The sequence below is a fragment of the Notechis scutatus genome, chromosome 4 (assembly GCF_049901735.1).
Source record: "Notechis scutatus isolate UNSWTSFEM ecotype Mainland chromosome 4, rNotScu1.2, whole genome shotgun sequence".
Classification (NCBI taxonomy): Eukaryota; Metazoa; Chordata; class Lepidosauria; order Squamata; family Elapidae; genus Notechis; species Notechis scutatus.
In genome coordinates this window covers 4,238,573-4,382,751 of record NC_142012.1, presented here as the reverse complement: position 1 = coordinate 4,382,751, position 144,179 = coordinate 4,238,573, and positions in this window count along the sequence as shown.

The following is a 144,179-nucleotide window of genomic DNA, read 5'->3' as shown; positions in this document are numbered from 1 at the left end:
GAGAATAAAAAAGCAGAGAAGTGGCCTAGAGGTGAAGATGCTCGCCTCACGCTCAGGAAGCTGAGAGTTCGATCCTAGGCGGTGACAGACGTTTCTCTATTAGGGCACAAAGAGAAAATATCTGCTCTGAACTTTGCATAGGTGTCAGGAAGGGCACCTGGCCAGTAAATGCTCAGCTTCATTCAATCGCCCCGATTCCATCCCAAACGAAGGGATTACAGGGTCATAAAAAGAAAAAAAATGAAACAGAATAGAAAGTAGAGTACAGAAATGTTTGTAACTGATACGTTTTATTTACCACCAAATTTATTTCTAAGTTTATAACAACTGAGCTCTCTTGAACTTGATGGAACTGGCCGAGATGCTGAAATTGATTAAAGAATTAGAGAAAATACTTTGTCCAGTTCGATTTCTATTTCTACTTTGTGAGGTTTAGCCCAGTGGTAATAGACACAACATGCTCGCAACATGCCTTATTCTCTTGTTACAGGTGGTCCTCGACCTGCAACCACAACTGAGCCCAACATTTCTGTTGCTAAGCAAGACCATTGTTAAGTTTTGCCCCATTTTATGACCTTCCTTGCCATGGTTGTTCAGTGACTCATTTCAGTTGTTCAGTTGGTCACATGGTTGCTTAGCAAATCTTGTTTCCCCATTGACTGCCAGAAGGTTGCCAAATGGGATCCCATAACCCAAGGATGCTGCAAACGTCATACATGGTGAGTTCTAGTCCCCCATTAGGCATGGAAGCTGGCCGGGTGACTTTGAACCAGCGACCTGAGTTCCAGTCCACCTTAGGCATAAAAGCTGATTTGGGTCAGTTACTCCTTCTCAGTCCAACCCACCTTGCAAAGTTGTTGTCATGGTGGGAGAATAGGAAGAAGGAATAGCAATCACCCTTAGACTTATCTACCGCTTCACAGAGCTTTCCAGCCCTCTCTAAGCAGTTTTACGGAGTCAGCCTTTTGCCCCCAATAATCTGGATCCTCATTTTACACACCTCCGAAGGAGGGAAGGCTGAGTCCACCTGGAGCCTGGTGAGATTCGATCTGCCAAATTGTAGGCAGCCGGCAGGCAGCAGGAGTCTGCAGTACTGCACTTTCACCACTGTGTCATCATGGCTCATTATTATACTAGGTTTGTTTGCTGCCTACAGTTAGTTCTAAAGCAATAAAGGTAGGATCACAATCTAATAAATGAATGGAATGAAATGAAATAGAATAGAATAGAATAGAATAGAATAGAATAGAATAGAATAGAATAGAATAGAAAAGAAAAGAATAAAATAAGAATAAGAATAGAATAGAAAAGAATAAAACAAGAATAAGAATAAAGTAGAATAGAATAGAATAGAATAGAATAGAATAGAATAGAATAGAATAGAACAGCAGAAGGGACCTTGGAGGTCTTCTAGTCCAACCAGTGGTGGGAAATCAAATTTTTTTACTACCAGTTCTGTGGGCGTGGCTTGGTGGGCATGGTGTGGCAGGGGAAGGATATTGTAAAATCTCCAGTCAGAGGTGGGATTTGCCAGTTCTCTGAACTACTCAAAATTTCCGCTACTGGTTCTCCAGAACCGGTCAGAACCTGCTGAATCCCACCTCTGAGTCCAACCCCTAAACCAATCCCAACCCCAAATAATTGTCTACTGGAAAGGGGAAGGGAAAATGGCATGCAAAGCATCTCAAAAAGGACCTTCCCTAATTTCCTGAAAATCAAAAGTAAAGGAAGAGAGAAGTGCTTTCAGATTTGCAAAATTCTTGTTAGTATAGTGTCACAACAACGGTAGTGGTAGTACTCATAGTTTGTGCTTTTTGTGTGATCTACTTCAACTAGTTGAAAAATAGCTAGAGGAAGGACTAATGTACCCCTGGGCTACACTGAAGAAGCATCATATCCAAGGTAAAGAAACAACATTGCTTGGTAACCACCAAAAATGAAACTCTTTTTCTCTAAAATCAAGTTTCCAACAATCCTCTGAATTCTCCCAAGCGCTTAATTTCAAGGAATAGTTCCCACTTCCTGGATGTCCTCCAGCATTTAAATCATGCATAATGTAGCTCAAGTGTCAGATCGAGACTGTCTGGGCCTTGACCTCCCTTCTTGTTAATATGCACTGAACTGTGTTAATGTTCATGTTAATATGCATGCTAATTTTCATGCTAACATTCATTAACCTTTACCAGGCATATTTAGGTCTGGCCCACTTTCCAGGAAATTCCTTTTATAGTTTTTCCCTGAAGGTTTCTTATTTAGTGTCATGCCTCACTTTGGAACTGGCAGGCTGATGGCTCAGCAGTTAAAGATGCTGAGCTTATCAGCTGGAAAGCGGACAGCCCAAGTTCGAGACCCGGCCACTGCAGGACAGGGTGAGCTCCCAATACTTGCTCCGGCTCCTGCCCACCTAGCAGTTCAAAGCAGGTACCAAAAAGGAGATTTCTTTTCTCAGTGCTAATGAAACCCTCATACCAAGGAAAGCTCCAGAATAAAAGGATTGCAGAGTTGGAAGGGACCTTGGAGATCTTCTAGTCCAACCCTCTGCTCAATCAGGAAACCCTACACCATTCCAGACAAATGGCTGTCCAGTCTCTTCTTGAAAGTCTCCAGTGATGGAGCACCCACAACTTCTGGTGGCAGGCTGTTCCACTGGTTAATCGTTCCAACTGTCAGGAAATTCCTCCTTAGATCTACGTTGCTTCTCTGCTTGTTTAGTTTCCACCCGTTGCTTCTTGTCCTGCCTCCTCAGGGGCTTTGGAGAATGGCTTGACTCCCTCTTCTTTCGGGCAGTGTTAGGAATAACATAGGTTACCTAACTTAGTTTGGGTAAAATAATATATATAGACTATGATAGTGTTTGTTACTTTAACTGTAAAACATGTATTTTGGGTGCGGCTGTAAAATCACCATAAGAGGGAGCAAGAGAGCTCACTGTTTGCTGGCTTTTACTGGATTGCTGACAATGATGGATTGATGGTGATAACTGCGTGTTTTCCCTGCTATTGCTGAACGAAGAAAAGAGGTTTGATTTTCTTCATATCTCTACTGCAAAGAGAGATATATTACTGGACTGATTATTTGTAAGTTTACTGACCTCTTTTTCGACACTGGACTTTGCTAATGGATAATCCCCGGACGGACTGAACTAAGTGTATGATATATGGACTGTTTGACTATGCTATAACAATCTTACTGGAATAAACTATTTAACTAGTACATTGTATCTGTTTTACTGAGTGTAAGCTACAATAACGTTTATCTCACATATTCTGCCTGCCTGCCTGACTACCGTTGCACGTTCTGCTAGGGTGTATATCCCTAACAGGCAGCCCCTGAGATATTGAAAGGCTGCTATCACGCCCCCAGTAGGCAGGGATGGGATTCAAATATTTTAACAACCGGTTCTGTGGGCATGGTTTAGGTGGTGGGTGTGGCTTGGTGGTCATTTGACTGGGTGGATGTGGCTTGGTGGTCATGTTATTGGCTGAGTGTGGCCAACTCAATATCACTCACATCGAGGCACGCATCTCCTCGCCTGGCTTCTCATGACTGTGGGAATGCTGCAATAGTCCTAAGTGTGAAAAATGGTCATAAGTCACTTTTTTCAGTGCCATTGTAACTTTGAATGGTCCCTCCACACAAGCAAAGTACCAGCAAAGGAGGGGGAAAAAACTCCAGAGAAGTTCCTGAGACAGGAAGTCGAGTCCTGCCAAGAATGTAATAAGGGTTAATGGAGAGGCAGTTTCTGTAAGCAACACCAGAATGTTTCCTTCCTGCCTTCCTTACAGGATTAGGCCAGTAATTTTTTTTACCACTGGTTCTCCGAACTGCTTAGGATGTTAACAACTGGTTCTAGTGAATAGGTGTGAACTGGTAGAATCCCACCCCTGCCCTTAGGCCTTAGTTTCATTAGAATACACATACTCAATTCCTGCAACCGGTCTTCCTTTGTTTTGGCCTTTGGTCCCCTGATAATCTTTGCTTCCTAATCCTGCTTGAATAATGAGATTCAGGTTATGCTGAAATGTATGGCTTCATCCTTGCTCCAACAGCTGGAACAGTATTATTTCTGGGATATTCATCAACCAGGCTATATTTGCTATTGCTGCAACTAACGTAAATAACCTGCTTCATTAGCGAAAAACAAATGATTCTGGGAATTCTCTGCCTCCAATTGCTACCCAGCTTGGATTTATGAAGAAGGCTATAAATCACAGATTAGGAGCACATGACACAATGTGTATTTTGGGGGACCAGAAGGGAGAAATAGCTGTCATCAACCTGAGTGTGTTCCCCCCCCCCCACTTCAGATAACATGTGAGTTAATTAAATGGCTTGACTTCTGATAAATAAAAAGAGCCCTGGATTTATAATATTCAACAGCAGCGTACTTTTATTACTAACGCCTAAACAGAACTGGCTTTGTGTAGATAACACAACAGCAACATCTGGAACACCACTTGAAATGCCGTGAGTGTTGACAACCTCCCCATCAGTCAATTGCAAGAGGCAGCTTTGCTTGGAACAGCTTACATCCTGCAACGATACCCTTCACATCCTCAAAGAACAAGATCTTCCTGTCTCAGGTCCTTGGGAAGAAATATCAACAAGGATGAGGCCGATCTAATTTTGGATGGGTGAAGGAAGGATACACACATAATGTGGGTAATGCTCCTGGGACACAGCGAATAGCAGTAGCAATAGCACTTAAACTTATACAGCAATTATACTGCTTTATAGCACTCTCTGGGTGGTTTATAATGTCAGCCTCCTTCCCTCAACAATCTGGGCCCTCATTTTACTGATCTTGGAAGGATGGAAGGCTGAGTCAACCTTGAGCCGGCCAGGATCGAACTCCTGGCAGTGGATAGAGTCAGCTTGCAATATTGCATTCTAACCACTGTGCCACCATTGGTAGCTGTAGATCCCTGGCCAATGGGTATATTTGCAGCATGGCTTCTCTGATGGGGTGGGATGATGTCAATGAGAAGATGGGGCCCCCTCAGTCCAATCCCATGCCACCAAGGGCTTTAAGCCTTCAGACCAACATCTTGAATTGGATTCGGGAGCAAGCTGGCAGCCAAAGCAGCTCACAGACCAAGTGTGAAACACACAGTGCTCAAGGAACGTAGTGCATTAGTGCTTGCTTCACTGCATTCTGTACCTGAAGCTTCCTGATACTCTTCAAGGGAAGCCCCATGTAGAGTACATCGATAGATAGTCCAATCTGGAGGTGACCAGGACATGAGGGACTGTAAGCGCTTACCTGCTGATCCAGGAAGTGGCACAATGAGCATCCAAGACAAAACTGTGGAAAGGCCCTCCTGGTCACAACTACCAAATTTGAGACTTTGGGGACTCAAAGCATTTTGCTTTCAAAAGAAGATTCTTAAAGTCCTAAAAAGAAATTTCTTAACAAACTCCTAAAAGTGCTGAAATTCCAGCACCACCTAAGCAGTACATTTCATTTTCCCAATCACCACACTGTACACATCAACCTTGAGCCAGCCAGGATCGAACTCCTGGAGTGAGCAATAGATTAGCTTGCCATACTGCATTCTAACCACTGCACCACCACGAGCTCCTGGCATATTAAATTTATATGCCACCCCTCTGACTATCCAGATTGACTCTGGGTGGCATAAAAGATATGCCAGGTGAGGTATGATGTCTAATGACCCATACTTTTCCCTCTATGGGACAACTGGAAGATAACTGAGATGCAGATAAATATGCATGTGGGACTTCACCATTTATGCTGCATTTCCCTGCTTAAATGTTCATTTCACCACTGTAATGGCAGAATGGCTGAGAAAAATGGATGCCATTCTTTCCTTAACTCTGCCTCTCCCTTGAATGGCATCGTTTCAAGAAATTAACAAAAGCAGATGGAGTAGCACATCTGCTCAGCTTTTACAACTCATTGAAGTAATTAAACAATCATCGCTCCTAAATAATAAAACTACTTGAAACTGGGGCTAGGTGTGTGTGTGTGTGTATGTGTGTGTGTGTGTATGCGTGGGAGAGAGTAAACATCCTCCCAATCCAATTCTTCATATCTACAATTTTATTAAAGAGGATTAATCGCATGAAGAAAGAAAGCCGATTTAATCCTTTTGTGATGACAGTATATTGAGGATAATTGAAGTTCAGCGTTTGGCCAATGCGGAAAGTTAAATTTGCTGTTGTTGCTTTGCCTCCATTTGCCAACCTTAAAAAAGAAACGGAGGGGCTGGGAATTCTAATCAGAGAGGGGGGAAAAAAGAGAAAGCGGGAGAAGGAAAGATTAGCAGAAGGGATGCTAATTTATGAATATGGACAACATTTATGAAGACTTTCATTGGATTCATTGGATGCACTTGGAATCCTGGATCCAGTTTTGGTCACCAGGATGCAAAGAAGATGTTGAGACTCTAGAAAGAGTGCAGAGAAGAGCCACAAAGAGGATTAGGAGGCTGGAGGCTAAAACATGCGATGAACGATGAACGGTTGCTGGAACGGGGTAAGTCTAGTATGACGAAGAGAAGGACCAGGGGAGACAGGAGAGCAGCCTTCCAATATCTCAGGGGCTGCCCCAAAGAAGAAGAGGGAGTCAAGCTATTCTCCAAGGCAACTGAGGGCAGGACAAGAAGCAATAAGGATGGAAACTGATCCAGGAGAGAAGCAACCTGGGACTAAGGAGGAATTTCCTGACAGTGAGGACATTTAATCATTGGAGCAATTTACTTTCCAGAAGTTGTGGCTGCTCCATCACTGGAAGTTTTTAAGAAAAGATTGGACAACCATTTGCCTGAAATTGCAGGCAGCCGGCAATCAGCAGAAGTAGCCTGCAGTACTGCATTCTAACCCCCGCACCACCAAGACAATAGAGTATTTTAGAACTGAATAGAATTGAATAGAATAGGACGTTAAAAAATCACATATGAGAAGCATGCAGGCTAGAGCCATAGCAAAAGCACTTAGACTTATATACTGCTTCGTAGTATGTTCTGCTTTTACAGCCCTCTCTAAGCAGTTTCCAGAGCCAGCCTCTTGCCCACAACAATCTGGGTCCTTATTTTACAAACTGCAGAAAGATGGAAGGCTGAGTCAACCTTGAGCTGGTCAGGATCAAACTCCTGACTGTGGGCAGAATTTGCCTACAATACCGCAACCCCCTTCAGTTTCGCATGTAAAGGTCATTAACACAATTCTCAGCTTAAGAATATTACCAAATACTTTTCAGAATGTGTATTTTGGGGGACAAAGAATTGAATATTCCATCTTAGCTTATGAGGTTGGAATTCTTGAGGGTCGATAAAATTAAAGCTACATATCTTGGGCTCCAGAAAACTTCATTTTAATAAGGAGAGGAATGATACATAGAATTCTGCAGCAGGAAAGTTCGAACAAGCCAAAGCTAAAATCACATTGGTGAACAATTCCAGTGAAAGATCAGAGGAAGATCAGGTGTCAGTTGGGTTGCACCAAAAGTGTAATGAAAATCTAGGGGAAAAGAGGTGGGAGATGGAAAGAGATGGAAAGAGGAAAAAGCAAGAAGCAATAAAACATACGAAGAATAGTTGCAGGAAGTGGGTAGGTCTAGTTTAACAAAAAGAAGGACTCGGGGTGACATAATAGGAGTCTTCCAACATCTCAGGGGCTTCCCCAAAGAAGAGGGAGTCAAGCTATTCTCCAAAGCACCCAAAGGCCGAACTAGAAGCCATAGATGGAAAATAAATTGACCCCCCCTGCTTTGTGGCAGCCCATCAAATACTGGAATGCTGCTATCCTGCCCCCTCTAGTCCTTCTTTTTCTCTAGATGAGCCAAACCCAAATCCTGCAATCGTGCTTCATATGTTTTTGTCTCCAGGCCTTTAATCGTCTTAGTTGCTGCCATACAAATTTTCTATGCACAAAAATGTATTCAGTATTACATTCTATGAGCCCCAATTCTGCAAACTGGCTTTAGAATAGAATAACAGAGTTGGAAGGGACCTTGGAGGCTTCTAGTCCATCCTCCTGCTTAGGCAGGAAACCCTACACCACTTCAGACAAATGGCCATCCAGTCTCTTCTTCAAAACTTCCAGTGTTGCTCCACTGATTAATTGTTCGAACTGTCAGGAAATTCCTCCTTAGTCCCAGCTTGCTTCCCTCCTTGATTATTTTCCATCTGTTGCTTCTTGTCCTGCCTTCAGGGGCTTTGGAGAATAGCTGGACTGCCTCTTCTTTGGGGCAGCCCCTGAGATACTGGAAGACTTCTATTACCGTGTTTCTCCAACAATACGACCTCCCCCAATAGGAAGACCCAGCATGTTTTCTAGGCATAAAATGAAATTAAGCCCCTCTCCCCAAATTTAGGCCTATTTTAAAACATGCAAAATGGGGGGAAGGGCGGGGGACTTGCCGTTAGGAGCGCCCCGCGGGCAGCAATTCCTCGCCACCAGCTGCTCCTAATGGGCGATCATGGCAGAGCGCGGAGAGCTCCCTACTCCTGCCAAGCACCTTTGCGGCAGACCCAAGACCTTCAGCGCCCGCTGCTGTTGATTTCCCTTCTGCCCATGCCGCCGCTGTGTTTGGAGCTGCCACTTCCATGTTTGGAGCACCACTGCTGTTTGGAGCACCGCTGCCATTTGGAGCTGCCGCTTCTGCATTTGGAGCTGCCGCTGCGTTTGGAGCTGCCGCTTCCATGTTTGGAGCACCACTGCTGTTTGGAGCACCGCTGCCATTTGGAGCTGCCGCTTCTGCATTTGAGCTGCCGCTGCGTTTGGAGCTGCCGCTTCCATGTTTGGAGCACCACTGCTGTTTGGAGCACCGCTGCCATTTGGAGCTGCCGCTTCTGCATTTGGAGCTGCCGCTGCGTTTGGAGCTGCCACTTCCATGTTTGGAGCACCACTACTGTTTGAGCACCGCTGCCATTTGAGCTGCCGCTTCTGCATTTGAGCTGCCGCTGCGTTTGAGCTGCCGCTTCCATGTTTGGAGCACCACTGCTGTTTGGAGCACCGCTGCCATTTGAGCTGCCGCTTCTGCATTTGGAGCTGCCGCTGCGTTTTGAGCTGCCGCTCCATGTTTGGAGCACCACTGCTGTTTGGAGCACCGCTGCCATTTGAGCTGCCGCTCTGCATTTGAGCTGCCGCTGCATTTGGAGCTGCCACTTCCATGTTTGGAGCACCACTGCTGTTTGGAGCACCGCTGCCATTTGAGCTGCCGCTTCTGCATTTGAGCTGCCGCTGCGCTTGGAGCTGCCGCTTCCATGTTTGGAGCACCACTGCTGTTTGGAGCACCGCTGCCATTTGAGCTGCCGCTCTGCATTTGGAGCTGCCGCTGCGCTTTGAGCTGCCGCTTCCATGTTTGGAGCACCACTGCTGTTTGGAGCACCGCTGCCATTTGGAGCTGCCGCTTTGCATTTGGAGCTGCCGCTGCGTTTGGAGCTGCCGCTCCATGTTTGGAGCACCACTGCTGTTTGGAGCACCGCTGCCATTTGAGCTGCCGCTTGCATTTGGAGCTGCCGCTGCGTTTGAGCTGCCGCTTCCATGTTTGGAGCACTGCTGCTGTTTGGAGCACTGCTGCTGTTTGGAGCTGCCTCTTCCGCATTTGGAATCCCACCGCTGTTTGGAGCACTGCTGCTGTTTGGAGTTGCCATGTCCGCATTTGGAGCTTCTGCCGCATTTGGAGCTGCCACTTCTGCGTTTGGAGCTGCTGCCGCGTTTGGAGCTGCCGCTTCCACGTTTGGAGCGCTGCTGCTGTTTGGAGCACTGCTGCTGTTTGGAGCTGCTGCTTCTGCATTTGGAATCCCACCGCTGTTTGGAGCACTGCCGCTGTGTGGAGTTGCCATGTCCGCATTTGGAGCTGCTGCCGCGTTTGGAGCTGCCGCTTCTGCGTTTGGAGCTGCTGCCGCGCTTGGAGCTGCCGCCCACGCTTGGAGTGCTGCTGCTGTTTGGAGCACTGCTGCTGTTTGGGGCTGCTGCTTCCACATTTGGAGCTGCCGCTTCTGCGTTTGGAATCCCACCGCTGTTTGGAGCACTGCCGCTGTTTGGAGTTGCCATGTCCGCATTTGGAGCTGCTGCCGCGTTTGGAGCTGCCGCTTCTGCGTTTGGAGCACTGCCGCTGTTTGGAGTTGCCATGTCCGCATTTGGAGCTGCTGCCGCGTTTGAGCTGCCGCTTCTGCGTTTGGAGCACTGCCGCTGTTTGGAGCTGCCGCTTCCGCATTTGGAATCCCACCGCTGTTTGGAGCACTGCCGCTGTTTGGAGTTGCCATGTCCGCATTTGGAGCTGCTGCCGCGTTTGGAGCTGCCGCTTCTGCGTTTGGAGCACTGCCGCTGTTTGGAGCTGCCGCTTCTGCGTTTGGAATCCCACCGCTGTTTGGAGCACTGCCGCTGTTTGGAGTTGCCATGTCCGCATTTGGAGCTGCTGCCGCGTTTGGAGCTGCCGCTTCTGCGTTTGGAGCTGCTGCCGCGTTTGGAGCTGCCGCTTCCACGTTTGGAGCGCTGCTGCTGTTTGGAGCACTGCTGCTGTTTGGAGCTGCTGCTTCTGCATTTGGAGCTGCCGCTTCCGCATTTGGAATCCCACCGCTGTTTGGAGCACTGCCGCTGTGTGGAGTTGCCATGTCCGCATTTGGAGCTGCTGCCGCGTTTGGAGCTGCCGCTTCTGCGTTTGGAGCTGCCACTTCCACGTTTGGAGCGCTGCTGCTGTTTGGAGCACTGCTGCTGTTTGGAGCTGCTGCTTCCGCATTTGGAGCTGCCGCTTCTGCATTTGGAATCCCATCGCTGTTTGGAGCACTGCCGCTGTTTGGAGTTGCCATGTCCGCATTTGGAGCTGCTGCCGCGTTTGGAGCTGCCGTTTCTGCGTTTGGAGCACTGCTGCTGTTTGGAGCACCACCGCCATTTGGAGCACCGCTGCCACTCCAAACACGGCGGCAGCTCCAAATGTGGAAGTGGCAGTTCCAAATATGACGGCGGTGCTCCAAATGGCAGCGGCACTCCAAACACGGAAGCGGCAGCTCCAAACATGGCGGCAGAATGGGCAGAAGGGAAAGCAACAGCGGCGGGTGCCAAAGGTCTTGGGTCTGCAGCAAAGGTGTTTGGTGGGAGTAGGGAGCTCTCCGCGCTTCGCCATGATCACCCGTTAGGAGTGGCTGATGGCGAGGCTGCCCACGGGGCGCTCTAGATGAGGATGCAAGGGGGGGGAATTAAGTCACCTCTGAAAAGACGGCCTAGCCGTTTTTTGGGGGCTCAAAAAAATATAAGACCCGGCCTTATTTTATGAGAAACACAGTATGTCACCCGTAGTCCTTTTCATTAGACTAGACCTACCCAGTTCCCGCAACTGTTCTTCCTATGTTTTAGCTTCCAGTCCCCTAATCTTCTTCGTTGCTCTTCTCTGCACTCTTTCTAGAGTCTCCACATCTTTTTTACATCGTGATGACCAAAACTGGATGCAGGATTCCAAGTGTGGCCTTACGAAGGCCTTATAAAGTGGTACTAACACCTCGCGTGCTCTTGATTCTCTCCCTCTGTTGATGCAGCCTAGGATCATGTTGGCTTTTTTGGCAGCTGAAGCACATGGTTGGCTCATGTTTAGGTGATTGTCCACTAGCACTCCAAGATCCCTCTCACAGTTACTACTATTGAGCCAGGTACCACATATACTGTACCTGGGCATTTTGTTTTTTCTGCTTAAATGTAGAACCTTCCTTTTGTCAGAGTTACCCATCCAGTGCTTGAATGTGAACATTGTTTAAAGTTGTTTTGATGCAGAAAGGCAGTGTTTTTATATCACAAAGCAAGACAGGGTGTTCTTATTCCTTTCCCAGTCTCTCTAACAAACAGCTCGATAATAAAAGTGCATGTTTTCTTTTTAATGTCATAATATCAAGGAAATTTATTTGGATACGGAGCACCGATTAGAGTCCAGCACTTTTTCACAGGCCAATTCAGGAAAGGTAATCTGGATGTTATCACCAAAAAGTAATTTTTAAACTCATAAAATATAATAGGCACCATGCTTCTCCTTTTGGTAATGTCTCCTAAGAGAGATAGCCAGGACTATCAATGGCAACATTAGCATCTAATTCAGGTGGATGGATTTTTGCCGACTCAGTAATTGACAGCAGTAATTGACAGCTTCAGGCATCTACCTATCCAAGAACTAATATTTTGTTGTTCCTTCTTACAGGGAGATTCCATACTTTAAGAAGAATCATTTGGTTGCCCTTTGCAGCTTATTTTTGCAGAGACAGGGGGAAGGAGGGAGGGAGGGAGGGGGAGAGAGAGAGATGACCTAAAGTAATTTAAAAATCTGTATGTTTCTTGTTTCAAACAGTGCCAGTCAAGTTGGAAAATAATTTTTTTGTAGAATTAAACAAATGTATATCTAAAATTATATGGCAGAGGAAAAAACCCAGAGTGAAATATAAATTATTACAGGATGCCGAGAAAAAAGGAGGATTTGGCCTTCCAGATTTTGAATTATATTATGATGCCGCTATAGTAAACTGGCTTAAGGATTGGGTTAAATTAGAAAATAGAAGGTTATTAGTATTAGAGGGTTTTGATCTCCAACTTGGCTGGCGCACCTTCATGTGGGATGGAAAATCTAAACAACATTCATATTTCCAAAGGCACCATGTAAGAAATGCGTTGTTTAATATCTGGGGAAAGATTAAAAAAAACACTACCCAAAGCTTCCATTGTTGCTATCTACATTGGGAGCAGTTACACATCCAAATGTATTGGATTATGAAAATATTGTTAGGTATAAAGATTTAATATATGACACTGGAGAGCTTAAAAATAGGAATCAAATACAAATTCAAGGAAAGGAGATAGCATGGTGGCCCTTTGCACAAATACAAACCCATTATAAAAAAGATAGAGAACAATTTAGCTTTGACTCCACCAGAATTAGATAAAATATGGCTAGGAGAGGAAAAGAAAACAATTAGGAAAACATATAAATATCTTTTGGACTACAAATTAAAAGAAGAAACAGTTACAGAATCTATGATAATTTGGGCTAAAAACGTGGGTCATAGTACTGAATTAGATAAGTGGGAACACATTTGTCAAACAAATTACAAATTAACCATGTCTGTCTTGTATAAAGAAAATTTATATAAAATGGTTCATTGCTGGCATCTACCTCCTGCAAGACTGGCTAAGATGTTCTCCAACCTATCACCCAATTGTTAGAAATGTAACTACGCACAAGGAACATATTTTCACATGTGGCGGACTTGCCCATGTGCTCAGAAATTTTGGAGAAATATTAGAAATTGGATTTTAAATATAACAAAACAAAATTTAAAACTTGAACCGGAAACTTTTCTGCTAAGTATGATAAATTCAAACATGGAAAAAAAAATCAATATTTAATTTTGCATATCATAACTGCGGCTAGAATAACCTACGCACAAAACTGAAAACTGTCTTCCATTCCTTCAGAGGATATGGTAATTAAAAAAATACGTGAATGCGCTGAGATGGATAGCCTAACCAAACTGTTAAAAAATAAATGATAGTGACTATTATGAAATATGGAACATTTTATATGAGTGGTTAAAGAAAAGGTAATATTTGATATTTGGATAAGTTATGGAAATGACAGAAGATGTGCATTTAATCACAAACTATATAGAGAAATTAAAACATTAAGAGAATGAAGGAGTTATTGTAACAAGGCAGATCACGTCAATGATAAAGATAAAGAAAAAAAAACCATTGCTCAGTATATGCTGTAAAATGTGTGTGTGTGTGTGTGTGTGTGTGTGTGTATATATATATATATATATATATATATATATATATATATATATATATATATATATATATGTATATATACATATACATATACATATACATATATACATATATATACTTGATACATACATATGGTATTCGCTTTGTTCGGGTATTTTCCCCACGTCATTATAGTTGTGCTTTTAAAGTTGTAGCAACATTTCGGCAGAATCTCATCTGCCATCATCAGGCTTCTGTATTGTGTTCGTCTGTGAGTCAGACTTTTACAGTTGTTTCAGTTTTAAATTTGGGGCTAGCCTACTGCCAAGCTGCACTAAAAGCCTCCAATACAGGAACACAATGTTGCCAGTCAATCAAGACACAAAAAGAGCCACAAAACAGACGGAAGATATTATAAACCGCAATCAAGCAGAACACAGCAAACTCCAAGACCAATAAACACAGACCAAGACTCCCAACCAATCAGGATGAAGAAAAAACCATTCTGGCACAGCAGCTGTAGAGACAACAATGCAACACCAACCTGCTTCAAATTAACATTTCATGACAGCACAGCAGCTACTAAACGTATCCAGGTGGGAGGGCTGGGAGTGTGGGGGATACTGGGTTGATGATCAGCTAGCCTGCGTTTGAGACCCAAGTGCTGCCATGTGTTTGGGTGAGCTCCCTCCACTCCTTCCAGCTTATGCTGACCCAGAATCTTGAAAGTGAGCGACTGCAAGCAGTTAAATGGGTGTCACTTCACTGGGCAACTTAATGGGGACCTGAAAGAAGCCCCCAGTTGAGTGTCCCTGGGCAGTAGCGATGCCACTGGCAAAGCCTTCCACCCAGAGGTGTCCAGGTGCTTCCAACATGAAAGCAAGCAAGCAAGAGGGGCTGGGTTGGGATCTCTTGCGGGTGCAAAGGGATTCTAAACTGATGGTGTGCTTGAGCCCTCCCTCAGGCTCAGCCCGGCTGTCTCCTATGCCTAAATTACAAAGTAGTTGGAGTAATCTTATGTAACCCTAATTCTTGGCTCCAGGATGTGGTTACCACACTATTTTTATTCCTGCTTACCAATTTCTGTGACACCAAGCTTCGGATCTTATGATCATTATTCATTCCCCCCAAATATTGCTGGAGGCCCGTTTTTCTCTTTGGAGCCTGAGTTTAAACAATTAGCAGTTAACTGTAAATCTAACTTTTCCATTAAATGAACGCTAAGACAACACTGCAAGGAGTAATTATAGACCACTTAGTTCAGTCTAATTGCACTAATTGACATGGAGCTACAGTTGTCATAATTCAGAAAATAGCCACCTCTAATTAATACACATTTTGCAATTACAAGCACGATGAATGTTTTGCTTTACAAAGTATGTCTCATTAATATAGATTTGTTTTTCAGATGTCATGCCATGCTCAGCACAATTTTTTTCCTTTTATCTTATCAGAGTTGTCCATACATGTTACTTTTCTGGAATGCAGCCAGGACTGTTATGAGACGGCATGATCCAAACTTCGACTTTGATCTCCCTTGGCTTTTGGATGGGTATAGACAGCCTGCAACTTACCATCACAATTGTGTCCAACCTTCTGCACAAGCAGGAGACCTTCGGCCATTTCAGACAAGTGGCTGTCCAGTCTCTTCTTAAAAATCTCCAGTGTTGGAGCATCCACAACTTCTGGTGGCAGGCTGTTCCACCGGTTAATTGTCCTCACTATTAGGAAGTTTCTCCTTAATTCCAGGTTGTTTCTCTCCTAGATTAGTTTCCATCTATTATTTCTTGTCTTGCCTCCTGGTACTTTGGAAAACAGATTGACCCCCCTCTTCTTTGGGGCAACCCCTCAAATATTGGAAGACTGCTATCATGTTACCCCTAGTCTTTCTTTTCACTAGATCAGACAAACCCTTCTTCGTATGTTTTAGCCTCCAACCCCCTAATCGTCTTAGTTGCTCTTTTCTGCATTCTTTCCAGAATCTCTATATCTTGTTTATGATATGGTGACCAAAACTAGATGCAGTATTCTAAGTGTGGTCTTATTAAGGCACTGTAAAGCAATATGAATACCATTTTATAAAGCCTTAGTAAGTCTTATCTCTTAGATAGATATGAGAGAGATGAAAGAGAGGGAGAGAGAGAGAGAGATGACAGACAGATGATAGATAGATAGATAGATAGATAGATAGATAGATAGATAGATAGATAGATAGATAGATAGATAGATAGATAGATAGATAGATAGATAGATAGACAGACAGATAGGTAGATAGATGATATAGATAGATATGATAAAGAGAGGGATATGAGAGAGAGAGAGAGAGAGATGATAGTAGATGAATTAGAGATAAAGAAAGAAAAACCAAGTTATAGACAAAGACTTTTTAAAAAGAAATAAACACCTAAAAACCAAACTTTATATTTTATCAGCACTGTTTTCTTCAGAGCTGATTCCCCAAAGACAGGCACGCATTTGGAACATGATTGCTATTTTTATTTCCCCATTTTATGTGGATTTAAGATCACAAGCTATGACTTAATTCTTCAGAGGCAGTGGCCCTTAATTTCAGATGAGCCTCATAGGAAAATACTCGACCTTCTAGCTTTCTAATCTTTCCCAAAGTTTAGCTTTCATTCCTTCTGTCCAAAATGAGCAAGTCCTGTTCTCATTCTCGAGTTGAGATAATCCGGTCAGAAAGTAATAAATATCTCCAAACACACATTTTACAGCCTCAGGAAAGCTAGTGAAAAATGAAAACAAACAAGCAGAAAAAATAACAAAGTAAAGACACGGGGTTGTCTAGCTTATTGTGTAATGCTTTCCCACCGACAAACAAATAAAAAGAAAGAAAGAAAGAAAGACATGTTTATGATCACAGAGGCAATGTAATCTAAAGCAAGATGGGGTGGCTTTGAATTGGGGGGGGGAATGATTGTCCTCTTCGTGTAGGTTGTGGAGAAAAGAAAATTGCTTGCAGACAACTACACGGAAGCTTTTCCCACTCAAGAGCGCCGTTCTTTCAGGAGACCGACCAGGTTTGGAGCTTTCCAGTTACATTTGCAAAGCACAGTCCTTGGGGATCCTGACTATGGGTGGTAAGTCATGGGAGGCCAGCTTGATTTATTGATTTATTGATTTATTGATTTATTGATTTATTGATTTATTGATTTATTGATTTATTGATTTATTGATTTATTGATTTATCGATTTATCGATTTATCGATTTGTTTGTTTATTTAGTCAAGCGATTATAAGATAACAGGTATAAGTATAAACATAGTTATGAATACATGAAATGGATAAGAATAAGGAAAAAAAAAGAATGATGGCAACACACAGCTGATCGCGGCCTCTCCAAAGCTACGTTAAGAGTGGCCACCTCTTTTCTGTCAGCTATGGGCTTCATAGAAAGGTGGAGGAAGAGGAGGAGGAGGAGGGAGGGGAGGGGAGGAGGAAAGGAGTGGTAAAGAAGGAGGAAGGGAAAAGGAAGAGGAGAGGAGAGATGAAGAAGTTGGAGGAGGAGAACTAGTGGTAAAGGAGGAGGGGAGGAGGAAGGAGGAGAGAAGAGGTGAAGAAGGAGAATGGGAGGAGGAGGAGGAGGAGAGGTGAAGGAGGAGGAGGGGGGGCAGGAGGAAGAAGGTCTGGTGGGCAGGAAGACAGCAAGGTCAGTTCATAGAGAATATACCTATAGTTATTGCAGATGCTGCTTTAGTCTGGCAAGATTCTGTATGCAGGCAAGCCACAATAAAGAAACTACTTAGAAGGAACTTTGTGCAAACTTTGTTCCTTGGGTCTAACAATTGCTCAGGCTCTGAGCAGTCATTCTGTTGACAATGGGCTTTGTGGCAGAGGAGGTGTTTTCATTGCATCTCCTCTGTCCCATCGACTCCCAGGAGGTTTTTCATGCCGGAAAAGGAGCTGACCACTTTTCTCCACTTTTTTTTTCTCTTTCTAAATGTGAAGGGTAAAACTGGTTGGTAAATAAGGAATGTTATGATGAATATATCTACCTTTATTATTCTTTTTGTCTCATGGGTATGCAGTTCAATTCCATATTATTAGTTTTTCCATTAGAGCCTTTTTTTCAGTCGCTTATTCAATTCAACAGTTCCGCTTCTCTCTTGCATTATTATGCTCCGAGGATTCCCAATGAGGGAGCGCATTCAGTGACTCATTTTGACTATTTACTGATACAACCGTTTCAAGTGAAGCTAATGATCCCTTTGTAGGTCACAGGAGTTATGCTAACCGTCTCGGAATTATTAAAAAGATCAGCTTTGCCCGCAGAGATCTCCGCCTCCCTATGTTAAGTCTAATCAATATTATTCTGAAAGGCCCGTTTGCAGCGAATGAGGCTTAAAAATAGATTATCTTGCATTTCCCTGGATTCTGGAATGAAACTGTTAGAAGAAGGCATCCAAGGAGGTGAGGGCCAAGAAGCAGCGAAGCGTATCAAGAAGCAGCCAAAAAAGCCAATACGATCCCGGGGGTTGTATAAACAGAGGCATGGAATCAGAATCACGCAAAGTATCCCTACCGCTTCATAAAACCTTTAGTAAGGCCACACCTGGAGTGCCGCATCCAGTTTTGGTCACCACGTTACAAAAAAGATGTGGAGACTTTGGGGGGGAAAGTGCAGAGAAGAGCAACTGAGAGGATTCAAGGCCTGGAGACTAAAACATAGGAAGAACGGTTGCAGGATCTGGGCTTGGTTAGTCTAGAGAAAGGATGGTTTGGGGTGGGGGGCATGACAGCCATTTTCCAGTATCTGAGGGGCTGCCCCAAAGAAGAGGGAGTCCAGCTATTCTCGAAAACACCTCAAGGCAGGAGAAGAAGCGATGGATAGAAGCTAATCAAAGAGAGAAGCAACCTGGAATTGAGGAGAAACTTCCTGACAGTGAGGACAATTAACCAGTGGAACAGGAGTCACCTTCAGTCATTGCGGGCGCTTCGTCAATGGAGGCTTTTAAGAAGAGACTGGACAGACCCTTGTCTGGAATGGTATAGGATCCCCTGCTCGAGTAGGGGGCTGGACTAGAAGACCTCTAAGGTCCCTTCCAGCTCTATTCTGGTTCTGACTACCTGTATTTTCAAACCTATCAAGAAAACCGCATTTTATCCATCAAGTTGCACGTGTGGGGTAACACACTGACCACTTCCTCATGATCCACTTATTTTTCAGGGACAGAAGGAGCAGAGAATATTTGCTTTCTGTTTACCGTCACACTTTCATCTGCATGATGTGGGAACAGGTTTGTTTACGTCTCAGGCTGAGCCAGCTTAATTTGCAGTAGCCCAACTCATATTTGAAATGGAATGCAATTACCCTTTGATTTTCATACCTTGCTGAATTTTACACTGTATCTCCTAATTTCCAAAATGTTCAAAGCGATGCGCATTCGAGAAAATTATATGTAAAATATACAAATTTGGCAAATGCGCTAGAAAAACAGCTCGCTGCAGGGAGAGGGGAGCAGTGGCTAAAAACGGGGGCTTTCATGGGAATCCTCCAACTGTTCGGGAGGGGGGGGGGGCCAGGGGAAGTGGGGGGGGGGGTCCGGAGACCAGAAGGCAGAGTTGCATCCATACACAACACATCACAACCCCTGATATCACAGGACGGGTGCATGGATTTCTGTATACAGGTGGTCCTCGACTTACCACCACAATTGAGTCCAAAATTTTTATTGCTAAGCACGACGCTTGCTGAGTGAATTTTATCCCATTTGACGACCATTCTGGTCACAGTCGCTAAGGGAACCGTTGCAGTTGCTAAGTGAGGCCGGTGACGTGAAGATGGTGACTCTGGCCTCCCCTCCCCCTCTGGCTTGGCTTGGCCAGAGGTTGCAAAAGGGGATTGCGAGGCCCTGGGACATGGGGACCGCCATAAATAGGAGCCGGTTATCAAGCAGCCCAACTTTGATCAGGTGGCCCCGAGGATGCTTCCACCGTCATAAGTGTGGAAAATGGCCATAGGTCACTTTTTTCAGTGCTTATTGTAACTTCAAATGGCCACTAAACGAATGATTGTAAGTCTGTTGGTTCTTTGCAGAGATGCAACATAAGAGCAGTGGTTAGAATATAGTCCTGCAGGCTGACTCTGCCCACAGCCAGCAGTTCAATCCCGACAGGTTGAGTCGGCCTTCCCTCCTTCTGAAGAGGATAAAATGAGGACCCAGATTGTTGGGGACAGAGGCTGACTCCGCAAACCGCTTAGAGGGGGCTGGGAAGCTCTGGGAAGCGGCAGAGAAGTCCAAGGGCCGTGGCTGTTGCTATACACATTCTACTAAAAGGGAATATACATAGCACAGAGTTGACCTCTGGTGTCCCTGGTGCTCTCTGAGTTGTGTTGCACTGATGCTGTTACCTTGATAGGTAATGAAATATCTACAGCAACACTGATAGAATATAAACTGAGAGCAAACCCCACTCCCTACTCGCACTGATGGTGTTACCTAGTTGGGGCATGCAATGTCTACAATAAATAAATAAAAAAACTCAGGGAGAACCAAGGTCCCCACAGTCCTCCTCCTCCTCCTCCTCCTCTTCACAAATCCCACTCTCTTCTAGCACTGATGAGGTTACCAGTTGAAAACATCTGCAAGAAAAGAACCAAGCTGAAGGAGGAAGGGTTGGAGAGGGAAAATGCTAATATTCCCCCATCTACATGCAGTTATTCTGGAATGGACAAAGATCCTGAACGCTTTTCATCAAAGAAAAACAAACGTTGTGGAAAAGAGTTTCTTTTTCTATAATGTAGCAGGTATTTCGATCCTATGATTATGGACATAATTGAATGAAGGGGAAATGAACCAGGGGGACAAGAAGAAACCACATTATAATATGTAATTACATAACAAATTGATTTTGCCTGATTAAGTAGTTTAATTAATTACAGAGTTTAATTAATACTTTCAATACTTTCACATGATTAATGTCCCAATTAATTTTTATTTTGTTTTTTATGCCTTAAGGACAGTTTTGAGCCCTGATGACTACCTATTTCTGAAAGAGTTACCCATTGCCTGCTTCCTAGGGCTGAGCGAGAGGGACTGGCTCAAGGTCACCCATCCGCCTTCCACGCCTAAGGTGGGACTAGAACTCCCCATCTCCCAGTTTCTAGTCTATGTCTTGAGCACTAGATCTCTCTCACACACACCTTTTAATAGATTTATTATGTCCATTTTAGGGATCAGTGCATTTCTGAATGCTAAGTCTTCCCTTCACACTTTCCAGAAGTAAATTTGGTTGCTCGGTACCTGGAGCTGAATCATTGGTCTGTTCAGGAGTTTTTACAAGTATAAAAACTTCCGTCAATGGATGTAGAAAAACATACCCTCCCCACCTCCCCGCTTATGTTTATATGTTCCACATGAATTTCACTCTAGGAGCACTATTTGTTCCTGCCGAACAAATAATACGTAGAGCCGCTGAAGCATGAGCCATCCAAAATATTTTCTGAATGAATTTTATAAATCAAACGTATCTGCTCGGGAGTTGAAAGATAAAAGGAAGCTCACGCCTGAAATATGACTCGGGGGCTTTTGGAGACCAGAAAGGAAGCCCCCACCGAGCCAGAGATGACAGACGGGCTCCCCGTGTGGGGTTGATTAGGCCTTTTCCTAGAGTGGCATTTCTGAGCTGGCCTGGAGTCAACTCAGTGAAATGGCCCCGGTGCATTGACAGCCGTCCAAAAATTAAAAAAAATATGATACAGGTAATCGTTGACTTAAAACAATTTGACTCTTCAAAGTTATAACAACCCTGAGAAAAGTGACACAACCATTTTTCACACAACCATCACAGCATCCCCATGGTCACATGATCCAAATTCAGGCATGTGGCAACCCACTCATATTTATGATGGTTATAGCAGCAGTGGGGTCCTACCTGTTCCATTACCAGTTTGGTGATCACACACACACACCTAACACACACACGCACAGCTTTCCACACACCAGCTGGAGCCTGAAGCACCAATCAGCTGAGAGGATAAAGAAGAGAAAAGCGCAGAGGCAGATGGGAGGGCCGATCCTGCGCTTTCCTCTCAGCCGATCGTTGGAGGCTTTTCTTTTACTACTGGTTCGGCTGAACTAGGCTGAACCAGCAGCATACAACCACTGGGTTGCAGTGTCCTGGAATAATGGGATCCACCTTCGGCAAACTTCCGATGAGCAAATTGTCAGGGTAATGATTTAAGAGCTGACCAGCAACTACGATGATGTCATGCTGGGAATGAGTCAGCAAGGTTCTTGGGCTGATATCACTTTAAGAGCCTGTAATGAGAAGAGGCCCTGTTGGGACGTATCTCTCTCTCACATCCGTGTGTGCTTCCATGTTGTAATTGCTGATTGCTGTTTGTTTTGAGGTCTGACTAAAGAACGTGTGTATGTGTGTAAGTATGTGTGTGTGTGTGTGTGTGTGTGTGTGTGTGTGTGTGTGTGTATGTTTTCTTAAGTTTTCGCGGGTACTTACATGTATGGCATTCGGCTTTGTTCGGGTATTTTCCCACGTCATTGTAGTTGTTCTTTTAAAGTTGTAGCAACGTTTCAGCAGAATCTCATCTCCCATCATCAGGCTTCTGTATAGTGTTCATCTGTGAGTCAGGCTTTTACAGTGGTTTCAGATTTAAATTTGGGGCAGCCTATTGCTGTGCCAGAATGGTTTTTTCTTCATCCTGATTGGTTGGGAGTCTTGGTCTGTGTTTATATATATATATATATTCTTAAGTTTTCGCGGGTACTTACATGTATGGCATTCAGCTTTGTTCGGGTATTTTCCCACGTCATTGTAGTTGTGCTTTTAAAGTTGTAGCAACGTTTCGGCATAATCTCATATATATATATATATATATATATATATTCATAGATTTTCACGGGTACAGGTATGCAGGTCTTGGAGTGTTCAGGTCTTTTCCTGTGTAAGATTGAGAGCATCTTGGCAACGTTTTGATGAGGTCCCACTCACCATCTTCAGGCTGGTGCTTTCGGCTTTGTGCTTGTGTGAGCAAAGTGTGATTGAAGCTGCCGTCTCCCTATATATACTGGTGGGGAGGTTGGCTGTGTTGTCATTTCTTGATTGGTTGATGGAGTTGATGTTTGCAGATTGGCTGGGTTTTTCTTAACATGTGTGGCTGAGGTTTTGGCTATGCGTCTATCAGCCTCCTGTGTTGTAATGACCTGGGTAATGGGCTGTGTGATGACCTTCTGAGTTCTATTGTTTTGACATCCTGGGTCTTGTGCTGTAATCTCCTGGGTCATTGGCTGTGTTGTAACATCCTAAGGTTTTGTGGTGTACCCTCCTGAGTTCCATGATGTGATATCCTGAGTGGGTGGCTGCGATATGACATTCCTTAAAAACACACCATCCCATTACCACCCTGCACAGATCAACTCCATAGCCAAGACCGTCATCTCCAGAACCAAATGCCTAGACAAAGATCACCTGAGAACAGAATTACACACCCTCACAAACGTATTAATTTCCAATGGATTCCAAAGAAGCACAATTACCAACCTAATCCTAAGGGAGACACCCTCCCCAGAAACCGAGACACAGAACAGGACAACGGTACCGCCCTCCTCCCCTACATCAAAGGCACCACAGATAAAATCAGCAAAATTCTCCACAAACTCAATATCAGGACAGCCTTCGGCACTGACCAAAAAATAGTCAACTTCCTAAGAAACCCCAAAGACAAGATCAAGCTAGAAAACCAAGGAGTTTATGAAATACCATGCAACAATTGCCCAGCCACATACATTGGACAAACCAACAGGAGAATAAATGCACGCATCGCAGAACACAAGAACACAGTCTGAAAAGAAGAAAAATCTTCCTCCCTTTTCCAGCACCTTAAAGCCACAGGACATGAAATTAATTTTGAGGGAACCAAATTAATCTCCAAAACTGAACACTTCAACAAGAGACTAATCAGGGAAGCCATCGAAATAGAGAAACACCCCCATAACATGAATCAATGGGATGATGCCTCTCGCCTACCAGACATCTGGAAGCTAGCCCTTATCAACAAACGAGTCCCAGCTACAAAAACCAACACAGGAACCAAAACAACACATGACACCACCACCATTCTCCCTCACCAGACTCAAACCCAAACCCATCCCATAGATGAAAGACAACCACCGTCCAGAAACCAGACCATGGCTGCATCACCAGCTGCCACACACCCCGACCCCCAAACCAAGCAAATGGACACATGCCATGAACACATATCCAGGCCTCAAACTTGGAGCCAAACCAAAACCCAGAACGTCACATCACAACCACCCGCTCAGGATATCACATCACAGAACTCAGGAGGTTACACCACAAAACCTCAGGATGTTGCAACACAGCCAACGACCCAGGAGATTACAGCACAAGACCCAGGATGTCACAACAATAGAACTCAGAAGGTCATCACACAGCCCATTACCCAGGTCGTTACAACACAGGAGGCTGATAGACACACAGCCAATACCTCAGCCACACATGTTAAGAAAAACCAAGCCAATCTGCAAACATCAACTCCATCAACCAATTAAGAAATGACAACATAGCCAACCTCCCCACCAGTATATATAGGGAGACGGCAGCTCCGATCACGCTTTGCTCACACAAGCATGAAGCCGAAAGCACCAGCCTGAAGATGGAGAGTGGGACCTCATCGAAACGTTGCCAAAATGCTCTCAATCTTACATGGGAAAAGACCCGAACATGCCAAGACCTGCATATGTATGTATGTATGTATGTATGTATGTATGTATGTATGTATGTATGTATTCTTGGTCGATAAAACAAACCTCCATTTACTGTATTGCTCCTGGGTTGTCTCACTTGGTCACACTGTGTGCACTGACAAAAGTCAGTGGGGAAGCTGGGTTCACTTAAGAACCACGTGGCTGACTTAACAATGGCAGTGATTCACTTAACAACTCTGGCAGGAAAGGTTGTGAAGTGGGCGAAGACTTTCTTAGCAACAGTCTTATTCAGCAGCAGAAATTCGGGGCTCAACTTGGATTGTAAGTCGAGGACCACCGGAATAAAGGTCCTGTGCTTTGAAGGTTTTTCAGCTGTCTTCCTCAGATTTGTTAGGGGCTCCATAATTCTCTGTTTTAGGATAGTTTTAACTAATGAGAGTGAAGCTCTTTAGTGTGTCTTTCTATGTAACCCTCTTTCTTATTTATTTTGGATGTTCTGAATATTTGAAAGCTCTTTTCTTTTATTCGTCTTCGTTCTTTCTGTTGGCTAATGACCGCAGTGAATATTTGAATATTTACATCGTTACCAAGAAATAAGAGAAAAACAAATGTAGTTGCATTTTGCCTCGGTAACCTAATGTGCAGTTTGATTCTGAGCCTTAATGAGGGGATTAGAAACTTTGCTTCCACCACACAGAGAAAAATGGTGGCGGTGCAAAAACGGGCCTCCTATTTTGGTGCTTAGGTACTTCTGGAGACAGATCAACGGGATTTATTCCAGCAGCCTTTTGTTCCCTGAGCAATCATCACAGATAAATCCTGATCTGCTATTTTATTGTTCCAATGGTGCTATTTGTCACAACACTCCTATTTGGGTATGTTTTATTGTTCTGTATTCATGTAGTTCTTTTTAAAACACCGTTAAATGGAACTAAGTAGAGACTGGGTTCTATATAATATTGACAAGGGATGAAAATATATTGATTTTGTTTTACTTGTTAAAAACTCAGCGTACACCAGTCACGATATTTACACAGAACTGGAAAATCACTGCCAGGAGAGCAGAACAAAATTATTGTTAAACATCATTTTGCTCTTCTTGGTCCTCCTTTGTCTGTGGAGGTTCTCAGCCCTGCAGCTCATGTTGTCCCGGAGGTGCTTCCTTTCAAAGGGCCACTGCACTTTCTGGCTTTGTGTCCCGATGAAGACGGAGACACTGGCACAAACTTGTAGCTTTATATCATAAGATTTTGAGGCTTTGGGAGGAAAAGTGCAGAGAAGAGCGACTAAGATGATTAAGGGCCCGGAGACTAAAACGTATGAAGAGCTGGGAATGGCCAGTCTAGAGAAAAGAAGGACTAGGACGGACGAGATAGCAGTATCTGAGCATCTGAGGGGCTGCCCCAAGGAAGAGAGGGGCTCCACTTATATTCTCCAAAGCACCAGAAGGGAAGGGAAGAAAGGAATCCAGGAGAGGAGCAACCTGGCCCTGAGGAGGAACTGGCCAACACTGAGGACACAATTCACCAGGTTGCCTCCAGAAATCCTGGGGGCTCCATCCCTGGAGGTTTTTAAGGAAAGGCTGGACAGCCACCTGTCTGAAATGGTATAGAGTCTCCTGCTTGAGCGGGGGTGGTGGTGGTGGTGGTGGACTAGAAGACCTCCAGGGTCCCTTCCGGCTCTATTCTGAGTGCATAAATAAATATATTTATAATTCAGATTTACAGCAGGCAACCTAGTCAGGACACAGGAATATCATGAGCCAAGTTAAACAGTATGCAAAATCACACAGGAGAAAGAGGAGGGGGGGGAGAAAGGGACCCCCTCCCCTTTCTGCCTTCAGAGACCAGTCGTAGCATAGATGGTTTCATGCATGAGCAGCACTTTCCTACCCTCTCAACTACAACTGTGTGTTCTGGCTCATTGCACCCTTTACTGTTCCAGGCACTAAATTCAATATCCGAACGTTTTATAACGGAATAAGAGAGTTGGAAGGGACCTTGTAGGTCATCTAGTCCAACCCCCACCCAAGCAGAAGACCTTATACCATTTCTGACAGATGGCAGTCCAGTCTTTTCCTGAAGGAGTCCAGTGGTGAAGCCTCCACAACTTCTGAAGGCAAATTTTGCTTGAAGATGTTTCGCTCCTCATCCAAGAAGCTTCTTCAGTTCTGAGTCTTGGTCCCTTCCACCTTCTTTAGGATGTGTAGCAAGTCACCGGCCTCTTGTGTATATTACTGGGGCAAGTCTTTCTACGTGACCCCCTCAGGCCTCTCTTCCCCTCCCATCTGTTTTGTCCTGTGTATCCCAAGGTGAACTTTGAAACCCCCAATTGGGAAGACAAAGCCAACGATGGTCTCCAAAAACCAGCCCTGTGGCCTTGGAATGGCGACTGAGGTCGATGCTGCAGTCTCCCCTTCCCTTCATCCCTGCACAGGCAATTATGCTTCATTTTCACCATCTTATTGAAAGGTCTTTGGGTTTCTGAATTCATCCTTTAGATGGAATATAAACTAAAAATAATTTTTACAAAGCCCTCTCTTGTACCTTTTGGAGGCGTACAAAGACATGAATTATTTCAACAAAGGAATTGTCTAACAACAAAGGAAAATACATGTTGATGTAAGAAGTTGCTGGAAGTTATGAATAATTCTCGTCAAAGGGGGCTGGGAAGCGGCTTTGGGGTCAGGACTGAAGGTAAATCAGAATATTGGACATTAACATTTCATTCAAATTTTAATATAATGATGTTCCAGAGGGCATTTGTTAATTATGTCTTTTCATCAGAGTAAAATTCATGATTTAACATTGTTTCCCAGGTACATCTCCCCAACCCTCCAGGGTTGGGAAACAAGGGGTGTTAAGGGCCTCTTAAGGAAATCCACCTGGGGCGACCAAGAAAAAAAGGATCTTTGCCATGAAGGTGACGTCCTTCGGGGCAGAACCTCATCCCAGCAGAAATAAGTTCGGAACAACCTTTAGACTTATACACCGCTTTCACACAGGGCTTCCCAGCCCTCTCTGAGCGGTTTACAGAGTCAGCTTCTTGCCCCCCAACCATCTGGGCCCTCCTTGGACGCACCTCGGAAGGAAAGAGGGAAGGCTGGGTCAACCTGGAGCCCCGTCAGGATCGAACTCCTGGCAGTGGGCAGAGTCAGCCTGCCATGCTACGTTCTAACCCCTGTGGCACCAGAGCTCAAGACCTTCTTTTCCAATCCTCTCCAGTCAACCCACCGGAGGGGGGCGGCAGGGAAGGCCACGGATGCCTCTCCTGAGGAGCCCCCCCTGAGGGGCTAAGAGGGAAGGGCCTCCTCCATGACGGCTCCCTCCCTGCAGCACTAAGATTGGCTCCCACCCAGGCACTCTTCCCAAAGCCCCCGAAGACAGGGGTTCCCAGCAGGCCCAGGAAACGCTGATGGGATATGGAGCCCATCAAATGGTTTGTTTGATTGCTATCACCAGGGAATGGAGGTTTATGGATCTTTGTGCTTTGTACTGGGGTCCCAGGGGTGCTTTGTCAGGAGGCAACTGGACTTTCTTGTTTTTCTTTGAAGACATTTCACTTCTCAATCCAAGAAGCTTCTTCAGCTCTGACTGGATGGGAGGAATGGAAGGATTTATACTCCTTTCAGGCAGTTGGTTGTTTGCATCCTTTTAGGGAGTCCTTGAGGCCGTGTGGAAGTTGTATCTGGGTCCTCAGGGTCACCTGAGTGGTGCCAATGGGGGTGGAGCCTTCTTGGCTTCAGGATGTCTTCTGCCCCGTGTCCCTTCCCTGTTGAAGGCCAGCTCAGGCTGTTAGGGACGAGTCTGGGTTGTCTGCATCTCAAAGTGGGTTTTTCCCCTCCTGTCTAATGCTGCCTAATGTCACATTGAGCGAGTTGGGCCACCGTATAAAGTTCATTAATAAATAAATAATAACCAACATTTGATGTCAGGGAAATGCTTGGAGGGTGGCCAAGAGGATCAAGGGAGTATGACTGGGAGAAGAATGATTTTTTTAATGGTTATTACATGCATCACACAGACAGGAAAAGAAGTGGGTTCCAGTGGGGTCCCCCAATTGGAGGCTGTTGACCAGGGGTGGGATCTGACAGGGTTAACTACCGTTTCGGTGATTTACGATGTGCTTCCCTGCACTCTGCAAATCATGCCTGTAAATCATCATCAGCCTGGTGCCTGGACAGCTGAGCAGCGCTGCGTGCCGAGAAGCAGCCTTTGAAACAGCCCTCTTTTCCTGCTTTTTTAACTGCAGCTGTGCCTCGCACGGCAGCTGAAGTTGAAAAAGCAGGAAATAAAGGTCAGGTAAGAGCCCGGGAGGGCAGGTGGGCAAAAACATCAGCAGACATAGAACCGGTTCTATGTCTGCTGCTCTTCAGAGCTACCGGTTTTACAGAGGTGGACAGAATCGGTAGAAACCCAGTCAACCCTCATGTTGACCTCCTTGCTGACGTCCACATTTGGTGATTTGGGTTCAAGATGTGAGGAAGTAGCTATAGGAGCCCCCAAATTGCCATTGTTTCCATCCAAGCAAAGAAGATCTTCTTTTCAGATGTTTGCCATTTTAAAGAACTCTATTAAATTTGTAATTATCCATTACAAATTGCTATTTTTATTTGTCTCTTTCATGATTTTCATAGTGGCCACAATGTAAAAAAGATGTTAAGACGTACTCTTTCTAGATACAGAGAAGGGCAACAAATAGGATTAGGGGACTGGAGGCTGAAACATGGGAAGAACGGCTGCTGGAACCGGGTAGGTCTACTTTGACGAAAAGAAGGACCAAGCGGGACACGATAGCAGTCTTCCAGTAGTTGAGGAGCTGCCCCAGAGAGGAGGAAGGGGTCCAGCTCTTCTCCAAGGCCCCTGAAGGCAGGACAAGAAGCAACGGGTGGAAACTCATCAAGGAGAGAAGCAACCTGGAACTAAGGAGGAATTTCCTAACAGTTAAAACAATTAACCAGCGGAAATGCTTGACTCCAGAAGTTGTAGGTGCCCCATCACTGGAGGTTTTTAAGAAGAGATTTGACAACCATTTGTCTGAAATGGTATATAGGCTTTCCTGCCTAGGCAGAGGGTTGGACTAGAAGACCTCCAAGGTCCCTTCCAACTCTGTTACTTTATTTGTAATTTCAGCTTGATAGGTGGAGGACCTCTGCTCAGAAGGCAGCCCTGACCACCCGGTGGACTTCTGCGGGGAGGGAGGGAGGGTGCGTCAGACTTATGGCAGTGCTACAGCGTCACAACAGACGTTCCATCCCTTTTCGACATGGGACATGAAGTTGCCTGCACACCTAAAAGGCAGGAAGGACCTTGTAGAGTAATGGACTGATATGGCTGCAGGTGCTCCAGAGAGATACCCAGATCTGTCTCTTTAAAAAAATCTGATCAGAGACTCTCGGGGGCAGTTTTTTTTTTCCCTGCCAAAATTTCACCTGCTCCACAAATGCTCACCTTGACAATGTCTTTGTTTGCAGCAGTGCTTCGTGTCACCCTTTGCTTCGCTTTCTCCACTTGTGGAAGTTCAGAATATCTGGGGTTGTCTTCAAAATCTCAACAGGTTCAGCTCATCCTTCCCAAAGGAACTTGCTGACGGACTGCCATCTTTATGAAGTTGGACTGCAAGAGATTCAGGCTTAAAAGCAAGACTGTGCTTTGCAACATGTGGCACATGAAAACGCCTGTCTGCAGACATCTGGATCTTCTGGGTTTACGCAGTCTCCCTCCACAGCTGCAGCATATTTCTAGGAAAAGATGCATCTGATTAAGGAATCACAGACTGGAAGGTAAGAATTTATTCAGAACTAGCCAGCATGTTCAGTGTAATAAAATAGTAGCCCTAGATATTGTGAGACATGGAGAACGGTTGCAGGAATTGGGCATGTCTAGTCCAGTGGAAAGAAAGACCAGGGGTGACATGATTGCAGTCTTCCAATATCAATCAATCAATCAGAATAGAGCTGGGAGGGACCTTGGAGGTCTTCTAGTCCAACCCCCTGCCTAAGCAGGAGATCCTACATCATTTCAGACAGGTGGCTGTCCAGTCTCTTCTTAAAAAACCTCCAGTGGTGAAGCACCCACAAAGTCGGAACACAAGCCCTTCCGCTGGTTATGGCTCTCACTGTTAGGGCCTATATTTGAGGGGCTGCCCCAAAGAAGAGGGAGTCAAGCTCTCCTCCAGAGCACCTGAAGGCAGGACGAGAAACAACGGGTGGAAACTCATCCAGGAGAGAAGCAACCTGGAACGAAGGAGGAAACTGGCCTTCAGACACTGCGGGGGCTCCATCCCTGGAGGGTTTTAAGAAGAGACTGGGCAGCCATTTGTCCAGAATGATTCAGGGACTCCAGCTTCAGCAGCGGTTTGGACTAGAAGACCTCTTAGTGCCTTCCAATTCTGTTATTCTGAGCTTTTCCCTCTGGACCTCAGGTTTGGCAGATATGCAGACTCCTCCTTACACAAGTCCTCTGTTGGGCGATTGCTTACATGTATATCAACCTCCAAGTTTGATCACACCAGCATGAAGACATGAGAAGTAGGTTGTGACTTTAGGGTTCCAGAGATAATTTCATGGGTATCTCGTGATGCCTCGAACTGTGATGGGAACTTGACATGTGATTAAGGAACTCTTCCTCGTGGTAGCGGTTTCTTCCTCTGCAGGTAGAGCTCTGAAGAGCTATTGGATCATGACTTTTTTCCTCTGAGAAAGAGCATAAGAAGACACTGAGTTGGGGGAGGAACCGGGTATAACTCACACAAAGGCTAATCTCAGTAAAAGCCCCAAGACCTTTTTTTGCAAATATTTCAAAAGAGACCATGCTGGTGTCTTTCACATATAAATCTCTATCTCTATGTCAGAAGGTGTCATGAAATATCACCAAAACTATAGCACTACAAATAAAATCTGAGAAAACATATAATCAATAAGTGAGTGACATTTATAGAAGTTAAAATATATCCATGAAATGTGACTATAGACCTAGCTTAATCTTTTAACATATGATTAAATCCGGCCATGTAGACTTCTCAGCTTCAGTACAATATGTTGTTTCCATACAAGAATTTGCCTGACCTTTCCAGGCTCAGAACAATCTCCACCAGAGGTGGGAGTTGATGTTTGTTTTCAGTGAACTCCTCTATCTGGTAAAGTTTCATATCTTGGGCTGACATTTATTTTTATTTATTTGTTAAGAAAACGCACACGGACGGACGCCCAGTTCAGTCATGGGTGACTCCAGGTGGCTTCAGGAATAAAACCCAAATAGAAAACCTAATAAACCCACACTCTCTGGTGACAACGATCAAGTCAACCAGTTGGTGGAGTCCATGTCATCCTGGGATCTTCACACCTGCAAAACCAGAGTCTTCAGAGCCTTTCAGAAGAGGGGTCAAGGTCGGGGCTCACCTTATTTCTGCAGGGATGATGTTCCACGGGGAGGGAGTCACCACAGAGAAGGCCCCTCTTCTTGGCCCCACTAGACGGACCTTCCTTAGGAGAGGGGGCTTCTAACCTTCCTGGCCTCCCCGCTCTGGGGAATCAGGCTTAGACTTAGGATAACTTTATTGTCACTTTGAATGTACGCTAATTGACATACATTAAAATGCAATTTCATTGCATTCAGCTCTCAAAGGGTTACCACCTCCAATATACACTACATAAACATGACTAACTAACTAACTAAATAAATAAATAAATACAAAATTGTGCATATACCCACATATATTATATGGCACAGAGAAACAACACAGTCTAGTTCGGTGGATACATGTACAGGGCAAGAAAAACAAATCTTGTGAGTTTACCAGACAGATGGCCTAGGGAATGAAATTGTTACAGAATCTGGTAGTCTTGCTAGAAATACTTCAAAACCTCCTCTGTGGCAGCTACTGAGATCCTATGGATAGCGCTAGATGCTAAGCAGCAAACTGCCATCTAGAAAGCCTATGTGGGCCTCTTGGCTACTGGCATGATCTCATTCCCCTATATCTTGGTGAAGGTGGAAAGTCCCAGAGTTTCTGGACTTATAGGTGACCCCATTTTACTAACATCACCACTATCTTAAGGATTGGTTGGGAGATTGTACCAATGTGGTTGAGAGGTTTCACCCATGTGGGATCTATTCTCCAATCCAGATGCTGTATCTATGTTGCCTTTGTCTTCTTGTAAAAGCCCTATAAATGTAATAAACGCTTCCCATGCAGTCAGGCATCTTGGCACCCTGCACAATGACTGATCTTTGATCACCACACTCCTCCCACAGGGGAGTAACAGAAACAGGCTGTGAAGTGGGTGTGTGTGGTACAATAGAATAGAATTCTTTATTGGCCAAGTGTGATTGGACACAGAATGAATTTGTCTTGGTCTCTAACAATACTTTGAGCTCTAAGCACATAGTGCTTATAAGCAACATCCTGTATAGTGAGAAGTGAGCTTCCTATAATCTCCACTGTCCTCACCACTCTCTGTAGGGACTTTCCATCTGAGGCACTGAGGCCACCAAACCAAACAGGGATGCTGTTTGTTAAAACGCTCTCAGTTGTGCCTCTGTAAAAAGTGGCCAGGACAGGAGGAATCAGGTAGATGTACCTGGGGAAAGACGGTTCTTCCAATACCCTGGTCCTACGTAGGGCTTTCAAGTAGAAAACCCTGAATTGGACTCGGAAACAAATCAGCAACCAATGCAGCTCCTGCAAGAGAAGTGACACATGTGCAAATCTCGGTGTGCATAAAACCGTGTGAACTGCTGCATTTTAACATCCAGATGCAGGTAGTTCTTGACATACAACTGTTCCTTTAGTGAATGTTCAAAGTTGCAACAGCGTTGAAGAAAGTGACTTAGGACCGTTTTTCATACTTACGACCATTGCAGCATCCTCTTGGTCATGTGATAGTTGGCAACTGACTCACATTTATGACGATCACAGTGTCCCGGGATCATGCAATCTCCTTTTGTGACTTCCTGACAAGCCAGATTCAATTAATGATTGTCTGACTTACTTAATAACTGCAATGATTCATTTGACAACTGCGTCAAGAAAGGTCATGAAATGGGGCAAAATTCACTCAACAAATGTCTCCCTTAGCGACATAAATTTTGGGCTCAATTGTGGTCGTAACTGAAGGACTACCTGCTTCTAGCAAGCCTATTTCTCCCTAGCTGTGGGCTCAATGGAGGTTATAAGCCGAGGACCACCTGGACAAGGATACTGGGGTTGAAGGCTTTTCAAATTCTCCGGACAACGACTTCTGACTACAGATGAACCGACGCTCTACGCTCCCGGATTGACTTGTGGGCCAAACCTTGACTTTTTAAATTCCCTTCTGAACCTCTTCTGGGGACACAACTTCACCTCCAAATGCAGAACAATGACAGATTAGGGCAATATTACATCTGAAGGGCTTCAAACATCTGGAAATAGTCTTGGTTGCTATTAGTCCTATTGTCTTCTTCCTCTGGTGGTTTGGGGCCCCTTTTTATTTATTAGTAGAACATCCTTTGTTCAGCAATTTTCTCTCTAAGTTTGATTTGTTCCAGCGGCACAATAAATCCAAGCCAACTTCTCCAGGGGCATTTTACATTTTGCATTTAGCTCTAGGCACTGCTTTTCCTGGCAGCTTTTCATCTGAAGGTATCAAAGCTCTTTGCAAATATTATTGAAGTGAGCAGTATTTTAATAACCTTGGGGAGTAGAGATATAAATTCCCAAAGGACAAACCTAAACTTTTCTTGTTAATCTGTTTTTTTTTTCTCTTCCTTCCTAGAAGGCTGATGTATCCAATAGAAATACATCTCCTGGCTTGATAACATACAGATATCACAGGAGTGCTCTGTGATATACATAACAATTACATAAATCTAAGGCGAATAAATAGCATAACTTTTTCTGCAGAGGGTTTGAGACAACAAGGCCAAATTCAACTCTTAAAACCTTTTCAAAGTTCTGGGCTTCTTACCTTATCATATCAATGCTGTAATTTTAATATGCATTTGAAAATGATGGCATACCGCTCCAAAATTATCACACGTTCTTCCAAAGTGAACAGATGTGCAAGAACTCTCATAGATCAGTGTCTGGGCTGCAGACAAATGCAAATCAGTTTTTTACCCCCTAGCCCAAATTTGATGTTTATCAGACCCCAAGGATGGGGGGAAACACAGCACAAAATGATGAAAACAGATCTGGGAGAAGACAATGGATCGACCAAGCTGCCTCACCTCCAGTTTTGTTAAAAGAAATGTGTATTCCAACACAGGTGCCTGGCAGTTAACTTACAACTATAGTGGTGTAGTTAAAGATTTAATATATCTCAGGACTGGGAGTTGTGCTGCTATTTTATCACAACAACATGGTTTGCTACACAAAGAAACTAGTCCCACCTGTATGTGTGTGTGTGTATGTGAAAGCCTGACACACAGAAGAACCCAATACACAAGCCTGATGATGGCAGATGAGATTCTGCCGAAATGTCGCTACAACTTTAAAAACACAACTATAATGACGTGGGAAAATACCCGAACAAAGCTGAATACCATACATATAGATACACATATATACATACACACACACATTTATTATTTTCATGGTTTCTTGCTTTAACTCACAAATTCTGATCATTTTCCAGATACACCTGCATTTCAAAATCAATTTTTTTCTTGGTGACCACAATATAAAAAAGATGTTGAGACTCTAGAAAGAGTATAGAGAAGAGCAACAAGAGGATTAGGGGACTGGAGGCTAAACATGTAAAGAATGGTTGGAGGAACTGGGTATGTGTAATCTGATGAAGAGAAGGGCCAGGGGAGACATGAGAGCAGTGTTCCAGTATCCCAGGGGCTGCCCCAAAGAAGAGGGAGTCCAGCTATTCTCCAAAGCACCTGAAGAGAGGCAGGACAAGAAGCAATAAGGATGGAAACTCATCCAGGAGAGAAGCAACCTGGAACTAAGGAGGAATTTCCTGATGGTGAGAATAATTAATCAGGGGAACCTTCAAAAGTTGAGGGTCACTGGAGGCTTTAAAGAAGAGACTGGACAACCGTTTGTCTGAAATGTGATAGGATTTCCTGCTTGAGTAGGAGGTTGGATAGAAGACCTCCAAGATTCACTTCCAACTCTGTTATTCTCTCCTTCCTTCCCTCTCGCTCTTTCTTTCTTTTTTCTCTCTCTTCCTCTCCCTTTCTCTCTCATCTCTGTCTCTCTGTTTCTGTCTCTGTCTTTCTGTGTGTGTCTCTGTCTCTGTCTCTCTCTCTCTCTCTCTCTCTACACACACACACACACACACACACACACACACACACACACACACACACACAAAGATCGGGATGTGTGCATACAGGCCCTGTTAAATATCCTGTTAATAATATTTTTCTCTCTAATATTTTTCAGACCCTGAATCTGGCAAGAGCTGCCTTGTAGCAGTCAGAAGCATAGAAAAGCTATTATCTAACGTCTGTGCACACACATTAGTCGGGGATACAGAGATGAAAAGAGTTGATATAATAATTCATTCCATTCAAATTCCTTAAGCGTTATTAATATTAAAGAGTTGTCTCCCTTCGGAGTGCCTTGAAGGAGCCTCGTAACCGAATACAAGCCTTTTCTTGCTTCTTTGCTTACAAATTTCAATATTCAAAACCCACTTCAACAAAAACCTGGGTGGCAGAAAAAAAAGAAAAAGAAAAAAACACACACACCAAAGCAACGTTAATATCTAGATGGGAAAGAAAGAAACGATTCGGTTCACAGTAGGGGAGTAAATCCCCCCAAAGGGCTCAGGGATGGGAGTCAGTCCGTCTTTAATCCAGACAAAGGGCTAAGCTCGGCTCCCATGACTTGTCTCCAGCGCAGGCAGGTCTCGACTTACATCCTTACACACTTTCCATTGCTAAGGGAGGCACTTGTTAAAAGATCTTTGCCCCATTTTATGACCTTCCTTGCCACTGTTGTTAAGTGAATTGCTGTGGTCATTAAGTTAGTCACACGGTTGTTTATCAAATCTGATTTCCCCCGTGAGGTTGCTTGTCAGATGGTCGCAAAGGGGGTCACCAGAAAAAAACCCCTGGGATGCTGCAACCATCATAAATATGAACCAGTTGCCAAGCACCTGAATTTTGATCATGTGACCATGAGGATGCTCCAGCAGTCGTAAGTGTGGAAAACGGTCATAGGTTTTTTTTCAGGGCCGTTGTAACTTACAGAGGCCACTACAGGAAGGCTTATAAATTGAGGACTATCTACATAACCTAACTGAGAACTCAGATTAAACCTCCAAGTGGCCTCAATGACCCTCTAAAAGGATGCAAATGACCAGCTGTCTGCAAGGAGTATAAATCCTTCCTTTTCCCACCATCCAGTCGGAGCTGAAGAAGCTTCTTGGAGGAGAAGGGAAACGTCTTCAAAAGAAAACACCACAAAGTCCATTTGCCTCCTGAACAAAAGCCCCTTTGGGAAAACCAGGACCTGGATGGCTGAGAATCTCTACAGACTTTTAGCTGCACAATTTGGGATGAACACATTTTGCTGATGGTCCAATGAGCATTTGAAATGGCAACAGGTAGAAAACAGGTGCTTTATACTCTGTAAAAAACCCTAAAATGCCATCGCACACAGAGATACACAGAGAGCAAAGAGTTGCCTCTTTTTAGACACTGGGCAACTGGCTTGCCTTTATGCCTGCATAGTCCAAGGTCACATGGTTGTATTGTGCAACGTGTTTGTGCCAATTTTGGCAAAAAACAGCCACCAATCCTTTCATAAGAAGGGCTCTGCATTTACTCCTGCTGCATTCACACTGACCCACAAAATAGTCATCAAATCGTGTCCAGTCATATTTGGAGGAAATGTAAATAAGGTTTCCGAGGTTTATCTAGCCAAAGTTTTGTACACTTTATGGGGTTTTGCTTTCTTTGCAAGGGACCTGAGTGTCACTCTCTGTATTTCTTTCAAAAATAAAGAAGCAACAGGCCTTTTGAAGTTTCCCCATTATAACCTATAGAATATTTATCTACTGTAGCCTCAAATTGGATTCAGCTGGATTTTTTTTTAGCTCTACCTTCCAAATTCACCTCAAGGTGGAACCCCATCCCATCAAACCCTGGTAATAAAAATTGGTTCTCGCTCGGTTCACACTCCCCGGCATGATTCAAAATTCGTCCATAAATAATAAATATATCCATTTCAAGTTGGACAAATTCATAACCTGATAATTACACCATCCCTGTGGTTCTGCCTGCTATCTTTAGTATGCAGTGGAGAAAACAGCATGATATAGCTCTCAGGAGTAAACATTCAATGTTTTCCAATCTGGTGTGTGTGTGTGTGTGTGTGTGTGTGTGTGTGGCGTTATCACAAAATCCTACAAAATCTCCAGAACCGTAAAGCCTACAAACTTGAAATTTGGCCCGTATGTTCCTCTTGGCTTGTAGGGGCTCCCTAAGAAAGGATTTTTCAAAATGACCATCAGAGCAGTTCAGCTAAGCCACACCCAGGCTCCTTGCTGTCTCCTTCTTGCTCACATATCAAATACTTTTTCAGTTTACAAACGGCCCTCAACTCTCTCACACCCTGGTAGGACACTAGCCAGATGAATATCGATGGATGCTGGGAGGCAGAAGCAGATTTTTCCCCCCCTCATTTTCCTCCCCAAAAACTAAGCCCGACCACATAGGTTTGTAATGAAGCACGGGTATAGAGCAATATATAAATTTCTGGTAATCTTGCTGGTTTGTTTTGATTACCCAAGTGCAGTCTGGTAAAAAACAGAATATATTATTTTCCTCATCATAGCCTTAACAGTCATCATTTTTATTTTGCTAAGTTTAACAAAATAACAGAGTAGGTCATCTAGTCTAACCCTCTACCCAAGCAGGAGACCCCACACCATTTCTGACAAATGGCAGTCCAGTCTCTTCTTGAAGGTCTCAACTGATGGCGCTCCCACAACTTCTGAAGGCAACTTCTGTTCCATTGGTTGATTGTTCTCACTGTCAGAAAGTTTCTCCTTGTTTCCAGGTTGAATCTCTCCTTGTTCAGTTTCCATCCATTATTCCTTGTCTGGCCTTCGGGTGCCTTGGAAAATAGCTTGACCCCCTTCCTCATCTCTGGGGCAGCCCCTCAAATATTGGAAGGCTGCTCTCCTGTCTCCCCTGGTCCTTCTCTTCCCTAGACTAGCCAGGCCCGATTCCTGCAACCGTTCATCGTCTGTTTCAGCCTCCAGTCCCCTCCTCATCCTGGTTACTCTTCTCTGCACTTTTTCTAGTCTCAACCTACTTTTTATATTGGGGTGACAAACCATCCCTTTACACCCCTTCTTTCCCATTTTGAGATAAGGATCTGCATACCAATAGTCCTCGAATTATAGCAATTCATTTAGTGACCGTTCGAAGTTACAACGGCACTGAAAAAAGCAACTTAAGGCCGTTTTTCACACTGATGACCCCTCCTCAGGGTCACATGATCAGAATTCAGACGCTGACAAGCAGAGTCAACGAGGAAGCCAGATTTACTCCAGGAAACCAGAAGACACGATGAAAACTCTTTCATTTCACAACATACAGATCGTCTTCAACTTACAACAGTTCATTTAGCGACTGTTCAAAGGTACAAGATCACTTATGACCATTTTTCACACTTACAACCATCACAGCATTCCAGTGGTCATGTGATCTAAATTCATATCCTTGGCAGCCAACTCATGTCGTGTGATCCAGAGGTGGCATTCAGCCGGTTTGGACCAGTTCTGGAGAACCAGGAGTGGAAATTTTGAGTAGTTCGGAGAACCAGCCAATCCCACCTCTGACTGGCCCCGCCCCAAACTATTCTCCGCCTCCCGAGTCCCAGCTGATTGGCTGGCTCTTCTTTGGTTGCCCTGCACAGGAGAACGGAGCTGGAAAGCAGGTTAGTGGGGTGGGGAGGGAAGGGCGATTTTGCAGGTTCCTTCCCCTGCCACGCCCACCAAGCCACGCCCACAGAACCAGTAGTAACAAAATTTGAATCCCATCACTGACGTGATCCCCTTTTGTAACCTTCCGACAAGCAAAGTCAATGGGGAAAGCCAGACTCACTTAACGACCGTGTTCACTGATGTAAAATTGCAGAGATTCCCTTAACAACTGTGGCAAGGAAGGTGGTAAAATGGGGCAGAACTCACTTCAAAATCGTCTCACTTAGCGCCTGAAATTTTGGGCTCAATTATGGTGGCATGTCGAGGAGTCCCTGTATGTTAATGTGAAGATTTATCTGCACACATTTCATTTGTGAAATTCCTTTCTTATTTCAGATTACAGATAACAGATAATCAGAGCTGGAAAGGACCTTAGAGGTCATCTAGTCCAACCCCCCACCCAAGCAGGAGACCCTATACACCATTTCTGACAAATGGCAGTCCAGTCTCCTCTTGAAAGTCTCCAGTGATGGGGCTGCCACAATTTCATTTCAGGATTACCGGTTGCTCTGATCAACGCAGTCCGAATGCCGTTGTCCAACATGCACGTTACAAAGTGTCTCTGCTGGATCACAAAACGGTTGGCCCAAATTAGAGACCAACACATTTGGCCTTATAATGGCATTCACATTTTTGGGAGGGGCTGGGAAATGCAATTCGATGCTATGTGGCATTCTAACACGAAATAAGCCACCTTCTTGCCCCAGTCCTTAAAAGAAAACGATTTACCTCAGGATAGAACCACCAATTGTAACCTGAGGTAAACATCTTTTGCAGACCGAAGACGGGAAAGTGAGCGTCTTTTCTGTAAATAACAAATCACGGTGAGCTGCCGTTTTGAATGCGGTGAGCAAATGAGGCCAAATTAACGCATTATAATAAGCAAATACTTTATTATGAACCAGTCAAGCACCATACTGTGCCGAGGGAGAGTAAATGAGCAGGAGGAAAGGAAATATCAATAAAATGCAGCGGAAGACAAATGAGAAGAGTTTCCTGTTAAGCCTGGGAATTGACCAATTATAGCGCTAACCAAGCTTGCCACAGTAACACCTCTGCCTTGGATGAAGCTAACCACTAAATCATCCTCAGCAGTGAGGGACAGCAGGGGGATCTGTGAAGTCCAGCAGAATGACTCCCTCTCCCCATTTATATTCCGGACAGGGTCTTCTCCAATGACAGCCGTCCCTTCCTCCAGCTCTGCCTTTCGCTCAGAAGCAAATCGATGCAGAACGGTGATTAAACACGGGGAACAACAGAATAGCCAAGTTGGAAGGGATCTTGGAGATCTTCTAGTCCAACCCTCTGCTCAAGCAGGAGATCTAACACCATTTCAGACAAACGGTTGTCCAATCTCTTCTTGAAAACCACCAGTGTTGGAGCCCCCACAACTTCTGAATGCAAACTGTTCCACTGATTAATTGTTCTCACTGTGAGGAAATTCCTCATTAGTTCCAGCTTGCATTTTTCCTTCATTAGTTTTCATCCATTGCTTTTTCTGTCCTGCCTTCAGATATCTATCTATCTATCTATCTATCTATCTATCTATCTATCTATCTATCTATCTATCTATCTATCTATCTATCTATCATCTATCTCTATCTATCATCTATCTCTATTATATCTATCTATCTATCTATCTATCTATCTATCTATCTATCTATCTATCTATCTATCTATCTATCTATCTATCTATCTATCTGTCATCTCTATCATCTATCATCTATCTATCTATCTATCTATCTATCTATCTATCTATCTATCTATCATCTATCTCTATCTATCATCTATCTCTATCTATCTATCTATCATCTATCTATCTATCTATCTATCTATCTATCTATCTATCTATCTATCTATCTATCTATCTATCTGTCATCTCTATCATCTATCATCTATCATCTCTATCTATCTATCTATCTATCTATCTATCTATCTATCTATCTATCTATCATCTATCTCTATCTATCTCTATCTATCATCTATCATATCATATCATATCTATCTATCTATCTATCTATCTATCTATCTATCTATCTGTCATCTCTATCATCTATCATCTATCATCTCTATCTATCTATCTATATATCATCTCTATCTATATCTATCTTTCTATCTATCTATCTATCTATCTATCTATCTATCTCTATCATCTATCTCTCTCTATCTATCATCTATATCTATCTATCTATCTATCTATCTATCTATCTATCTATCTATCTATCATCTATCTCTATTTATCTATCTATCATCTATCTGTCATCATATCTCTATCTATCTATCTATCTATCTATCTATCTATCTATCTATCTATCTATCATCTATCATCTATCATCTATCATCTCTATCTATCTATCTATCTATCTATCTATCTATCTATCTATCATCTCTCTCTATCTCTATCTATCATCTATCATCTCTATCTATCTATCTATCTATCTATCTATCTATCTATCTATCTATCTATCTATCATCTATCTCTATCTATCTCTATCTATCATCTATCATATCATATCTATCTATCTATCTATCTATCTATCTATCTATCTATCTATCTATCTATCTATCTATCTATCTATCTGTCATCTCTATCATCTATCATCTATCATCTCTATCTATCTATCTATATATCATCTCTATCTATATCTATCTTTCTATCTATCTATCTATCTATCTATCTATCTATCTATCTATCTATCTATCTATCTATCATCTATCTCTCTCTATCTATCATCTATCTATATCTATCTATCTATCTATCTATCTATCTATCTATCTATCTATCTATCATCTATCTCTATTTATCTATCTATCATCTATCTGTCATCATATCTCTATCTATCTATCTATCTATCTATCTATCTATCTATCTATCTATCATCTATCTATCTATCTATCTATCTATCTATCTATCTATCTATCTATCTATCTATCATCTATCATCTATCATCTATCATCTCTATCTATCTATCTATCTATCTATCTATCTATCTATCTATCATCTATCTCTATCTCTATCTATCATCTATCATCTATCATCTCTATCTATCTATCTATCTATCTATCTATCTATCTATCTATCTATCTATCTATCTATCTATCTATCTATCTATCTATCTAGCGTGTTTCTCACATAATAAGGCCGGGCCTTATTTTTTTTTGACCGCCGAAAAATCGGCTAGGCCGTCTTTTGGGGGGTGACTTAATTCCCCCCCCTTGCATCCTTGGGTGGGCGGGCGGCGACAGCTTGGATGTTCGGGAGACCTTCCGCCACTGTTGCTTTTCCTTCTCCCTTGCTGCCGTGGCGTTACAGTAACGCCGCAGCGTTTGGCGCAGCCACGTGCAGCCAATCAGGGCTCCTCCCTGCAACCGGAGCCCTGAGGAGACATTTGCTTCAGGCGCTCCTGTGGCTGCCTTCCCTTTGCCTTCGAAGGTAAAGCGATTATTTAAAACCTCCGCTCATCCCATCAGGGCCGCGCCAGAGCCGTGCGAGCTGGGCAGAGCCGGGAAAGCGAGCCGCGGGTGTTTCGTGGTTCTGCCCAGCCCGCATGGCTCTGCCACGGCCCTGGCGGGATGAGCGGAGGTTTTTAAAATAATTCACTTTACCTTCGAAGGCAAAGGGAAGGTGCCGACAGGAGCGCCTGAAGCCAAGTATACCAACAACAAAAGGCAAATCCTCAAGTTGGGCAGGAGGGAGGTGGCTATGTGCCCCCGGGCTGCTTCAATGCAAGGTCCTGACTTGCAGCATCCTGCTTTTGCCGTCGCCTCCCTCTCCGACTGCGAAACTAGTGTGCTTCGCCACAACGCTCCGAGCGAGGCAAGCTCTTTCATACATAGAGAGAGAGAGAGAGGGAAAGACGCCGGCGTGCTCCGAGAGGCTGGCTCTTTCTCTAGCTGAGGCTGACATCTGACTGAATCTCTATCCCGCTCCTTTATCCTCACGACGGGTCGGCAGCGATGCTCTCTGGTGCGGCCACCTCAGCTTGCCAGCCTTGCCCCGCTATGAGACGATATTGTGACAGCCGCTGCTGCCGCACTCCCTTCTCTTTCCTCGCCTCTCCTCCTTCGCCGGCAGGAGTGTGCGCCTGCTGCCACTGCCGCCACTCCTGAGGCCGTCTGGGGCGGGCAGGTGGGAAAGCAAGCAAGGTGGCTGCGCTGTCTTCTTTTTCCCTCAGCGAAGCGCCGCTGCTTGCCGCCGCCACCGCCACCTGCGATGGGCGAGGAGGCGGCGGAGGCACCGAAATGTCACCAAGGCAGCAAGTGCCTCCCGTGGCCCTCCGCTCATCCCGCCAGGGCCGTGGCAGAGAGCTGCGGGCTGGGCAGAACCAGGAAACACCCGCGGCTTGCTTTCCCGGCTCTGCCCAGCTCGCACGGTTCTGGCACGGCCCTGATGGGATGAGCGGAGGTTTTAAAATAATTCGCTTTACCTTCGAAGGCAAAGGGAAGGCAGCCACAGGAGCGCCTGAAGCCAAGTGTCTCCTCAGGGCTCCGGTTGCAGGGAGGAGCCCTGATTGGCTGCACGTGGCTGCGCCAAACGCTGCGGCGTTACTGTAACGCCACGGCAGCAAGGGAGAAGGAAAAGCAACGGTGGCGGAAGGTCTCCCGATATGAAGTGCTCCACCAACGCAGGCAGCACCATATCCGGGCATGCAACAAAGTACTTCCTAACGGCAAGCCCCCGCCATTCCCCCCATTTCGCGATGTTTAATATGGGCCTTAATTTGGGGGAGAGGCTTAATTTGATTTTATGCCAATAAATCATGCTGGGGCTTCCTATTGGTGGAGGCCGTATTGTTGGAGAAACACGGTATCTAACTATCTATCTGTCATCTCTATCATCTATCATCTATCATCTCTATCTATCTATATATCATCTCTATCTATATCTATCTATCTATCTATCTATCTATCTATCTATCTATCATCTATCATCTATCTATCATCTATCATCTATCTCTATCTATCATCTATCATCTATCATATCTATCTATCTATCTATCTATCTATCTATCTATCTATCTATCTATCTATCTATCTATCTATCTATCTATCTATTTATCATCTCTCTCTCTCTCCTCTATCTATCTATCATCTATCTATATCTATCTATCTATCTATCTATCTATCTATCTATCTATCTATCTATCTATCTATCTATCTATTTATCATCTCTCTCTATCTCTCTCTATCTATCTATCATCTATCTATATCTATCTATCTATCTATCTATCTATCTATCTATCTATCTATCATCTATCTCTATCTCTATCTATCATCTATCATCTATCATCTATCATCTCTATTTATCTATCTATCATCTATCTGTCATCATATCTATCTATCTATCTATCTATCTATCTATCTATCTATCTATCTATCTATCTATCATCTATCTCTATCTCTATCTATCATCTATCATCTATCATCTCTATCTATCTATCTATCTATCTATCTATCTATCTATCTATCTATCATCTATCTGTCATCTCTATCATCTATCATCTCTATCTATCTATATATCATCTCTCTCTCTCTCTCTCTCTCTCTCTCTCTCTCTCTATCTAACTATCCAACTATTTTTCTATCTATCGTGGCCCCCAAAATAGGAAACAGCTTCCCATTTACAAGAAGGAGCCAAAGCCATTTTGCTTTGCGTAGCATCTCAACTGGAAGGCATTAGAGAAGAGAGTGGGTATTTAAGGGTTGTTCCTGCCCTATTGAGATTGCCAATGACCTACTGTGGTTAATCCCACAAGGAAGTGAAAGGTAGTAGCTGAAACACTCAGGGGCCTTGAGCCTTGAGGTGACCCAACACAGAGAACTACAGGTGGGAAGTAGAGCAGAAAAGGAGGCCACAAGGTCGTCTTGAGGAGGAATGGGAAATTGGCAGAAAACAACACCATCCGTTTCTTCCTTGTGTCAATGACCGCTGGCCTTTTCCTGGTGATTGGGCAAATCGCTGTGGCAGCCCCAGGAGGGACCGTCTGAATCTATGCATCCGAAGACCCGAGTGGGGAGGGCCGGGAGACACCCCACCATTTCAGACCAGGGGCTGCCTGAGCTATTCTTAAAAACCTCCAGCGTTGGAGCTCCCACGAGACGTATGGAGCCAAGGGTCAAGCCCGAAGTTGTCCTAAGTGTATTAGCCATTTTAGTTTGTCTGAGTATATATTCTTTTTCTTATTGTCCCTCTGGCGGTCATGGGGGGAAAAGTTGTGGGCTTGACACATTCCCAAGGGGGGAGGAGTGGAGATAAAGAGAGCGTTGTGGCTGCTGGGGGAGCTTCTCCCCCCCACGGGAAAATGAGCTGACCACGTTGAGGCCCCGGAGGTGGGGATTGACGACATCCAGCAACGTTGAATTACTTCTATTGGAGAATGTGACTTTGGGGGGGTTGTTTCTAACTTCTAATATTGTGGGGTAATTCCGGGTTGGGTCAGATCCAGAATTACCATGGACTTTGCGAATTTGATGTTTTCCTAAATAAAAGAAATCTTTTTGAAGATGGACTTTGTTATTTTTCTTTTAAGATGGATTTCATTACTTGGAAACCTGACATTATTCCGGATCCGACCGACCCCGCAAGTGATCAACCTCCAGGATTATTATAATCTGTAGCTGAGCCATCCCGGCCTTGGGAGGAGATAAGGGTGGATTTCATAGTAGATTTACCTGACAGTGGGGGGCACACAGTCATTTGTTCCAATGGTTAATTGTTCTCACTGTTAGACAATTTCTCATTAGTTCTGGGTTGCTTCTCTCTTTGCTTAATTCGCATCCATTGCTTTTTGTTCTGCGTTCAGCAGTTTTGGAGAATAGCTTGACTCCCTCTTCTTTGGGGCAGCCCCTCGATGTTGGAAGACTGCTGTCATGTCACTCCTGGTCCTTCTCCTCGTAGATAGACCCAATTCCTGCAGCTGTTCTTCATCTGATTTAGCCTCCAGGCTCCTAACCGTCCTTGTTGCTCTTTTCTGCACTTGTCTTTTCAGAGTCTAAAACATTTTTTTTTATCATATGGTGACCAAAACAGGATGCCGTATTATGTATGAAGCCAGTTACGTTGGTTTGCATTTCTAATCTAATCCAAGAAAAGCCATTTCTATGCAAAGGCCATTGTGTCCAGAGAACCTGGATTTGATTGGGGGCTTCTAATTGAATCTGGTTTTCAATTTAACTTTCCAAGTTGATTTAGAAAGTCAATTGAATTTGGAGAGTCAATCACAAACACCTGACATCAAATCTCCAAACCAAAATGTTGCATAGTTCTACTATCAACTACAGTACATTAAATTTAACCTGAAGGTGTACCAAGTGAAATCAAATTGAAATTTTGTCCTGACCTCATTCTGGTTTTTTTTTTCTTTTTTCTTTAGAAATGCGGCACCTAAGTAAAACTGTGAGGAAGAGGAGGAGGTTTTTTGCAGTCACAGGATCCTGCTTTCTGCCTGCTCTGACCTCGTCTGCTGTCTACAAAAGTTACAACCGTTCATTTAGTGACTGTTCAAAGTTACAACAGCACTGGGAACCGTGACTTATTTGTTTTTCACCCTTACAACTGCTGTAGCACATGGTCACACCGTCAGAATTCAGGCCCTGGGCAACAGGTGTGCATTTGCACTGTCCCAGCATCACCATTTATCATCTTCCCAGCCAGCTTTTGATGAGCAAAGTCAATGGGGGGAGCCAGGTTCGCTTAATGACAGGACGACTCACTTAACAACTGCCGTGTTTTTTTTAACAACTGTGGGGGAAAGTCATCAAATGGGGCAAAACTCACTTCACAACTGTTGCCTTGATGAGCAATAGAAATTGTGGGCACAATGGTGGTCCTGCATGGAAGATTAATTGCATCTTATGGAGTGAACCATAAGAAAATCTATCTTGTGGCATAAATGATGACAAGGTTTTGGTCTTTCTGCCTCCTGAGGGTGGGTCTGCGATGAATGATTAAGATCTCTCCATAATTTTATTTATTTTTAATTTTATTTTTAATTTTGACTGATGAAGATACTTGTCTGTGGGGATTCTCAGTCATCCAAGTCTCCTGGTCGTCCCAAAAGTGCTTCTTTTCCAAGAGGCAACGGGACTTTCCGGTTTTTCTTTGAAGATGTTTCACTTCTCATCCAAGAAGCTTCTCCAGCTCTGACAGCTCTGACAGAGAGGACGGCTGGTTTGAAAGACGGGGGCCCAAGAGGCCATCTGTGTCCCAACTGAACATCCCTCCCTCCACAGAGGGGGAGGGATACGACGTCATCTGTCTCTAGTCTGCAACACGGTCCTTTCAGCTGCCCCAAGAAGCCTCCACCCCCATTTGCACCACTCAGGGGACCCTCAGCACACAGATTAAACCTCCCGGTGGCCTCAATGACTCTCTAGAAAGGACGCAAATGACCAGCTGTGTCTTCAACAGAGGTGGTATTCAGCAGGTTCTGACCAGTTCTGGAGAACCAGTAGTGGAAATTTTGAGTAGTTCGGAGAACCGGCATAAATCCCACCTCTGACCGGAGATTTTACAGTATCCTTCCCCTGCCACGCCCACCAAGCCACACCCACAGAACCGGTAGTAAAAAAAATTGAATCCCACCACTGCTCTGCAAGGAGTATAAGTCCTTCCTTCCCCCCTCCCCATCCAGTCAGAGCTGAAGAAGCTTCTTGGATGAGAAGTGAAACATTTTCAAAGAAAAACCAGAAAGTCCAGTTATCTCTTGAAAAAAAAGTACCTTTGAGATAAAGTTACTTGGATGAGTAACTAAAGAGATCAACAAATCCAGTTGCCATGATATTAACCTTTTTTAAATACTTTTGGCTGGAATGATTGAGTCTTCATTTACATATTGCAATACATTTTGGTGAAAAACCCCTGAAGTTTGTATGGCAACAATTAGTACATTCCAACGACTCTCTGACCAACTAATTTTTTATTTTGTCTAGTGATGATGTTACTTGGATGAGTAATGATACATCTCAGATTAACAACATTGCCTATTTAACCTATTTATATAAGTGTCTTAGTGGAGAACCAGCTAAATAGGAGCCAGCCGTGTGCAGCCGCCGCCAAAAAAGCTAATGCAATCCTAAATTGTATTAACAGAGGGATACAATTGAGATCAAGGGAAGTACTAATACCACTCTACAAAGCCTTAGTAAGGCCACACCTAGAGTACTGCATCCAGTTTTGTTCACCACATTATAAAAAAAGATGTCGAGACTCTAGAAAAAGTACAGAAAAGAGCAACAGGAGGATGAGGGGACTGGAGGCTAAAACATACAACGAACAGTTGCAGGAACTGGGCTTGGCTGGTCTAGGGAAGAGAAGGACCAGGGGAGACAGGAGAGCATCTTCCAGTATTTGAGGGGCTTCCAGAGAGAGGAGGAAGGGGTCACGTTATTTTCCAAGGCACCCGAAGGCCAGACAAGGAAGTATGGATGAAACGGAACAAGGAGAGATTTAACCTGGAAATAAGGAGAAACTTTCTGACAGGGAGAACAATCGACCCATGGAAGAGAAATTGCCCTCGGAAGTTGTGGGAGCTTCATCACTTGAAACTTTCAAGAAGAGATTGGACTGCCATTTGTCGGAAATGGTGTAGGGTCTCCCGCTTGGGTGTGGGGTTGGACTAGATGACCTACAAGGTCCCTTCCAACTCTGTTTTCTGTTAATCTGAGGTGGATTGACTTAATATACTAAACCCCTAACCAAGATTAATACTAAACAAACATCTCAGGTAATAAAAATGGATTGGCTCCATCTTTCTCTTCCCAGGTTTTGATTGTGTTGTGCGAACCCAGCCGGAATGCATTTGAAGCGCCAGAGGGGGTGACCTAGCAGTCCAGTCTGTGAAAGATGGTTGTCAGAATGGATGTGGTCAGGCAGGGAACGTAGCACCTGAGAGGGTTGCTCGGCTGTTGGAAAGGAAAAGCTTGCTGGAGGTCGATTGCCAGGGAAGGAGCCTGGCCAAGCGGCTTCCACCAGCTGTGTTGCAGATCTAGGCATTCCCCTAACCCCGATGTGAACATGGAGGGTTTGAGGAGGCCGGTCGGGCTGAGCCGGGAGGTCTTGCCACACGGCGCAGTGAACTCTCCCCCAGGAGCAATTGCACCACTGCCCCCCGCCCAGTTTTCAATGGACTGTGCAGAAAGTCAAGGACTTTATTCTCTGCAGGGAGTCCTTGACTTATGACTGCCATTGAGTTCAACATTTCCATCGCTAAGCGAGACAGTGGTGCTGTGAGTTTTGCCCCATTTCGCCACCTTTCTTGCCATTGTTAGTGAATCACTGCCATTATTAAGTTAATAACATGGTTCTTAAGTTCATCCAGCTTCCCCATTGCTTGTCAGAATGTTGCAAGTGTCAATTAAAAAAAATTCCTTTGGTCTTTTTAGCTGCCAGCAGAGAAAGGGAGTGGGGGAAAACAGGGCATTCCTCAAGTGCCTAGATAATCGCCCTGGCAGCCCAAAGCTGTTGGCGCCAAGAATATTGTCGGAGAGCATGAGGGATGGCTCTTGGCGATGGATGGAGAATCTACATCCAGGGTCAAGGGGGAAATGAAGGATGCATTTTAGGATTGGCTGCATCCAGCTAATGCCAGCACGGCCCCCTCCAATGAATCGATTTTCTTTTCTCTGAGACGATTTGAATGGGGGTGGGTGGGTTGGAGTCCTGAAAGCCTCGCTAGACAGTCACTTGCCTGAGATTGTACAGGTTCTCCTGCTTGAGCAGGGGGCTGGACTAGAAGACCTCCAAGGTCCCTTCCACCTCTATTCTATTCTAATCATTCCACTGCAACAAAAAGGGAGTCGGAAGTCAAAGTTTTTTTCTTTTCCCCCTCTGTTCCACAATTCTCTCTTCCCCTTTCCCTCCCCTCCCTCTGTTTTTCTACTATTTGCTTTGGTATTTTTGTATTTCGTACAATAAACTAATAAAAATAACTAAATAAGAGCAACCGGCCCCCTGCTAGAGAGAAGTTGGCTGAGGAAGGGCTCCAGCCCGAGTCCGAAAACCCAGAAGGCAAAACCACTGGTCCCAGTGACCGACCCAGATTGGATCCTGAACAGGATCCTGCGACGCCGGTATCAGCCTTCCTGGGTGGGAAATATTATGGGATAGGATTCCCCAAGCCTTACAAAAGAACAGCCATTCTCTCAGTGGAAGCGTGAGCGATCCCTTCAAGGCCACAAAATGAACCCACTTTCCCTCCCTCCGGCGCTCTTTACGCCCAGCCCCCTTTTGCAAGGAGAAAAATAAATAAGGGTCAGGATAAATTATTTATCCCTGGGAAAGGCTAAGCGCTGGGCAGGCAGGGGGAGCTCCCCCCCCCCCCCAGGACAAGAGGGCCGCCTGCTGGTGTTTAAATGAGGCCGTTGGACAAAGGGGGAAATGACCTGGAACGTCCTATAATTCTCTTGGGGTGTTTTTCACGGGGAAGCTTGAAGGTCACACAGGCAAAGGAAATGGGAACCGTAACTCAACTGACAAATATATGAAGTGCTCCCTCTTCCCTCCGCTTTTCATGCCAGCTGAACAGCAAGGAGAGCCGGTGAATAATTCCTCTTGCAGCTCATTGGGTTCACATTCCACTCGTGAAGTCTCCTTTCCCATTAAGGAGGGAGGGCAAGAGAAGAAGGCAGGAGGAAGAGTTGGGGGTCTGTTTTCCTCAGTTTAAAAAAAAAGAAAGAAGAGGACCAGCCAGGCAACCAGCACTTGCCAAATATCTTCTTTTTCTAGCATTTGTGGAAAAGGCTGCGGTCCAGGGAGCCAACCTGGCAGGAGCCATTTTGCTGGTTCTCAGTTGCCAGGTTCAGTTTGAAGTTGACAGCTGTTCTCTGGGTGGCTCTGCTGTTGTCTAGTTCCGCCAGGTGTGCAACGCCCAATGGACACACGCCGAGGTGGAGATTTGCAAAAGTTTTATTCTGTGCAGAAGATGGGACACCTGGGGGCAGGGGGGGGGATCACTGCCTGACTCTTTGTGACCTCATGGACCGCAGTGCACCAGGTTCCCCTGTCCGGTCTTACGGAGTTCGCCCATGTTCATGTTCACTGCGTCCATGACCCTACCTAGCCATCTCCTCCTCTGCCGCCCGCTTCTCCTTTGGCCTTCCCTCTTTCCTCTGGTGTAGCTGGCAGAGGGTTGCAGGAGGCCACCGCAGCCAAAAATGGAGCTCGGGAGCCCGTTTTCGCTGGCAGAGCACTCAGGCCACCACTGCCAGGGTCCCAATGATTGCCGTAATTAAATCATGAGCCTCGAACCAAGCTTCAAAAGAATCCCAAAGATTCATTAGGAGCAACATGTCCAGCATTAACCTGTATGAAGCCAACTTCGAGACACGTAATTTACTATCACCTGTGACCCTGTTTCCCCTCATCCCAATCAGATGGTCCAATGAAACGCATTCACGGGCTGGGTGTCATCAATCATACTCTCCCCTGAAGGATTTTCGGGGCAGAAGACCGAGCAGCCTAGGCTGCAATCTCCACAAGATAAGCCTGGAATGGGCTTCTGGCCTTCATCTGCCCCACGGCTCCCTCAGGCCTTCCGCCCTCCTCCTTATGGCAACTCGGAAACAGGCCTAGGAATGATTTACAAGTCGACAGCCGCAGGCCCCCCCATCCTGTGTGACGTTGAGCTGGCCACGCCCACCTTGGCCACACCCACCCCAGCCCCCTGAGATTAAACACAACCCCGATGCGGCCCTCCGTTACATTGAGTTTGGCCCTCCTGCTCTACCACTAAGTCAAATTGCAGTTGATCCGCATTTGGATGGGAAACCTTCAAAGAGCCAGCAGGGTTGTCATCTCAGCTGGGAGGGAGGAAGGAAGGATTCTGGCACGGGGCAACAGATGGCTGACAAAACAACTGCATTTTTAATTTTCAGGTAATCCTCGACTTATGACACTTCATTTAGTGACCGTTCGAAGTTACAATGGCACTGAAAAAAGGGACTTGTGACTGTTTTTCTCCCTTATCTCTGTTAAAGCATCTCCCTGGTCATGTGATCAAAATTCGGATGCTTGGCAACTGGTTTATATTTGTGTTTGTATTTGTAACATTTATATTGTTTATATTTATATTATTTATATTATATTTATGATTGCTGCAGTGTCCCAAGGTTTAGGATCATCTTTTGCAACCTTTTGACAAGCAAAGTCCTTGGGGAGGTCAGACCCACTTAACAACCATGTTAACAACTGCAGCAATCAGGACTTCCGGTTTGGGTCTCTTCAGTGACAGACTGAAATCTGCGATCGTGCACGGTTTTGATCTGTGCTTGCCGCTGGAGCGCCCCAATCCTTTGGATTTGGGGCTGAAGCCACCCCATAGAGGTGGTGAAGAGGGGGGAGATTGCTAGCCGAGGGGAGGGGAGCCACATCTCTCCTCCTTGGCTGGTCTAAACTCCCTTCCCCGAAGGCGGTTGCAGCAGTGGTCAGAAATGGCCACCTCAAAGAAGATCCCGACTGGATAAGATTGTGCAGGAGGAAGACAAAGAGGAAAGCAGGACAGACCAGGCTAAACAACAGAGAACATCTACGCAAGGTACCCTGAATCTAAAAGTACCTAGAGGGATACTTCTGAAAGAAGATCTTTAAGCGGCAAAGGAGAGAGAAAAGGAGGTTAAAAAACCCCCTTTTAACCTTTATATTGACAATTACAAATGGTATGGAAATTTATATTAATCCATTTTGACACTAATAGGCAACCTTAAGCTGAAATCTAAGTGTCAAAAGGAGAATAAAGATTTTTTCTTGGTCATTTTAAAGCCCTAAAAAGGAGAAGAGTGGAGGCAAAAGGGTGGGACTTGGAATAATGGAAAAATGGAGTGCCACCTGGAAAAATAAAGAGGATTAACAGTGAAACTTTGAAAAGACTCCCAAGGATACATTGTAACTGAAATCTTATTAAAAGATACAGTAACCCACGGAAAGGAAAAGTAAAGGAAAGAAACAAGAAGAAACAGTCTGGGATCATTTGGTGATTTAAAAAAAAGTTTTTGGCATTGGTTTTTTCTTTCTTTTTCTGTTTTTACTTAAAGTCAATCAGGTGGTTGTTCAAAAGTGTTTAAAATGCCATCACTCCTGGAGGAATTGAAGCTAAGTCTTAAAAAACAGAAAGAAGATGCAGAAAGGGGAGGAAGATCCTTTGGCTTCGTATTTGAATTTTTTGAAATGGAGATCCTGAACTATGAAAAGCAAAAGGAAAAGCTTCAAGAGCAAGAAGAAGGGTGGGACAAAGAAGAAGCCATTTTCAATGATCAAATAATGCAAAGTGTGGTAAAAAGGGGGAAAAGGGGGAAAGGAGTTAAAAGTTAATTAAAGGGAACAGCCAAAAAGAAAAATAGTCTGAAAAGGAAGTATAACAGCAAGGAGAAGCAGAAAAGAAAACCACAGAAGGGAAAATTAGAGAGAGAAGGGTATTTAAAAAAGGGGATGAGAAAAAGGGGGGAAGATAGAAAGGGAAAGAACTTATGAGGGACAAAAACAGGAAATAAAGAAAAAGGGGAAACGTACTAGGATTAAAGGTATTTACTCAGGTAGAAAACACAGAGACAATGGTTAAATTAAGTTAAAAGTGAGGATTCTGCAAAGGTACAAAAGATAGTGTTGTGACAGTAGAATACTGTAATGAGTTAGAAATGAAATAAGTAAATAATCTATGAGATAAAACTGTATTGTTATGTAATGGTATGTTTATTTATAATTAATGCAATAATAAAGAAGAGAGGGAAACATTGCAATTGTTTCTAAAGATTGATAAAATATTGAAAAGAAATGTAAAAGATTTATAAGGAAATTTATACCAGTTATTAGAATGAATTTGAATAATTATTTTTCTTATTAATAGTAAATAATTTATAAGACAAAACTGTATGACTATCCAATGGTATGCTTATTAACAGTTAAGTAATAAAGAAGAAGGAAGGGAAACATTTCAATTGTTCTCAAAGATTGATAGATATTGAAAAGAAACGTGAAAGATTTACAAGGTTCATACCAGTACTAGAATGATTTTGAATAACTGTTTTGTTTACTAATGTGTGTGTGTATGTATATGTATATGTATATGTATATGTTTATGTATATGTATATGATATATATATATATATATATATATATATATATATATATATATATATATATGTATATATATATATATATATATATATATATATATATATATATATATATATATATATATATATATATATATATATATATATAGTTTTGCTATGTTTTTAGAATTTTTCTTTTTAAGGGGAAGTACCAAACAGAGTCTGAATGATGAGATCTACATGATATAAAATAGATATTAGAAATTTGAATGGTATAATTTTAGAATGCACAAATTCAATGTTTAATGAGATTTCATATGATAATAGCAATAAGATTTAAAGGTGTTGCACTTCGATTGGCAATCATAGGGGGAATTTTGCTTCTTAAGAATGTTGGAAGAGAACATATGAAATTGTAAACAAGACAGATGAAAGTATAAGTACAATGAATAAAAAGATATAGAAATTTAGGTAAAAGAAATACAATTGAATAAGAAGAAAATGAGATAACCATAAAAGAAAATTAAGAGAAGTAAAGGGAGAAATAGTGAAAAGTTGGAAAAAGAGTAATAAGATATGAAGTTGAATACATAAGATGAATATGCATACGAAATTGTGTCTGTATGGAAATGTAATAACCCAGAACCATGCTGTACTCAAATAAGATGTTTTATTTGTTTTGTTAAAACTCAATACAACTTTACTAAAAAAAAAAACAACTGCAGCAATTCACTTAACAACTATGGCGAGAAAGGTCACAAAATGGGACAAAAATCACTTAACATGCATCTCGTTCAACAACATAAATTTTGGGCTCTATTGTGGTCGTAAGTCAAGGACTACCTGCATTTATAAGACTTGACCAGATGGTGAGAATCAGGGGACTCTGCACCAAAGCTGGATCTCAAAGGCCACCAGAGGAGACGAGAGGACTCCTTGGAGAAGGCCCTGATGTTGGGGAAGACGGGAGGCCAAGGGAGAAGAGGGTTAGATTATAGCATCCTTGATGCAGAGAACATGAATTTGGGTGAACTCTGGGAGATGGGGGAGGACGGGGGACCCTGGAATTTTAGTTTAAGTCTGGATGGCCAATCAATCAATCAGATGTCATAAGTGATCTATGACTCCTTAGCCAAGTTCAAGTGTTCTGAATTTCTTTTTCTAGATGATGATGATGATGACTTTCAAGGTTCACTCCAACTCTGTTATTCTGTTATTTTGTAGTGACGATGATGATGATTTCACAAAGAGTTGGACCCAACTTGTGGACACAACAACAGCAACATTCATCGCTCATAGGAATCTAGTTTGAAAACCTGCTAAAATCCCTAAATAGGACAGCACCGTTGACTGGCAGCACCTATGAGGGTTTGTCAAATCCAGCTAATGATGATGTTCTCCAATCGAGTCGATTAAAACAACCACTGTCACAAAATCCTGATTTGGCCTAACTACACATTTCTTCTGGGTTTTCTTTTCTTTATTTCTTTCTTTAAAGTAAAACTAATTTTATTATCCAACAACGCTACTTCATCGTAATTGCATTTCAAAGACCCCGGCCATCACTTCCGCTTTGTCAAGGAACCCAAGAGATAAAGTTGTCAAGGACTTTTTTGTTGTTGTTAATCAGATCAAGCAAAAATAGATGTCCTGATTTATCAGGTTCATCTATCCATTATTGAGCAAATTGCATGATTATTAATTCCGTTTCTCCACTTGCTTGTACATTCAAGGTGTCTGTAATTGTTTTATTGCTTTTTTTTTAAATTTAATCCCTTAAGTTTTGAGTCGGATTTTCCAAAAAGCATATCGTCTAAGAAATCTTCATTTCCTGTGACAAGTTCTTTCCTGTGAACGAGGAAGTTGTTCATTGTTAAAACTTAGTGAGAAAATGGAACAAAGATTGCTTATTGTACCCTATGACTATCATTAAGTTTCTCCTTTGGCCTTCCCGCTTCCCCAGCATCCTCTAATGTTGTAAAATGGGGGAAAAAACTCACTTCACAACCGTCTCACTTAGCAACAGAAAATTTAAGTCAATTGTGATTGACTAGCTGCATGCTATGATGGTCTATGATCTCCAGCAACTTTAGGCCAATCACCTGAAGAGTGTGAGTTCTAGTCCCGTTTTAGGCACAAAAGCCGGCTGGGTGATTTTGGGCCAATGACCAGGTGGTGGTGAGTTCTAGTCACCCCTTAGCCTCACTGTCTCAGCCCAAATCACTTCACAGGGTGGTTGTTGTGAAGAAAACAAGAGAAGGAAGGACTATTCACCACCCTGAGCTATTTATGAAGATAATAAAGGCTGGATATAAATAAAACATTTTAAAAACAAAGAAATCCCTAATCCTAAAAGGTTCTCCTGCATGTTTTTTCTCTACTTTTTTTGGTTTTATTTATTTATTTATTTTATTTTATTTTTATTTGTCAATTGCTTACAATATAACAGGTATAAGTAAAAACATGGTTATGAATACATGAAATGGATACGAATAAAAAAGAAACCATAGGACAGGGACGGTAGGCACGTTGGTGCGCTTATGCATGCCCCCTGCAGACCTCTTAGGAAAGGGGTGAGGTCAATAGTAGACAGTCTAAGGTTAAAGCTTTTGGGGTTTGGGGAAGAAACCACAGAGTCAGGTAGAGGATTCCAGACACTGACCACTCTGTTGCTGAAGTTGTATTTCCTGCAATCAAGTTTGGTGTGATTAACCTTGAGTTTGTATCTATTGTTTGCTCCTGTGTTGTTGTGGTTGAAGCTGAAGTATTCATTGACAGGTAGGACATTGCAATGTATGATTTTATATACCATGCTTAAATCAGACCGAACACGGCGTAATTCAAGGTTTTCTAGTTCTAGAATTTCAAGTCTGGTGGCATAAGGTATTCTGCAACAAGTAGAGGAGTGGAGAACTCTTCTTGTGAAGTATTTCTGGACTTTTTCAATTGTGTTAATATCAGATACATAATGTGGGTTCCAGACTGATGAGGTATATTCGAGTATTGTTCTAGCAAATGTTTTGTATGCTCTAGTTAGCAGTGTGATATTACCAGAGAAGAAGCTACGTAGGATTAGGTTAACAACTCTTAACGCCTTTTTGGCTATGTAGTTACAGTGGGCTCTAGCACTTAGATCATTTGAGATGAGTACTCCAAGGTCCTTGACAGAGTTTGGATCATCAACAAGGTCTCGACTATTCAGACTGTATTTTATTTTCTGATTTTTTTTGCCAATATGTAGGACAGAGCATTTATTTGTTGAGATTTGAAGTTGCCATTTGTTTGACCATTCTGATACATAGTCGAGGTCTTTTTGAAGGGTAGCAGTATTGTCTGTGGTGTTGAATGGCTTTACATCGTCAGTGAAGAGAACGCAGTTGCTCTTGATATGATCACAGAGGTCATTTATGTAGAGTATGAAGAGAGTTGGTCCTAGAACACTGCCTTGGGTGACACCACTGTTGACAGGTACAGAATTTGATAGGGCGTTCCCAATTTTGACCATTTGTTGTCTGTTTGACAGGAATGCTTCTATCCAGTTATGCAGGTGTCCAGAGATTCCATAAGACTTTAGTTTTAGGAGTAGTTTATTGTGTACCACTGAATCAAAGGCTTTACAGAAATCTATGTAGATTGCGTCTATTGCTTTGCCCTGATCGAGTTGTATAGTCCATAGGTTTTTGCAGTGTAAGAGTTGCAGATTACAGGATAGTTTTTCCTAAAACCAAATTGTTTATTGGAGAGTAGGTTGTTTGTCTCTAAGTGGAGGATAATGGATTGGTTAATAATTGATTCCATGACTTTATAGATGACGCAGCATAAGGAGATTGGCCTGTAATTTTCAACTAGGCTTGGGTCTCCCTTTTTGAAGATGGGGATGACTGTGGCTTGTGACCATAGTTTAGGCAAGGAGCTGGTCCTGAAAGATTTTTCAAAGATGATGCTTAGAGGTTCGGCTATGGTAGTGGATAGCTTTTTTAAGAAGTAGGCACATATTCCAACCGGTCCAATAGATAGAGATGATTTTAGATTGCGTAGTGCTTTTTCAACATTGTCTTCTGTAAAATTGATATGTATTAGATCATTGTAGCTGTCTGTGGTTCGACTAGGAAATACTGGGCATGATCCATAGCTGTTTACAAATACTGAGCCAAAGAATGAAAAAGAATGAAAAAGAAGAAGCTGTCTTCTTTCCAATCTTTTCCTGTAAAAGATGGGGTTGGTTTTTGACAACTGCCATGATTTCTGTAGCATAGAATAAGCAACTTTCAGCCAACTTAATGATCTGCTTTCCTATTCTTGGAAACGACCAGGTTCCTGGGTATCAAAGGTAAAAGTTTCCCCTGTCCAGTCATGTCCGGCTATGAGGAGAAATGCCCATCTCTGTTTCTTAGCTGAGGGAGCCAGCATTGTCCAAAGATGCTTCCGTGGTCATGTGGCCAGAATAACTACATTGTGAGGCTCATGGAATGCTGCTGGCTTCCTACCAAAGTGGTACCTATTTATCTACTCCCATTCGCAGGCTTTTGAACTGCAAGGTGGGCAGGAGCTGGAGCAAGTAGCAGGAGCTCACCCCATAGCATGATGCTCAGGTCTCCAACATGGGCAGTCGACTTTCCAGTTGAGAAACTCAGTGTCTTTAACCACAGAGCCATTGTGCGCGCGTGCGTACACACACACACACACACACACACGCACACATAAACACACATACGGATGTGTTAACTTATGATAATTCTTCCAGGTCATAGATTAACACAATAATCTTTCTTGAGCCATCAGAGGGTATTCTTTTCTATAAAAAGAGAGAAAAGAAATAGATAATAGCATGAGGTTTAAAAAAAGACACCCCAGAAAGAAAATTTCATTTATCTACAACAAATAACGTAACTATCTCTTCTTTTTCACAGAACAATTCTGGTCTTTGTCTTTCAGTTTCTATATTCTTGCAAATCATTTCCATGTCTTCCCACTTTCACTTTCTTTGTAATGGAAAAATCAATTATCAAACCAACCAAAATCTCTATCAGAAGCTCTACTGGGGAAAAGAGAAAGATTCCCAGAAGTGCATAATTTGATTAAGATTCAGTTCAAATATTTGATTTGGTAAATTATTCCAATCCAGTTCAAATATGATAATGGTCTGGGAAAAAAAGTCTAATTCAGTTGCGAGCAAATCTCTCAAGTTCCTCCACTGCCTTTTTAATTTAATTTTATTTGTATTTTTAACTGTTTTTATTATATTTACAAATGACTTTTCTGATTTTATGGCCATTTATACACTACACAGATTCGCACGATGAGGGTGTTGAGTGGGGGTGAGAGACAGAGAGAGAAATAGTTGGGTTCCTAAATATGAGAGAGAGAGGGAGAGAGAGGGAGGGAGAGACAGGGGGCAGGCAGGCAGGCATGTTAGATAGAGATAGATGGATGATATATATATAGAGAGAGAGAGAGAGAGAGAGACTAGACAGATATGTATGATAGATAGGTAGATAGATAGATAGATAGATAGATAGATAGATAGATAGATAGGTAGGTAGATAGATAGATAGATAGATAGATAGATAGATAGATAGATAGATAGATAGATAGATAGATAGATAGATAGATAGACAGGCAGTTTGATAGGTATGTAGACAGAGAGATGATAGGGGAGAGAGAGAGATGGACAGACAGACAGACCTAGAGAGAGAGGGAGGGAGGGAGAGAGGAGGAGTGAAAGGGAGGGAGGGTGTTGGGTGGTTCCTACATATAGAAGAGAAAGAGAAGAGAAAGACGAGAGAGACAGAGAGAGAGAGAGAAAGAGAGAGAGAGAAGGGGGTCATATGCTACACTACTATACAGCTGAATGTATAGCATGCACGTACCCAAGCATGTCCACAATGCTAGTGCACAACTGAATGAGGGACACTGAACTTAAACTCACTATACCGTCATAGGAAAAGCGGCATTAAAACGGTTGCTGGTGATGGAAATTGCTCTCCCTCCTGAGAGCCTTCCTGGAGTGTGTACAAGCTCCATTGCCTCCTTTTGTGTGTCCGGTTTCAACCCCTCCAGGCTGCGTCTCATGACAGTGGGCCCTGCGGTTGCCTGGGAACAGGGGTGGGATTCAAATTTTTTAACAACCAGTTCTGTGGGCGTGGCTAGGTGGGCATGGCTAGGTGGGTGTGGCCATGGGACTGGGTAGGTGTGGCTTCTTTTTTTTTTGCAGGCAGGCCCTCCCCTGGTTTTTTTTTTTTTTGCCTCCTGGGTGAAGCAGTAAGACAGCGAGGGGATCCCGGCATAGCTGATCTTTGGAACAGCTGATCATCGAGGGGGAAAGAAATACCTTAAAGACTGACTGGGCTGGGAGGGACGTGAGGAGAGGGGCAGGGAACAATCTGACGGTTCTCCGAACTGCACAGAATCGTAACAACCAGCTCTATAGAACCAGTCTGAACCGGTAGAATCCCACCCCTACCTGGGAAGCAGGAGGGTGTGCCATGGTCCCCGCAGGTGGCTCTGCCTCGCTGGCCCTCCAGAGCTGCCTCTTGACAGATGGGAGCCGCCTTTGCAGTGGAATCACAGCCCAGGGTGCCTTGCCTGGAGGCCGAGGAGCACAGCATGGCCGTGAAGCCTGAAGCGGACAAGGGGGCTGCCTTGAGTCCCTCCTTCGTGCTGGGGTTGTGGCCAAACACCTGACTAAGCTCAGCTCAGGCTTCAGATCCTGTGTGGAGCCCGACATAAGAATCATGAGCCACGTTCCTGGCAGGGATGTCGGCCTTCACCAAGCATCTTGACCCTTCCTTATTTTATGCAGATGTGCAGGCAGTCCTCAGCTTGCAACAATTCATTTAGTAACCATTCAAAGTTACAACAGCACTGAAAAAAAGGGATTGATGACTGTTTTTCACACTTAACAACTGTTGCAGCATCCCCATGGTCATGTGATCAAACTTCGGACGCTCGGCAACTGACCTGTATTTATGATGGTCACAACGTCCTGGAGTCATGCAATCCCCTTTTGCGACTTTCTCACAAGCAAAGTCAATGGGGAAGCCAGATTCACTTAACGACTAGGTCACTAACTTTAGAACTGTAGTGATTCACTTAACAAACGTGGCACGGAATGTTGTAAAATGGAGCAAAACTCGCTTAACACATTTCTCACTTAGCAACATAAATGTTGGGCTCTGTTGTGGTCTGTATTCGTTTTAGCGAGACACTTTTTTTTTGAAAGCAAGACCGCGTGTTTAGGGAAGGTCTTGCAGCGGCCTTGTGGGGGGTTGCTCCCTTTTGATGCATTCGTGGATTTCCCCCAATCAGCCTGAGTGGGAGGGCTCTTCCCTTCTTGGTAGCTCCTTCATTTGGTTGTTGTTTACCGTTAGCTTGTTTGTCTTTTGTTAATTATTATTGTAAGTGTTTTTTATTTTTTATAACAAACATACAAAACAACAAATAAAACCTTCTTTCAATTGTACAGTGTGTCGGTTTGGTACATGCATCCTGTGCATAAACCCTATATTCTTGTCCTCTTAACTTTGCATTCATATTGTATTCATCAGCTTTCCATATCATATTATATCATTATTATATCATTAAAATTATCATTTCAATTCCAAATTATCTTTAAGAGCAAATCTCAATTCTTACTAAATTTTATTCATAATATAATTATTCAGAAATAATCAGTTATAATATATCATTACTATTATGTTATATTTCAGTTTCTTACTTTTCTATCTAACCATTGATAAAATAGATCCCAAAACTTATAATCCTCCTGTTCTTCTTGCTAATGTTAATCTACTCATTTCTGCACATTCCATTATTTTCTTAACCACTTTCCTTTAGCTTGTTTGTCTGAGCTGTCTTGATTGGGGGGCTGTTTGCTTCTTGATTGTTCGTTTAACGTTAATCTTGGTGTTAATTGACCTGGAAAACCAAGGCATATATGAAGTCCCCTGTGCACCATGCCTGGCCACATACATTGGACAGACCAATAGAAGAATAAGTACCCGCCTGGATGAACACAAAAATGCAGTAAAAAAGCTGGAACATATTTCCGCACTAGTCCAACACATGGAAGCCACAGGTCATAGCATCAACTTCAATGGCACCAAAACCCTAGCCACTATAGGAAACCCCAGCCACAGAATTATCAGAGAAGCCATAGAGATTGAAAAAAGACCAGAAAGCATGAATAGAAGAGATGATTCCACCAGACTGTCAATCATTTGGAAGTCTGCACTCACAAACAAAAAAATCTCCACACCACAAGCCAGGCAAACACCTGGGCACAAACAGACCCCCCCCCCCCGATACTTCCAGCTCAAACACACCCCAACCAGGCACCCAGATGAAACCTAGCTTCCTAACAAATGATAGCCGTCCATTTACTCGGAGCCAAGCTGCACTAAAAGCCTCCAATGCAGGAAACACAATGTTGCCAGCCAATCAAGACAAAAACAAAAACAAACAAAAAAAACGCTACAAAACAGACAGAAGAAATTAGAAACACCAATCAAGCAGAACACAGCAAACTCCAAGACCAATAAACACAGACCAAGACTCCCAACCAATCAGGATGAAGAAAAACCATTCTGGCACAGCAGATGGCTAGCACCAAATTTAAAACAGAAATGACTGTAAAAGTCTGACTCACAGATGAACACAATACAGAAGCCTGATGATGGCAGATGAGATTCTGCCGAAATGTTGCTACAACTTTAAAGGAACAACTATAATGATGTGGGAAAATACCCGAACAAAGCTGAATACCATACATGTAAGTACCGAAAACTTAAGAATATATATATATATATGTTTTCTTAAGTTTTTGGGTACTCTACATGTATGGTGTTCGGCTTGGTTCGGTATTTTCCACGTCATTGTAGTTCTTTAAAGTTGTAGCAACGTTTCATATATATATGTTTTCTGAGGTTCTCGCGGGTATTTGTATGTGGATCTTTGGTTATTCGGGTTTTCTCCCGCGTAAGATTGGAAGTATCTAGGCAGCGTTTCGATGAAGTCTCATTCATCATCTTCAGGCTTCTGTCTTCAGCTCTGTGCTTCTCAGAGTGCACAGAGAAGCACAGAGCTGAAGACAGAAGCCTGAAGATGATGAATGAGACTTCATCAAAGTGCCTAGATACTTCCAATCTTATGGGAGAAAGCCCGAAAAACCAAAGATCCATATATATATATATATATATATATATATATATATATATATATATATATATATATATATATATATATAAACCATGTTCTCACATTTTTCCCACGTTTTCATAGCAGTGTACATTTCTATTAGTGTCAATTAAAGTCATTTGTTACAAGTAAACCTATAACTTGTTTCCTAGATCCTTACTTTTTATGTTATTATTACAATTATAATACAATATTTATTTAATTGATTAATATTACTTTACATACATACATAGCTACATATACATGTATCCTTATTTCCATTTTCCCTTGTTGTTTGTTTAATCGGTTTCACTAGACATCTTTACTTCCTTTTTATACAACCATTTGTACCATATATTCCAAGTTGTAAGAAACTCCCCCTCTTCCTTATTTTTTCATAACATGCTCAGTCTAACCTTTTCTGCACACTGGTGGATTTTATTAGTTATTCTCAGGTCCGTGGGTGTCATTGTTGATTTCCAGTTTGGGCAAAGGCTATCCTTGCTGCTATAATGATATGTGATATCAGTTGCTGGTGTTTTTTGCTCCATGTCGGTTCTATCATTCCAAGTAGAAAGGTCTCTGGGCTGAATTTAATCTTTAGTTTTGTCATCTCTTCTAACTATGTCTGTATCTTAGACCAGTACTTTTGGGTTTTAGGACATGTCCACCACATATGAAAATATGTTCCCTGGCTAAAGTTACAGTGGGAGGTGCCAGCGATAAAACATTTTATAAATATTTTCTTTATATGAGACTGATAACATTAATTTATAGTTACTTCGCCAAATTCGTTCCCATTGTTCTAATTCAATATTGTGGCCGCAATTTTTAACCCATGTTATCATGCTCTCCTTAACTGTTTCCTCTTCCATTTTAAATTTCAATAAATAATTGTACATTTTGGTAATCATCTTTTTTTCACTTCCTTGTAAAATTTTGTCTAATTCCTGATCTGTATTATAAAATCCAAATTGTTCCTTGTCTTTTTTGTGTTTTGCTTGAATTTGAACATACGGCCACCACCCAATTTCAATTCCCTGTGTTTTTCATTGTATCTGTGTTTTCAAGTCTCCTTCATCTGTTATTAATTCTTTATACTTTATTGTTTTGTTCAAATCCATAACATTGGGATATACTAGTGCCTCCATTGGAGATAGCCAGAGAGGTATTTTCACATAATGGTTTCTTTTAATTCTTTCCCATATATATAACAAAGCGTCCCTTATCCAGTGTCTTTGAAAGTAGCTATGGGTTTTATTTTTTCCATCCCAGAGAAACGTGTGCCAGCCAATCTGTAAATCGAAGCCTTCTATTGTCAATATTCTTTTGTCCTCCAGGTTAATCCAATCTTTGATCCAGGTACTCGCTGCGGCTTGATAGTATAACTCAAGCTCTGCGAGCGCCAGTCCTCCCTTACTTCTGCTATCTTGCATTAATTTGTATTTTACTCTGGCTTTTTTCTTTTGCCAAATAAATTTACTAATTCTTTTATTCAGGTCTTTGAAGAATTTTTTCCCTAGTTTAACTGGCACAGTTTGAAAGAAATATAACAATTTTGGTAGTCCATTTGTTTTAATGGTGACTATCCTTCCCATCCAGGAGACTTGTAAATTTACCCATCTATCTAGGTCTTTTCGTATCTGGTCTATCAACTTGCCATAGTTATCAGCCTTTATTGTAGAGCATTTTGCCGTAAGCCAAATTCCTAAATATTTTACTTTTTTCATTGTCTGAATCCCTAATTCTTTTGTCAGTTCCCCTTTTTGTTTTTTAGTATAATTTTTAGTTATTATCTTAGCCTTTTCTCTATTGATTTTGAGTCCTGCTACTTTACCGAATGCCTTTATCTCTTGTATTAAATTTTTGCTTGACTCTTTTGGGTCCTCCATTATGAAGACCATGTCATCAACGAACACTTGCAGTTTGTATGTTTCCTGTTTAATAGTCAACCCTTGGATATTTCAATTTTTCCTTATCTGGGTTAACAACACTTCCACTGATAAGATATATAATAATGGGGCAAGCGGACATCCCTGTCTCACTCCTTTGCTTATTTTTATATTGTTTGTGGTTTCTCCATTAATTACTAATTTTGCATTTTGTATAGAATATGTTTTAATTAGTCCTATAAATTTTTCACCAAATTTCATCCTAGATATTTGCTCAATCAAAAATTGCCAATTTAAATTGTCAAATGCCTTTTGGGCATCCAAAAATATTAACGCCATCTGGTTGTTAGATTTAGTTTCATAATATCTAGGACATCCATTATTATTCTTATATTTTTGTAATATATCTATTTTGGAGAAAACCATTCTTGTCTGGATGAATAATATCATTCAATATTTTTTTTAATCTATCTGCAATTATTACAGCTAAAATTTTTATAATCTATGTTCAGGAGTGAGATAGGGTACAAAATCTCCATTCCAGAAGACCAGTCTCTTCCAGCTTCTGCTTGAGGTTTTCCTATGGCAGAAAGACTGGGGTTACTTTCTTTTTAACAACACGTTTCTTCTCCTTTGGGGAAATATAATATTCTGCCTCTTTTAATGTCCCCCCCAAATATTCCATTCTCAGAGGAAGGGCTTCCCACAACATTCAAATTACTGAGAAGCAACTGAGGAAATATTGTGGACAATTTCTACCCCAGCTACTCAGGGATGGGGCTGAGGAGGCAGGGCCGGCGCTCCCTGAACTTGGTGGTTTGCTGGCAGACATTTTATTACCCGACTAGGTAACAACATCAGATGTTACCTAGTCAGGTAATGAAACGTCTGCAAGCAAATCACCAAACTCGGATTCTCCCCCCCCACCCGGTCCTTGAAAAAGTGTTTGTGCTTGAAACTGGTCCCTGGTACAAAAAAGGTTGGGGACCACTGCCCTAAGGAACGACAACAGCATAATCATACTTCCAGCAGACAAAGGGAATGCCACTGCAGTAATGGACAGGAAAGACTATGAAACAAAATTGACAGACCTACTCCAAGACTCCACATACAAACCCATAAACACGGACCCAACCACATATCTGGAAAAAATAACCAAGAAGAAAATTATAACCAGCCACATAAGCAAAGAGATCCAACAGACGATCATCCCAAGAGAAAAATCTTCTAGATGCCCCAAACTATATGACCTCCCAAAAATACACAAAGAAGGCATACCTCTCAGACCCATAGTCAGCTCCAGAGGAGCACCACTACAAAACCTAGCTAAACACTTAGCAAAACAGCTACAGCCCCATGCTGAAACAGCAGCTTCACATGTACAAAACTCATACCACTTCTTGGAACAAAAAGATCTTGTAAGTTTCGACATGGTTTCACTATTCACTCATGTCCCGACAAAAGAAACTCTTGAAATCATCAAAAATAAATACCAACCACCCAAACACCTCATGGAACTAACAGAACACTGCTTAACCAACACATATTTCATATACAAAGGACAAAGATACAAGCAAATTGAAGGAGCCCCTATGGGATCACCACTGTCACCCGTCATTGCAAACCTGTTCATGGAAGAATTTGAATCCAGAGCCCTGGCCAATGCCATCCACAAACCCAAACTATGGTTAAGATACATCGATGACACATTTGTGATTTGGCCCCATGGAAAAGAGAACCTAAACAATTTCCTAACACACCTAAACAGCACACACCCCCAAAATCAAAGTCACCATGGAAACGAAAACAAACAAACAACTACCATTCCTAGATCTACTAATCTACAAAAAAACAGATGGCACACTAGGACACACCATATACCAGAAGAAAACACACACCAACCGCTACCTCAATGCCCAATCCCACCACCACCCAGCACAGATAAACTCCGTGGCCAAAACACTACTTGCCAGAACCAAACACCTGGCAGACAAGACACACATAAAGACTGAACTATGCACCCTGACTAAAGTACTGACAGCCAACGGCTTCCATAAAAGCAAAATCACCAGCTTGATCCACAAAAACACACTGAAACATAATAGAGACCCAGAAGATGAACAGACCTATGGAACAGCTGTCCTGCCCTACATAAGAGGTACTACAGACAAAATTAGTAAGGTACTACACAGACATCACATCAGGACTGCCTTCAAAACAGACAGAAAAATAGCAGCCATCCTTAGCAACCCCAAAGATAAAATTGACCTGGAAAACCAAGGCATATACGAAGTCCCCTGTGCATCATGCCCGGCCACATACATGGGACAGACCAATAGAAGAATAAGCACCCGCCTGGATGAACACAGAAATGCAGTCAAAAAGCTGGAACACACTTCCTCACTAGTCCAACACATGAAAGCCACAGGTCATAGCATCAACTTCAATGGCACCAAAACCCTAGCCACTGTAGAAAACCCCAGCTACAGAATTATCAGACAAGCCATAGAGATTGAAAAAAGACCTGAAAACATGAATAGAAGAGATGACTCCACCAGACTGTCAATTATCTGGAAGCCTGCACTCACAAACAAAAAAATCACACCACAAGCCAGGAAAACACCTGGGCACAAACAGATCCCCCTGATACCTCCAGCTCAAACACACCCCAACCAGGCACCCAGATGAAACCTAACTTCCTAATAAATGATAGCCGTCCGTTTACTCAGAGCTGAGCTGCACTAAAAGCCTCCAATGCAGGAAACACAATGTTGCCAGATAATCAAGACAAAAAAAAAAAAAAAAGCTTCAAAACAGACAGAAGATATTAGAAACACCAATCAAGCAGAACACAGCAAACTCTAAGACCAATAAACACAGACTAAGACTCCCAACCAATCAGGATGAAGAAAAAACCTTTCTGGCACAGCAGTAGGCTAGCCCCAAATTTAAAACAGAAACGACTGTGAAAGTCTGACTCACAGACGAACACAATACAAAAGCCTGATGATGGCAGATGAGATTCTGCCGAAACGTTGCTACAACTTTAAAAGCACAACTATAATGACGTGGAAAAATACCCGAACAAAGCTGAATACCATACATTTAAGTACCCGCAAAAACTTAAGAAAAAATAATTTTTATTTATATTTTTATAATTATGGCCTGGTTTTGTATTTATTTTATTAAATTTATAAAAATTATTTTTTATATATACATATACATATATGAGAACCATGTTCTCACATTTTTGCAACGTTTTCATAGCAGTGTACATTTCTATTAGTGTCAATTAAAGTCATTTGTTACAAGTAAACCTATAACTTGTTTCCTAGATCCTTAATTTTTTATGTTATTATTACAATTATAATACAATATTTATTTAATTGATTAATATTACTTTACATACATACATAGCTACATATACATGTATCCTTATTTCCATTTTCCCTTGTTGTTTGTTTAATCGGTTTCACTAGACATCTTTACTTCCTTTTTATACAACCATTTGTACCATATAGTCCAAGTTGTAAAAAACTCCCCCTCTTCCTTATTTTTTCATAACATGGTTAGTCTAACCTTTTCTGCACACTGGTGGATTTTATTAGTTATTGCCAGGTCCGTGGGTGTCATTGTTGATTTCCAGTTTGGGCAAAGACTCTCCTTGCTGCTATAATGATATGTGATATCAGTTGCTGGTGTTTTTTGCTCCATGTCGGTTCTATCATTCCAAGTAGAAAGGTCTCTGGGTTGAATTTAATCTTTAGTTTTGTCATCTCTTCTAACTATGTCTGTATCTTAGACCAGTACTTTTGGGTTTTAGGACATGTCCACCACATGTGAAAATACGTTCCCTGGCTAAAGTTACATTTTCAATATTTGGGTGACATATTAGGGAACATCCTGGCAAGTCTTGCCAGTGGGAGGTGCCAGCGATAAAACATTTTATAAATATTTTCTTTATATGAGACTGATAACATTAATTTATAGTTACTTCGCCAAATTCGTTCCCATTGCTCTAATTCAATATCGTGGCTGCAATTTTTAGCCCATGTTACCATGCTCTCCTTAACTGTTTCCTCTTCCATTTTAAATTTCAATAAATAATTGTACATTTTGGTAATCATCTTTTTTTCACTTCCTTGTAAAATTTTGTCTAATTCCTGATCTGTATTATAAAATCCAAATTGTTCCTTGTCTTTTTTGTGTTTTGCTTGAATTTGAACATACGGCCACCACCCAATTTCAATTCCCTGTGTTTTTAACTGTATCTGTGTTTTCAAGTCTCCTTCATCTGTTATTAATTCTTTATATTTTATTGTTTTGTTCAAATCCATAACATTGGGATATACTAGTGTCTCTATTGGAGATAGCCAGATAGATATTTTCACATAATGGTTTCTTTTAATTCTTTCCCATATATATAACAAAACATCCCTTATCCAGTGTCTTTGAAAATCTGTAAATCGAAGCCTTCTATTGTCAATATTCTTTTGTCCTCCAGGTTAATCCAATCTTTGATCCAGGTACTTGCTGCGGCTTGATAGTATAACTCAAGCTCTGCGAGCGCCAGTCCTCCCTTACTTCTGCTATCTTGCATTAATTTGTATTTTACTCTGGCTTTTTTCTTTTGCCAAATAAATTTACTAATTCTTTTATTCAGGTCTTTGAAGAATTTTTTCCCTAGTTTGACTGGCACAGTTTGAAAGAAATATAACAATTTTGGTAGTCCATTTGTTTTAATGGTGACTATCCTTCCCATCCAGGAGACTAGTAAATTTACCCATCTATCTAGGTCTTTTTGTATCTGGTCTATCAACTTGCCATAGTTATCAGCCTTTATTGTACAGCATTTTGCCGTAAGCCAAATTCCTAAATATTTTACTTTTTTCATTGTCTGAATCCCTAATTCTTTTGTCAGTTCCCCATTTTGCTTTTTAGTACAATTTTTAGTTATTATCTTAGTCTTTTCTCTATTGATTTTGAGTCCTGCTACTTTACCGAATGCCTTTATCTCTTGTATTAAATTTTTGCTTGACTCTTTTGGGTCCTCCATTATGAAGACCATGTCATCAACGAACGCTTGCAGTTTGTATGTTTCCTGTTTAATAGTCAACCCTTGGATATTTCAATTTTTCCTTATCTGGGTTAATAACACTTCCACTGATAAGATATATAATAATGGGGCAAGCGGACATCCTTGCCTCACTCCTTTGCTTATTTTTATATTGTTTGTGGTTTCTCCATTAATTACTAATTTTGCATTTTGTATAGAATATGTTTTAATTAGTCCTATAAATTTTTCACCAAATTTCATCCTAGATATTTGCTCAATCAAAAATTGCCAATTTAAATTGTCAAATGCCTTTTGGGCATCCAAAAATATTAACGCCATCTGGTTGTTAGATTTAGTTTCATAATATCTAGGACATCCATTATTATTCTTATATTTTTGTAATATATCTATTTTGGAGAAAACCATTCTTGTCTGGATGAATAATATCATTCAATATTTTTTTTAATCTATCTGCAATTATTACAGCTAAAATTTTTATAATCTATGTTCAGGAGTGAGATAGGGTACAAAATCTCCATTCCAGAAGACCAGTCTCTTCCAGCTTCTGCTTGAGGTTTTCCTATGGCAGAAAGACTGGGGTTACTTTCTGCCTTTAACAACACGTTTCTTCTCCTTTAGGGGAAATATAATATTCTGCCTCTTTTAATGTCCCGCCCCCCCCCCCAAATATTCCATTCTCAGAGGAAGGGCTTCCCACAACATTCAAATTACTGAGAAGCAACTGAGGAAACATTGTGGACAATTTCTACCCCAGCTACTCAATGTGAGTGTCAGTTATTGTTTTAGCAACTGGAGAAAACTCATAATCTCAGGTGAGATATACTGGGAGGTAGAATGGCCTCGTGACCTTGGCAATCTGGCCTCTCTTTTTTATCCCCCTTTGTCAAGACATGGCTGTGTCTGTTAGGGAATAAAATAAACAATGAGGTGATGTTCCTTGTAATCCAAGGCGAGGCTTTCTCTGTCACCACAACTCTTAAACTAATCCCTAAGTGACATCAATTCAGTGCTAGCAGAATATATTCCTCAAGGGGAATCAAGCAATAAAGGAATGGCTCCAGGAACAAATAATATTTGCTCCTCGAGCCAAAGAGAAAAGAAACGATTGCACAGAAGTAACGGAAGGAGCCTGGTATTAAATGTGAGGGGGGGGGGAATGGATGGAGAGCTCTCTCTTTTTTTTACTACAGATCTGGTACTTCCCACAGCCTCCTCAAAATTAAATTCCTTGGTTTGCTCAGAGCGAGTTGCTATTCTAAAGCAGGCCCACTTTGGGAATTGGAGAGGTTGTCATAAGAAAATAATAGGTAAGGTTTCTGCAAAGAAGAATAGGAAAAGATCTGCTAGGGTTTAGTTGGCGAGTTCTGCCTTCGGAGGGAAAAGCCGTGATTTATACCCTGAAGCCCCTTCCAGCCATTAGCTTTGCTCTGTGGCCAAGCAAGAAGAAAACCCCTTTGCAGCCTTCTGTTGGTTCCTGCTATTTACTTGGTAACAAAACTAGCATTTCAAATTTGTAGAAAGTCCAGAATTAAAACAAGTGAAATAATAGAATTACAAGAGTTGGAAGGGACCTTGGAGGTCTTCTAGTCTAACCTCCTGCTCAGGCAGGACAACCTACCCCATTCCAGACCAACGGTTGTCCAATCTCTTCTTAAAAGCTTCCAATGATGGAGCACCCATGACTTCTGGAGACAAATAATTCCACTGATTAATTGTTCACCCTGTCAGGAAATTTCTTCTTAGTTCGAGGTTGTTTCTCTCCTTGATTAGTTTTCACCCATTGCTTCTTATTTATTTATTTATTGAATTTACATTGCCGCTTATTCACCCATGGTGACTCAAGGCGGCTTACAGAATGTAAAACCATATTTTAAAAAAATAAACAATAAAAACTAACAAAAAGAAACAAATGAATTAATAAAGTACAAAAGAACAAAATCTGGAAAAATAAATAAATAAATCACCCCCAACTCCCACCGTCCTCCCCCACGAGCCATTTGATGGGCTCCATCCTGTTCTGGGTTCCCCAGGCCTGCGGGCAGAACCAGGTCTTCAGCGCCTTCCAGAAGAGGATCCGAGTGGCGGCCATTCTAAGCTCTGAGGGGATGATGTTCCAGAGAGAGGGAGCCACCATGGAGGAGCCGCCCTTCTTCTGGACCCTTCCTGGTGTATCTCCCTCAGGGACGGGACCTGCAGCGTTCCCTGCCTCCCCGCTCTGATGGGTTGGGTGGATGTGGCCAGCAAGAGACGGTCTCTCCAGTGGTGGGATTCAACATTTTTTTACTACCGGTTCTGTGGGTGTGGCTTGGTGGGCGTGGCATGATGGGCGTGGCAGGGGAAGGAGGCTGTAAAATCTCCAGTCAGAGGAGGGATTGGCTGGTTTTCCGAACGACTCAAAATTTCCGCTACCGGTTCTCCAGAACTGGTCAGAACCTGCTGAATAGGCCACCTCTGGTTCCCTCAGATCACCTGATCCCAAGTCATGAAGGGCTTTAAAGGTGACAACCAGCCCCTTGAATTGCACCTGGAAGCAAAACGGCTCTCCTGTGGGAGAGGTGACACATGTGCACACCGGGGTCTGCATAAAACCATGTGGGCCGCTGCATTTTGCACCAACTGGAGCTCCCGGATGCTCTTCAAGGGCAGCCCCATGTAGAGCGCGTTGCAATAATCAAGACGGGAAGTGACCAGGGCATGAGTGGCTGTGAGTAGGGACCATTGGTGCAAGAAACAACCCACAGTTGCGCAAAGGCCCTCCTGGCCACGACCGCCACCTGCTCTTGGAACAGGAGTCACGAGTCCAGGAAAACCCCCAGATTACACACAGGGTCTGTTTGGGATAGTGCCACCCCATCCAAGACCAAAGGTGGCAATTCTCCCTGAGCCAACGGACCCCAAACCCAGAGCCACTCGGTCTTGCCAGGGTTTAGTTTCAGCCCGTTGCTCCCCACACTGTATTCAGAGTCTAGAGTAATGTATTCACCCAAGGCCAGATTTCCCTAAGGCCGCTGCATGTCTATTGCTTATGACCAAATACACTTCCTCTCCTCCATAAATTAACATTCTTGGTCAAGTATAAATGTTCGTTTTAACATTCCCAACTGATAACCAAGCACCTTTTAACTGCTCCTGTTTTAACTTTATTATAGATTTTTTTTTAATGAAACGTAGCTGCTCAGCCCGTGTTCCATCAATTGCTTTATTGACATTTTTTGAATGCCTGATTCTGTTGTTTGGCCTGAGGTATGCTTTCCCTGCCTTTTTACCTGTAAATTGCCTGAGAAACAGAGAAGAAACTCTAGCTCTGAGGAACAAATGCACACAAGGTCAAAGCGTGTGACTTTACCATTATTCCATTTTCTGTTGACATTATGTTCAGGGCCATTCACAACAAAGATGACAGAACACAATCCCTCAGTCGACAACAGTGGTAACAAAGGAGTGTTCAGAAAGGGTTGACATCATAAAATAACATCTGTAATACTTGGGCTAATTGGGCGCGTGGGAATAATTCATAGTGTAGGAGTTAGTAAGAATTAAGGTTGTCTCAAAATGGACTTTTTGTTCTAGGTTGGTCCGAAAGAATGGATTAGATGGCCAATTTGAGGTATTTTTGGAGTTTCATCTAAGGGTTCCCTACCAAAGAACTTTTCTAATTATTAATTCCCAAGTAATGAGCACCAGTTTGGTATAGAGATTTAGGTGCTGGCCTAGAAACCAGGAGACTGTGACTTCTAGTCCCACCTTAAGCATGGAAGCCAGCTGGGTGACTTTGGCAAATCACCAGGAGACTTTTAGTCCCAATTTGGACATGAAAGCCGGCTCCGTGATTTTGGCCAGTCTCCAGGAGACGATGAGTTCTAGTTCCACCTTAAGCATGAAAGCTGATTAGGTGACTTTGGGCCAATCACCAGGATGTGGTGAGTTCTAGTCCCACCTTAGACCTGAAAGCTGGTTGAGTGACTTTTCTCTCTCAACCCAATGCACAGGGCTGTTGTTAGAGGGGAAAATAGGAGGAGGAAGGGGTGTTAGTTCTGTTCACGCCCTTGAGTTATTTATCAAGAAATAAAGGCAATAGATTCGACATCTAAATAAATAAGTGGTCCAGAATAAAGAGGAAACAATGCTGTGATGAGACCATAGGCCACCACACAAGACATTTTTCACCATGGCATAGAGCAAGGGCTTTTGATTAGCGATACCTGGATCGTGGCCCTTCCTTTCCATCGTGTAATAACACCTGCAATACTACCTGGCATGAGTTGCTCTGTAACTGATTTGATTTCTTCTTTAGGTATGCCTTGATATAGCTTCTTTAGCTTGGGGTTTTTTTTGGGGGGGGGGACACCTTATATTTCATCTGTATATCATTTTTAATACCTTTGCTGGAGAAGTAAACCAGAATATATTTCGTGCATGTGTGTATTACAGGTGTAGGGTTGGCGATGCCTTTCAGGGAAGATTTTTATCTGCTCTGTGGGGTCCTTGGTGCTCTACGGGGCTGCCCCAAAGAAGGGGGGGGGTTCAGCTTATTCTCCAAAGCCCCTGAAGGCAGGACAAGAAGCCACGGATGGAAACTGAGCAAGTGGATTTAAGAAAGCCAGATGAGTGCCCCAAATATGGATCAGATCAGGAAGATTGCTTCCCCAAGAACACCCAAGAAGACAGGCTGAAGATCCAGAAGGATCTCGACAGACTAGAACCCTGGGCCATATCTAACCAAATGAAATTCAATGTAGAGAAAAGTAAAGTCCTACACTTAGGCAGGAAAAACCAAAAGGACCCATATAGACTGGGTGAAACCAGGCTCAATAGCAGGAACTGTCAGAGGGACCTTGGAGTCTTAGTGGAAAACCAGCTAAATAGGAGCCAGCCGTGTGCAGCAGCAGCCAAAAAAGCAAATGCAATCCTAAATTGCATTAAAAGAGGGATACAGTCAAGATCAAGGGAGGTACTAATACCACTCCATAAAGCCTTAGTAAGACCACACCTAGAGTACTGCATCCAGTTTTGGTCACCACACTATAAAAAAGATGTTGAGACTCTAGAAAAAGTACACAGAAGGGCAACCAGGATGATTAGGGGACTGGAGGCTAAAACATACAATGAACAGTTGCAGGAACTGGGCCGGGCTAGTCTAGGGAAGAGAAAGACCAGGGGAGACAGGATGGCAGCCTTCCAATATTTGAGGGGCTGCCCCAGAGAGGAGGAAGGGGGTCAAGCTGTTCTCCAAGGCACCCAAAGGCCAGACAAGGAATAATGGATGGAAACTGAACAAGGAGAGATTCAATTTAGGAACAAGGAGAAACTTTCTGACAGTGAGAACAATCAACCCATGGAACAGAAGTTGCCCTCGGAAGTTGTGGGAGCTGCATCACTTGAGACCTTCAAGAAAAGATTTGATTGCCATCTGTCAGAAATGGTGTAGGGTCTCCCACTTGGGCAGGAGGTTGGACTAGATGACCTATAAGGTCCCTTCCAACTCCGATTATCTGTTATCTGTTATCTGCTTAGCAATATAATGTTGCCCTTTCAGCTGTCAGTAGTGACTTCCAGACCCACAGTTCTATTGAATCAATTTCTCCAACAGAAAAGAGATCTCAGGTCAATTTGGAGCTGTTTGTGTTATCTATGGAAGGGGGAAAAAGGTGTCTTTATGGCCTGTCTAAACATTGAAGCTGATGAAAGATTTGGAGCCAATAATTTTATCTGATGAATGTTTGCCATCTTCCATGGGGCTGCTTTATGAATATTTACCTGCCTTTCTGAAATTGGTTGCTGCTCCTTTCCTGGAATCATTTTTCCCCTGGCAGGTAGACGATCGTAGCGGATATTTTTGGTGTCAGGTGTGTTTCCTGTGTGGACGATATATCACATCATTCATCAGAACAGACGCCTAAGAAGGGGGAGGCATCGGGTCTTCCTTGCAGGAAAAGTTATAGGCAGAGCGGAGAGCTTGCATTGTTTCCTTTAAGGTGAAAGGTGAGCCCTTTGACACTACATCTGACTTGTCCTCCTGCGCAGAGATCTTCCTGGCACCTGTCCTTCTTGGAGAATGTTCACACATGTCATCCAGGAGTCATGAGAAGGTTTGCAAGAGAGGCAGGTATCTCTAGCTTGGCTGTAGGTTGAGGGGAGCGGTTCATTCTCTGAGCTTGTGGGTTGCTTTCCGAATGTTTCGTTACCAGGCGAGCTTTCATCTTCAGCAGACTTTAGGGGATGTTGGTGCTCTGCTTCTAAGGGCTTTGCGTGGACAGTGGGTCTTCTGATGAGGAGCTCACCTCAGGTAAAGGACTTGTCAGGTGAGGCTCTTGTGATGGGGAGGTCACAACAGGGGAGGGTCATTGGGAGGTAAAGTGCTGGTTATGGAGGAGTTGCATGGATTGGTTGAAGATTGGAGCCGTCGCTGTTTGGCTGTGTGGTTGACTTGAATTCTGAGGGGTTTGCAGGCTGCTTGTAGGCCAAAGTGTCTGTTGATGGAAGTGTTGATGGGGTGCATGAGAAGGTTCCTTAGCTTTCAGGCTAAATTCAACAAAGCTTTTACAGTCTCATTATTTCTCTGTACAGGTAAGAAAGTTGACATAAAATACAAAGGTACCATTACAGATAGTCCTTGACTTATGGCCACAATTGAGTCCAATTTGTTGTTAAATGAGATGGTTCTTAAATGAATCACTGCAGTTGTTAAGTCAGTAATGCGGTTGTTAATTGAGTCTGGCTTCCCCATTGACTTTGCTTGTCAGAAGGCCACAAAAGGGGACCACGTGACCAGAGAACACAGCGACCATCATAAATATGAGTCAATTACTGAGCACCTGAATTTTGATCACATGACCATGGGGGTGCTGCAATGACTGTGAGAAAAACACCCATAAGTCACTTTTTTCAGTGCCATTGTAGCTTTGAAGAATTACTAAACAAACTGTTCAGTTGCAGACTATCTGCATGAACCAAGATACATTTTATCATCCAACATCTGTTGTTTGTTACTGGGCACTTCCTGTTATTATTTATGCATTTCTCTATAAATAAGAACTGAGGCATCCACATATATTTCCCCCCATCCTTGTAATAAATTGAAAAAGAGTTAACAGATAACAGATAATCAGAGTTGGAAAGGACCTTGTGGGTCATCTAGTCTGACCTCCTGCCCAAGCGGGAAACCCTACACCGTTTCTGACAAATGGCAGTCCAGTCTCTTCTGGAAAGTCTCAATTGATGGCGCTCCCACAACTTCCGAGGGCAACTTCTGTTCCATCAGTTGATTGTTCTCACTGTCAGAAAATTCCTCCTTATTTCCAGGTTGAATCTCTCCTTGTTCAGTTTCCATCCATTATTCCTTGTCTGGCCTTCGGGTGCCTTGGAAAATAGCTTGACCCCTTCCTCCCTGTGGCAGACCCTCAAATATTGGAAGACCGCTATCATGTCTCCCCTGGTCCTTCTCTTTACTAGACTAGCCAGGCCCAGTTCCTGCAACCATTCATCATATGTTTTAATCTCCAGTCCCCTAATCATCCTGGTTGCTCTTCTCTGTACTTTTTCTAGCGTCTCAACATCTTTTTTATAGTGTGGTGACAAAAAATGGATGCAGTACTCTAGGTGTGGTCTTACTAAGGCTTTATAGAGTGGTATTAGTACCTCCCTTGATCTGGATTGTATCCCTCTGTTAATACAATTTAGGATTGCATTGGCTTTTTTGGCGGCTGCTGCACACTGCTGGCTCCTATTTAGCTGGTTGTCCACTAAGACTCCAAGATCCCTTTCACAGTTCCTGCTATTGAGCCTGTCAATATGTGTCAATATTTCACCCAGTCAATATGTGTATTTTTGGTTTTTCCTGCCTAAGTGTAGGACTTTACTTTTCTCTACATTGAATTTCATTTGGTTAGATATGGCCCAGTGTTCTAGTCTGTCGAGATCCATCTGGATCTTCAGCCTGTCTTCTTGGGTGTTAGCTATTCCTGCCAGCTTAGTCTCATCTGCAAATTTGGCAAGTTCCCCTTCTATTCCCTCATCTAAGTCGTTAGTGAAGATATTGAAGAGTCCTGGGCCTAAGACGGAACCTTGTGGCACCCCACTGCTTACTTCCCTCCATGTAGACTTAAACTCAATAAGGACTACTCGTTGAGTACGGTTTGCCAGCCAGTTGTGAGTCCATCTAGTGGTGGTGCTTTCTATTCCACTTTTTTCTAGCTTACTAAGAAGTAGGTTGTGGTCTACTTTGTTGAATGCCTTGCTGAAATGTAAATATATTATGTCCACAGTATTTTGCTGGTCTACTAATTTAGTCACTGTGTTGAAAAATGAAATAAGATTGGTTTGGCATGATCTATTCTAAACAAACCCGTGCTGACTGCTAGTTATTACTTTACTTGTTTCTAGAAGTTGGCAGATCTGTTTTTTTTTATTATCTTTTCCAGTATCTTCCTGGGTATTGATGTTAGGCTGATTGGTTTATAGTTTCCTGGGTCTGTTTTTTTTCCTTTTTTGAAGATGGAAACCACATCAGCTCTTTTCCAGTCCTCTGGTAGTTCCCTGGTGCTCCAGGATTTTTGAAAGATATGGTGCAGTGGTTATGAGATGACCTCTGACAGCTCCTTTAAAACTGGGATATGATCCATCAGGCCCTATGATTTGTTTTCATCAAGATCAGACAGGTGTTCTCTTACTATTTTTTTGCTTATTTTAACTTTTATTTCTGGTCTGTCTTTTACAGTTATGTTTTTGGTGGGTTGAGCTATAGTTTCTTTTTGCGTGAAGACCGATGCAATGAATGAGTTAAGCAGTTCTGCTTTCTCTCTGTTGCCTGTTACTTCCTTGCCATCTTCTCTCTTTAGTGGACCGACTGTTACCTTGATTTTTTCTTGTTATTTATATGTTGAAAGAAACTTTTTTTATTATCTTTGACTTTTGTTGCAAGTCTTTGTTCGTTCTGAGTCTTTGCTATCCTGACTTCGTCTTTGCAGATTCTGGCTATCTGCTGATATTCTGCCTTAGTTGTATGTCCTTCTTTCCATTTTTTGTACTTGTCCTTTTTTTCTTTCAATTTGCCAGAGAGATCTTTGTGCAGCCATGCTGGTTTCTTCTTGGATTTCTTGTTTTTCTTTCTCAGCGGTATTGTGCTGGTCTGGGCTTCTATCATCATACTTTTTAGAGTTTCCCAAGATTCTTGAGTTGTTTTCCCCTTTAGGATTTTCATCCATGGAATCTTTCCCAAGTTCTCTCTGAGTTTATTGAAATCGGCTCTTTTAAAATCCAAGACTCTGGTGTCATTATGTTCTGTTGCTTGTGTTTGTGTTATGTTGAATTCTAGTATGACATGGTCACTCTCACCCAAGTTTCCTGCAGTTTCAACTCCCTCTATCACTTCTTCTCTGTTTGTAAGAATTAAGTCCAGTATGGCTGTCCCTCGAGTTTCACCCTCTACCTTTTGGACAACAAAGTTGTCAGCGAGGTTGGTTAGGAACTTATTTGATTTCTCACTTGGTGCAGAATTAGTTTTCCAATTGATATCAGGATAATCGACCAGGGCAAAGCAATAGACGCAATCTACATAGACTTCTGTAAAGCCTTTGATTCAGTGGTACACGACAAACTACTCCTAAAAATAAAATCCTATGGTATCTCTGGACAACTGCATAACTGGATAGAAGCATTCCTGGCAAACAGACAACAAATGGTCAAAATTGGGAGCGTCCTATCAAATTCTGTACCTGTCAATAGTGGTGTCCCCCAAGGCAGTGTTCTAGGACCAACTCTCTTCATACTCTACATAAATGACCTCTGTGATCATATTAAGAGCAATTGTGTTCTTTTCGCTGATGATGTAAAGCTGTTCAATACCACAGACAATACTGCTACCCTACAAAAAGATCTTGACTATGTATCAGAATGGTCAAACAAATGGCAACTTCAAATCTCAACAAATAAATGCTCTGTCTTACATATTGGCAGAAAAAATCAGAAAATAAAATACAAGCTGAATAGTCAAGATCTTGTTGATGACCCAAGCTCTGTAAAGGACCTTGGAATACTCACCTCTAATGATCTAAGTGCTAGGGCCCACTGCAACTACATAGCCAAAAAGGCATTAAGAGTTGTTAACCTAATCCTACGTAGCTTTTTCTCTGGTAATATCACACTACTAACCAGAGCATACAAAACATTTGCTAGACCAATACTCGAATACAGTTCATCAGTCTGGAACCCACATTACGTATCTGATATTAGCACAATTGAGAAAGTCCAGAAATATTTCACAAGAAGAGTTCTCCACTCCTCTACTCGTTGTAGAATACCTTATGCCACCAGACTTGAAATTCTAGAACTAGAAAACCTTGAATTACGCCTGTCTTCGGTCTGACTTAAGCATGGTATATAAAATCATACATTGCAATGTCCTACCTGTCAATGAATACTTCAGCTTCAACCATAACAACACAAGAGCACACAATAGATACAAACTCAAAGTTAACCGCACCAAACTTGATTGCAGGAAATACGACTTCAGCAACAGAGTGGTCAATGTCTGGAATACTCTACCCGACTCTGTAGTCTCTTCCCCAAACCCCAAAAAACTTTAACCTTAGACTGTCTACTATTGACCTCACCCCTTTCCTAAGAGGTCTGTAGGGGGCGTGCATAAGCGCACCAACGTGCCTACTGTCCCTGTCCTATTGTTTCTCTTATTCTTCTTTTATTTTTCTTATATGTACCCATTTCATGTATTCACAACTATGTATACACTTATACTTATTATCTTGTAAACAATTGGCAAATCAAATAAATAAATAATTGAAGTCTCCCATTACTATTGTTGTGTGTTTCCTGCATATGTTTGTTAGTTGGCTGGCAAAAAGGACATCTATTTTTTCTGCTTGATTGGGTGGCCTATAATATACATCTATGGCCATGTCATTCTTTTTTTCTTTTATATTGACCCATATGCATTCTAGGAGGTTTTCATTTTTGGTTTCATGCATTTCTGTAGCAGTATAGTGGTCCTTTACATAGAGTGCAACTCCACCTCCTCTTTTATGGGGTCTGTTTTTTTGAATAGTTTGTATCCTTCTACCAGTATGTTCCAGTCATGGGTTTCGTCCCACCAAGTTTCTGTTATTCCAACTATATCATATTTACCTTCATGTATTCATAGTTTTAGTTCACCCTGTTTGTTCCCCAGACTTTGTGGAGGGTTCGTCACTCATCCAAGGAAGGTCCAAACTCCCTCGTCTTCCCTCCCATAAATGGCCATTACAATTAAAAAGCAGGCACACTGTATCTAACTTAATTTAATTTCTCCCTTTCCCACAGAGGCATTTTTACTCTTAGTTGAATGTGACCTTGATTGTCCCAGATTTATTTGTCGTATGTCATTTGTGTTTCTTTCCATTGCCCTTATGAAAACTTTACTTACCACTTAAAACACTTAAATCCCACCAGGCATGACATGACTTTTGAAAGCATGGGTTCTTTCTTTGTTTGAAACATTTTAAATCTCACTTCAGTATTCATAGTGCTCATTAATAGTGACAAGGCCATGTATAACAAAACACTTTTTTTAAAAAAATCATTGCATAAAGGACCAAATTAAATGATCAGAAAGAAGTGTTTGTTTTTTTTAAAAAAGAAACATTTTCTGAGAATAAATGGAACTGTAGTTCAAGCTTTATGATCTTAGGTTAAAAAAAGGTGTGATGCAGTTACTGCCTGTTTTCATACTGTTATAAAATTCTACAATTGGAAAGGTCCAATTACTCCACCTAATTCTACCACCTGCGCAGTTCAAAACTCCGTTAAACATCCATGACTCTGGCTGAGCTAATTTACAGAAGAGAAGGCTAACCTTTTGAAGCGTTTGGGTAATTCTGAATAATAGTTTTCACCATGGAATGAAATCCATTCTTTTGCAAAGGTTTTGAAAAGGGAAGGGTCAGAGGCCAGGTGGGCTTTTGTGATTCATAGCCAACCAGTAGGTGATGGTACTAACCAGCGGACAAATAAGTGTAGAAAAGAGATTCAGTCAAGAAACCCTCAAGAAGACTCCCACCAACACTGTCAGGGAAAATATATAAAGGGAGAGCAAACCCCACCTCCTCCTTGTGCTGATGATGTTACACCTAGTTGGGTAATGAAAAGTCTGCAAGAAAGAAACCAAGTGCAGGGAGCACCAAGGACCTACAATCCTACTACCCTGTTTCTCCAACAATACGGCCTCCCCCAATAGGAAGTCCCAGCATGTTTTATAGGCATGAAATGAAATTAAGCCCCTCCCCAAATCAAGGCCTATATTAAAACATGCAAAATGGGGGAATGGTGGGGGCTTGCCATTAGGAAGTACTTTTGTTGCATACCCGGATATGGTGCTGCCTGCGTTGACCCCGATATGAAGTGCCCCACCAACGCCGAGGTCAACATCCAAGCCGTCGCTGCCCGCCCGCCCAAAGATGCAAGGGGGGAATTAAGTCACCCGAAAAGACAGCCTAGCCATTTTTCGGGCTCAAAAAAAAAAAAGACCCGGCCTTATTATATGAGAAACACGGTACTACTACTACTACTAAACCCCATTGCCTTCCAACACTGATGGTGTTACCGAGGATAAACAGAGAGCAAATCCTACTCCCTTCTTGCACTGATGATCCTGTCTAGTTGCATAATGTAATATCTGCAAGAAAACAGCTAAGCTCAGAGAGCATCAAGGACCCCACAGTCTTCCTCCTCCTCCTCCTCCTTCCATCCATCCCTCCTTTTCTCATTCTCCACTCCATAAATTCTATCCCCTTCTAGCACTGTTGATGTTACCTAGTTAGGTAATGAAACATCTGCAAGAAAACCACCAAGCTCAGAGAGCATCAAAGACTCCACAGAACCTATGACAGAAAATCGCTTGAGGAGATTTCCTACGAGCAAATGCGGAAGGAGCCTGGGTGGCTACTTTGGAGAACGGAATGAGAAAAGACATGATCAGTGCTCAGGTGCATAAAAACACCGAAAGATGGTCAAGAACTATTATGGCTACGAAAACTTGGACCAGGATTGAAAGCTCCTCAGATTTCATTAAACTATAAGGGGAAACTTGCTGGTGAACAGTGGAGTAGTCTACCTCTAGAGGTTGTAAATTCATTTCTGGGTTTTTTTAAGAAGAAGCTGGACAGCTCCCTCTTAATTGGTTTTTCTGCCTATTGCAGAAGATTGGACTGGACGGTCCTTGTGGTCCTTCCGATTCCACAATTCTCGGTCTGTGTGATTCACCGGCTTCCCCTCGGGGCCCATCAGTAGAAAAGGAGGAATTTCAATGTTCGGTTGGGCTGCCAAAGAGCTCCCAATTTGTATGCAGGCAGCCTTTGGTCTGTTCATCTTTGAGCATCCCTGCTCTGTTGCTGCAGGCGTTTTTTTCTTCCTCCAGACTGGTTTTATTACTCGAGCCAGAAGCTGAGTGGAGATTAAAATGAGCTCAAATAACCGAGGACAGGTAGCAACGTCAAGGAAGTTTTGGCTCTCCTCACGCACTCCTTTTTCTTGAGAAAGTTAGCCTTCCAACCAGGCCTTCACCCTTGCTCTCCAAAGGAGTGGGTCAGTCAAGGGAACAGTTAAAACAGTTCAGTGTAGTGGCTGGAGCAGTGCGGTTGTGCTGTGAGCCCAGAACACACAATTGTAGTTGATTGATGGAGAGGGCTGGCTCCTGCGTGAGGCAATCTGCACTGTGATGGGCTGCTGGGGGCGTGGACTTGGAGGGGGAGTCTCCCCTTTTTCCTGCCTTTTTCTTTTATGGGCTCTGTGTGCTGTTTGGTTTACCTCATGATGTTATTGATGGGCCCTGTATGCTCTGATATTTATATATACATAAATCCATTTTATGCATATATGGACACATGCACATACATGCACACACAATAAGTTTATATATTCTTCTGCCTCAATTTTTCTTAAGATAATTAAATTTAGTAGCTGGGACAATGAGGTTGTACAATGAGCCAGAACATACAAGTTATAGTTGATTGACTGGAGGGGGCTGGCTCTTGTGTGAGGCAATCTGAGCTGTGATTGGTTGCCGTGGGCATGGAGGGGGAGTATCCCTTTTCCCCCCACTTTTTTTCCTTCTGTGTGCTTTGTGATTTATCTCATGATGCTCCTGCTTGCCTGACTACCTTGTTTGCTGTAAATACAGATGTAAAATATATTTATTTATACAAGTTCATGTCAAACGTCCTTTGTCAGACCCTGACAGCATGGGTCAGTCAAAGGTGTAAGGGAAGGTGACTTCCCAATTAAAGTCCCAATGAACCTTTAGATGAGGATCACCAAATTCTTCCATTGTTTCTTTTCTCAGTGGTGCCGACTGGAGGATGGAGATGGTGGCATAATAAGGGCTGGAAGGGACCTGGGAGACCCTCCACTCTAAACCCCTGCAGAAGGCAGGAGTCATAAACCATTCCAGTCTATTTTGGAAAACCTCCAGTGATGGAGCACCCACAACTCCGGGAGGCAATCTTGATTGATTGGTCTCACTTGATTGATCGTTCTGTCATAAAATGTTCTCCTTCCTTCTAATCTCCTATGGAGATTCTCAGTCATCCAGGTCGTGGTTGTCCCAAAGGTGCTTTTTCAAGAGGCAACTGGATTCTTCCAGTTTTTCTTTGAAGGCATTTTGCTTCTCATCCAAGAAGCCTCAGAAGCTTCTCGGATAAGAAGAGGAATGTCTTCAAAGAAAAATCAGAAAGTCCAGTTGCCTCTCAAAAAAGCTTATTTGGGATTACTTCGAAGTTGCATCTCTCCTTGACAAGTTTGCACCCATTGGGGCTCTCTGAGCTTGGTTGTCTTCATACAGACCTTTCATTACCCAACTATGTAACATCATCCGCGCTAGTAGAAAATGTTGTTTGCTCTCTGTGGAGCAAGACATTTTTATATAAACAGAGAGCAAATCCCACTCCCTTCAAGCACTGACAGTGTCACCTAGTTGGGTAATGAAATGTCTGCAAGAAAACAACCAAGCTCAGAGAGCACCAAGGACCCCACCATTCACTCACTCACTCACTCACTCATTCATTCATTCGTTCATTCGTTCATTTCTACTTCGCCTTACTTTCAAGAGTAACCCCAACTTTGTCCTACAACATCTCAGGGTGCTGGGTTAGGCTGCAAGCAAAGTGGCCTGCTGGAATAACTGAGGATGGAGGAAGTCCTGGTCCACTGAGTGCCAGTCTAACATCTTAACCTTCCCACCACACCATCCAGACCCTAACTGGGCTGCTCATCCACTCCAAATATATTTGGGGAAGGGTTTGCATCTGCCCAGAGGACAGAAAAGTCAACCCCAACAGATTATGCCTAAAGAACTCCAGGCAGAAGCTCTTTTGCGATGGCTTTCAATTTAGTAAGCCCAGACATATATAGAGTTGTCAAAAAGACTTACTATTGTTCTTTCATGCGTCTTTGACTGCATAAAATTTAACTAGAGTAGCTGGTTGTGTGTGGGAGGAAGAATCAGAGAGAGGACAAATGGGTGAGAAAGAAATGAAGCCCCAAAGCTATTATTTTTTTTCCCCTGCCAAGATTAGTTTGGTTCCAAAAATCAATGGCACATTAACCAATTAACACTCAAATAAAGAATGTTGCACTTTTCTTCTCCTAAGGCAATCTTATCTCGGATTCTTTTGGGAAACCTTACTAACAGAACACAAGAAAACTAGGATCTTCTTATCCACGTTGGCCAGCAATTCCAGCTGGCTCTGTTAGTGCAACATCTTTCTTTAGCCAGTCAGCTAAATTCTAAGTAGTCAGGTGTTTCTAATATGCCCAGCTGGATTTGTGGACTCGTTGGGGTTTTCTGTGCCTTGCCACAGAAAATCAACTCCTAATCAACTCCCAGTCCACCATGAGTCGATTGGGATTCTGAAGGTAATGGGGGTGGTGATGATTTATTATTTATTTATTTAGCCTATAACATAGCATACATGGACCACTGACATCTCAGCTAGATTAGTAGTTGAAATTATACAGCTGTATTCAATCCATATTCCTTCAGAAATCATTTATTGTTGAACCCATTAGTTCTTGTCTCATCATACCCACTTCTTAAATATTCCATTCCACTGCATTCAACTAATTACGTTTACGATTTCTAGTTCCTTATAAGTGAAGAGTCTAGGACAACTCACTATGGCCAACTCACCATGTTATTGCATTCAGCCAATGCCCTTCCTCTGTACTTCCTAGCCATATATTTTGTAATGCAAGCCTGCTCTCTTTGTCATATGCTTCCCCTAAATCAATAGACATTAAGAAAAAAAAAGCTTGCTTACATCCAAACGTTTCTCAGTGACCTGCTGAAGAGCAGAGTCTGTTCTGTACACCTTCGGCATGCTGTACTTCATAAACATATCCATTCCCACTTTTCATACCCTTTCAGTGAGAATCTGGGCAACACTTTTTTGGGCACACTTAAACCCCTTGTAATTTCCTCATGGAGAACCAACACGATCTGGTGGTTAAGAGATCAGACTAGAAACCCACTTTAGGCGTGAAACTAGCTGGGTTACCTTAGGACAATCCCTCCCTTTTAACCCTAGGAAGCAGGCAATGGCAAAACATAGCTCAGAAGAGTAAATCTCTTCTTCCAGTGACTGACCAAATTCAATCTCGCATCATTATCCTGGGACACCTATATTTGCTTTCATTTGTAATGGCAAAACACCTGAAATCTTGGAAGGAAAACTGCAAGGACGCACCCAGTCAGCCTCTTTCCCCCAACAATCTGGGTCCCCATTTTACCAGCATTGGAAGGAGGGAAGATTGATACTGATAGAAATTAACAGAGTTGGAAGGGACCTTGTAGGTCATCTAGTCCAACCCCCTGCCCAAGCAGGAGAACCTACACCATTTTTGACTGATGGCAGTCCAGTCTCTTCTTGAAGAGTCAACCATGAGCCCATCAGGATCAAACTCCCAGCTGTGGGCAGCATTTTTGCCTGCAATACTGCATTTTAATCACTGTGCCACCAGGGCTCCAAATGACTTCAGGTTTATTGCATGCTAACACTCTCTACAAGAATTGAACTACTAACCGTCCAGGCAAATTGGCAGTCGATAAGAGCCAATGGAATTCAAGGTGGGCTGGACTTTTAGATCTCTTGTGGATGCGAAGGGACACGAGACTGATGGTGCATTTGACCCCTCCCTTGGGCTCAGCTTGGTCATCTCTACCTTTATGGTTATAAGTTGAGGACTACCTTTATACATACATTTTCTTCATCTTCAGCCTTCCCATCTCATCATTTCACCAAAAATTCTTTTTTATATTCCCATCAGCATATCTCCATTCATTTTTATAGCACTCTGTAATATAATTCTTTTCATTCTGTTCCTAACAGATTCCACCTCCTCTTTCTTTATGTTCAATTTCCTTCATTCTCCTGGGAGATTTAACCATCTTCAAACTTTTTTCTTTTATATAGGACTCCTATCTTTCCTGCCATTGCTTTCATTAGAGGTTTTTTTCTTTAAAAAAAAAAAAGATCATTTCTTGACACTGCCAAGGATGTCATACTTAGAATCTTTCACCCCTTATTATCTTTCACTAATTCTCTCAATCTCTCATTTTAAATATAAAATGTCGGGCTTCTTTCAAACATTCCCTTCCAAGAGATATGTACATATCAATAGATTAATGTTTAAACCATGTATTGAAAGTAGATCTTATTCTCTATGCAGTTTCTCATCAATCACCATTTTCATTGATTCTTGCGCCTGTAAATGGCCCATGGCCTTTTCTGAGTTCTTTTATCTCCTTTCCACTCCAGACCTTTAAAAAAAACCACCCTAATGACACAAAGCTGGGAGGGAATTGCTAACATTTTGGAAGTTAGACTCAAAACTCAGAAGGTTCATGATAGACCTGAGCATTGGGCCCTATCCAACAAGATGCAGTTCAGTGGTGAGAAAAGAAGGTCTGGACTTGGGCAGGAAAAACCAAATATACAGATATAGAATAATTAGTACCTGGCTCAAGGATAGTGCCTGGGAGAGGAATCTGGATGCCCTAGCGGATCACCACTTAACTATGAGCCAGCCAGGTGCTTCAGCTGCCACAAAAGCCAAAGCAATCCTAGGCTGCATCTACCAAAAGACAGCGTCAAAATAACAGGAAGTGGTAGTATCGCTCTACACTGAGGCCACACATGGAATATTGCATCCAGTTCTGGTCACTGCAACACAAGAAAGATGGTGAGGCCCTAGAAAGAGGGCGAAGAAGAGCGACAAAGAGGATCAGGGGGCTGGAGGCGAAACCGTACAATGAGCAGTTAAAGGAAGTAGGTATATTAAGCCTAACCAAGAGCAGGCTTAGGGGAGACATGATAGCATCTCCCAATAAGTGAAGGGCTGTCATGGAGAAAGGGGCAATGGTTTATTCTGCACAGCAAGGGCAGGACAAGGAGCCACGGGGGGAAGCTCATAAGGGGGACATCCACTTTAGAAATAAGGAAGAATTTCCTGACAAGAGGAAGGGTTAATCAAGGGAAGAGTTTGCCTCCCAGGCTGCTGTGGGAGCTCCATCACTGGAGGTTTTCAAGAAAAAATTGAACAGCCATTTGTTTGGGATAGTATAAGGACTCCTCCTCAGGCAGGGGGTTGGACTAGAAGACCTTCAAGGTCCCTTTCAGCCCTATGATTCTATGACTCTAAAAGCATATTTTTTATACTTTGAACTGTTTTCCCCACAACCCACCCATTTTCCCCATTATCTCCATTCAACCTAGCGTGACACGGGACTATGACTAACATGTGAATTCCTAGTTTCATATACTGTACATCCATAATAATCTGACTGACATTCATTCTCACTTTCCAATGTTCATTTTAACCTTTCATTCATAATTAAACCTATATTTAACTTCCCTTCCCTTCTGAGACAGTTTGATGGTTTGGAGCTTTGAAAATGTAACCACAACTCTCTTAGTTTGCTTTGTTGGCTTCTCCAGCATCATCTTTATTTAAAGAATGGCTATAAAAACACTAAAGCATCATAGACATTCTTAAAATTGCAAAGAAACTCAACACTTCATTTGGAAATATACCCAGCTGTCTAGAAAAAGAGAGGAAGCTAAGACGAACTAGCAAAAAGCATCGTAGAGGAAGCCATAGTTGGAGGGAGATCCAACCTGGAAATAAAGAGAAATTTTGTAGAGGGAACGATTAATCCATGGAATGAGTTGCCTCCAGAAATTGTGAGCGATCCATCACTGGAGGTTTTCAAAAAAAAGATTAGACAACCATTTGGATGGGATGATATAAGGACTAATGCTTTGGGCAGCGGGGGTGGTGGTGGACTAGAAGACCTTCAAGGTCCCTTCCAGACTCTATGATTCTATCTTAAAATACCAATAGGGGAGAATATTTGTAGCTCAGGTTTGAACAGACAGGTCCTGGGTGCTCTCTGAGCTGAGTTGTTTCCTTGCAGATGTTTCATTACCCATCTAAGTGACATCATCAATGCCAGAAGGGAGAAGAGTTTGTTTTCTGTTCAAATCAAGCTCAATTACTGCTGAACCCCATCATTTTCCAGAAACTACATGGATACGGTTTGCTACAGTCATGTTTGGATTCTGCAATCTAACCTTCCATCTTGGTCTCCCAGCCAAGTTCTAGAGTTGAGTCAATTCTTAGTTACTATATGGACACATCCATGTTGAGCTCTTGGCAATAATATGGACATTGTGGGATCCTTGGTGCTCTCTGAGCTTGGTGGTTTTCTTGTAGACATTTCATTACCGAGGTAACTTCATCAGTGCTAGAAGGGAGAGGCGTTTGCGCTCTGTTTATCTACAGGTGATTTGCCCTGACAGTGTAGCATCTTAAAGAGCTAGACCAGAGGAAGCGGAGCAATCGAACCACCGAGCTTTTCAGTAAATGCTGATTGTAAATTGTTCCTGATCAGAACGATGGCCCTTTCGAAAATGTTTCCATGACATCTTGTCTAAGCTGAAACAGGTTTGCTAGTATGAGCTGTGATAGATATAAATCGAAGTTGTCACTTTTTGTGATGCCTGATTGTTTCTAACCCTTACATCGCACCTCATGTAGGCCAGGCTCTAATTCTGAAAGGACTTTGGTCATTGTTTTCTGTCCCTTCCTTGGAAGGCAGCTGCTCGGAAGCTTGTGCAGGATGTGACAGAAAGAGAAACAGGTCAAGATATCAGCTTGTCAGTGAGAAATAAAACAAGCCAGAAGAATGAAAGAGGATGGAGAACCACACTTGTCTGTTTCCAGTCCTCTCCATGACTTGCTTCAGTTCTCACTCTGGGCAAGCAGCCCAAAGCAGGTGGTTTCTAAGGGAACGTGACCTTGGAGAGAAAGGAAAACTCTTGCCCACTCCTGCAGAATGGTGATGTACTGCCAGGGAATTGCACAGCAGCTGCCCAGATGAAACGGGAGACTCTAACGCAAACTAGTAGCTTCTTTATACATACATAAATATGATTTAATATTCAAATTTACAGCAGTCTTTGGCATCATCCAGAAAGAACAAACACAAGTTAGTCAGGAACATAGGAGCACCGTGAGGTAAACCCCAAAGTGCTTTTTTTTCAGGAGGCCACTGGACTTCCTTGGTTTTTCTTTTTTGAAGACGTTTCGCTTCTCACCCAAGAAGCTTCTTCAGCTCTGACAGGATGGTGGGGAAGGGAAGGGTTTGTATTCCTTGCAGACAGCTGGTCATTTGCAGAGTCATTGGGGCCACTTGGTGGTTTATCTGTGTCCTCAGGGTCACCAGAGTTGCGCTCCTGGTTCCTGCAGTCTGCAGTTATTGTCCAGTCTCTATCTGAAAGCCTGCAGTGATGTAGCACGCCATAACTTCTGGAGGCTCCATTGGTTGATTCCTTAGTTCTAGGTTGCTTCTCTCCTTGGTTGGTTCCCATCCGATGATTCTTGTCTTGCCTTTTGGTGCTTTGAAAAATAGTCCAAGCCCCTCAAATCTTCTACCCATAAAACTAGAAGGTTCTTTGCTGCCTTCTGAGGGTCACATCCTCACCGCAAAATCATGGTGATTCTTGTAAAAGAAGGAAGGAAAAAAACGCCATTCAAGCCCATTACTATACAGGCCCCGTTATTATACAGAGCCCGAGAAGACGTTTAGCCACTTTGATTTTAGTCTGCTCAAAGGAACAGGAGGATATTTACTGAACTCCACACAGCTGGAAACCAGGACCAGTTCTTGTGATGGCTTCCAGATTATCCAGAATAGCTTTTATTAACCTCACTTTCTTTATTCACTGGTTTATTTTCCCGCCCCCACTTTCATTTAGCTAGAAGGAAGGAAGAAAATCAATCCCCTTTTTTCTTTGTCTAACAAAAGATGCTCCTGAAGAAAGTCAGCAATTGTCCTTTCTAGGCACCCCAAGGGCTTTAAGATGAGGGTAAAAAAAATACCAGCCTGCCTCCCCATCTACTCCCAGCTCTCCAACCCTCCCACGGGATATTTCCCGAGTCTCCCAAGGTGAGGCCTTCTGGCGGGCTGAGGGCAACTTAAACATGTATTGATCCTTTGTTCCTTTTTTTGGGGGGCTAACAAAAGCAATCAGGAGAAAAACATTCCCGACGGCACTTCAACACCGAGTCCACCCTGAGTAGTGACCTTGTGGTTAGTGAGAGGATGGTTCATTTATGAAGAAAATACTGTATTTCCCGGAGACATATTGCTACTGTTTAGGAAGCTAACAGAGCCCAGAATAATTTTTTTGCATTGCAGAAAAGATACTTCCAAGTTGACTTTGATGCATAGTTTGCATACCGTAGCCTACATTTCGTTTGCTTCGCAACACACAGCAGGTCCTTCTGACTTGAAACGGTTGGGGCTGAACAGAGAGTCTTATGTTTCTGAGGAAAATAGGTAGTTTGGTCTAGTGGTTAAGTCATCAGGGTAAAAAACCGGAGACGGTGAGTTCGAGTCTGACCTTAGGCATGAAAGCCAGCGGGGGGACTTTGGACCAATCCCCAGGAGATGAAGGTGAGCTCTTGGCTTCATGACATTATCACATTGTTTGCTTTAGTACAGGTAGTCCTCCATTTGCAACAGTTTATTTAGTGACCGTTCGAGCACTGCAGTTATTAAGTTAGTAACATGGTTGTTAAGTGCACCTGGCCTCCCCCATTGACTCTGAGGGTCAGAAGAAGGTCTACAAAAAGAACACTGCAAGTGTCATAAATACAAGTCAGTTGACAAGCAGCTGAATTTTGATCACATGCCATGGGGAAGTGTGAAAAATGATTGTTAAGTCACTTTTCTCCGTGTCCTTGCAACTTTGAACGGTCACTAAACAAACTGTTGTAAGTTAAGGACAACCTGTAATCAAATAAAGATTTTCAGTTACTGCAAATGGGCATCTTTGGGTTCACAACGTACGGCAGCCGGGTGGGATTTTCCAAATGGAAGGAATTACAGGAACAGCCCAGTCCTCTTTATCTTCCTCCCCCAGGGGGCAAATAAGAAAGGAAAGAAGGAAGTCGCCGCACTTTGTATTGAAGGGAGCTCCTGCAGGGTGTGTGTGTGTGTGTGTTGGGACCAGGCTGTGGTGATCTTGTTAACACCCGTCTCATGCAGCAGCATCTGAGCAGATGTTCCCAGATGTTCCCCGCCAACCTGCCTCAACCTTTTCCTGGAGGATTAAGGGGACACTTTCTACTCAGCAAAACATTTATTCATTCACCTTTCTGCAGAAGCTGCCGTCGGAAGCGGTAGGAAGCGCCAAAAGAAAAAGACAAAAGGAAATGGCAGGTACCTGTCCCCTATCTCTGGACCGAGACCAGGAGAAGAGATGCACACAGCTATGGCGCCGCCATCTGTTGGCAATGATTTTCGGAGGCTGCAGACCTGGGCTGCATACGTCCGTAGGCCACGCGCTTCTTGTCTGCAGGTCCTTCCTTGGGCTTGGTCTAGGGGTTAAGACTAGAAAGTGGGAGTCCACCTGAGCCAAGAAAGCTGGCTGGGGGACTTGGGGCCAATCACCAGGAAACAGGGAGTTCCAGCCCCACCTGAAGCATGAAAGCCAGCTGGGTGGCCCAATCAACACAAAACGAGGAATTCTCACACAAATGGTTGCCCCATCTGTTCTTCAAAACCTCCAGCGTTGGAGCACCCACAACTCCCGAAGGCCAGTTGTTCCCCTGGTGAATTGTCCTCCCTGTCAGGAAATTCCTCCTTAGTCCCAGCTTGCTTCCCTCCTTGATTAGTTTCCATCCGTTGCTTCTTGTCCTGCCCTCAGGGGCTTTGGAGAACAGCTGGACTGCCTCTTCTTTGGGGCAGCCCCTGAGATATTGGAAGGCTGCTATCCTGTCTCCCCTACTTAGTCCTTCTTTTTATTAGACAGGCCATACCCAATTCCTGCAATTATTCTTCGTATATGTTAGCCTCCAACCCGCTCATCATCTCTGTTGCTTTTCTCTGCACTCTTTCTGGACCCTTTTCTATATTTTTGACCTTTTTATAAACACCTTTTTTATATTATGGCAACCAAAACCGGATGCAATATTGCACATGGGGTCTTACCAAGGCATCGTGTTACAGGCTCAGAGGTAACATCCTATTGAATAGCACTTGCTTGGAGGCATCTTCAATTGTCCGAAGCAAGAAGGACTTTTTCATGGTGTGTTGAGGTTCTCCTGCATTGTCTGCTCACCCTTATGACACCTTGTTCATGTGCCAGTTTTTATAGAGGTAAATAATTGGGACTCAGATTTGTTGTATGTCAGATTGTAAGCTAGGACAGACTAAATACAGGTCGTCCTCCACTTATGACCACAATGTTGCTAAGCAAGACAGTTGTGAAGTGAATTTTGACCCATTTTATGACTTTTCTTGCCATGGTTCTTGAGTGAATCACTGCAGTTGATAAGTAAGCAACATGGTCATTAACTGAATCCGGCTTCCCCAGTGACTTTGCTTGTCAGAAGGTCGCAAAAGGGGATCGCGTGACCCTGGGACACTGCAACTGTCATAAGTATGAGTCAGTTGCCAAGCATCTGCATTTGGACCATGTGACCCTGGGGATGCTACAATGGTCATAAGTCTGAAAAACAGCCGTAAGTCCTTTTTTTTCACTGAGGTTGGAGCTAAATGAACTGTTTAGTCCCTACAGGTCACTAAATGAACTGTTGTAAGTCGAAGACTGCCTGTACTGCAATTTTATCCCCACAGGGGTTTTGGAGGAGGAGGAGAGAGAATGCAGAGCCAAGAGGCTCTTGCAAAAGGGAGCCTGAACATTTTTACAGGCGCTTTTCACATTCAACCCTCCTGAAGGGCTATTGGGTGCCTCATCTGCCCAACGCTACAATTCTACGGGTGAGATGATCGAGCCAAGCAAATACGCGGTTCAAAGCTTTGATCTGGCAGTGATTTCATGAAATTGAATCTTCAAATCATCCAAACTGATGCATTAGGTCAAATCAGACTGGATGGTTCTCAACTGATTTGACAATTTGATGCACGTCTGTGCGTGACTGAATCAACCAAATGAGCCAAATCAATGTTTGGAATCAGTTAAAACAAATGGGTTCAACTCATCCAATCAGCGACTCAAAGCGTATCTGGAGTGATTCGCGTAACTCCATTTAAGACAACCGAGGGTTTGCACAAAATTAGGAGGGATTTTAAAATTATCCAGTTGAACTTCCTACCAAGATAAGAAATCTGCAGAAAGCAGAAAGGGTGTGCATTTAATTTTTGCTGAAATGTTCTTTCTGTACTTCCTCCTATTTTAATTAATTTATAGTATAATTTTTGGAGAAATATCAAACCACATTTTAAACAGCAACTTAAACCGACATTCAATAGGTGCCCTAGTCAGGCCAGGTTTATACAAGTAAAGGAAAATGTCACCTCCTGCCTTTGAAGCATCTATGCCTTCTGTATAAAGTTAGTCCTTGACTTACAACAGTTCATTTAGTGACCATTTGAAGTTATGCCAGTGAAAACAGTGACTTATGACCATTTTTCACACTTACAACCATTGTAGCATCCCCATGATCAAAATTCAGACTTTCAGCAACTGACTCATATTTATGACGGTTGCAACCTTCTGACAAGCAAAGTCAATGGGGAAGCCAGATTCACTTAACCATGCTACTAACTTAAGAACTGCAGTGATTCATTTAACGGCTGTGGCAAGAAAGGTCACAAATGGGGCAAAACCCACTTAAAATGTCTCACTTAGCAACAGAAATTTTGGGCTTAGTTTTGGTCATAAGTTGAGGACCACCTGTATTACAAACTTTATACACATTATTTTTATAGTGCCCATTTCACAAAACTCTGAACACTTCTCAATATTAGAATTCTAAATGCATAATAAAATTATTTAAAAAGGGAGCATGTCCAATATGCATCAAATCATAACCATCAAGGGTTGCGTAGTTGTAAACATGGCTATTGTCCTAACCTCTCATGATAGAACATTTTCCAGATCTTAGGAATGTGGATGAGATAGTTGGATTGTTACAGATGGAAGTGGGCCGTTACAGAAAAGTTTCCTACATCTTCAAGCAGGGAATGAGATGAGAAAGAAATCCTGCCGTAATTATATCAGATATAATATGTACAGAGTTTGGGGGGAGATATTTAAGATTCTTTGACCCTGCCTTGCTTAAGCCATACAAATCTTTCCAAAAATCCAAGTGAATTTGTTTCCTTTATTATTATTATTATTATTATTATTATTATTATTATTATTATTATTATTTTGGGATCTTCAACAGCTTGAGATCGTTCCGGTTTGCAGCACTTCGGCGGCAGGCAGGAATCCGCGATCGTGCGTGGTTTCTGCCTGGGCTCGCCGCTGGAGTGCCCCGAGCCAGTTGCCTTCGGGGCTAAGCCACCCCATAGAGGTGGTGAAGACAGGGGAGACCCAGCAGGGTTTGAGGGGAGTCGCACCTCTCCTCCTCAGCTGGCTAAACTCCCTTTTCCAAAGGCGGTAGAGCAGCGGTCAGAAATGGCCGCCTCAAAGAAGCACTCAGCCGGAAAAGAAAGTGCAGGAGGAAGTTAAGAAGTGAAAGTTTTTGGCTGACCGGGACAAAAAGTAACAACTAAGATACCCTGGAATTTAAATTTTGCAAAAGATACATCGCTCCCAAAGAAGAGCTGGAAGCAGCGAACAAAAGTGAAAAGGGAAAGTTTTTTTTTCTTCACTCTCCTTCCTCATGCTGACAACGAGAAGATTTGAATAAAGAAATCGGAAAGATCTGCTTTGGCACCAACAGGTAATTAAACTGAAAATATAATTGAATGCCAAAGGGACAATAAAGATTTCTGAATGCTTAAAAATCCTTTTTTTTGCTATAAGTGGGAAGGGAGAGGAAAAGAATAAGGGCAGGACTTCAGGAGACTGCTTGGAATTCAAAAGAATTTAAAAGTTAAATCTTAACAAGACTTCTAAAGGATACATTTTAACTGGAATTTTGCAACTAAATAGTAACCCCAAGAAGGGAAAGTGAAAAAAGAAGAAAGTGTTAAAAGAAACAGTTTTATGTATTTGGATTGTTTGGTGACTTTGGAACTTTTGGAAATCACATTTGAATGACTGAAAACAATTGGGTGGTTGTTTAAAAAAGAAAAAAAACAAAACTCCATAATGGCATCACTTTTGGATGAACGGAATGAACTGGATGAGCTGAAAATTGAATTTAAACAACTTAAAGAACAGGAACAAGAAGGGAAGGGCTCCTCTGGTTCCATTTTTAAATTCTTAGAAATGGCGATTGGTGTTTACCAGAAACAGCAAGAAAAGTCTGTGCAACAAGAAGACTGGGACAAAGAAGAAGCCATTTTTAATGAACAAGTAATTCTATCTGGGGGAAAAAAGGGAAAAGGGGGAAAGAGAATGGAGAATTTAAGACCTAAAAAAACAGCCAAAAAAGGGAAAAATAATGTAAAAAGGGGATATAATGTTGGAAAGCAACAGAAAAGGGGAATTCAGAAGAGGGAAATGGAGGAGGAGAGACAGGGGGATAAAAAGGGCAGAGAGAAGAAAGGGAAGAAGCAAGGGAAGAGAAGTTACGAAGGTTTGGAGCAAGATGTAAAGAAACAGGATTTATTCAGAGATAATGGGTGAAAATTTAACTGAAAAAGGGATTCTGTAAAGGTACATAAGATTGTATTGTTATATTTGCAATAGAAATAATGTTAGAAAATTGGAAACAACATATGATTAAAAAGTGAAATAAAATAGTTAGTGTAATTTAGTGAAACTTTTGTGAATAAAATAAATGAAATGAAATAAATGAGAGAATTGAATTAGGAAGGAATGGGAACATTTTAACTACTCAACGCTTTATAAAACATAAGTGAAGTGGGAGTGAAGTAATTATGGTAAGCTTATAAGTGTTCCCATAGAAGTATGATACTTATTTGAAAAGCAATGTGTAAAATGTTTAAGATTTAAATGAATATCAACATTAATGATAGAATTGAATTGGTATGGATTGTTGTTTTATTTATGTTATATATTTGTAATCTTTTTCTTTTTTTAAAATACATTGTGTAGTTTTAGAATGTACCAAGCAGAATCCGAATGGAAGTTATGTATTATATTAAATGTCATAATTTTTAGGGGAAAGATATAAAGGCGTCATACTCCAGTCAGTGACTACAGGAAAATTTTTGTTCAATGAGAAAAAATAATAGACAGCTGAAATAGGACAGACAAAGAATATGTATGATGATTTAAATTGAGATGAAATAAATAAAATAAAATTAAGAAAGTTGAAAGAGGGGTGAAGTTATATACAAAATGGAGAATGGTAATAAGATATGGAATGGAATATAAAAATGAGCATGAATTTGAATTTGTGTCTGCACTAAGAGATGTAACCCAGGATCAGGCTGCTTTCAAGAAAGATGTTTTATGCTTGTATGTTCTGTGTTTTGTTTGTTTATGTTTGTCTTTAAAAATCAATAAAATTTTCAAAAAAAAAAGAGCTTGAGATCCACGTTCACCGAGGATGGTTTCCCATACATGCCCTTTCATAATTGTAATCAAGATGCTTGAGAAATATAGAATAATTTTCCTCCTCCACCTCCTCCTCAGACAACAATAGAATCAAGAGGAAATTTGGGGTGACCTTTCCTGTTTATTAGGATTGTATTTCCATGCATTTGGGGAAGAAAGCAATACCAAAAAGAAGAAGGAATAAGATTAAAATTTCATGCCCAGATTTCTTTCGCAAGATAACTTCAGAAAGGGGGATATTCAGAGGACAATTGGCACAAAGGAGGCTTTATTATTATAGTTGTGCCCCAGCATGAAGCACCCTGAGACGCCGTCATAATAATGTTTGTCTTATACAAACATTTCTCCTTTTCCGTCTGCTCAGAAGTGCATTTTCTTGCCTGTGCTCTCACCTTTATTGGCAACCCAAGAAAAACACAAACTTATAAACCAAGAAAAGATATTTAAATAGGGATCTGCCAAACTTTGGAGATACCATTCAAAAGCTGCTCAGATTTCCAGACTGAATGAGCTCATCAAAACACACTGGATGCTTCTGCATTGACACCTTTCTAATGGATTTATAATTAATTCATGTTTTATTTCTCAAGTGAGCCTACATGACCCAGATTCTCACCCCCTCTCCTGCAATTCCTATAAGTTGGGTTCAGGTAAGAATGAGTGAGTGGCCCAAGTCACCCAACCAGGTGCATTAAAGCCACTTTGACTTACTGGCTTTCTGGTTCTGAGTTTTAGGAAGGTGCATTGGTGAGAGAATGCAGAAAAATCACCAACAACTCACTCCTACTGCTGCATGCTGACCTTCCTCATTTATCAGCTGGAGGACTCAAATTTAGGAAGTCTCCACTGGTCCTTGCATAGTATCTGCCCAGCAGCTTTAACATGGATTCCCAAAGGAAAGTCGAATGGGTTGCTGAACCCCAGTTATCGGGGAGATATATAAATAAGCACCACCACCCAAAAGGTGCCGGGTTTTGATCAACCACATCAGAAATGGACAATCTCACACATGTTTTGCGCATGGTGTTTGCCCAGACTCTCTGTATAAAGAGGCATAGTATCTGCTCTTCAGTGTGTCTGCAGGGTCCCATGTCAAACTATAGCTCACATTGTGACCGGCTATAACCTGAGGACCGATATACCGATCCAGTATCTGATATTTCTTTTTTAATATCAATGATGCTGCACTTCAATGGTTAGAGGGCTTAGAAATTGGTATTTGAACATAGATCTTTTGAACATTTATATCTTGTTGTGTTTTACTAATCTAGATGGCATGCTAATATATATTGCTAGTCTATATACGATATGCCACATGATAAATGTATAAATAAATCACCATCACTAACTTCAGAATTCAAATCAACTCTGGGCTTTTATACTGTGGTAAGAAAAACCCAACCAAGAAAACCCAACCAAGTCTACAAATCTAGCTGGGCGTAATAGAATAACAGAGCTGGAAGGGACCTTGGAGGTCTTCTAGTCCAACCCCCTGCTGAGGCAGGAATCCCTACACCATTTCAGACAAAGGGTTATCCAGTATTTTCTTTAAAAACTTCCAGTGTTGGAGCATCTGCAACGTCTGGAGGCAAGTTGTTCCTCTGATTCATTGTTCTCACTGTCAGGAATTTTATTCTTAATTCTAGGTTGCTTCCCTCCTTGGTGAATTTCCATCCATTAGTTTCCATATTAGAAACACACGAACACAAAGTGCTTGGCTGACTCACTGAAGACAGAGAAAAAAGGACGGACTTCTTCTCCAAAGCCCCCGAGGGCCGGACAAGAAGCAACGGGTGGAAGATGATTAAAGAGAGACCCAACCGAGAACTAAGGCGGAATTTCCTCCGCATGAGAACAATTGATCCGTGGTACAGAAGCTGCCTTCAGAAGTTGTGGGGGCCTCACCCCTGGGGGCTGGAAAGAAGAGATGAGGCAGTGATTTGTCTGCAATGGGGTAGGGTCTCCTGCTTGAGCAGGAGGTTGGACTACAAGACCTCCAGGGTCCCTTCTCGCTTGTGATTTTAAGCTCTACGTTCATGAGCATGAAACTCCGTACAAATCTGGAGAAAGGCAGAATTTGAAAGGTAATTCTCTTCCAAACTGCAGCACTATAAACAAACAGCATTTCACTTAAAAATGCAGGACATTTTCAAGCATCCCCCTGTGAAGCCTTCCAACTTTCGGCGTTCTCATCTGAGAATTACAGATTTTATCTTTTGCCCTTTATATTTAGATAAGTCTCCCCTCTGACCTACTTATTCTTATTTAAATTTATTTTTGAAATTTTTATTCTTGAACTGCAGGATTCACTTGAGGAAAAGGATTATTACACTCTCCAAGAACCATTATGAGAGGCTATTGAGGCTAAGTAGGTTCCTTTGTTGATTGAATATTAGTGCTCTTTTCCAATTCTTTTGACCATTAAGTTAAACCTTTAATACTAAAGTTTCAGACTGAAGAAATAACTGGGAAACTGCAATTTCTCAACCACTTTGCCTATTCACACTCTTTTCCTTGAAGGGAAGGAGAGAGAATTATTCTACTTTTCTGAGCCATAGGATAATGACATTGTCTCTCCCTTTTTCCCCTCCTGTGAGTCTTTTTTTTCTTCAAAAAACCACCCCAAATACCTGTATTTGCTTTATCCAAGCCAGTCAAGACACAGCATCCAACTCAAATTTAAAAGCAAAAAAACGACATGATGTCAAAACTCTAGAAAGAGTGCAGAGAAGGACAGCAATGATGATTAGGGGTCTGGGGCTAAAACACGTGAAGAGGGATTGGACATGTCTAAAGAAAAGAAGGCCTAGGACTGGGTGTGATAGCAGCCTCCCAATGTCTCAGGGGCTGCCCCAAAGGAGAGGGAGTCCAGCTCGTCTCCAAAGCCCCAGAAGGCAGGGCAAGAAACAATAAGGATGGAAGCTCCCCAAGGAGAGAAGAAGCAACCTGGAACTACGAAGGGGAAATTTCCTGGCAGGGAGGACAATCAATCCATGGAACAGAAGTTGCCTTCAGAAGTTGTGGGGGCTCCCTCCCTGGAAGATTTTAAGAGGAGACTGGACAGCCATTTATCCGGCGTGGCATAGAATCTCCTATTTGGACAGGGAGTTGCGCTAGTCTAGACGTCTTCCAATTCTGCTATTCTGTTAAATACTAAAATAAAATAGGGTTCTGTTCAGTTGATGGTCAGAATATTTATTTTTATTATTATATTGTAAGCTGCCTAGACTTCCCCAAAACAGTGAGCTGGGCGGTGGATAGATTAGATAGATAGATAGATAGATAGATAGATAGATAGATAGATAGATAGATAGATAGATAGATAGATAGATAGGTAGATAGGTAGATAGGTAGATAAACAGATGGATGAGAGATACTAGATAGATAGATAGATAGATAGATAGATAGATAGATAGATAGATAGATAGATAGATAGACAGATGGATGAGAGATACTAGATAGATAGATAGATAGATAGATAGATAGATAGATAGATAGATAGATAGATAGATAGATTAGATGATAGATAGATAGATAGATAGATAGATAGATAGATAGATAGATAGATAGATAGATAGATAGATAGATAAACAGATGGATGAGAGATACTAGATAGATAGATAGATAGATAGATAGATAGATTAGATGATAGATAGATAGATAGATAGATAGATAGATAAACAGATGGATGAGAGATACTAGATAGATAGATAGATAGATAGATAGATAGATAGATAGATAGATAGATAGATAGATAGATAGATAGATAGATAGATAGATAGATAGATAGATAGATAGATAGATAGATAGATAGATAGATAGATAGATAGATAATTAGGTAGGTAGGTAGGTAGATAGGTAGATAGGTAGATAGGTGATAGATAGATAGATAGATAGATAGATAGATAGATAGATAGATAGATAGATAGATAGATAGATAGATAGATAGATAGATAGATAGATAGATAGATAGATAGATAGATAGATAGATAGATAGATAAACAGAAAGAGATAGATAGATAGATAGATAGATAGATAGATAGATAGATAGATAGATAGATAGATAGATAGATAGATAGATAGATAGATAGATAGATAGATGGATAGATAGATAGATACATACATACATAGTGAATGGATGATATATGTAGGTAGAAATAGATAGATGGATGGATGGATAGATAGATGAGAGAGAGAGGGAGGGGGAGGGAGAGAGAGAGATGATGGACAGATGGACAGAAGGAGACAGACAAGAGTGATTTGTGTATATGCTCAATTCTAATATGGAAGTTTATTAAAATATGAAATTTTATCATCGAAGGCAGAGGGCAAAGGAAAGTAACACAAGGGTTACAGTTGGCCTTGCCCTATCCATCTTGCTGATGGTGCCACCTACAAATAGCTGCAAGCAGAAATGTTAAAAGCTTCTTTTGATTCTGGGCAGCCTGGCTAATCAAAAGAACATAAGGAAAATCACATAACACAACCTGGAACACAGAAAGTTTGCCACAGCGCTGTGACAAATGTCATGCTTCTCACATAAAAGGAGCCTAAAGCTTTGCATTGCCTTTTCCAACCAGACTGGGTATGCGTGAGAGAGAGAAGCGTGTTGTGGCTCTTTAATATGCAGAACATGATTAATTCTCAGCATCTGGCTAACTATATCAAGCAGCGAGATAGTTAGTCACTTTTATCCCTACCTCGAGGTCAAAACAGTCCACCTTTTCATCAAGCCTTGAACGAAATGTGCTTCTGCAAAAGATAACAGCAGTTGCTCTTGCCAGAAAGCAAATATATTTTTATATATACACCTGCAATTTTCTTTTTCTTTCTTTCTTTCTTTCTTTCTTTCTTTCTTTCTTTCTTTCTTTCTTTCTTTCTTTCTTTCTTTCTTTCTTTCTTTCTTTCTCTTCCTTCCTTTTTCCTTCCTTCCTTCCCTTTCCTTTCTCTCTCCCTCCCTGTCTGTATTTTCTTTCTTTTTCTTTTTCTCTTTCTATTTTTCTTTCTCTTCCTTCCTTCTCTTCCCTTCTCTTTCCTTCTCTCTCTCTCCCTCCTTCCCTCCCCCTCTCTCTCCTTTTTCTTTCTTTTTCTCTGTTTTTCTTCCTTTTTTCCTTCCTTTCTCTTTCTCTTTCTTTCTTTTTCTTTTTTATTTCCTCAGATTTGCTAGCCTGACAAACAGAAACAGCAATGCTAACTTTGTTTGTTTAAGAAAATGAGAAAGCCCAGGGCACCATCACTCTCTGCCGCATGAAAGATTAATTTATTTGACAGGCATATTAAAACCAAAAGGACAAGAAGCTCTGTGTGTGTTTGTGTGTGTGTGTGTGCCACAATTAATCTGCAGGACATGGCTCCATTGGAGATGGTTCTTTTGAGTGGGGACTGTTGAGGTAATTCCCCGTTAGGAGAATGAGCGCATACAGGGAGACGTATTTGAGAGAAGTGTTTGAATAATACACACACACAACACAGATACACTATACAGTAAATGTAGGTTTTTACTTCCAGAAAGGTTTAAGCAAAGTTCAAAAGAAGCAGTCCAAAGTCATTCATAGGTAAAATCAGTCAGTTTTCATCCAGGGATAATCCAATAACAAAGTCCAGTGTCAAAAACAGTTCAGTAACAGACTTACATCAAATCCAAGAATAGCAGTCAATAGAAGGAGGCAATACTCTCCAACAGAAGGAAACAGAGACTCACTGAGACTAAGACTAAACAACCCAGGTTTCTGGATCCATCTTATGGCCGTTTGAGAAACCACACCCAATTGCACTTTAAGAGGATTCTCTTAAAGAGACAGTATTAAAATGTCTATCCTGGTTTATATATTGTCCAACCCAAATAGCTGTGAGGTGACTCATATTCCTAACAGGGCCTACAGCTGTGATGAACATTCACAGAGTTTTGTCATTTCCAGTTACTACTCCAAACAGCCTCAAAAATCTGCATTTTTCCTCACATCAAAGAATGGGGCATGACTGTGATTTATCCATTATTAATAGATTTTTATATATTACATTAAACTGATACTATATGAATGCTTTTAAAATTTTATTTATTATATTTTTCCCTACCTTTATGACTTTACAACTGCCCAGAATAGGTGGAGGGGGAAATGATTGGCATAGCAATTTCATCAATAAAATAAGTAAGTAACTCGAGGTGAGGAACATACATAATATTCCTTCCTCTTCCCATTTTCTCCCACACAACATCCTTGTAAGGTGGGCAGGGCTGAGAAAGAACGCCTGGCCTAAAGTCACTCATCTGGCTTTCATGCCTAAGGCGGGACTAGAACTCCCCATCTCCTGGTGATTGGGCTAAAATCATCCAACCGGCTTTTGGGTTGAAGGCGGTTTTTGAATGCCTTTGAATGCCAGATGGAATCCCTGCAATATGAGTCTCCACAAAGATATTGGAAAAGAAGGTTTGAAGCCAGTCACAGATTTTATTTATTTATTTTATTTATTTGATTTGCCAATTGTTTACAAGATAATAAGTATAAATGTATACATAGTTGTGAATACATGAAATGGGTACATATAAGAAAAATAAAAGAAGAATAAGAGAAACAATAGGACAGGGACGGTAGGCACGTTGGTGCGCTTATGCACGCCCCCTACAGACCTCTTAGGAAAGGGGTGAGGTCAATAGTAGACAGTCTAAGGTTAAAGTTTTTGGGGTTTGGGGAAGAAACTACAGAGTCGGGTAGAGTATTCCAGACATTGACCACTCTATTGCTGAAGTCGTATTTCCTGCAATCAAGTTTGGTGCGGTTAACTTTGAGTTTGTATCTATTGTGTGCTCTTGTGTTGTTATGGTTGAAGCTGAAGTATTCATTGACAGGTAGGACATTGCAATGTATGATTTTATATACCATGCTTAAATCAGACCGAAGGCGGCGTAATTCAAGGTTTTCTAGTTCTAGAATTTCAAGTCTGGTGGCATAAGGTATTCTACAACGAGTAGAGGAGTGGAGAACTCTTCTTGTGAAATATTTCTGGACTTTCTCAATTGTGCTAATATCAGATATGTAATGAGGGTTCCAGACTGATGAACTGTATTCGAGTATTGGTCTAGCAAATGTTTTGTATGCTCTGGTTAGTAGTGTGATATTACCAGAGAAAAAGCTACGTAGGATTAGGTTAACAACTCTTAATGCCTTTTTGGCTATGTAGTTGCAGTGGGCTCTAGCACTTAGATCATTAGAGGTGAGTATTCCAAGGTCCTTTACAGAGCTTGGGTCATCAACAAGATCTTGACTATTCAGCTTGTATTTTATTTTCTGATTTTTTTTGCCAATATGTAAGACAGAGCATTTATTTGTTGAGATTTGAAGTTGCCATTTGTTTGACCATTCAGATACATAGTCAAGATCTTTTTGTAGGGTAGCAGTATTGTCTGTGGTATTGAACAGCTTTACATCATCAGCGAAGAGAACGCAATTGCTCTTAATATGATCACAGAGGTCGTTTATGTAGAGTATGAAGAGAGTTGGTCCTAGAACACTGCCTTGGGGGACACCACTATTGACAGGTACTGGATTTGATAGGACGCTCCCGATTTTGACCATTTGTTGTCTGTTTGATAGGAATGCTTCTATCCAGTTATGCAGTTGTCCAGAGATACCATAGGATTTTATTTTTAGGAGTAGTTTGTCGTGTACCACTGAATCAAAGGCTTTACAGAAGTCTATGTAGATTGCGTCTATTGCTTTGCCCTGGTCGAGTTGTGTCGTCCATATGTTTTTGCAGTGTAAGAGTTGCAGATTACAGGATAGTTTTTTTCTGAAACCAAATTGTTTATTGGAGAGTAGGTTGTTTGTCTCTAAGTGGAGCATGATGGATTGGTTAATAATTGATTCCATGACTTTACAGGTGATGCAGCATAAGGAGATTGGCCTGTAATTTTCAACTAGGCTTGGGTCTCCTTTTTGAAGATGGGGATGACTGTTGCTTGTGACCATAGGTTAGGCAAGGAGCTGGTCCTGAAAGATTTTTCAAAGATTATGCTTAGAGGTTTGGCTATGGCAGTGGATAGCTTTTTAAGAAGTACGCACATATTCCATCCGGTCCAATAGATAGAGATGGTTTTAGGTTGCGTAATGCTTTTTCAACATTGTCTTCTGTGAAATCGATATGTATTAGATCATTGTTGTTATCTGTGGTACGGCTAGGAAATACTGGGCATGATCCATTGCTGTTTACAAATACTGAGCCAAAGAATGTGTTAAAGATGTTGGCTTTTATGGTGTCGTCGTTGCAGTCTTTACCATCAGGTCCTATCAAGGGAGGGATGGACCTTGAGTCTTTTAGTTTGTTGTTTACAAAATTGTAAAAGCACGGGTGGAATTGGTGCTTAGAAGGTTTTCCTCTTGTTTAATGTGATAATTGGTGCATTCAGTCTTTATCTGGTGGCATACATTTTTGTATCGGTTTTTGAAATTGGCAACGTGACCAGATTTGTTTTTCCGCCAGAGTGATCTCTTTTGGATTGAAGTTTCCTTATTGATATGGGTAATCTGCTTTTTGTTTTGTTTTGGGAGTTGTTGTTGGTACATATAGTTTGATGACTCTTTTGACTTCAAGTAAAAATATGTTGTAATGGTCTTCAACAGTATTGCATCCAGTGAATAGAGATTATATATATATAATATATATATATAATATATATATATTATATAATATATAATATATGAATAGAGATTATATATATTAGAGATTATATATATATTATATTAAATATAGGAAATTTCTCCTGAGTTCTTGGGGGCTTCTCTCCTTGATTAGCTTCCATCCAATGTTTCTTGTCTTGCTTTTCGGTGCTTTGGAAAAATAGTTTGATTCCCTCATTTTTTTAGGAGCCCCTCAAAAATTTGAACAGTGTTATCATGCCCCCCAGTATTTCTTTCCACCAGACTAGACCTACTGAATTCCTGCAACCGTCCTTCACATATTTAGCCTCCAGCTCACTAATCCAGTTAAAACTCATTTAAGAAGAAGTTTTTTCCTGTTGGAACCTGGGTTTGTTCATTGTTTCTTTGTGTGGGAGAACTTTGGGATGATCTTCCATGCACGGCTGCTTCATTTCTAGGTCATCATTATTTCTTTCGGGTGTCACAATCCTGTGAAGCAAATTCTTCATCTTTGGTGACATGGTGGTGACACTTGGCAGCTTTTAACTCCTGCCACTTCCTGGATTTGATAGGATTCAATTTTGACACATTTGTTGTCTGTTTAAGAGGAATGCTTCTATCCAGTTATGCAGGTGTCCAGAGATACCATAGGATTTTATTTTTAGGAGTAGTTTGTCGTGTACCACTGAATCAAAGGCTTTACAGAAGTCTATGTAGATTGCGTCTATTGCTTTGCCCTGGTCGAGTTGTGTCGTCCATATGTTTTTGCAGTGTAAGAGTTGCAGATTGCAGGATAGTTTTTTCCTGTGTTATTGTGGTTGAAACTGTGGTTGACAGGTAGGACATTGTAGCAGACAATTTTGTGTACTAAGCTTAGGTCAGACCATAGGTGGCATAGTTCTAAGTTGCCTGGGTCCAAAATTTCAAGCCTGGTGCCATCCAGAGGTGATATTCAGCAGGTTCTGACCAGCTCTGGAGAACCAGTAATGGAAATTTTGAGTAGTTTGGAGAACCGGCGTAAATCCCACCTCTAACTGGAGATTTCACAGTCTCCTTCCCCTGCCACGCCCACCAAGCCACACCCACAGAACCGGTTGTAAAAAAAATATTTGAATCCCACCACTGGTGGCATAACATGATCAATTGCCCTCTCCTTCCTGATTCGCACAACGGCCTGGCTGATGGGCCTTATATCTTTTCCTCCTAGAATTTGTGAAGATCTGAATCCTTAAGTCATAAATTGTTAAATGATGACGCTTCACGATTTCTGAGTAAAGGGAAATGAGCATCAGGGGTTGAGTTAATACAACCAAAGAAACATTGGCTTGCATGACCAAAGTCGTGACTCTCTGGGGACTTGCTGTCATTCAGAGAACCAGCCAATCCCAACCCTGACTGGCCCCACCAACCCCCCATCTCTTCTCTGCCTCCCATCGAGTCCCAGCTGATCGGCTGGGTCTTCTTTGGTTGCCCTGCACAGGAGAACGGAGCTGGAAAGCAGGCTAGTGGGGATGGGAGGAAAGGGGGATTTTGGCCCCACCAAACCACACCCACCAAGCCACATCCATAGAACTGGTAGTAAAATTTTTTGAATCCCATCACTGGATGGTACCCGTTGTTCAGACCACACACACTGCCATGCTACAGAGTGATGGGTGGGTATCGTTCTGATTTATATCAAATGGGATTTTGGTAGCTCTGAGAAGGTTCTACGGGAATAGCATTAGGAGATAAATGAGGTGGAAATGGCTCTTAATTGGAACAGTGGAGGGTTAAGGTAGGATTCCGCTTTGGTGGGTCTAGGTTTTCCTTTCAAGTTTAAAAAAAACATGTCCTTGGGCTGATCCCATTTCCAGATGTGACAACCTCTATCTATTCTATTTCCAAAGTTCAGAGTAGAAGTTTTGCTATTTAGGTAGCAGACTGAAAAATGTCACTGAGATGGGTGGATGTTCAAGGTTTTTGTGTTGTTTCACAAATTTTTTGGGCTGTGTATGTGTGTAGAACCTACAGCAGTGGTTGCCAACCAGTGGGCAGGGGACCACTGGTGATGCACAAGAAAATTTTGGTGGTCCACAGAGAAATGTTTCGCCCCCAAAAAGCAATTAATCCAGGCTGTGCGGGAACACAAGGCTGTGCCACCCACCTGGCCTGCGGGAACACAAGGCTTGCATCGCTTGCATTGTGAACAACACGAGGTAGGGAGGGATGGGAAGGGCGGAGGGGTGGGGAAACTTGCCCCACCGGGCTGCTTCTTTCCACTTCTTTCTTCTTCTGCTTTTGGCTGCACGCAAGGAAAGCAGCCAAAGTTTTTCTTTTTCCACAAAAAACTTTGCCCAAAATGAGTCTTTGGGATCCTGCAAGGCCTCCTGCTCCAAGACTCCAAGACTCATTTACGGAAGAGCTTGGAGGAGAAAAGGAAGACTTCTGCTGCTTCTGCCGCTTTCCTCGCATGAAGCCAAAAGTCTCCTCTCTCTCTCTCTCTCTCTCTCTCTCTCTCCATCCATCCATCCATCCATCCACCTATCTATCCTATCTATCTATCTATCTATCTATCTATCTATCTATCTATCTATCTATCTATCTATCTATCTAAAATCAGGCTTTCACAGCTGTTTCTGTTTTAATTTAATATGTATATAGGAAATTTCTCCTGAGTTCTTGGGGGCTTCTCTCCTTGATTAGCTTCCATCCAATGTTTCTTGTCTTGCTTTTCGGTGCTTTGGAAAAATAGTTTGATTCCCTCATTTTTTTAGGAGCCCCTCAAATATTTGAACAGTGTTATCATGCCCCCCAGTATTTCTTTCCACCAGACTAGACCTACTGAATTCCTGCAACCGTCCTTCACATATTTAGCCTCCAGCCCACTAATCCAGTTAAAACTCATTTAAGAAGAAGTTTTTTCCTGTTGGAACCTGGGTTTGTTCATTGTTTCTTTGTGTGGGAGAACTTTGGGATGATCTTCCATGCACGGCTGCTTCATTTCTAGGTCATCATTATTTCTTTCAGGTGTCACAATCTTGTGAAGCAAATTCTTCATCTTTGGTGACATGGTGGTGACATGGCAGCTTTTAACTCCTGCCACTTCCTTCTCTGCTGTCATCCACGCCAATCTTTCCATCCTGAATAACAGCCTCAATAACAGGAGCTGCCTCTTCCCGTAAAAGGCCGCGCTTGGCAGCAACTTCCCCTGACGGAGCTAATCACTTCATTAAAGTTCCTCATGTGAAACTCATCCGTTGCGGCCGCAGACGGTTCCCTTCAGAGCTGGTCACCCACATCTGCTCTTCCTGGTTCATCATCTTTACATTTCTGGGCCCAGCGATGCACAACACTCAGGTCTCCACCTTCATCAACCTGCACTTAGCAGGGAATTTCAATCGGGAAGATTTTTTTTCCTCCTAACCGTCATAAATGCACCCACTGTGCTCAAATTTCAGTGACAAGGACTCAGTGCAGGCTCCTATTTCATGGACAAAAGAATTGGAGTCTTTTCTCCGTGACTTCCAAGGGCTCCTCAACTGCAGGCCCATCCTCAGGCAGACATCGGGGCCTCTGAAGATCACGTGAGAATGGGGTGTCCTTAACAGAATAACAGGTTTGGAAGGGACTTTAGAGATCTTCTAGTCCAACAGAATTCAAGTTTACGGAATGTAGGAAGTCAGCACCCCAGGAAAGAAAGAAAGAAAGAAAGAAAGAAAGAAAGAAAGAAAGAAAGAAAGAAAGAAAGAAAGAAAGAAAGAAAGAAAGAAAGAAAGAAAGAAAGAAAGAAAGAAAGGCTCTCCGAGGATTCCCTTCTCTCACTGCCAGGGAAGCATTGCAGGCCGTCCCACCAACAGTTAAGTTTTATGAATGAGACACTTTTTGTATCTGTTGAGAAAACTGGAGCATCCATTTACAGAAACCCAGGCCAGCCTATTCACAAACAAAATGTCTTCAGCCACAGCTCCCCCAGGCTGATGGGATTTTTTTTTAAAAAAGTAGAAAAACAAAGACTCCTAAAATCTACATTTCTCCACCCAACTCTAAGGACAGGGCATAACCTTTAGGACACAATAGGATTAACTCACCACCATTGGAATAGTAAAAGACACAAGGCTCACTACATGGCACATCCCCTGGAGCATCTCAATCACCAAACCCCAGAACCCTACAGAAATCCATCCACTCACTCAGCCATTTTGTCACCCACCCCAGAAACATGCTGCTGTCACTGAAGTTTCTGGAAACCAAATAAACAGAGACCTCCTTTTCTTGTAGCCAGCCTCCATTTTATTTCCAACGTTTTCCTCCCAGCTTGGAACTGGCTTGGATTTTTCTTCCAACAGGAATTCAAGAGAGGCTGAATTTAGATGCCTTGTGGGAAGAAAAGACTGATGATTCTCTTGACTCCACTTCCAGGTTCTGTCTTTTACCTCTTTAGCCTGATTCAATGTGTTGTTGTTTTTTTTACTATCCAGAACTCTTTAGATAGAACATGGGAGGCCTCTTCTCATTTAAAACACCATGTGGGCCTGTGATAGGCTAAAAATACAGATAATTCCTTTGCAAACCTTTTATAATGCCATTAAATTTAATTCAGCAGCAAAGATTGCATATCTGACTAATGCGGGTATTTATTTCAAACTCAAATACTTGCCCTGAGCCAACACCAGTCACATCCTATTATGCTCTACACTGTATTTCTCTAGTCATGATTTTTTTTTTTTTTAAAGCACTTAATACTTCTGGTCACTGGATAATTGATTCCTCGAATGATTCTACTCAAACCCATCCGGGTGGTGGGGAGGCTCTGTGGGTTGTGTCTAAATGACCCCCCTGGCTTTGCTGCTGCAAATTCAACAAAGGAAGCAGGACACGGTGGAACATGGAGAGTTCAGGGTGTTCATGGGAACGTAAGAAAATAGCATTTTAATCTCCAGCTAAAATATTTGCATGGCAAACTGAGGAAAAAAGCTGATACAAAGCAAGCAGAAAAATCAGGTGTTTTATGGACATGTTTGCTTATTTATTTATTTGTCTCCGGTCCCTTATTTTTATAATTCACTCAAAGCAGCTCCCATATGGGACACACCTTCCTCCTCCTATTTTCCCTACAATAACATCCCTGTGAGCTGAGTTGGGCTGAGAGAGAGAAAGTGACTGGCTCAAAGTCACCCAGCTGGTTCTTAGGACTAAGGTGGGACTAGAACTCCCGGTCTCCTGGTGATTGGCCCCAAAGTCACCCAGTTGGCTTTCATGCCTAAGAAAGAACTAGAATGCACAGTCTCTCCTGTCTTTTAGTCTCTTTCCTTACCCATAGACTAGACCAAACATGTTATCATTTCTTGCAGCATTCAGCAAAAATTCTTGGTTCTTGCAGGGAGCCAATACTGTATCTGGGATTTCTCGCTATTTAGAAACATGGATACAAGTCAGGACACATTGACTTTAAATGGCTATCGGGAAATGGAGCATGATGTTGATAGAGATGGATTGAAAAGGGGTGAATGAATTAAAAAGGGAAACCATCTGCAGAGTGGTATTCCTGTAAGAGATTTTGGAACCACAGTTTATTCAGCTGGGTTGTCCATGAGTTAAAAGACAAAATCCACTAACATAAACCAGGATTAAGGGTTTGTCACTCATCTGTTTCGCATTGAAAGCGCTGTTTGTTAACCACCAACTTAACGTTAACGTTTAGTTCCCCCATTCAGAACCAAATATTATGGGTTTGTGGATGATCATCAATACCTAATTCTAAAAGCTGGAAGAGAACTTGCAATCCCCCTCTCTCAACCCAACCCAACTCACAGGGTTGTTGTTGTGGGGAAAATTGGTGGAGGAAGATGGGCTGGATAGGTTTGCTGCCTTGAGTTATTTGTAAAATAATAACGATGGGAGATAGATAGATGGATGGATGATGGGTGGGTGGGTGGGTGGGTGGATAGAGAGAGTGGGACAGACAGACAGATATTGATAGATGATAAATTATTTATTTATTTATTTTTATTTATTTTGTCAATTGCTTACAAGATAATAGGTATAAGTAAAAACATAGTTATGAATACACGGATACATATAAGAAAAATAAAAAAATAAAAGAAACAATAGGACAGGGATGGACAAATAAAAATATACAATAAAATTTAAAATAAAAATATAAAAAAATAGACAGACACACAGATAGATGAGAGAGAGAGGCAGAAATATATAGATAAGAGATAAGAGACAGAGAGAGGGAGAGAGAGAGAGAGAGAGGGAGAGGGAGAGGGAAATGATAGATGATCTAACAAGCTGTAAATTATAGTTCCTATCACCCTCTCTTAACTGGCCACCTGAAAATTTCACAAAGGGCAAACGGGGACAATGAAGATTAAAGGCATGTATAATCATCATCATCATAATAGGGCAAAAATAATAAGGCATGTGGGCAAATGTGAGCATTTCACACAGAAAGCAAATGGAATCGTCAAAGGGGGTGGAAAGAGATTTTTGGAACCAATTAACATTTCCAAGAAAAATAGTCGGTGGTAAAAAACCAGCCCCCCCTTCTCGTTTCCCTTCTGCCCCCTCCTGATCTGCGTGGGACTGACTCACCATCTCCTGAGCTGAACCTCAAGAGCACCTCCAGAAGTCACCCTGGGACATGCAGCCGTAAGCCAAGAAGCCAGATTTTGGGGTGGCTAGAAGACCTCCAAGGTCCCTATCCAGCCCTATGATTCTGTGATTCTATTTTGGCATGCTTCCTACAATAAAATAACAGACCCTCCTGTAAATGTTGCTGTTCATGCCCCTGTGGGAACCTGATTCCGAGAGGGAGGCCAAGCAACTGACAGGGAGCGCAAGTGGGGCTCCGTGGGCTGTGGAAGACACTGGGGAAGGGCACAGTCTGGCTGGGCAGAGCAGGGGAGAGCTAGAGCAAGGGAGAGGGAATTCAGAGGAAGACCCAGGCCCACCTTCTCTTCATCCAAGGGCAAGCAGGGAGGAACGGAGAAGGGAGCAACGTGGGTTGTGTGGCTTAAGGGGGAGGAAAGGGCCCTGATTCCCTTCATTAGCTGCAGCTGGGAAAACAGTGTTTAAAAAGGCAAGCTACACACAGCAAAATTGCTGGAAGCAAACCGTGAGTTATCTTTGTTTGTCAAGACTTATCTGGGTTCCTGGCATCTTCCCAACCATGTGTGCTTTGTTGGCTGGCCTTTCAAGTCTGCAACTCCTTCTCCTGCCCTGTCAAGTTAATTACTGCAGCGTGGTTTGTTTGGATTTTTAGTTACAGTTTGTGTGTACCTTGTTTTGGACTGAATTTCCTCCACTTAAAGGCTGTCCCTGGGAGAGTTTTTCTCCAGCCCAGAAGGTAGCCTGGACATTGGGGGCAAAGTTGGAGATATTAAAGGGACTCTTCTTGCTTATGTGTTGCCTTTGTGCCACGCCCCTTTGGGTCATCACAGTCTCCCTTTATTTCTTTATCAGTAAATATAAATTTAACACTGTCAAATAAAGAGTTGTCTCATCTTCTTTGAACACAGTCTGGAATGAACCAGAATCTTCTTCTAAGGCTCCAAATCCATGATCTTATTCTCTCCTCAAGTCTAGAGAAACCACACGGAACTTATTCCTTCTGGAATGTTTGCCGCAGGCTTCGTGTCTTCTTGATGCTGGACAATATGGCACCAAGCTCAGCAGTTAGTAATCACACAGTGATGGAAGAACAGATGGGCCTTTGGGTGGATGAAGCTCACAAGCACCCATGCAGGCTCACTAGGAGGCAGAACCTGTCATTGTCTTTCTGCAAGTAGGAAGGTTAGCAATCAGGGGGTCCTTTGTGGGGGGAGGGGAGAGAAAAAGGGGAAAGGTGAACATCTGGAAAGAATGAAGAAGAACATAGTTTTCCAACTGCACCGCAGCCCGTTGAGTTCACAGCTTGAGTGCAATTTGGATTCCATCCCCAGAAGCAATCGCATCTTTCTGTGCATCTGTGCACTTGCATTTGCATAGGTCTACATAAAGGAGGGCCAGATTAACAAGGATTTGTTCTGTGCAACGCTAGCTCTTTCAGCTGGGATTTTTGAACTATTTAATCCCCGCAAACGAGTCCATGAGGTATTTTGGGGCTCTTAATGCAGACGGGGGACGGCAGGGCATGAGGTGGGAGATGAGGGTCTCTGGTTTGCACGTCTTCAGAATTCAGGAGACCCCAGCAGATCCACAAAGGGCTGAGAAGCTAAAGCACACAAAGCTAAAACCTAGGAAAGAAACGAGTGCAGGGACTGGACATGCATACTCTGGTGAAAAGGAGGCCCAGGGGAGACACGAGAACAGTCTTCCAATATCTCAGGGGCTGCCCCAAAGAAGAGGCAGTCAAGCAGGACAAGAAGCCATGGGTGGAAACTCATCAAGGAGGGAACCAACCTAGAACTAAGGAGAAACTTCCTGACATTGAGAACAATTAACCAGTGGAACTGCTTGCCACCAGAAGTTGTGGGTGCTCCATCCCTGGAGGTTTTTACAAAGAGATTGGACAACCCTTTATCTGAAATAGTTTGGGTCTCCTCCAAGAGTAGGGGGTTAGACTAGATGACCTCCAAGGTCCCTTCCTACTGTGTTACTGTTACAAAAGTTACCCTGTCCATAAAGATTGCCCATACCATTTAAGAGTCTGAAGCAGGTCTCCAAATATACCTGTAGGGCTCTTCCCTAAAGATTTGGGAATGGCTCAAAATCCGACCTGAACCATCAAAGTGGCTTGATTTTATTAGAATCGTCAATCCTCTAAGGCATTGAATTGCACATCTGAGCGCGTCTAGCGAAGTGACAAACCAGTTCAAAGTACCCTGTTCTGTGGGTCACTTTTGTTCAGCATCCTGATTTGATCATTCAGCTTGGTGCCGTGCCTCAATTGAATCACCTTCAAATCAAAGCTTTAGATCAATTATTTTTCTGATCCCATCTGCTTTTGCAGCGCAGCATATTCTAACTCAGATTTTGTGCAGTTTTCTCAGCAATGTAGAACGTGTGTGTGTGTGTGTGTGTGTGTGTGTGTGTGTGTGTGTAATGAAGAGGCTTCTGTTCTGAAAGGGTGCAAGTATTCTAGCTTCAGGCACAAGCTTTCATGGCTAAAGGGAGACTAGAACTCACCATCTTCAAGTTTCTAGCCTGGTGCCTTAACCACTAGACCAAACTGGCTCTCTATGAGTTAATCATATGGACTATGAAATAAACTACCTTTTGCCAGTTAAAAAATGAATAAAAATCAGTCACCCTTCCACTAATTAGAAGCTTTTTCTGCTTTGTGATTTTCTGCTTTATAAATATATTATTTTCCAGGAAAATTAAAATCTCCTTGAAAAATGACACGAGGAAAGAGGCCTTGGTGTGAACACATCCTTCAACCCCTAGTTAACTTTGCTCTTGTTCTTGAGGGCTTGAATGCCATCCTATCCTGAAGAGAACAGACTGGGTGAGGAAATAGCACCTTTCACCTCTTTCCCTCACCAGCTGCTTCTGACTTCAGACAGATGTCTTCTTCTTCTTCTTCTTCTTCTTCTTCTTCTTCTTCTTCTTCTTCTTCTTCTTCTTCTTCTTCTTCTTCTTCTTCTTCTTCTTCTTCTTCTTCTTCTTCGTGAGGGAACTTAAATCGCATGTCTTGCAGGAGGAACATCCACAGATCTATTTTGTTGTTTTGTGCCACTCAGGTTGTTTTTTTGTTTTGTTTTTTGTCTTAAGAAAAATCTTGGGCAACTTTTAGGAAGTCATCACACTAATGAAGTTTCCAGGGTGATTTTTCTCCCAGTTGTAAGTTTGTTTGTTTCCTTTCAGCCATAGAAACCGCAGTAGATGATAGCCACTTTGAATTAGGTGTTTTATTTTCTGAAAGAAATTGGAACAAGGTGTTGCAGACCCCAAAGTATGAAGGAAGGCAGCGTCCTGCTTTGACTTGTGAGAGGGTTGGAAAAGAAATATCCAGGTTCAGTTCCAGGCCGAGAGAAAGGCACTGGAAATAAAATGGAGGAGTGACCGGAGGCTGATTGGGAAAAAAGATTCCCTTTATTGATGAAGCAGAACCACAAACTATCAGTGATTTAATTAACAACTATGGCAAGAAAAGTCATAAAATGAGATAAAGCTCCCTTAACTGGGGTCTCACTGAGCAACGTGCCCCTTGAGCGAAGTGGTTCATTTCAATCCATTTCAGTTCACCGACTTTCAGTCTCTTAACGTTCAAAGTTGCGTCCAGTTTGTTTTGGATCATAGTTCTGACTAAGTGTTGTGGTTAGCCGGCAGCAGGTGTGGATGGCTGAGGAGAGCGAGGACTCAGGTTAGGGGCCAGGACCATCAGGGAGTGGACTGCTGCCTTCAGAGATTGTGCGGGCTGGCAGCAGTGATGAGGAGGTTCCTGAGGAGCCTGTGCTAAGTGTGCGTGCACGCAGGATTTCTCGGAGGAAAGAGCAGTTACAACAGCACGGGCGACTCGGGAGTAAGGCTGCAAGGTAATGGCCCCTCCTTCAAGAGGATAAAAGCCAAGTTTGTAGAAGCGTTCTTTGCAGACGGCAAAGATGCTCTGAAGCTCAGCCTCGTGGACATCATAGTTAGTATTTGAAAACTCTTATAAACTATTTCCTATCTGTGGGTTTTTGGCAGCCCTGAAGAACAACTTGGCAAGGCTCTTTATTGTCGGAGCTAATTAGTTGGAAGCAGCCTTTTATCTGTGAAGGAACAGGATTCGTGAATGAAACCTTAAAAGGTGTTCGCTCTCTTGGAACCAGGTGGGGTCAGAACACTAAGCCGTGAAGGAGCCGTGCTTTCATCCCAATGGTGTCAAACTTCCCTTTCTGCTTCCAGCCAGATCTGGCCAGTAGCTGGGCGTCCTTCTGGCTTCACTCCAGCCACATCATAATGCAATTTGTAATTTAATGTAACATAATTTATCGCAATGTAAATCGCTCTAAGTTATTTTATTTAAAAATGGCCCCATACAGATTCCCAGCAGTAGAACACTAGACTTAATTTCCCCCACCATTTTAATAGTGAAATTCAATTTAAAAAAAAAGGCAGTTATTTTCTCCCCGTACAGATCCTCGTGTAGTACAATTATTAAAAGTGTGGAGTTAATTAAGTACAATAAATTCTTAAAACATTACAATTAATTTCCATAAAGGCCTCGCCGAGAGTGTGCCCTTATCTTGGAAATTAATTGCTTCCTGTCTCCGCCATCTTGTATAAAGACAGTGAGGCTGCAAATCTCTTTCATCCACATTGTTATTCCTTTTTTATGGAATTGAGTTCATGACAACATATATAATCATGAGAGTACATGTGTCGATGACATATACAAGCACGTGTACACGCAAAGTCTCTCTGGAGCCTTCTTCAGGACTTATGGACTACATATAGATAATCCCCGACTTATCACCATTTCTTTAACGACTGTTCAAAGGTATGAATCTGCTGGGAAAAGTGACTTATGACTGCTCCATCCACTTACAATGGTCCCACTATGTCCAGGGTCACGTGATCAAAATTCGGATGCTTGCAGAGTCCCTGGGGTCATGTCATCCCCTTCTGGCAACACCTAATAGTTCATTGAGTTGTCATCTCCTTTTAACAACCCCATAATCCCTTGCGGGGTGGAGTTTGGGCAACTGAATGGAGCAAGCAGAGTGTTTTAAGGGCCGGATGCCCTTCCTGTTGCCAGTGCGGAGTTTTGTTCAGTAGATACATTCTCAGTGCTCCCAGAGAGAGAAAGAAACATCTGCCACTACCTAGGATCGAACTCATAGCCTCCTGATTGTGAGGCGAGAGCTCCACTTCTAGGCCACCGCAGCACCACTCTAATAGTCCATTGAGTCTGCCCTTTGAATTTTTGTTCATGGTTATTATTTTGTTTAATTATTATTATTTTTTGTTGGATGATGGCTATGTGTTTATCCCAAGCATGTTTCAACTCAGTTACTGATGATTGGCCTTCTACCTCCACTGGAAATTGGTTCCAAGCTTCCACTACTTTTTCTGTGAAGTAATTCCTTCTAACTTGTTTTCTAAGATAGAGTAATAGATAAATGGATGGATAGGATAGGATATGGCCAAGTGTTGATTAGAAACACAGGGAATTTGTCTCTGGTACGGAAGCTCTCAGTGTACATGCAAAGCAACAGAGTAATTGTAATAATAATAATAATAATAATAATAATAATAATAATAATAATAATAAATGATAGATAGATAGATAGATAGATAGATAGATAGATAGATAGATAGATAGATAGATAGATAGATAGATAGATAGATAGATAGATAGATAGATAGATAGATGGATAGATGGATGATGGACGGACAAGAGAGGTTTATGTATATGCTCAATTCTAATATGGAAGTTTTATTAAAATATATGTTAGACAGATAGAGATAGATGATAGACAGAGATATTTATTTATTATTTGTTTGTTTGTTTGTTTATTCAGCCCATGGCACGTGGTAGCCAGGGATCACTGAGGTGGCTGGGTGCCCCTGTGTAAGGAATTTTTACAGTCAGTGTTATCTTTACCCAAGGGACGCCTGAATGCCGGTTGATTTAATATGAAAGCCTATAAACACACACACGCACACACACACACACACACACACACAAACACTCATATATAGATTTATATCCCACTTTTTATTGAGCATTTCAGAGCAGAGTTAGAAAAGTATGCATGCAGTCAGCCAGCCAGCCAGCTGTATCAACAATCCGAGGAGAAAAGAGAAAAGGTGGCCCAGGGGTGAAGAACAAAGTTTATAAGCGAGAATAACACGTTTCTTACATTTGCAGGGAACAAGAAGAACAAGGATACAATTAAAAACAAGGGGGGGAAATCAGAAGAAATTTTTTAAAAAGATGTCCCTGAAGAAATTAAATTCCGTCTTAAATTCCATTTGTGGCCTTCATACAACAATTCTGTGTTTTCAGTGTCAGTTTAAATCTCTTATATGCAGATACAAAATTCAACGAAATACATTTAAAAAAAACCAGAGATTCACACCAAGGGCTATTATAAATGTTCCATCATAATAAGGCAGCTCTTGTATTGGATCAGTTAGGCTGTCTGGTTACTATAGAAACTATGAAAATCTCCCCATGATTCCATGGAGCATCTAGATCGGATGAACTTATAAAAGGGAGATCATTATTAATTTCCCCTCTTTCCTAGCTCTTAGGAAAGACATAAATATTTATAACTTCTTCAACTAATCAGCAATGCACAAGGAACTAATTATGCCATTAGCAGCAATATCCAGGTCCAGCACATGCGTAAGATGTTGCACTCTTTCTTCTGTGTGACTTTTATGTTTTTATGAAAATGTCAGATGCTAAGTGGGTTTACATCCTGGAAGAACAGGTTAGAGAACCCTGGACTGTGATGTGTAGCCCCATGTATAGATGGCCCTAAAGAGTAGCATTCGTCTTATGAAAGTACAGGAGAATAGACAGTTTGGCTACCGGATAGACAGAGCAAGGCTCTCCAAACTCAGCAACTTTAAAACTTGTGGACTTCAATTCCCAGAATTCCTCAGCCAGCCATGCTGGGAAAATTCTGGGAGTTGAAGTCCGCAAGTCTTAAAGTTGCCAAAATTTGGAGATCCCTGTTGAAGGGCAATAAGCTTTCTTAGAACAGATCTGGAGCATATTGGGCTACCTTGAAGACTTTTGTGGGAAGTTCCCCCCCCCCCAGAAGAATGAAATATTTTGGGGAATATTTAAAATGGCAGAATATTACATTTCCCTAAAGGAGAAATGGGGAAAAAAAATCTTAAGGGAGGCAGAGACCACACCAGTCTCCCTGCCCCCAAGCAGAAACGGAGGAGGCCAGCTTTTAGAAAGGCCAATCTGGCCATGCCTTCGGAAAGGCTGGGTCAGACAGAAACCGCAGATAAGCAGCTAGCCAAGCCCAAAGGTTGAGAGGATTAGCTCAGAGCAGCCCCTGGGGTTTGCATTTCCCCTTTTGCCTGCAGAGCCAGCCATGAGCCCAAAGGAGATAAGACAGCAGCCAATAGACGATGAGAGGACATGTTCTTGCACAGGAACAGGAAGCTCAAACACAAAGCCCAAAGGAGAAAACCCCTCACTCCCAACTCCATTTGGTCAGCTGCCCAGAATCCTATGTGGTTCTCCTTCATCAATAAACCGTCTATCCAATCAGCCTCCATGTTTCCAGCATCTTTCTCCCAGTTTGGAACTGAACCAGGTGGATATTTCTTCCAACACTTTGAAACTTCAAGACTTCCAGACGTCATTCTTTCACTCTAAGAATGGTATCCATACATTATGGAAATACCTTTACATCATGGCTTGTTGTTTAAGCTTAGATGGCAAACTGAATGAGGTATGGTGGTCATAAGCCATACCTCTGTTAGGTCGTCTCCCTGACTTGACCTGTCTTTCAAGGTATCTGGAGCTATTTCTCCAGGGGAAAATGTTCCAACAAATTAGATCATAATAATTCAACTCCCAGTTCTTGGAATTTGGATGTGACACAATAGGAATTCTTTTCCCTCGGTGATAAATGGCTACAGTTTCCCCCTTTTGATCAGAGGAATTAAGTCAAAGAGAGATGGATATGTATTGTGTGCGTATCAAACCCAACATGGGAGTAACTGTGGTGGAATCACGGGTTAAAGGTGAAGGGGCTCTGCCAAGGGGAGTAGAGAGAGATTCCATGTTGGAGTCAGTTTCAGAAGAAGAAACAACGTCAAACCCTTCGGTCTATATCTGCCTTTTCCCAAGGGAAGGCAGACACTCTGAAAAGATTCTTGTAATTTAGGTGCTCAGCAATAAAGTATCCACTTCGGCCTCTTCACACAGTAATTCTGATTTCTTGCCCTAGACAGTAACGAGGAATAAAATATTTTGATTTCAAGAGAGACAACGAAGGAAAGTGTTTTGGAAAATGATTAGCTGCATCAAGTCACATAAGGTTATGATCTGTGTATGGAAGCTAACAATTATTACCCAAATGACAGCAAACATAAGAATCAAGCAAAGGCAGCATTGAAAGGGAATAATTTAAAAAATGATGAAACTATTCTATTGTGATGACAGGCTGACCTACTATGTCCAGGAACTGAGGCCAGAGGTCTCGAGGCTCCAATAATCCACTCAGGAAACAGAGTTTTTAGACGGCCCAGGGCAACGTTTCCCAACCCCGTCAAGTTGATGATGTGTGGACTTCAACTCCCAGAATGCCACAGCATGTTCATGGGTCATGATTTTTATTTATTTATTTATTTAGGGAATTTATATTGCTGCCTATTCGAACATGGCGACTCAAAGAGGCTTACAGAATGCAAAACCTCATATAAAAACAATAAAACTAATATAAGAGTCATATAATAAATGAATATAATAAAATCACTCCCCTCCCCCACTCCTGCGACAGCAGATCACACAGATCTTCTGGAAGAGTGTCAGAGTGGGGGCCGTTCTCATCTCTGGTGGGATGATGCTCCGGAGAGAGGGAGCCACCACGGAGAAGGCCCTTCTTCTGGGTCCCACCAGGAATGGGACCCACAAAATTCCCTGCCTCCCCGCTCTAATGTGCCAGGTAAATGTGACCGGCAAGAGAGGGTCCCTCAGATCACCTGGTCCCAAGCCATGGAGGGCTTCAAAGGGGACAACCAGCACCTTGAATTGCACCCAGAGGCAAATCAGCAGCCAAGGTAGCTCCCAGAGGATGTGCAGAAAGGAGTCTGCACAAAACCATCTGGGCTGCTGCATTTCTTTGCACCAACTGGAGCTTCCAGATGCAGATCATAACTTTATGGAACTTGATGCAGCTAATCATTTTCCAAAAACTTTTCTTGGTTGTCTCTCTTAATATCAAACCCTTTTATTTCCTGTTACTGTCAGGGTCAAGAAATCAGAATCGCTTCATGAATAGACCTAAATGGATTCCACCGCATGTGGGATTCTGGGAGTTGAAGTCCACACACCTTCAAGTTGTCATGCTTGAGAAACCCTGCCCTAGGCAGCCTTAGTTGGTCAAGAGTGAGAAACATGACCTAAGGGCCTAGACGCATAGCACTTCCTCCCCTCTGAATCCCACCTTCGGCTTCTCCTTAGAAAATGACAGTCACTGCAGTTATGAAATACTTAATACCGTCATCAGGAGGCTCACTTCAAAGTCCCCACTTAACCTAGAGGTTTCTAAATCTACTATTATGTAAAAATATGATTCTCCCCCCCAGGCCAAAAAACACATTTGACCTTGCAGTGTGTGCTGGATAAATATATTTCTAAAAGTAGTGTGGGTAGAGCAAAACTAATTAACCGAAGTAAAATTAAACATGCTTGATAAGATTATACACAGAACACAGGTATCCCTGTTTCGCTAAACGAACTTGGGGCTGGTCCATCACTAGATGAAATACCACCAAAAGAATATCAGGGCTCTTCTAGCCTCTTGCCCAGAGGGGGGTTTTCAGCCGATTCGGACCAGTTCTGGAGAACCAAAAGTGGACATTCTGAGTAGTTTGGAGAACCGGCCAATCCCACCCCTGACTGTCCCCACCATCCCCATCTCTTCTCTGCCTCTCATTGAGCCCCAGCTGATCGACTGGGGATCCTTTGGTTGCCCTGCACAGAAGAACGGAGCTGGAAAGCAGGTTAGTGGGGTGGGGAGGGAAGGGGGATTTTGCAGTATATCCTTCTCCTGCCACGCCCGCCATGCCATGCCCACCAAGCCATGCCACGCCTGCCAAGCCACTCCCACCAAAGTTTGTAATATCATAAGCAACTCAAATACAACAAACATCTCTCCTGAAGATATCATTGAAAGAACTAGAGATGGCCATGGGTACAAATACAATGACGGCTCTGTGGCCCCAAAATTTTGTAGAGTTGTTTGCAAAAATGAGTCCAGCAAACGCATATTCATTCATACAATAAACGCCATTGCAAAAACCAATCCCAACCACAAAAAACTTCGCTCAAGACCAGACTTATCCATACTGCAAAGAATCCGCTCCCGTGAACTCCGCAAGGAACTCAACACACATCTAGACAATGGAGAGAAGGATCTCTACATTGACTACTGTTAAGTCTGAATTCCCCAACGAGTGTTAAGGAAAACAAACTAAACAGAATGTGTAGTGTAGTCAGATAGGCAGACAGGTAAATGTGTGAGATAAGTTTGTATTTTAGTTAACACGCAGTAAAAAAAAGATACGCTTGTGCTATCAAAAATATAGTTTATTCCATTAGGAATTATAGCATAGTCAAAATAAACGGTCCATTAGTCATGTATCATTTCAGTCAGTCCAGTCGGGGATACTCAATTTGCAAAATCCGTGTTGAATATCCAATGTCAGTTCACTTACAATAAATCAGTCCGTATAATCTCTTCTCTCCGTTGAGAAATCAACACTCCTTGCTCTCCTCCGTTCCAGTAAGGAAAAACGCAGTCATCAATCCATCCAGTAATTAGGGATCATTAAGCCAGAGAGAGAGAGCTGCAATTGACTTGCTTCTTTTATGGTGCTTTTACAACCACACCCTTAATTACATTCTTGTAGTTAAAGTTACACACACTTTAAACAACAAACCATGATAACTTATTTATTATTTTTTACCCAAACCAGTTAGGGTAAACAATGTTATCCCTAACAACTACCACGCTGATTGTTTCAAAAGTAAGTCACACAACCCACAACTCCACATCCAACCCTACCTCATCCAACCCACCATCACTCAAACCTAGGCATGCATGCCCCAACTACCTCTATTCCAACTACAACTGGCCTTAAATGCAAGCTACTCAATGCAAGAAGCCTTGTGAATAAAATACCTGAATTTCTCGTCTTATTAAATATGGCTAAATTCGATATCATATTTGTCTGTGAAACATGGCTCAATGCATCTCTCCCTGACTCCATTACCACAGTAAGAGACTATCATGTTTACCAATCAGATCGTGAAATTTGTAGAGGAGGTGGTGTTGCTATCTTCTATAAAAAGTCCTTACATCGAAAAAACACCCAAGTTACCCAAGAGCTTTGCTCTTCCTGAGACCATTGTCTGTGAACTGTCCTTAAATATCACATTTCGATTCTTACTATGTTACAGAGCCCCTGATTATGACATCGAACATGTAAACAAGCTAAATTTGCCACTAACAAGGGCAACATCCTGCCCATACACATTTATCTTTCTTGGTGATTTCAATCTACCTCACATTAACTGGACCCTAAACGAATGTAAAACTGAACCCACACATGCAACCTTCTACAATGCAGTAACAAATCTGGGACTGGAACAAATGGTAACCAACAATACTAGATTTAACAACTGCCTCAATCTCATCTTCAACAATATTATGAATTCAATTTACGGAGTACAAATTAAAGAACCCTTTTCCAACAGTGACCACAGCATGATTGACTTTTGTCTGAACATATGTCCACACAAAAATCATCGCAAAGATGGAATCCCTAATTATAACTTCAAAAAAGGCAACTATGATCTTATAAACAACGATCTCTCATCCCTTGATTGGCAATTTCTATTCACTGGATGCAATATTGTTGAAGACCATTACAACATATTTTTACTTGAAGTCAAAAGAGTCATCAAACTATATGTACCAATAACAACTCCAAAAACCAGAAAAAACAGATTACCCATAACACTAAGAAGCTTCAGTTCAAAAAGAGATCACTTTGGAGGAAAAACAAATCTGGTCACGTTGCCAACTTCAAAAGCTGATACAAAAATTTATACCACCAGATAAAAACTGAATGCACCAATTATCACATTAAACAAAAGGAAAACCTTCTATGCACCAGTTCCACCCACCCTTTCTGCAATTTTGTAAACAACAAACTAAAAGACTCAACGTCCATCCCACCCCTGAAAGGACCTAATGGTAAAGACTGCAATGATAACACCATCAAAGCCAACATCATTAACACATTCTTTGGCTCAGTATTTGTAAACAGCAATGGATCATGCCCAGTATTTCCTAGTCAAACCACAGACAACTACAATGATCTAATATATATCGATTTTACAGAAGACAATGTTGAAAAAGCACTATGCAATCTAAAATCATCTCTATCTACTGGACCGGATGGAATATGTGCCTACTTCTTAAAAAAGCAGAACCTCTAAGCATAATCTTTGAAAAATCTTTCAGGACCAGCTCCTTGCCAAAACTATAGTCACAAGCCACGGTCATCCCCATCTTCAAAAAGGGAGACCCCAGCCTAGTTGAAAATTACAAACCAATCTCTTTGTGCTGCATCACCTGTAAAGTCATGGAATCAATTATTAACCAATCCATCATCCTCCACTTAGAGACAAACAACCTACTCTCTAATAAACAATTTGGTTTCAGGAAAAAAACTATCATGTAATCTGCAACTCTTACACTGCAGAAACATATGGATTACACAACTCAATCGGGCAAAACTATAGACGCAATCTACATAGACTTCTGTAAAGCCTTTGATTCAGTGATACACAATAAACTACTCCTAAAACTAAAATCTTATGGTATTTCTGGACAATTGCATAACTGGATAGAAGCATTCCTGTCAAATAGACAACAAATGGTCAAAATTGGGAGTGTCCTATCGAATTCTATACCTGTCAACAGTGGTGTCCCCCAAGGCAGTGTTCTAGGATCAACTCTCTTCATACTCTACATAAATGACCTCTGTGATCATATGAAGAGCAACTGCGTTCTCTTCGCTGATGATGTAAAGCTATTCAACACCACAGACAATACTGCTACCCTTCAAAAAGACCTCGACTATGGGTCAGAATGGTCAAACAAATGGCAACTTCAAATCTCAACAAATAAATGCTCTGTCTTACTCATATTGGCAGAAAAAATCAGAAAATAAAATACAGGCTGAATAGTCAAGACCTTGTTGATGATCCAAACTCTGTCAAGGATCTTGGAATACTCATCTCAAATGATCTAAGTGCTAGAGCCCACTGTAACTACATAGCCAAAAAGGCGTTAGGAGTTGTTAACCTAATCTTATGTAGCTTTTTCTCTGGTAATATCACACTACTAACTAGAGCATCCAAAACATTTGCTAGACCAATACTCGAATACAGTTCATCAGTCTGGAACCCACATTACGTATCTGATATTAACACAGTTGAGAAAGTCCAGAAATATTTCACAAGAAGAGTTCTCCATTCCTCTACTTGTTGTAGAATACCTTATGCCACCAGACTTGAAATTCTAGACCTAGAAAACCTAGAACTACGCCGTCTTCGGTCCGATCTAAGTGTAGTATATAAAATCATACATTGCAATGCCCTACCTGTCAATGAATACTTCAGCTTCAACCATAACAATACAAGAGCAAAGAATAGATACAAACTCAAAGTTAACCGCACCAAACTTGATTGCAGGAAATACGACTTCAGCAACAGAGTGGTCAATGTCTGGAATACTCTACCCGACTCTGTAGTTTCTTCCCCAAACCCCAAAAACTTTAACCTTAGACTTTTTACTATTGACCTCACCCCTTTCCTAAGAGGTCTGCAGGGGGCGTGCATAAGTGCACCAACGTGACTACTGTCCCTGTCCTATTGTTTCTTTTATTTTTTTTATATGTATCCATGTATTCATAACTATGTTTTAACTTATACCTATTATCTTGTAAGCAATTGACAAACCAAATAAAATAAAAATAAAAAAACAAAAAAACACCACACCCGCCAAGCCACGCCCACAGCTGATTGGCTGGGTCTTCTTTGGTTGCCCTGCATAGGAGAATGGAGCTGAAAAGCAGGTTAGTGGGGTGGGAAGGGAAGGGGTTTTTTGCAGTAACCTTTCCCTGCTATGCCCACCAAGCCAAGCCACGCCCACCAAGCCACACCCACAGAATTGGTAGTAAAAATGTTTGAATCCCACCACTGCTCTTGCCCGCAACCATCTGGGTCCTCATTTTACCAACCTCAGAAGGGTAGAAAGGCTGGGTTAAACTTGAGCCAACCTTGGCAGTGGGCAGAGTCAGCCTGCAATACTGCAATCTAACTTCTGAGCCCTCAGGGCCATAGAACCGCTCTGGAACTGGGAATTTTCCTGGAAGAAGAAGGACCCTTCAAGTTGAATAAATCCACTAAGGACTTATGTTGAGCTGAGAACATTTCTCCCCAACCTTACTGTCATTGTCAAGCACAAGATCTACTTCTGACCTGCCACAAGCAAAGAGGCAGAGTTCGTTTCTCTCTGAGTAACACCTTGATTGAGATCTGGGCAAAGGTGAGTCCTCCCATAAGGCTGGGGAGGACCCAAATAGCTTATTCAGCATGTGGTTATAATTTTAACATTTGCTAGACCAATACTCGAATACAGCTCATCAGTCTGGAGCCCGCATTATGTATCTGATATCTGATATTAACACAGTTGAGAAAGTCCACAAATATTTCACAAGAAGAGTTCTCCACTCCTCTACTCGTTGCAGAATACCTTATGCCACCAGACTTGAAATTCTAGACCTAGAAAACCTTGAATTACGCCGTCTTCGGTCTGATCTAAGTATGTTATATAAAATCATACATTGCAATGTCCTACCGGTCAATGAATACTTCAGCTTCAACCATAACAATACAAGAGCAACACAATAGATACAAACTCAAGGTCAATCGCACCAAACTTGATTGCAGGAAATACGACTTCAGCAACAGAGTGGTCAATGTCTGGAATACTCTACCTAACTCTGTGGTTTCTTCCCCAAATCCCAAAAATCTTTAACCTTAGACTGTCTACTATTGACCTCACCCCTTTCCTAAGAGGTCTGTAGGGGCGTGCATAAAGCGCACCAACGTGCCTACCGTTCCTGTCCTATTGTTTCTTTTTATTCGTATCCATTTCATGTGTTCATAACCATGTTTATACTTATACCTTTTATACTGTAAGCAATTGACAAACCAAATAAATAAATAAATAAATAAATACTTTACTTGGTTACAAAAGCAGGAAACACAGCACAAAATCAGATAAAGTTGCTATACCGTAATAATGTCATTATGCTCCACTATCTACCTTTAGGAAGAAGGGTAGAGGGAGTCCTTGGCTTATAACGGTTCCTTTTAGTGACCATCCAAAGTTACAACCTCACTGGAAAAAGTGGCTTATGAGCATTTTTCACACTTACGGCTGTTGCAGGATCTGCCCTTTTGGTCACGTGGTCAGAATTCATACAGGGGGCAACTGACTCACCTTTCTGGTGGTTGTCAGCTTTAAAATTCAGCTGCCACATTTTTTTAAAGAGAGTTGGAGGAGTTGAAAAGTTCAAGGTTATTCTGTGTGTCCTATTAAGAAATTCCAGTGGCCGTTAATTAGTTCTCGTGATTTATGAAGTGTAGAAGTGGGAGGAGAGAAGGTGGGTTCTGTGTAACGTGTGAAAATAATTTCACTTGGGAAATTGCCTTTGACATGCCAGATCTGTTCCTAAATTTATTTTATTTTTTATTTATTTTGATTTGCCAATCGCTTACAAGATAATAGGTACAAGTATATACATAGCTATGAATACATGAAATGGGTACATATAAGAAGAATAAAAGAAACAATAGGACAATAAATCAGTTGGAGAGAAATGTCTCAGAGTGATTGATATCAGGGATACTTTCCGGATGCCTTACAGCGGTCACTGTGTCCTTTGTGACTTTCTGACAAGCAAACCAGATTTGCTTAATGACCGTGGGACGAACCTAACAACTAGCAACGATTCACTTGGCAACGGGATCCAGAAAGCTGGTCCAAATGGGGGAAAACTCACTCGGCCAAGGTCTCTCTTAGCAACAGAAATGTTGGGCCCAACTGTGGTCGTAACTCGAGGACTGCCTGTATTTAGCAAGCCTATTGCACCCCGTCTGTGGTTTCCTCTCATGCTTCTCCTGAGCGATGGGCAGATATAGGCCATCACAACTCATTTATTCTCTTTAATTCAGCCATTTCATCACAAGAATCTCTATCATCATAATCTTGATCAACATCCCATTAAATAAACTACAGTTTGGCACACCTTTTCGAGGTTTATGTGGGGTGGAATCAAAGCTTTAGAGAAACACATGCAACTTTAGTGGTTTCATTTCTGTTTCTCTGTCATCAGAATAACAGAATCACAGAGTTGGAAGGGACCTCAAAGATCTTCTAGTCCAGCCCCCTGCTCAGGCAGGAGACCCTAACCCACTTCAGACAGATGGCAGTCCAGCCTCTTCTTAAAAGCCTCCAGTGGCCCCACCACTTCTGGAGGCAACTTCTGTCCCTCTGGTTCATTGTTCTCCCTGTCAGGAAATTCCTCCTTAGTTCTGGGTTGCTTCTCTCCTTGGTGAGTTTTCACCTGTTGCTTCTTGTCCTGCCGCCTTCAGGGGTTTTGGAGAATTGAACCCCACTTCTCTGTGGAAGTCCCTGAGATATGGGAAGGTATCACATGCCCCCCCGGTCCTTCTTTTCATTAAACTGGACATCCCCAATTCCTGCAACTCTTCTTTACCTATTTCAACCTTCGCAGCTTAAACCAGCCGGCCTCTTCTGATGATGAATGAACCCAACCTCCGTCCGAGGAGACGCAGCCGGCTCTTTCTCTGGGGAACCCACGGGGTGCTGGTGTGCTAGAATCAGCATGAAGACTAAGCCGAGAAGAAGAATCACCTTTCTCCCTTAACCAAAGTGACCCCAAACAGGGACTTTGCAGTTTGAAGTGATGTCAACACAAGCTGTTTTCTGTGGAAAGGAAAACTGGATTCATTCTAAGCTAGGGTCAAAAGAGGCCAGTGCTTGAAGCAGAAGAATCTTTATTGCAGAGCAAGATACAGGCAAAATATCCATCCTAGCTACTGAAAGTGGCCAGGAAGTAAGTTCTTGAAGCAGACAAACCATCAAACAGTGAACAACAGTCTAATAAAGGAACCTCCCTCCAATACTGAGAGGGCAAGTCATTTGTATATAAGCAGAAAGCAAACTCCTTTCCCTTCTAGCACTGATGAGGTTATCTAGTTGGGCAACAAAATGTCTGCAAGAAAACCACCAAGCTCAGAGAGCGCCAAGGACCCAACAGTCCTCCTCCTCCTCCTCTTCTCCCATTCCCTTCTAGCACTGATGATGTTACCTAGTTGGGTCATGTGACATCTGCAAGAAAACCACCAAGTTCAGAGAACGCCCCAGAGACCCCAGAGTTTAATCCTGAGCTACAAATATTGCTCTGTCAGTACAATTGATATTGGATGGGTCCACATGGCAGACTGGATCCATCAAGGTCCTTCTAGAAGACAAGGACTGTCGTCCCTTTGAATTTTATTTCCAAAACTGTCTTATGGCCCTTTTAACACCTTGCATAAGCCAGGCTCCTGTACAGGGCAGGGGTTCAATCCAGGTGGTCTGCAAGGCCCCTGCCAAGCCATGAATAAGAGATGTGTTATGAACTAACAAAAACTATTTAATAAAACTTATCAACCTCATGATAAGCAGGTTTGTAATCCTGCACCTTTGATTGGCCCTTGGATAGCGAACAGGGATTAGTCCTTACGGAGCAACCTGATTGGCTATTAGTTTAACATCTCTCATTGGGAAAAAGTTAAGCATTGGGACACAAGTCATTGGTTAACGGGTCAGCAGCCAGCTCTATAAAAGGGATGCTGCTGCCCAAGGGTTTTCACTCTGTTTTGATCCTTAATAAAGAGTTGAAGTTCACTAATTCTCTGACTCATCTCAGTTCCTTGCACCCATGCCCAGAATATAACACTGGCGACGAGGATGGGATGTAAGAGACGAGAGAGCTGACTGAACACTAAAAAGCGCCAAACAGAGCACGTGGCTGAACACGCACCAACGACGGCAACATGGCCAGCGGTGCTATACCACCCGCTCCATTTGACCCGGCAAATGAAGACTGGGACTCGTATATGGATCGGTTCCAGATGTTTCTGGAGACCAATAACTTAAAGGATGTGACAACTGGCAAGAAACGAGCAATATTCCTGACCCATTGCGGGCCGGCCGTATTTAAGATGGCGAAATCACTTGCAAAACTGGCTGAGGTGAAATCAATGGACTGGGACGCCCTCACTCCCCTCCTAAAGGCCCACTATGCACCCGCAGTGCCCACACTTGTCCGAAGGCACAAATTTTACCAGAGGGACCAACGGAAAAGCGAAAGTCTTGCAGACTACATCGCTGACCTCCGGAACTTGGGAGGCCTCTGTGGGTTCTCCAACCTCGAAGAAGCTTTGCGAGACCGCATAGTTCTGGGATTAGATGACCAGACGGTGCAGAGCAAGATCATGGCCAAAGGGGACATCGATCTTGCTGATGCCATCGCAGACGCTACTGCAGCAGAAGCAACCAGGAAGTCGGCCGCTTGAATGCGCCGCACCAATGCACCGCTCCGTCAACTCGCGAATGACACCTCGCCTCGCCCCGAGAGGCACTCAACAACGGTGCACCATGAAGACCTGGAATCCCCATCAGAAAGTGACAAAGAAGAGGTCAACCGACTCCGGTCTGAACGAGACCAACAAAACCAACGATTCCCGGGACAATGCGTGGGTTGTGGGGCAAACCACCCACGATCCGATTGCAAATTCCTCAACGCACTCTGCCGTTCCTGTGGAAAAAGAGGCCACATTGCAAAGGTCTGCAGAAGCAAGCGAGGGTCCAGTCCAAAGCGCAGGGAGAATAACTGCAGCCAGTCTTCAGGATTCGCGTCCGCGAATCGAAACCACCAGAACCACCAATGGAACAACCACTCCTACAGAAACAAAACACCCACCTCTTCAACGAGACGAGAAGAGGCACACCAAACCATTACCATCGGCCACGCTACATCCTTAGATGCAAGAAAGATCCGAGTGAAGGTCGCCATCGAGAACCAACCTTGCGTGATGGAAGTCGACTCGGGGTCGTCCCTCTCAATGGTTTCCTGGAAGACCTTCAAGCAACTAATCCCGGCCATCCGTCGTCAGGACCTCAGCCCCCAAAAGATCATACTCAAGGATTACCAGGGCAACCGAATCCCGGTCGTCGGTTCCAGCCAAGTCCAAGTCTCCTTCAAGAATCATATCGCATCACTACCGCTGACCGTCGTCGACCGTGACCGGCCTAGCTTATTAGGCCTACAATGGTTCGCCCCACTCGGGATCGAGGTAGCCGGCGTCCACCGAGCTGAGAGCAATGACTGGGAGGAGTCTCTCGTCCAAAAATTCCAGGACGTTTTTTCAGACGAACTAGGCAAGTACAAGAGGACCCCAATATCGTTTAACCTCAATCCTGATGTAGCTCCCATCCGCCTTAAGCCTCGTCGGGTGCCTTTTGCACTAAAACCAAAGATCGATGAGCAACTCGATAAATTAATAGCCCAGGGCGTTTTAGAACCAACCGACCACGCCCGTTGGGAAACCCCAATTGTAACACCCATTAAACCAGATGGATCGTTAAGAATTTGTGGGGATTATTGGGCCACTTTGAACCACGCACTTCAGCAAAGTGCTTACCCGGTACCAGTGGTTCAACACCTTCTCCACTCCCTGGGTGGTGGGAAGATATTCGCTAAATTGGATTTAGCACAAGCGTACCAACAGTTGCCCGTTGATGCGGAAACTGCGGAAGCACAAACTATCGTTACGCATAGAGGTGCTTTTAAGTGCAATAGACTCCAATTTGGAGTGAGCGTAGCTCCGGGAATTTTTCAAAGTTTAATGGAGAGACTCTTACAAGGCATAAAAGGGGTCGTGCCATATTTTGATGATGTTTTAATCGCCGCCCCTAATAGAGACATCTTAGAAAAGCGCCTCAGAATGGTTCTAAGGAAATTTAAAGACGCCGGTCTGAAGGTTAAAAAAATAAATGTCAACTATGTACTGAGAGGGTGGAGTTCCTGGGATACCTTCTCGATAGTCAAGGAATCCATCCCACTGATAACAAGCTAAAAGCGATTAAAAACGCCCCAACGCCTAAAAATAGAACAGACCTTCAAGCCTTTCTGGGGCTCATTAACTTCTACAACATTTTCTTGCCCCAGAAGGCGACTGTAGCGGAGCCCTTACACAGACTTCTTGATAAAAGAGCAACTTGGGTCTGGGGACACCGAGAGGAATGCGCCTTCCAACAAGTGAAAGACTTATTAACCTCTGACGCTGTTTTGATGCAGTACAACGAGACTTTACCCTTAACTATTACTTGCGACGCTTCACCGTTTGGAGTGGGAGCAATCTTAAGCCATGTACTACCAAACGGAAATGAAGCACCTATTGTGTTTTTCTCACGAACATTATCAAAGGCTGAAAGGAACTATAGCCAACTCGATAAAGAGGCCCTTGCTGTTGTGTCTGCTGTGAAGCGCTTTCACGAATACGTGTATGGATGAGCATTTACCATAGTCACAGATCACAAACCATTGCTTGGTATTATAGCGGGAGACAAGCCAACCCCCTATATATTATCATCAAGAATGACTCGTTGGTCTGAGTTCCTAGCTGCCTACAATTATTTGTTGCAACATCGCCCGGGGAAAGCCATTCCCCACGCTGATACGTTGAGTCGTTCTCCACTTCCGGAAGCCGTCGACGACCCAGCTCCAACCCTCACGACGCTCCAAATTGAAACGCTGCACTCGCCGCCACTAACAGCAAGAGACATCGCGATCGAGACAAAACGGGATCCTGTCCTGGCACGAGTCCTCAGCTGGGTCGAACGAGGAGGGCCAGCTGACCAAATCCATGACGATTTCGCACCATTCAAGAATCGGCAGACAGAGCTTTTCTCCCAGAGAGGTTGCATTCTCTGGGGAGATAGAGTAGTCGTCCCAGAGAGGCTACAACAAACTGTTTTAAAAGTATTACACGAGGGACATCCGGGCATCGTGCGCATGAAGGCGCTCGCACGAAGCTACGCGTGATGGCTGGGCAGATAAGCAGATTGCAGCCTGGGTAACCACATGCCAGAAGTGCCAAGACGTTAGCAACGCCCCACCTAAAGCGACGCCCACCGAGTGGAAAACCCCTAGGGGTCCGTGGTCCCGTATCCACGTTGATTTTGCGGGACCCACCAAAGGACACACGTTTTTATTAACAGTTGACGCCTATTCAAACTGGCTAGAAATCCAGAAGATGAAGACAACCACAACAGAGTCAGTCATTAATAAACTGAATAAATTATTCACAACACATGGGTTACCAGACGTTTTAGTTTCTGATAACGGGCCCCAGTTCACGGCCCTAGCTTTTGAACAGTACCTAGCGGACCGAGGCATCCACCACGCGCTCACCTCGCCAGCGCACCCTGCGGCTAACGGAAGGGCGGAGCGAATGGTACAATTCGTAAAAAAAAGCCTACATAAAATGGACTATGGGGACATCGACGACAAACTCAACCGAATACTCCTGCTCCAACACATCACCCCACACAGCATCACGAATAAGACGCCTGCCGAACTACTAATGGGGCGGAGACTTCGCTCTCACCTCGACCGCCTCCATCCCTCTTATTCACCAGAAAAACCCTTTGGATCCAGCGGGAAATGCCGCAAATTCAAGGTAGGCGACTTGGTGTTTGCTAAAAACTTTTCCGGTTGACCCATTATGGGTCCCTGCAACTATTACCCAACCCACCGGCCCCAGATCCTACCGCCTACAGACTAATGATGGGAGAACTTGGAAACGCCATATAGATCAACTTCGATCCAGATTGGCACCCACCTCCCGTGACTTCCCTAATTCACAAACTAAGGGGGAGGAGATATCGAGGAGGCCGAAAACGGAATAGATGATGACGTAATCACGGGGACCCAGCAACCTAACCGAAGAAACGCGCGACCTGAAGAAGAATCAGGGAGCGGGGTGATATCTCCGCCCAGAAATAGCATGGGGGAGGCAAGCCCACGGGACCCAGAAGTAAGCCTAGGAGACTGGGATAACAACAACGAGAGTCACGCCGAGTCCTCCCGCGCAGAAACGGAACTGGCCGTGCCAGAAAACCTTGAAAGCGCTCCACCAGAATCGGACTGCAGACAAAAAACGGTGGAACTGCGAAAATCGAACAGGCAGGTGAAACGACCTGCATATCTACGCGAGTATGTTACCGCACCCCTCAAACAGAACCTAGGGGGGAGGGGTGTTATGAACTAACAAAAACTATTTAATAAAACTTATCAACCTCATGATAAGCAGGTTTGTAATCCTGCACCTTTGATTGGCCCTTGGATAGCGAACAGGGATTGGTCCTTACGGAGCAACCTGATTGGCTATTAGTTTAACATCTCTCATTGGGCAAAAGTTAAGCATTGGGACACAAGTCATTGGTTAACGGGTCAGCAGCCAGCTCTATAAAAGGGCTGCTGCTGCCCAAGGTTTTTCACGCTCTGTTCTTAATCCTTAATAAAGAGTTGAAGTTCACTAATTCTCTGACTCGTCTCAGTTCCTTGCACCCATGCCCAGAATATAACAAGATGAACTATGCGCCAACAAATCCAAAGATTGGTTTGATGTGTACTTTTTTTTGAAACATTCAAAATCATGTTCCCTGCTCCACATCTGCTACGAACAATTTTTCCAAAAGGTGCCAGCATTTTAGTCCACAAGGAAATGCAAAGATGCATTCACAAGTACATGCAAGCACACAATATATTAGTTGCAAAAAGCAAAGTGAGGCCATTGAGTTCCCCGGCTGAAACAATCACGATTTCCACCTCAAAGGCTTTCTTTCATGCGAAGGCCTTTCAACAGTCCAGTTCCTAGAAGTTGTTTGTTTAAAGGAAGTTAAGCTGCCCAGATTTTGGAAGACTTGATTTGGAGCACTCTTGGGGTTTTGGGAGGTTGTTTTAGCTTTGTGTTCAGAACTGATAGGCTCCTTGAAAAGATCAGTTTGTGGGTTAAAAACAACACTCGATACGTCTCTTCAACAATATGATTTGGAGCAACAATATGTCTGCCACCCTTAGAACTGAACATTTGGTTCTAATTCTTTTCACTCCACCCCCATTTTATGAGCCACTCGTGAAATGAATGACACCACGCTGTTCCTCAAAAAAGGCAGCCACAAAGCTGAAAAATGTGACTCTGGGGAAATCTGGCTAAAGGACATCCAGTCCACCAGCTTATTTCTCACAGTGCTAAGCCCACAAAGACTTGTCAGCCTCACTGCTGATCCTCATTGCCAGATGTTCGTAGAGATACGGGCCATGGCCTCCCCACTTAAGATATATTGTAAATCTAACCATCTTATAGTAATAGCAATAGCACCTAGACTTATATACAACTGCCCAGTGCTTTCCAGCCCTCTCTAAGCGGTTTACAGAGCCAGCATCTTGCCTCCAACAATCTGGGTCCTCATTTGACCCACCTAGGAAGGATGGGAGGCTGAGTCAACCTTTAGAAGGAAGGAAGGAAGGGAGGGAGGGAGGGAGGGAGGGAGGGAGGAAGGAAGGAAGGAAGGAAGGAAGGAAGGAAGGAAGGAAGGAAGGAAGGAAGGAAGGAAGGAAGGCAGGGAGGGAGGGAGGGAGGGAGGGAGGGAAGAAGGAAGGAAGGGAAGAAGGAAGGAATAGCAATCGCCCTGAGACTTATATACCGCTTCACAGGGATTTCTTGCCCTCTCTAAGTGGTTTACAGAGTCAGCCTCTTGCCCCCAACAATCAGGGTCCTCATCTGACCCACCACGGAAGGACAGAGGGAAGGCTGAGTCAACCGTATGTTAGCAACATTTCCATGGTCACATGATCTAAATTCAGATGTTTGGCAGCCTACTCATATTTATGATGGTTGCAATGTCCTGGCATCATGGGGTCCCCTTTTGCGACCCTCTGACAAGGCCCTCTAATGGACCATGGAGCATCCCCTTTGGATTTTTAAAATTATTATTACTATCTTGTTTTTTATTATTACTATTATTTTTCTCGGGTGATGGACATGTGTTTATCCCAAGCATGTTTCAACTCAGTTACTGATGATGAAGCAAAGTCCGTGGGGAAGCCAGATTTGCTTAACCGCCATGCTACTAACTTAACTGTGGTGATTCACTTAACAACTGTGGCCAGAAAGGTGGCAACATGAGGCAAAACTCACTTAACTGTCTCACTTAGCAACATAAAGTTTAGCCTCAGTTGTGGTCAGAAGTCAAGGTCCATCAAATGTTGCAATCAAACTGTTTGAAGAAATATCCATCTGGTTCACTTCCAAGCCAGGAGAAAGGTCGGGAGACAAAATGGAGGCTGGAAGCTGATTGGAAAGACGGCCGATTTATTGATGAAGCAGAACCACCAAGCACCTGTGATTCATGGAGTTGAGAGTGAGGGGGTTTTATACCTTCTCCTGGGCTTTACACTTGAGCTTCCTGTTTCTGTGCAAGAACATCTTCTATTGGCTATTGTAGGGGTTATGTAGGGGTCATATCTGGCTCTATAGGCAAAGTACAAGTCCTAGGTGTCGAAGCTAAGTTTGGTTGCAATGTTTCTGATGCAATGTCCTTGGGAGATTGTGCAATGTAGTGAGCTTTGTGTCTTCTGCTAAATGGTAGTGGGCTAATCCTATTAGGTCCTGAAGGGTCATATCTTAATCCCATCACCCTAAAGTTGAAGGTCATATGTTTTGGCCCAGTCTTTATTAATGGGCACACAATACCTGCTTGGAGGTAGGGATCTGGGACTCCAAGTTTCTATCTCCCTTCAGATTTTGTATTTCTCTTTTAGGGGAAATATTTTATCCTGCCTTTTTTTAATATTCCTCAAACTATTTCAATCTTCTAAAACGGGGTTGGCTTCCCACAAAGTATATGATTGCAACATTTGCATGATGGTGTCATTGTGTACCTTCCATCCTTTATGTCATTGTGTTATTGTGGTGTGATACAGATGCTGCTGACTGTGTAGCTAGCTAGATCGGTCATTAATAGCCATGGGCCCATTTAAATCCATGATGATGGTTTAAATTGCTGGCCAGACCCATCTCTGATGCTAGCTCATTCCATAGTTCTACTACATACGAAGAAGACTGGAGATAAGATTTACTATAAGAAGATAAGAAGTTTGGAGAAGATTTACTATATACAAACAAGATTGAAGATAAGAAGGTCTGGTAGGAAATGTTCTCAGTTGTGTTTCTTGAAGATTCTTCCACTGAGAAGCAAGGCTGACTCTTCTGAACACAATTAAAAAGGCAGCTTTTCATGAAGATTTGCAGCTTCAACTGAAATATTGCCTGAAGTTGCATGCCGCTGTGGATTTTGAAATTGCCCTAAATTTATTCTATTTTTATATCTCTTCCCATGGTTATGTCGATTGGCACAATAGTATTTTAACTGTTGCAAACCACCAGGAGTCAATGAAATAGTAGCAGGGTATAAATCCATAAGTAAATAAATCATTTTCTCCGTTCCCTCTCTCTCCATATTTAATTCCATTTGATGATCCTGAATCTGCTATATAAATGAGAGGGGGAAAAAAAGACTATTTCCGAGTTTCTAATTTCCCCCATTGGGCAGGATTTAATGTAGATCAATCGTACAGGCAGTTCTCATCTTGCAGCCATTCAGTTAGGGATCATTCTAAGTCACAAGGCCACTGAAGAAACAGTAACTTATGGCCGTTTCTCACCCTTACTACTGTTACAGCATCCCCCATGGTCATCTGATCCAAACTGACTCATAGTTATGATGGTCGCAATGATCCAGGGGCCATGTGATCCTCTTTTGTGACCTTCTGCCAAGCAAAATCAATGGGGAAGCCGGATTCACTCAACAACCGTATTACTCACTTAACAACTGCAGTGATTCACTTAACAATTGTGGAAAGAGAGGTCATAAAATGGGGTAAATTCAGGGTGGGATTCAAATTTTTTAACAACAGGTTCTGTAGGCGTGGCTTAGTTTGTGGCTGTGGCTTGGTGGTCATGTGACTGGGTGGACATGGCTTGGTGGTCAATTGGTCTATAGTTTCCCGGGTCTGATTTTTTTCCCTTTTTTGAAGATGGGAACCACATCAGCTCTTTTCCAGTCCTCTGGTAGTTCCCCGGTGCTCCAGGATTTTTGAAAGATATGGTGCAGTGGTTCTGAGATGACCTCTGCCAGCTCCTTTAAAACTCTGGGATGTAATCCATCAGGCCCCGGTGATTTGTTTTCATCAAGATCAGACAGGTGTTCTCTTACTATTTTTTTTGCTTATTTTAACTTTTATTTCTGGTCTGTCTTTTACAGTTATGTTTTTGGTGGGTTGAGCTATAGTTTCTTTTTGCGTAAAGACGGATGCAAAGAATGAGTTAAGCAGTTCTGCTTTCTCTCTGTTGCCTGTTACTTCCTTGCCATCTTCTCTCTTTAATGGACCGACTGTTTCCTTGATTTTTTTTCTTGTTATTTATATGTTGGAAGAAACTTTTTAAATTATCTTTGACTTTTGTTGCAAGTCTTTATTCGTTTGTCTGAGCCTTTGCTATCCTAACTTCGTCTTTGCAGATTCTGGCTAGTTGTGCTTTTAAAGTTGTAGCAATGTTTCAGCAGAATCTCATCTGCCATTATCAGGCTAGTGTATTGTGTTCATCTGTGAGTCAGGCTTTCACAGCCATTTCTATTTTAAATTTGGTGCTAGCCTACTGCTGTGATAGAATGGCTTTTTCTTCATCCTGATTGGTTGGGAGTCTTGGTCCGTGTTATTGGTCTTGGATGAAACCTAGCTTCCTAATAAATGATAGCCATCCATTTACTCAGAGCCAAGCCGCACTAAAAGCCTCCAATACAGGAACACAATGTTGCCAGCCAATCAAGACAAAAAAAGCTACAAAACAGACAGAAGATATTAGAAACACCAATCAAGCAGAACACAGCAAACTCTAAGACCAATAAACACAGACCAAGACTCCCAGCCAATCAGGATGAAGAAAAAACCATTCTGGCATAGCAGTAGGCTAGCCCCAAATTTAAAACTGAAATGGCTGTGAAAGTCTGACTCACAGACGAACACAATACAGAAGCCTGATGATGGCAGATGAGATTCTGCCGAAACATTGCTACAACTTTAAAAGCACAACTATAATGATGTGGGAAAATACCCGAACAAAGCTGAATACCACACACACACACACACACACACACACACACACATATATATATACACAGACGAACACAATACAGAAGCCTGATGATGGCAGATGAGATTCTGCTGAAACATTGTTACAACTTTAAAAGCACAACTATAATGACGTGGGAAAATACCCGAACAAAGCTGAATACCATACATGTAAGTACCCGTGAAAACTTAAGAAATATATATATATATATATATATATATATATATATATATATATATATATATATATATATAAGAACCTCAGAAAACATACATATACATATACATATACATATACATATACATATACATATACATATACATATACATATACATATACATATACATATACATATACATATACATATACATATACATATACATATACATATACATATATATATATATATATATATATATATATATATATATATATATATATATATGGCCTTCAGCTTTGTTCGGGTATTTTCCCACGTCATTATAGTTGTGCTTTTAAAGTTGTAGCAACGTTTCAGCAGAATCTCATCTGCCATCATCAGGCTTCTGTATTGTGTCCGTCTGTGAGTCAGACTTTTACAGTGGTTTCAGATTTAAATTTGGGGCAGCCTATTGCTGTGCCAGAATGGTTTTTCTTCATCCTGATTGGTTGGGAGTCTTGGTCTGTGTTTATTGGTCTCGGAGTTTGCTGTGTTCTGCTTGATTGGTGTCTCTAATATCTTCTGTCTGTTTTTGGCTCTTGTTGTATCTTGATTGGCTGGCAGCATTGTGTTACTTTATTGGAGGTCTTTAGTGCAGCTTGGCCGGGTAAAGCTACACTACAGACAAAATCAGCAAGATCCTCCAAAAACACAACATTAAAACAGCATTCTGCACAAACAGAAAAATATCCACCATCTAGAAACCCTAAAGACAAAATCGAGTTAGAAAACCAAGGAGTATACGAAATCCCATGCACCGCCTGCCCCACCACATACATTGGACAAGCCAACAGAAGAATAACTACATGCATTGAAGAACACAAGAACTCAATCAAAAAGAAGAACCGACCTCTTCCCTGGTCCAACACTCAAAGCCACAGGACATGAGATTGACTTTAAAAATACCAGAACTATCGCCAAAACTGAACACCACAGCAGCAGAATAATCAGAGAAGCCATAGAGATAGAAAACGCCCACACAGCATGAATAAAAGAGATGACACCTCCCGCTTACCAGCCATTTGGAAACCCGCCCTCATGAACAGCGAGTACCCAACATGATGAATGACACCAGACCCACACCCACGAGGGCCACACAAGATGCCACCACCACACTTCCACGTAAAAATCAGACTCACACCCACACAGAAGATGAGACACGACCACAGACCAGAAGCCGCACTGCAGCTGCATCACTACCCACTTCAAACCCATCTGAGCCATACATGAAGCGAACTGACCCCACCATGAAGATGTGGCACGACCACGAACTCAAAGCCAAACAGCAAGATCCCAGCTCACCAGCTCAAATCCCCCAGCAGCTGGGACTAGCCTGAGCAGCCAAGCCCCACCTGAACAGAGCACGCCTCCAGCCAATCAGAACACGGCCAGCCCCCTACCCAATCAGAACACAGCCAACCTCCCAACCAATGAGAACACATCCCCACCCAATCAGAACACAGCCAAGCCCCCACCCAATCAAGTCACACCCCACTAGCAGTTAAAAGGAAGAAGCAGCTGCAAGCTCACATCACTCTGAGAAGCACAGAGCCGAAGAAGCAAGCCTGAAGATGATGAATGAGACTTCATCGAAACGTTGCCTAGATACTTTGAATCTTACGGGGAAAACCCGAATAACCAAAGATCCACATACAAATACCGCGAGAACCTCAGAAAATATATATATATATATATATATATATATATATATATATATATATATATATATATATATATATATATATATATATATATATATCCTCTTCACACCAAAAGCAACCAATCACAGCACAGATTGGCTTGCGCGGGAGCCAGCCCTCTCCAATCAATCAACTATAACAGTGTGTCCTGGCTCATTGTACAACCACACTTTTCTAGCTATTAAATTTAGTATCCTAACAGAACAACTGGAGAACTGGGTGGAATAAGGTTGCTCAAAAATACGTTCCGATGAATTTTCATAACCAGCTACCAAGATTTTAATTGCAATCTGGTTGTAGAAAGATGTGGTCACTCAAAGGACGAAGCTGACTGGGAATTTCTAGGGGAATTTTAAAAAAAACAATTAAAAAAACCCACCAAGGACCCAAATAAACATTTTCTTTCTTGTGCTCTGGATATCTATGCAGCTGCTGCTGCAGTGAGAAGCTGAGATAATGCAAATTCAAGAGAGACGTGGATGCTGAATCTAGCCGCCTTACTAATGAGCTATGGGAATTTGCAGGTTTCCCATCAGTCACCAGGGGGAGCCCCTATTATTCCATAAGTGCAGGAGAACCACCTTGAACATTTAAAGAAGGGAATGCATTGTCCATCACTCAGCCACAGGGTTCAGGAAACCTGCCATGTGTGGCACCAAAAGAAAGACACGGTGTAATTCTCAATTGCCGCGATTTGCTAGAGCATAAAGGCAGGGCTGGTATTGTAATTTAGGAAGCCAGTTGCTGCTAGATGTTATTTTCCCTTCCTCTAAGCAAGTCCATTCCAATTCCCAGGGCAGAAACATGATTTTGGGATTGGAATGGGCAGCTTTTATTTTTATTTTTATTTATTTTATTTATTTATTTGGTTTCTCAAGTGCTTACAAGATAATAGGTATAAGTAAAAACATAGTTATGAACACATGGTTACATATAAGAAAAATAAAAGAAACAATAGGACAGGGACGGTAGGCACGTTGGTGCGCTTATGCACGCCCCCTACAGACCTCTTAGGAAAGGGGTGAGGTCAATAGTAGACAGTCTAAGGTTAAAGCTTGTTGCAATCCATGTAACTGACGCGAA